Source organism: Mobula hypostoma, chromosome 2 (genome assembly GCF_963921235.1).
Source record: "Mobula hypostoma chromosome 2, sMobHyp1.1, whole genome shotgun sequence".
NCBI lineage: Eukaryota > Metazoa > Chordata > Chondrichthyes > Myliobatiformes > Myliobatidae > Mobula > Mobula hypostoma.
This window is the reverse complement of record NC_086098.1, coordinates 219453291-219597469: the sequence shown is the minus strand read 5'-3', so window position 1 is coordinate 219597469 and position 144179 is coordinate 219453291. Positions and strand designations below refer to the sequence as shown.

Sequence of the window (144179 nt, the reverse complement as noted above, 5' to 3'; positions counted from 1 at the left end):
CTTTCCCTCCAGACATCTTTGCAAAGGTATCCTCTATCCTGGGCAGAGGGTATTGATTTACTTTCAGTACTGGGTTGATGGCTTCCTTAAAATGACCACAGATCCTGACAGACCCATTCTTCTTGGCTACTGGGACAACTGGCAATACCCATGAATTCTACTCAACTTTGGAAAGAATTCATTCACACTCCTTGCAATCTGGCTCACTGGTTACTTTATCATGGATGGTTAAAGGAACCGGACTGGCTTTGTGAGATTTGGGTGTGGTATTTTCATTTAACACTATTTTACTTTTGATATGTTTGAGTTTTCCAACGCCATACTGCTGGACATCATCCAGTACCTTTCTTAATTTGCTTTCAGTTGATCCTATTGCAGGGTATGTGGCATGCAAATGGTGGCTGGATCTTTCCTGAGTGTTTCAGTCACTCAGCTCCAATAATGCTGGTCCTCCTGTTTTCACTGCATACAAGTCCAGTGTGGCTTGTTGGTTGTTGTACTGTATTTCACTATAACAAATGTCATTCCCACAGGAATGATCTTTTCTCCAGTGTAAGTTCTTAATTGGATATCTGCAGGCTTCAGTTTAGTATCTTTGAAATGCCGTTCAAACTCATTTTGTGGAATGACTGTAACAGCTGAGCTAGACTCTGATTCCATTTTAATTAATTTGCTGTTCACTTCTGGTGTAAGCTATATTGCTTGTCTATTGTTAGCTTTCACACTGTAAATCTCAAGGCTTTTCAGTCCGGTGTCACTCTCATCATTATCAGATTTTTCATCAACAGCATGCAGATTAGTACTCTTTTTGAAACTGCAAGTTAACTTTTTTCTTTTTCTCTTCCCTGTGCAGTCCATTTATTTTTGTCTGCCTGATATACTCTTTACATGTCCAACTTTGTTGCATTTCCCGCAAGCTTCACCTTTAAACCTTCTGGTGTATATGAGTCTCTGCCACACTGTTAATACAATTTGTTTGGCCAGTCTGCTTTCTTTCTAGACATTGCAATTTTGTTCACACTTTCATTCCTGACCAGAGCGTAATTGTGTCTCTGGCTGCCATTTTCATAGATACAACAATTTTAACTGCTCTTTTAAATGTGAGTTGTGCTTCAGTTAGGGGCCATTTTTGAATGGTTTCTTGTAGACTCCACAAACTAAACGATCTCTCAGTGCATCATTAAGCCCATCACTGAACTGCCAACGCTCGGACAATTTCTTCAATTCAACCACATAAGTGGAAATGGATTCCCCTTCATTTTGATTCTGCTTATCAAACCTAAAGCATTCTACAATCAACAATGGTTTCAGTTCTAAATGTTCCTGCATTACTTTCACAATATCAGCAAAGCTCTTTTCTGCTGGTTTGATTGGAGTAGTTAAACTTCAAAGCAAAGTTTATGTCTTTTCACCTAATGCATTCAGCAAAATTGGCACTTGTTATTTCACTTGCATCAAATTATTGTTCAATCCACTTAGTATGCAATATCCATTTAGTATACAATATGAAGTTGTTTCTTGTGAAATTGAGCATGTCTATCTTTCCAATGTAGCCAGCCATTTCTGTTCTTTTTTAAACTTATGATGATTATTACCTGATATTCACTGTTTATGAATCCATGAACTTATTGGCTTCCTGCCTTTTTTAAAAAAAACTCAAATGTCTTGCTACTCTTTTTTTAAACTCAAACTTCTCACTGCAGTTTAGGAGGTAGGTAGTTGTCTTGGGTTCATTTAAAACTTACTCAGCACCACTGTTATGCTTTTTAACTCAAAAACAGAAAGAAAAACAAGGGGAGACCGGGACAGATGTGTACTTTTCATTTTTACCTTTGGCAAGGTGTGCATTTATGATATGGTGGTGTGATGACGTATACATTCACATACCTTTACATATAATCTGCAATGCATTATGTAAATAACAAAGGATGATTAGCTTAATATTTCAGTAATATTGTACAGATATTGTTAAGTACACAACACAAAGCACCATCCCTTCCTCAGCGTTGCCTTGCTAGGGGCTTCCAGCGACATTCCACGGTGGAACATCTGCATTCTGCCGCGTGAGGCAAGTCACATTCTGACTTTGCCACCAGGCTGGAGAAGGCCCATCGGTCTTCTATCTCAGTGGAGGTTAGGTGTTGTGTCCACAGGAGGTTTTCCCAGCCCTGCCCACCCCACTGTCTGCACATGCAGCACTATAGTGCAGTGGTTAGTGTAATGCTATTACAGTTCCAGGCACCTAGGTTCAATACTGCTGCTGTCTGCAAGGAATTTGTACATTCTCCCTGTGACCATGTGGGTTTCCTCCGGGTGCTCCAGTTTCCTCCCACAGTCCGAAGTTGTATGGGTTAATAGGTTAATTGTTCACAGGATGTAATTGGGCTCATTGGGCCAGAAGGGCCTGTTACCAAGCTGTGTAAGTGTCTCGGTGTAATAATGTATGGCATGATCTGTGTGTATGGCATGCAAACAAACATTTTTCACTCTACCTCAGTACATACAACAATGATAACCATTACGAATATTTCAGATTGCAGATTCCTTTCATTGTTTTCCTCATATTCCCACCTTCTGCCCCTCGTCCAGAACTTCAGCTTTGCACTCAGAACTACATACAAACACTAGAATGGCAGCAATGGATCTTGCACATACTCCAGTATTCAATAAGATTGTGGTTGACCCTTTACCTCAGTGCCATTTCGCCCCCCACTAACCAGCAGTGTGAATCGCCTTTTCCAACTTTACTTCATAGGCAAGTTACTCATAGTGAGTTTAGGATAGAAGGGCGAGATGGAAAAGGGGCTTGATAGAGTTGTTAGGAGCAGGATATTCAGCAGGTCTCCACAGTCAATACTTTAGATATAGCAGAAATAAATAGGCAAACCAGTTCACTCTGGTGGAAGTTAAAGGGGATTATAAAACAAAATTATGTTGACTTTGGACAAGCTAGGAGAAAAGGGAAGCAAGGGACAGAAGTGGAGTTGGAAGCTACCCAGTTATTGCAACCATTAAAGGATATAACTAATGAAGTTATTGATAGCTTGAACATTTGCACCCAACACCATGATAAAAAGCAGCATATGCTGCCTGGCTTTTGTCTGTTGTCGGCACAAACATTCTGCAGTTAGAAGGCCACAGAGTCCCAGACTAGATATCAGATAATCAACTAGAAAGAATGGGTGGGTGAAGGTGCCCCTGTCCGATACACTTGAGATCACACTCTGACTAATCATGCCCTGGGAGGCTGCAAAAATGAGATGAGCCCGTTGTATGTTGCAGCAGTCCTCCACATTCCCCGACACAGTGACAATCAGACATACTGTCTTATGAGAGTGCATAATGTTGGAAAATACCAAGAGGGAACTTGGGTATCTCTGAGCAACCCACCGGCCTACACAATCAAGTTACACAGGTCCAAGAGGGTGGGGGGAGGGGGGGGTCAATTTGATGCAATATCATCAAAGGGGGAATCATTGGGCATGTCCATAGGAGGCTGTATGCAGAAGACTGATGGAATGTGATTTTGTTACATATAATAACTGTTCCCTGTCTCTATTGCCAGTTAATAATGAATCTTTTCCAATGTATACTTCGGTGAATGACATCAACTACATTGCAACATGTTACAAGGGCATATTACAAGGGCTAGTTGCAATGCAGTCTGACAGGCTATAATGTTTTAATCAGTGATGGCTCAACGGAATTAATAATTATGGGGCAGAATTTGCCTAAGCCAGCTGCAGAAGGGACGCTGGAGCTGGAGTTCATCATTTATTGGAGTGACACAGACAACGGATCGCACAAGTATGTAGCCACAGGACTATCACCCATTCCACACTATACTGTTGATTCAGAAATGATTATCTGAGAGGATAAGGAACTTATTAAGAAATAGGATGCTCTGTCATAAAGAATAATGGATCAGGAGAATGGAGCCAAGGTGGATCTAGAAAACTCCCCCTTTTGGAATATTTTGGTTTGAATGTACAAATCTACCCCAGGACACGATTTATCTCTCTTACTTTCGCTGTTGTACAGCTGATTGTTTTGATGGCTGTTATTATTTTAGTGTGTGAACTACAATGGCAGGTAAAGCATTGGCATCGGGGGGGGGGGGAATTGTGATTTTGGAGGTCAAATAAGGATACTGTTAGGGATCTAATATTTAGGCCCTATTGGCCATTTTAGGCCAAGAGCCTAGAGGGGGGACTATTGTAGAAGAAAGAATAGTGAGGATTATTAACTAGTAAATAGGAATGTGGATTATACGAATGTGGTAACATGGAATTGCAGACAAAGCCTAGAAGTAGAAACATGGAATGCAGTAGTGATGACATCCAAGGATCGGAAGTTTCGTTCAGTTATCGAAATGTAGTTTTCTGGTAATCTCATCATCTATGTAAGAATATAAATGCTCTACCAATCTCATTCTCAAGTTGATCAGTTCTGACCGGTCCCCTGTCATTTCGAACACTGACTCCATGCAATCTTTCATGTTGCTCCCACACTCTTGCATTGAGAAAGAGTGGAGGGAGTTGAATGTCAATCCTGGGGTGTGGGTAGCTGTCTAGTGTTGGCCAGAAAGAATTACAGTCTTCAAATCAGTGAATTCAAATGAATCAAGGAGAGTGGAAGTAGATAAATTAATTGTCTTTTTTCTCGCCATGTGCTTTAAGGAATAGAGGCTGCCATTTTGTGAAGCAGTTTAGTAACCTCCATCTTGTGAATTGTATGAGAACTGATTTTTGCTCTGGGATAATCTAATCAGAGCAATTGAATATGGACGCAAGGAGTTTCTGCTACTGACCTGCTAAACCTGAGGTCATTCTCAGATAAACTGTGTATTATGCACAATGACAGGTTTGCAAAAGTAATCCCATTATCTCAGCACAGTGTCTGAGTGACCTGGTTTGAAGAGAACAAAAGCAGGCACCCAAGGCAAGAAGTTGTGTTGCCCTTGGACTACATCCAATGGGAGGGTGTTACAGGTCAGTTGGGTGACCCATAGCCAAAGACACTGAAATGCAATATTTGAACTGGTAAGGAAAGAATATAAAAGAAGAGGCTTTAAATGCAAAGCAATGACAACTCCTGAGATTAACCATCGCTGATACCAGTATGAGTGATGCTACGTGGAACAAGTGGAGAGTGGATTGGGACTACAAGGAATGCTTGGCCAGTGTAGTCTCCTGTGCTTGGGTATTAACTTTTGTATTCTTTGACTATTCAGGAGAGTCAGTGAAACCTAGTGGGTACTTGTGTATGAATTTAGGTGTTTATTAGTTAAGACAATAAAGGTACTTGTCGGTAAATACAGATTCTCTCTGTGCCTCTCTGATCATTATTACTAAGGAGTAATCATTTCAACGATAGTAAGAATAACCATTTGAGTGACTGGGTTTCTGAGGAGCTGCCTGTGGTGTGGGTGGTTACGTGTGTCCATTTGTCTTTACTTGTTGTGTAGGCGCATGAGTTTTCCTCTGGCAATGAATCAGAATGTGGACATCTTCAAGCTGGGAGGAGACAGCTCCAGCGTTTCCTCTAACTCTGGCCCTGACCATCTTGTCCCACTCCCTACCCTTCTCAAGGTACAAGATCTCCCCTCTGACGTATATCATCCTAGAGCTTTGTCCTACTGGGAATCCTGCAATTTCTATTCTGATCCCTGGTTGTGTGTGTAATCCTGCTCAAAGTATCCTTCTCACCATATGATTGGCTAATTTGCATCTAGGATTAGCACCAAACACAGGAATATCTTGGCAAACCGACAGATCCACTTTTTAGACAAATAATAAAAATACCCCGAACACCTCTGCTTTAGCAATACACTTCAATGAATAAATTCATGCTGGTATTATGTATTATGCACATTTTAATCCACATCTGTACTTCTAACTTTATTCTTCATAATAGTTGAATGTTGTTTTTTGGTGTATGTAGTGCTAACACACCACATTAATAACCTAATACCTGTAAATGTATGTGGCAAATAAAGCTGATATTCCAATTTGTTTCAATACTGTAGTATTTAGGCAAGTATTGAAACATTAGGAAAGAATAAGTGGATTTATATGTGGAAATGTTAGAGTCAAACATTTTATTTTAATCATTTATTCATTTAAGTGAATAAAAAGGAAAGGTACCTCACATCCGGAGTTTCTCGAGTTAGCAGACGATTTTCTGACATAGTGGGGAGCTACGTACGAGGCAAGTTACAGCGGTGGTTTGCCCTAACTGATTAAAATAAAGAGAAATCTCATCGGTCCACAATCGACTTGAATAATTCAGTGTACAGAGTGCCAGGTATACAATCAATGGTTATTTTTTTTAGGTACACATGTTTGTTAATGCAAGTATCTAATCAGCCAATCATGAGGCAGCAACCTAGTGTATTAAAGCATGCAGACATGGTCAAGAGGTTCAGTTGTTGCTCAGACCAAACATGAGAATGGGGAAGAAATATGATCTAAGTGACTTTGACTAAGGACTAATTGTTGGTAGTTGGTTTGAGTATTTCAGAAACTGTAACCTCCTGTGATTTTCATGCACAACAGTCTCTAGAGTTCACAGAGAATAGTGCAAAAAATGGAAAAAAACACACATCCAGTGAAGGGCAATCCTATGGGTGAAGCGCCTTGTTAATGAGAGAGGTCAGAGGAGAATGGCCAGACTGGTTCAAGCTGACAGGAAGGCACCAGTAACTCAAATGAATACATGTTACACCAGTGGTGTGCAGAAGAGCATATCTGAACACACAACACACCAAACCTTGAAGTGGATGGGCTACAGCAGCAGAAAGCCACAAACATACAATCAGTGGCCACTTTATTGGGTACACAAGGCACCTAATAAAGTGGCCACTGAGTGTACGGTTGAATTCTGGCTTGATTATGCACCAATTGACAAACTGCTGTGAAAATCATGAGTCCACCTGTTTGAAGCTTAATCCAGCAGAGAGAGAGGCAGCACATATGGAAGAGATGCACTATGATTCCTGCCAAATAATTATATCTGATCTCCCCCACCAAAAGGCTTCACAGTATGGGAAATCAGCTTTATGAGAGGTGTTGTTTTTGTGTGAGTGTGTGTTGGGGGGGGGGGTATTGACTTTAACTGGGCTGACAAATTGAGTTGTAGCCACCTCATCGGGAGATTGACTTGAGGGACTACAACGAAAGCTGGTCCCTAAACCACAAAGCTTACATTGTTTTGTTGCCGAATAATCATAAGCCACTTCTGACAAATCTGTGCTTACGCAGTTTAGTGAATTATGATTATTGTTGCCTACCGCCCAATTAGAAGGTAAGACAAATGTGACAAAAGTTCACGATTTTCTCCAAGACTAGTGTGAAACTTTTGCATGAATACAAGTTTAAAGTATAACTGTAGCTGTAATATAGGAAAAATTATAGCTAGTTTGTCGAGGAAAGTCTTTCAGAGTAATGTGATCATGACCATCTAACTGGTTAGATTGAGAGATAAAGATTGACTGAAGTGTCAAAGAGAACCTGTCTGCAAGAATACAGTGTAATTCCAGCCTTTTTATTCATGGTACAGTCAGCACTGAAATTTGTCTGTTAAATTAATTTGTTGGTGACGCACCTCACTACTGTTATTTCAATAGTCATTTATTAAATGCCTCATATCAAGAAAAAAAGATGCAAATTTTAAATTGTATTTTCCATTGTTCCTCTTCCCCTCCCAAACAAATGTTATGCTCATTCTCTTACTCTCCTCATCACCCTTTGCTTTAGGTTGTGGCCAGGTTTATTTCAGAGTCTAAAAGGCAAAACCTAGACATTTCTGTGCTGTCGCAAAATAATTCTTCAGCTTATAATGGTTAAAAACAAATTAGCTAGTATTTATTGTAATAAGTCTGTTTTCCCTTCCAAGTCATCTCTCCCTCTTTTTGAAAGTATCAAGCTATATTGGTTTATTATTGATGTGCATCTCTAAACAGTAACTGACAGCATTGACAGGTTATGTAACTGCATGGGGCACTTCAACAGAACTTGATGCTGACCTAACTGAACATCATCTTTCTCCTCCTTCCAGAAGGAGTCATTGGATAGCAATAAGGAGTGGGCACCTTGGCTGACATCTCCATCCCATTCTGAACTAGCACTAAAGTCACTGCAGCTCTCCTATGGCTCAATTAAAATCAGCTAACTCACCACAGACCAAGGATCAGAGATTCCCCTATTGTTCTGATCTCAGACTCACTTGCTGAGCCATCAGGGGAGCTCAGGAGTAGCTCTGCTAGTAATCATTTTCAGAGCGTGTTTAATTTTGAGCCATCTGCCAGCCATATTACATTTTCATTGTTGAACTGATTCAGTGCAAAGTCAGGATACATCTGAGGGGCAAAAAAGAGAAACTTGTGAACTTGCTTTGTGACAGTCCCACTGAATTATCACATTGCTTTCCCTCTACTCAATTTCTTCCAAATATTCTGACCACAGATAAACCACTGTCACTTTTGTTATCCTTCCTTCCAAATTGCTATTTACACCTTTATATTTACTCCCTCCCTACTCAATCACCAACACAATGTTCATCCCTCAACCTGCAAATTATTTTTCATAAACTGTCTATACAAAAACTGTGATTGATTCAGCATTCACCACATATTCTCAATTAAACCATAAGACACAGGAGCAGAATTAGTCTATTTATCCCATCGAGTCTGCTCTGCCATTTGATCATGGCTAAGTTATAAACCTCTTCAACCTCATTCTCCTGCCTTCTTCCTGTAACCTTTGATGCCCTTACTAATCAGACCCTGTCAACTTCCATTTTAAATATACCCAATGATTTGGCCTCTATAGCCAAGTCACCTGTGTCAATGAATTCCACAAATTCAATACCCCCAGTCTTATACTTCCCCACTTACAGGAAACACTCTCTCTAGATCTTTCAATATTCAATAAGTTTCAGTGATATCCCTCTTCATTCTTCTAAATTCCAGTGAGTACAGCCCTCAAATGCTCCTCATACTTTAACCCTTTAATTACTGGGATAATTCTCGTAAGCCTCATCTGGACCCTTTCCAATTTCAGCACATCTTTATGAGAGATTTTTCTCGTCACAGCCCTCAAATGCTCCTCATACTTGAACCCTTTAATTACTGGGATAATTCTCATAAGCCTCATCTGGACCCTTTCCAATTTCAGCACATCTTTATGAGAGATTTTTCTCGTCACAAACTGGCTGGCAAACTGGCAACTTTCCCCATGGCATGATAGTGTAGCAGTTACCACAGCATTTTTAAATCGCCAGCAATCACTGATCGGGGTTTAATTCCCACTGTTGTCTGTAATGAGTTTGTATGTTCTCCCCATGACTGCATTGGTTTCCTCTCGATACTCTGGTTTCCTCCCATGGTTAGGGTTAGTGAGTTGTGTGCATGCTACGTTTGTGTCAGAAACGTAGCGAAAGTTAAGAGATTGTGCCCGGTACAATCCTCACTGATTTGATTCGACACATTTCAGTGTATGTTTTAATGTACAAATGAAGGTGGTAGAAAATGCAATAAAACAAATCTGAGGCATGCTCACATCGATTACAAAGTTACAGCTCCAACAGTGGCAGCAGACTTCAGCCAATATTCCCGCAAGGACAGTTCCAGTAAAGTATATTCTGATTCACTGTGGAATGCTTTTTTGATGACGAATCGAAGATCATCATCACATCTAAAAGGAGTCTAACTAGAAGGCACATCATGGATTAATAATGTGGTCATCACTTCAAAAGATAAACATAGATTAAAATCAACTGGTTTTGAAAGTAAATTTCTTTGAAGGAAACCAAGAGGGCACTGGCTAAAGAACTGTCACACCTGCAGATCTGCCTTAAACAGTTACTGTGTTGAAAGCAGAAATAATCCAAAAGAATTTTGCCCAGATTAAATAAAAACACATTTTAAGATGCAACTGTCGCTTTATTTAGGTTTGGCAACATAAATATCAAGTTATAAGCATAACAATTAGCTGTGGCCATTATAGTAAATTAGCTACTGTGTTTAAAAAACAAAATGCAATGCAACAACATAAATTACAGATGAACCAAAGAGAAAAGTGCAGCCTTGTAAAGCTTGTTGAACATGCAAGGAATCTGCTTGGAATCAACAATACAGTACAAGCTGAGAAAGACAGATTTCAGTAACCATAGATAGAACAGTAGAGCCATTATCTTTTCAACCAGCTCTCAAGTAAATGCTTGATCTAAATAAAATTTTATGTAGCTAGGCTTTTATGTACATTGCTTAAGATAGAAGCAGATGCAATACTAAATTCCTAAGGATAATAAACACATCTGAAAAATGAGAAAAATAGGAGAAGGAGACTAATTGAATATTTCCGAAGTTGGTACTGGCACAATGAGTTGTTGGGCTTCCTCTGCTCCAAGAGCTCGATTTTCAACCAACTTACCGCAGAATGATGCCTGACAATCATTTCCTAGCATTCACCTACCACTGAAATTTGCAAGTTTCAATCTGCTCTTAACAGTTATCCACAAAGTAGTTCTTGTATTCAATTGTATCGTGTTCCTATACTGGAATCCATAGTTTAGAATTACACAGATTGGGAAACTATATACCATGTTTAAAGATGTGCTGTCAATGAGGCAAATTTATATTATGTGGAGAAGTCGACTGCTTGTTCACTGTGGACTTTCTATTTGCATTTATTAAGGAAACATGAAACCCAATGTACTCTTTCTCCGATGTATCTGGTACTTTGTATTTAATACAGATCTGATGACATATACATTACATAATTTAAACTGTAATTGAAATAGTTCATCACTAATTAATTTCTCACAGAATCTGCAACAGAGATAAACAATGGTATTCATGTCATCTGTTTTAACTATTCCATATTCCTTTATTTTAACAATATTTATATCTATTCTAAAGCATTGATTTGCTCCCTGCTTGAATCAACTCTGGCAGATAAAGTACAGTCTTGTAACATTACTGAAAAAAAACAGTTTTGTATCACATTTCACTTGACAGCTGGGCTCTCTTCATTTTATGTGTTTCAACCTTTAGAAATAATTTCTAATTATTGTGTTCCATCATTCATACTTTAAAACACAACAAAATATTCTGGGTCTAGTAAAAGTGCCCTTAGTGGTTTTTTCACATTGCATTGCTTTTGCATCTTCTTACAGCATTTTAGTGGAATTATACAGTATTCACTATTGCTTCAACATTTTTATTCTGAGGAATGAAAACTGCAATAATTTAAATTTCTACCATAGGTATGCAGAAAAAAAACTCCATAAGACACGGGACAGAATTAGGCCATTTGGTTGATCAAGCCTGCTCCGCCATTCCATCGCAGCTGATTTATTAACCTCCCAAACCTATTCTCCTTTCTTCTCCCTGTAACCTTTGACACCCTGATTAATAAGAACCCAGCAACCTCTGCTTTAAATATACCCAGTGACTTGGCCTCCACAGCCATCTGCAGCAATAAATTCCAGATTCACCCACCTCCGACTAAAAAAAATTCTTCCTCAGGTTCCAAATTATCAAGGCTTTATCCACCGAAGCTGCTGTTTCTTGTACTTTGTGAACACAAAACTTCTGACCTTTCACATCACATAATTTATCCAGTAAAGGCATAATGAGCTTCAAACTCTGGATAAAATCATCATGTAAGCTGCTTAATCTACACCAGGTCCTCCAAAGGATTTGAGACTGATAATAGAGTACACATTTCAGGTCTTTGGAGACCATCTAGAATTACATAAATCTCTGCTATTAACATTAAAGAAAACAGCACTAAGTAAAGACTTTAGAGCCAGCAGCTGACCAGCCTTACTTCCCACAAATTGTTATATCCTGTCTCCTTCAGAGTACTGTCAGATGTGCGTAACAATATGCATGATTTTACTTCTCTTTTACATTTCCCACCTGCTGTTCATTTTTAATTAGACATTTTTTAGTTTGGCTAATCCAACCACCTTGAGGGTTAGATTAGCCAGAGTGAAGGTCACTTGAGGATTCCAAAGCACAAATATCTTTGAATTAAGATGTCACTTTGACTTGAGTAGTTGGCTGTTGCCAAGAAATTGATTTTTTCTTTATATAATGTAACTGATAGCTGTTTAGTTCACGGAACTCATTTGAAAGTGACCAAGTAGAAACACAAATACAAGAGATTCTGAAGGTGCTGGGAATTTTGAGTGGCACATACACACAAAATGCTGGAGGAACTCAGCAAGTTAGATAGCATCTGTGGAGGGGAATAACCAGTCGACAATTTGGTCTGAGATCCTTCATCAGGACTGAAAATGAAGGAGTAAAAACTGGCAGGTGATTGGTGAGACCAGGTTAGGGGGAAGGTGGGAGGGTGGAAATGAAGTTAGAAGCTGGAAGGGGATAGGTGTGAACTTGATAGGAGAGGACAGTGGACCATGGAAGAAGGGGAAGGATGGGAGCCAGAGGGAGGTGATGGGTAGGCTAGAAGGGGTGAGAGGGTACCAGAATGGGGAATAGAAATAGAGTAGAGACAAGTAATTGGGGGAGACTACTGGAAGTTGGAAAAATTGATGTTCATGTCATCAGGTTGGAGGCTACCCAGACAGAGTATGAGGCGTTACTCCTCTAAACTGAGCATGACTTCATCACGGCACTAAGTCATGGAAAGACATGTCAGAATGGGAATGGAAAGTTGAATTGAAATGGGTGAGTACTGGGAGATCCTGTCTTTTGTGACAGACAGAGCGAAGGTGCTTGACAAATCTACGTCAGGTGTTGCCGATGTACAGGCTGCCAGACTGGGAGCACCCGATACAATAGATGACCCCAACAGACTCACAGGTAAAGTGTCACCTCAGCTGGAAGGACTTTTGCAGTCCTGAATGGTGGCGAGGAAGGTGATGTAGGGGCAAGTGGGAGAGATGATGGACATGAGTCACATAGAGCAAGGGAAGGCAGGAAAGATGTGCTCTGTGGTAGGATCCCGTTGGAAATGGTGGAAAATATGGAAAATGATGTGCTGGATACAGATGCTCATAGGGTGGAAGACAACGACAAGGGGAACTCTATCCCTGTTATGATGGCAGAAGGATGGGGTGAGCATGGGTGTAAAAGAAATGGAGGAGATGCAGGTGACGACAGATGGTTCTGGAAGGGGATACCCATTCTTTGAAAAAAATGACATCTCAGATGTTGTTGAATGGAAAGCCTCATCCTGAGAACTGGTGTGCTGGGGACCGAGGAACTAAGTGAAGGGAATAGCATTTTTACAAATGACAGGATGGGAAGAGACAGAGTCAAGCATAAGAGTCAGTAGGTTTGTAAAACATATCAGCGGATAATCTGTCTCCAGATGCAATCGACAATATAGTGACAGAAAAGTTGGGGAGCATTACCTTTGTAGAACATTGACTATTCCACACAGCTGACAAAAAGGCAGGCATGGCTGGGGCCCATGCGAGTGCCCATGGTTGTGAGTGGTGGTAAAAATCTTCTGAGATGTATATATTTCAATGCTAGGAGTATTGCGGGGAAGGCGGATGAGTTGAGGGCGTGGATTGACACGTGGAATTATGACCTTATAGCAATTAGTGAAACTTGGCTACAGGAGGGGCAGGACTGGCAGCTTAATATTCCAGGGTTCCGATGTTTCAGATGTGATCGAGGCAGAGGAATGAAAGGTGGGGGAGTAGCATTGCTTGTTAGGGAAAATATTACAGCAGTGCTCAGGCAGGACAGATTAGAGGGCTTGTCTACTGAATCCTTATGGGTGGAGCTGAGAAACAGGAAGGTATGGCCACATTAGTGGGATTGTATTACAGACCACCCAATAGTCAACGAGAATTGCAAGAGCAAATCTGCAGAGACACAGCAGGCAACTGCAGGAAACAAAGTTGTGGTGGTAGGGGATTTTAATTTTCCATATATTGATTGGGACTCCCATACTGTTAGAGGTCTAGATGGTTTAGAGTTTGTAAAATGTGTTCAGGAAAGTTTTCTAAATCAATATATAGAGGGACCAACTAGAGGGGATGCAATATTGGATCTCCTGTTAGGAAGCGAGTTAGGACAAGTGACAGAAGTCTGTGTAGGGGAGCACTTTGGTTCCAGTGATCATAACACCATTAGTTTCAACTTGATCATGGACAAGGATAGATCTGGTTCTAGGGTTGAGGTTCTTAACTGGAAGAAGGCCAAATTTGAAGAAATGAGAAAGGATCTAAAAAGCGTGGATTGGGATAGGTTGTTCTCTGGCAAGGATGTGATCGATAGGTGGGAAGCCTTCAAAGGAGAAATCTTGAGAGTGCAGAATTTGTATGTTCCTGTCAGGATTAAAGGCAAAGTGAATAGGAATAAGGAACCTTGGTTCTCAAGGGATATTGCAACTCTGATAAAGAAGAAGAGGGTGTTGTATGACATGCATGGGAAGCAGGGAGTAAATCAGGTGCTTGAGGAGTATAAGAAGTGCAAGAAAATACTTAAGAAAGAAATCAGGAGGGCTAAAAGAGGACATGAGGTTGCCTTGGCAGTCAAAGTGAAGGATAATCCAAAGAGCTTTTACAGGTATATTAAGAGCAAAAGGATTGTAAGGGATAAAATTGGTCCTCTTGAATATCAGAGTGGTCGGCTATGTGCGGAACCAAAGGAAATGGGGGAGATCTTAAATAGGTTTTTTGAGTCTGTATTTACTAAGGAAACTGGCATGAAGTCTATGGAATTAAGGGAAACAAGTAGTGAGATCATGGAAACTGTACAGATCGAAAAGGAGGAGGTCCTTGCTGTTTTGAGGAAAATTAAACTGGATAAATCCCTGGGACCTGACAGGGTGTTCCCTCGGACCTTGAAGGAGACTAGTGTTGAAATTGCATGGGCCCTGGCAGAAATATTTAAAATGTCGCCATCTACAGGTGAGGTGCTGGAGGATTGGAGAGTGGCTCATGTTGTTCTGTTGTTTAAAAAAGGATCGAAAAGTAATCTGGGAAATTATAGGCCTGTAAGTTTAACGTCGGTAGTAGGTAAGTTATTGGAGGGAGTACTAAGAGACAGAATCTACAAGCACTTGGATAGACAGGGACTTATTAGGGAGAGTCAACATGGCTTTGTGCATCTATTGGAGTTTTTCGAGGAGGTTACAGGAAAGTCGATGAAGGGAAGGCAGTGGATATTGTCTACATGGACTTCAGTAAGGCCTTTGACAAGATCCTGCATGGGAGGTTAGTTAGGAAAATTCAGTCGCTTAGGTATACATGGAGAGGTGGTAAATTGGATTAGACAATGGCTCAATGGAAGAAGCCAAAGAGTGGTAGTAGAGAATTGCTTCTCTGAGTGGAGGCCTGTGACTAGTGGTGTGCCACAGGGATCAGTGCTGGGTCCATTGTTATTTGTCATCTATATCAATGATCTGGATGATAATGTGGTAAATTGGATCAGCAAATTTGCTGATGATACAAAGATTGGAGGTGTAGTAGACAGTTTTCAGAGCCTGCAGAGGGACTTGGACCAGCTGGAAAAATGGGCTGAAAAATGGCAGATGGAGTTTAATACAGCCAAGTGTGAGGTATTGCACGTTGGAAGGACAAACCAAGGTAGAACATACAGGGTTAACGGTAAGGCACTGAGGAGTGCAGTGGAACAGAGGGATCTGGGAATACAGATACAAAATTCCCTAAAAGTAGTATCACAGGTAGATAGAGTTGTAAAGAGAGCTTTTGGTACATTGGCCTTTATTAATCAAAGTATTGAGTATAAGAGCTGGAATGTTATGATGAGGTTGTATAAGGCATTGGTGAGGCCGAATCTGGAGTATTGTGTTCAGTTTTGGTCACCAAATTACAGGAAGGATATTAATAAAGTTGAAAGAGTGCAGAGAAGGTTTACAAGGATGTTGCTGGGACTTGAGAAACTCAGTTACAGAGAAAGGTTGAATAGGTTAGGACTTTATTCCCTGGAGCGTAGAAGAATGAGGGGAGATTTGATAGAGGTATATAAAATTATGATGGGTATAGATAAGAGTGAATGCAAGCAGGCTTTTTCCACTGAGGCAAGGGGAGAAAAAAAAACCCAGAGGACATGGGTTAAGGGTGAGGGGGGAAAAGTTTAAAGGGAACATTAGGGGGGGCTTCTTCACACAGAGAGTGGTGGGAGTATGGAATGAGCTGCCAGATGTGGTGGTAAATGCGGGTTCTTTTTTAACATTTAAGAATAAATTGGACAGACACATGGATGGGAGGTGTATGGAGGGATATGGTCCGTGTGCAGGTCAGTGGGACTAGGCAGAATATGGTTCGGCACAGCCAAGAAGGACCAAAAGGCCTGTTTCTGTGCTGTAGTTTCTATGGTATTTTGGAAAAAGTGAGAGGAGCTGGAGAAGTTGTTGAGGGATATCAACGTATCAAGTAGAAATATCTTTTCTATATTTCACTGTCATGTACAAAGGTCTCATCAGCATTCAGGACACTGTCTCAGGAAATTTAAATTCATTAAATCTGGCATATTTTGAATCAACTTACAACTAGCTAATCTACATGTTTTGTAACTACATGGAAGACATTTTGGCAGAATCAGAGCACCATTTTGTTGTGCTAAGCTTGCTACTTAGCACTTTATGAATCAGTTGTTCTTAACATTAATCTGAACTCTACATATTGTGCGATTTTCCCATTAACCCATGAAATCTCAAAAGTTGCAACTCACGCACAGCCATGGGATCTAAAATGCTTCAGTCATCTGGCACTTAATTTATGTGGGTATTTTCCATAAAACAGCTGCTTGTTAGCAGCTTATTTGAACTTTAGACTAACCCAGCTCAGCACATCTACACACTACCGCCTATTAGTGACAAAATAATTCAGGCATAAACTTCAAAATTATTCTGGTCAGCATGGGTCAGTGTAATACAATGAAATAAAAGGTGTAAGAGGTATTTTAATCTCCAGTAGATATAACTAAATGTATCAAACAATATTTCTCATTGATCTTAACACTCCCTCTTTGTAGTTTATATTGTAAACCTGTAATAATACTGGAATCGTACTATTGTGGCACTGGATCATAGCTAACAAATAAATAATTGAAATATTTCAAGTCCGTATGCACACTTAAACACTACATATAGGGAAATATATAACTGAAGATAGGAGTTATGCTAAAGGTTTCTTCCTCATTATTCTGAAGCTGCAGTTACCCGATCTCTAACTTTATACCACTGAAAAATAGCTTCATGTAGAATTATTGCAGTATGATTTTAGAATCTATTCTGAAGTAAAGCCATGTAACTAAACAGCCTGGTGTACTCCACAGATTGTACAGGTTCAAGTGACTTAAGGTTAATCATACTGGACTCAGCATGAATCTGGTCTTTGCACTGTAAATCATAGGAAACCAGAATCTCAAGGCTTAACATGAAGTACCAGGTTTATACCATAGATGATATTTTGTTGCTATATAAAAGTAAAAATTAGTTAAGATCATATGCGATTGCAGAACTGCTTAGGGAAACTATAGGATGTCCTACAAAAGGACAGTTTCTCTCAATTTCCTGGCAAATTTATTTCAAGAGTAACTGGTGCAACAGTCTTAACAGCCTTGCTTCATGTCTGTTTTCTGACAAGCTTAAACACATTACATTTAATTAAATTGGTATCTTAGAAATTGAACCCTCTTATCATACTGTTGACATTTACGGTTCATTAATCTTGATTTGGATAACTACAACTCTATATAGTTACAAATCTTCCGGAGTGCAACAACAGGAATGTATTGATTTTCCTTCCAGGTTTTACTTCAGATAGCTTCACTTCCTAGAGTCCCGATTTTACTCAAAGGTATTCTCCCATGCATACATGTATCTTTCTAGTACTTCCCTCAAGTGACCCCGATCATATGTGGCACAAATGTAATGAACACAGCGTGTTGGTACTGGAAATCTGCACAATGGAACCAAACCACAATATTCAAAGAAAAGCATTACTAGCCACTGGGAACCATGAGGATAACAGAATTATGGAAGGATGGCGTCAACACCTATCGCCTCTTACAACTGTCACATCAACATTAGTTGGGATGTTACTGATTTTATTTTGTTACATGGATGATTAGCCTGAACAAACCGCGCCCCTCCCCCCAATGATTTTCATGTGCATGGACATTTGAAGCCAAGAACAGGATTTTCCATTCCTAGACTTGCAGTAAGTGGTATCGGAAATAGAGAACCAAATACGAACAGACTATATAAAATGGTTTAAAGTAATAGGTAAGGAAGATTCCCCTGGTTTGTGACTGAGGCAGCAATAATGGTAAAACAGATGCCCAAAACACAACTGCATTTTAACTTGATGTAAAATGTAGCTATTAATGTAATAAACTGATATACTTGCAACTTGCTTAAAACAAAAGGCTGTAATTTGTCCAAATTACAATTTCTTCCTTATTATGTGTCCTATCTGGAGAACTTGCGAACAGCTTTGTACGATGTCGGTACAGATAGGAACATTGAACTATCTTTGTCATCGGTTGTCAAGTTCTCTACTGAACTCCAATTCTTTTTACTGCTTCCATAACTCTTTGGCAGGAAAAGTCCAGCAAGCTTCCGGTTCCGCCGCTCTCCCCGAGACTGCTGGAATTCTTAAAACAGAAAGAAAGAATTATTGCCAACAAAACCAAATTCACTATAGTTAATTGAAAATCAATTACAGATAACACAATCACACTGGGTCACAAGAACAATAACAATACTGTCAATTTTATACAGTTTTCTTTCTTTTGAAAATGAATCCTTTATTCAGAGGTAGTTCTTGTGAATGCAGTTGTTGATCAGCTCTGCAATCAAATTCCGGAGTGACTCAGGTTAATTATGGGATACATGACACTGTTTTTAAAAGGAAAATCAATCCTTTAGTTATTAAAGTGAAGTGACTTAAAATTACAAGTAGAAGAATTATCTAAACTTTTAAAATTAGCTTGTTTTCACCTGTTAAATGCTTTCATTAAACTGCCATGGAAGATGTCAAAGTATAGTTATTTTATTAAATACAGTTATTTGAATGTGGTATCTCAGTATGAAGAGGAAAGTTATAAACAGCAGTTCACACTGGTGCAGGAACTTACAAGCAAAGGCTCTTGACAAAAACATGCATACATCTATCAAAGTAATATGCCTGAAACATTCTACATCAGCATATCACCACATTTTTACTGGAAGCAATAATGATCCAGTGGAATTAATTAACACTGGGATAAAGTGAATTACAATTAAAAAAAGCTTTATTACTACTATTTATTTTAATAATCTCTAATGCTACAAATGCTACAAAGTTAATCACATTGCAAACAAGATCATCATTTTGATGAAAAAAGTACAACTTGGCAAGTGTATGCAGATAAAAAAAATTTATTAAAGATCTATTTATATAGTGCCTTTCATAACCCTTTGTGTACCCCTGAGCTTGATACAGTCCTAGGACGAATATTAATTCAATGCCAGAAACACAGCAAAAATGCACACAAGCTCCCACAGACGTAAACTTAGATTATTTTTTGCTTATATTATCTGATGGACAAATATCGACAACAAAATATCCTGCTCTTATTTGGAGGAGTTGCATAAATGAAGATAGACTTGCACCCAAAAACTGGAAATCAATCACTTAGCTTCAGTGGAGAAAGAAAACAGTTTGATGATCTTTCAGTTCTGCTAAAAATTCATCAGTTTTAAGTATTAACTTCATTACAGTATCCTGACTTGGCAAGTAATCATGCATTTTATTTTTATTTCAACTTTTGAGTAAATGTAGCCTTTTGATTTTGCAATCTTGGACAGTTTGTAACAACTAATAACCTCGATTTTAATGTAGGCAGTACAATAATTTACACATAGGTTTCCATAATCAGAAAATTAATTTATTGGATTATGTTATGACACAGGAGACAAAAAAAAAGTCTGAGTATTTATATACATTCCATTCTCCAACTTATTTCTGCGTCACCTATTTCCTCTCACTGGCCATCAACCTATCCTTTCCTTTCTCTACCCCACACCAAAATTGTCCACCAACCACCATACTAAGGCTAATTGCCGGTGACCAATCACCTTTCCACACTTCAAGGATATAACATACCAGAAAACCTGGAGAAAACTCACAAATTCCACACAAATACCCAAGGTCAGGAATGAATCCAGACTACTGAAACCAAGAGCCAAGCACAATTGGTGGAAAAAATGTGCCTGGAAGTTGAGGATAATTGCTCTTTTCTGGGACAATTGGTTATATTGAAATAGTCAGATTTGTCAAAACTTCTTATAATGGCAGCCTATTCCAACTGCCCTGCTACCTTGTCTTTAATCATGGTTTCCAGTAGTTTCCAGACAACCAGTTCTACCCTTATTGTACTGTATAGCAGATCATGAACAGCTTTGGGTCACTATTCTGTATTTTAGAATGTTAATGAAATGTAAAATAATTTTGTCTGTGTTCAAAGTTTTGCTATCGTGTTTTCAAAAACAAAGAAGTCAATCAGTAAACACATAGGATTTAGGAAATAATCAGTACATTAGTACAAGGAAAGCTTACTTGAAGACACATCAGAGCCATCAGTAGAGTCATCATTGTCCTTTAGATAGTGAGATGCAAATCGTCCACTATAATCCCTTACGTTTGTTTTTGCTCCTGTTTAAAGATAAAAAATATTTGTTATTATAACATCCATTGTATCCAACTACATATCTATATTTACAGGAAATTCTACAAGTCAATTAATTGGTCTAGTACTAACACATTTCAAGCAATCAATAAAATGTTAACACAGCTCAGCAAATTTGAAACAATAGAAGTAGTTTGCACGATACTGTACAGTAGGGTAGTTAGCATCTTAGGAAGAATAAGACCATAAGAACAGTTACTCATTTTAGCCAATTTACACTCAGTGGGCACTTTATTAGGTACACCTGTATACCTGCTCGTTAATGCAAGTATCTAATCAGCCAATCATGCGGCAGCAACTCAGTGCATAAAAGCATATAGACACAGTCAAGCGGAAATGTGATCTAAGTGACTTTGACCATGGGATGATTGTTGGTGACAGACAAGGTGTTTGTGTATCTCAGGAACTGCTGATCTCATGGGATTTTCACAAACAACAATCTGATGAGGAACGTGAAGTGTGTTTTCAAGCATTGAATGGACTCCCCAACTTGGGCTGTGACGTCAGCCTCTCCCTCCCAAATTATTTCCCCCAACTTCCTCGTACGTGCCACTGACGGACTTACGGGAGCAAACAAACTCACAAACTCTACCGGTGTAGTAGAAAATTGGAAGGAAATTTTCATTCTAAAGAAGGAATTTTTATGTGCCGCTACTCAGCTGCTGACCTGAAGCTTTGCTCTTGTGGTAAATGTTGCAAAAGGTGGATTTTGTAGATTAGAAGTGAATTGTATTGTGAAGTTTTTGTACTTTTTGCTGTTTTCTTGTTTAGTTATTTATCATACTGTTCATTTTTATATATTATTAACCCCTGTGTTTTCCAGGCATGTCTGACAGTCCAAAGCAGCAATGCAGCAATTGATTCAGCAAAACTGAAAAGACATTTAACTACAAATCACAGCCATACGACACATAAAAGTGCAGATTATTTTAAACAGCTATTGGAATCTCAAAACAGAACAAAGCTTTTGTTAATAAAGTCACAGTCAGTAAAAAGACTCATAAAGCAAGTTATTTAGCTGCAGAACTTATTACTCAGAAAAGGAAAGGTCACACAGTTGGTGAGAAACTAATAATGCCAGCATATAAAATTATAGTGGGCAAAATGCTAGGACAAGATGCAGTATGAGAAATTGAAAAGATTTCACTGTCAGACAGTACAATTAGTTGACGTACTGATGACATGTCACATGATACTGAAGAGGTTTTGTGTGATAAACTGAAAAACAACACCTTCTCTATCCAAACACGAGGAAAGCTGTAGATGCTGGAAATTCAGACAACACACACAAAATGCTGGTGGAACGCAGCAGGCCAGGTAGCATCTATAGGAAGAAGTACAGTTGACGTTTTAGGCCTAGACCTGTCGAAGGGTCTCGGCCTGAAAGGTCGACTGTACTTCTTCCTATAGATGCTACCTGGCCTGCTGCATTCCACCAGCATTTTGTGTGTGTTGCCTTCTCGATCCAGGTTGATGAGTCAACAGATTTCACCAATAAATGTTATGTTGCAGCATTTATAAGCTTTATAAATGATGGTGAAATTCAAGAAAACTTTTTCTGTTGCAAAGAGCTGCCCGCAACAAACAAAGGCCAATATATATTTAATGCTTTGTCTTCATATCTGGAAACAAAAGGTCTGTCTTGGAGGCACTGACTCTTAGTTTTGGATTATTATATCTACAGCTTACTGATCACACTAATATACCATGAGCTGTAAATATAATAATTTTTACGCAGAGATTCCCCGAGACCTGAAAATTATTTTAAGGTTCTTCCAGGGGTAAAGGGTTGAGAAAGGCTAATTGAGGCTGATAAAAATCGTCTTGCAATCAATAAATTCTTTGGCACACTGCTTTATACTATGTAATGACATCAAAAGGGGCCAATCAACACATTAGGTCCATGTTGGCACTTGGGGAACAATCCAATTCTATCTCTCCTTACTCCCTTGTATTCCTGCCCATCAAATTCCTCCATGATTTTTGCAATTTTCTACTCCAAAGGATAATTTATTGTAGTCAATTAACCAGCACATCTTGGGATGTGGAAGAAACTGATGCACCTAAAGGAATCCCATGCAATCAGAGATAGAATATGCAAACTCCACAGACAGCAAAGTCAGGATTGGTTCTTGAGGCAGCAACACTAACTGCTGCATCACACAGTCCGTGCTCAGAATACAAACCTAGCACAGTCATACGGTTTATGGAAAGGAACTGAAAATCTTAGCAGCCAGCGTTAACAGCACAATTAACCATCTTCACCCACTCTCAATATTCTTTTGAAGAATGTCTGTTTGAATTAACAAACTGTCAGGTTTAATAGTTAAGGGTATTTTCAGTTGTACAAAATTGACGCTAATTCAGGGATGGCAAAACAGACTGTAAACATAATAGTTAATTATGTCCTTTAAGCAGAAGTTAATGTCAAACAACTTCAGAATTGGGCACAATATTCGATTTGACCAAAGCCAATCTGCGGTACTTTGCTTCTGTTTGTGGATAATGTCTACGTTTGAATCAAAGCACTAGATATTCCAGTTAAAAGCTGGCAGTTGTGCCTGGTACTATGGACTTTTACCTAATAGACCAGGTGGAAACTCAAGAGACCTGAACCTGCTTTCTGTTCAGCTGTACTCCAACTCCAAGCCACCCATGATCTGCCATTAAATTCCTCATAGTGACCTTCAGGTGAGCTTGACCCAAGTTTAGCAGGCCCACTGGCTTCAATGCGAAGAAACTGCTGTAGGGACAAGAGCAAGTTCACTTCCCTTTTATTTGATAATTAATTTGAAAACTAGTTAATTTTTAAAAATTCTTCTGTTTATTGTTGTTTGTTAAAATTTGTTAATAACATTTTTAAAATTCTGTGCTTGCAAACATCAAAATCATTTATAAATATTCAATCTAAATGATAGCTTTGCTAGCCAGTCCCCAGGCTGGGGACCTCAAAGGCCATCACAACAACCCAGGGTTTGAAGACCGAGTCTGCACTTCATTTGATCTGTATCCGCTGGAAGCATATTTGTCAGAGGATGACTGTTCCAGGAAATGAGCTCTTATACAGGCAATCAGCACTCTGAAGGTTCCCCCACAATTGCTTATAGTAAGGAGGATAGATCTATAATAATGTGGCGCAAACAAGCTACAAAACATCAAGTAGGTTACATCCTGAGGCCACTATTTGGACACCACTACCCAGTAATATGTTATACAAGATCCAAGACAACATAACCCCATCCCTTATTTATTTATTATTATTTTCTCTCTCTCTCTTTTTTCTCCCTCTGTACCTCTCACTATAACTCTTGCCCATCCTCTGGGCTCCCCTCCCACTTTCTTTCTCCCTAGGCCTCCCGTCCCATGATTCTCTCCCTTCTCCAGCCTCGTATCCCTTCTGCCAATCAACTTTCCAGCTCTTAGCTCCATCCCCCCCCCCGTCTTCTCCTATCATTTCAGATCTCCTCCTCCCCCGCCCCCTCCCACTTTCAAATCTCTTATTATCTCTTCTTTCAGTTAGCCCTGACGAAGGGTCTTGGCCCGAAACGTCGACTGTACCTCTTCCTATAGATGCTGCCTGGCCTGCTGCGTTCCACCAGCATTTTCTATGGGTGTTGATAAAATTAACATTACGTCATTGTTCCAAAACCAATGAAATTATTTAGCTTTTATATATATGTATCATATGATCCATCACTCAACACAAAATTAAGAACTTTTTTGCTAAAATTAAAAGTCATACAATTCAACAAAAGCTGTCCATATCTTGAATAATTTAAATATTATTTAATTTGATTTCTTAATCAACAAATCTTATTGTCTATTATATATTTTCCATCCTTAAAGTTTTCCTCATTTTAGAGTTCTGGATTATTTTAACACTTTTTACAAGTACTGTACATTATGGAATAGCTATCAATAAATACAACAAAAATATTACATTAATAGACATGGAATGCAGCAGCAATCTCACCATAGTTATGAATTAGAAGATCCACGATGTCTAGGTGGGAATGGAGAGCTGCTATGTGCAATGGAGTGTACCCCTGAGGAAACAGTAAATAGTTTTTACTTTAAATGTACCTGGCTGACCACAATAACATGATGATGTTTTGTAGGAAGAACTGGAAAGCCTCATTTCCGTCATTGTGTAGATGATTTCCCTCAGCCCCCTGCATTCCTATTAAATGCAATTTGTCAAACCCGGGAAAAATCCTACCCACTTAAGGCATCAGAATTGATATATTTCGAAGGATGGAATTTAGAAGGATGGGGAGGGGGGGGATTCTTATTGAAACCTTTTGAATGTTGAAAGGTCTAGACAGAGTAGATGTGGAAAGGATGTTTCCCGTGGTGGGACAGTCTAAGACAAGAAGGCACAGCCTCAGGATAGAGGTTTGTCCATTTAAAACAGAGATGTGGAGAAATTTCTTTAGCCAGAGGGTGGTGAATTTGTGGAATTTGTTACCACAGGCAACTGTAGAGGCCAGGTCGTTGGGTGTATTTAAGGCAGAGCTTGATAGGTTCTCTTGATTAGGCACGGGGAGAAGGCCAGGGAGTGGGGCTGAGGAGGGGAAAAATAGGATCAGCCATCATTGAATGGCAGAGCAGACTCGATGGGCCAAATGGCCTTATTCTGCTCCTACATCATATGGTCTATTTAGAAAGTAATTGAGAGAAATTATTCCTCAAAGCAAATTACTTCTCTCACACATTATAAGTAGCCTGATTCTTAGAATTAAAACATTTCTATATCACAACTTCTATATCAGCTCTGTTTCAAACATATTAAAACCCATTAAATTAAGGTCTGTTAATTTTCTTAATAACTTTGGTGCTGATCCTGCCCAAAAGAAGTTACGATATGTTTGTTTCTAATCTCATATTTCTAGCATCGAGATTTTACGTTTGTACCTTTATCTGTGAAATATTCTTCCTGCCAACAAATTAGTGGCTGATTACTTGTACATATTTTCACAGCTCAATAAGAATAATAGAATATGAGTGCATTTATGGTTACAACAAGATTTTAAAAGATTATCCACCAGAAAACTGATTACTGATTGAAAAATAAACTTAAATCAGCCAATTCATAGGCATGCTTGAATAGAGTTATTGAAGTGCCAGGCGAACCACCAAAGATACATCATTTTTATATGGTGTTTGTAAATCCTCTCATTTGCTTACATTAGCACTAGGCTGTACTGTATTAATTTGTAAACAAGCAATATATTGAATATTTTTCCCTTCCCCAACCACCCCCATCTTTCCCTCCAGGAGTTTCTCAAATATTTAGTGCATTACAAAGTTAAGCATTGAAAAGAATTATTTTTCCTCAAAATACTGGACAGTCTTATCCTTATAAATGTAAACTACAAAGGAGAATGATAGTGCACATAACATCTTAAGTAGCAGATTAGTGATCATTTAAAAAAAACAAATTAAAGCTACAACTAATGTAGGTAGTTTATTAGGCAAACAAAATAATAATTAAAAGGACTTGTAATACTCACGCCCTGTAGTGGATGCAGATGATGAGATAATTACCAAAAGCAGGGAAGAAAAAAAAAATAGGTTTGATAAAAGGAACTATTTATTTAGGATTGAATTAATGGTTTTCCCCTCCCACACCCCAGTCTCATTTCTTATACCCATCAGAATAATTCCTACTGTGCTGATGGTCCTCATTTGCACTTAATCTTCAATCTTTCTCAAATATTACCGACTAGCGATGGTGGAGAAATAGTACACATACTATAATCAAAGCAACTAGTTGGAGTGATTTTAACAAGAGAACACCAATTTTTAAAATAATCATGTAGAACGGTGAGGATCTAGAATAAAACTTGTCCATAATGTCAAACTGCCATATAAGACTAGATTGCTCTGCTTAAATCTGATGGCTCTGAACAAAACCATCAGCATTCAGCGGTTTAAGCTGCAGTAAATCATGGACCTGCATGCAAGTCTCAAACTTACTGAAGTTACAACTGACAAACTAGGCTTGCCACTTGGAGTCCAGCGGTTCAGACTTGATGTTTTTCGGCATTATATTTGTGAGTTCCAATTTAACCCTTGCACCAGGGTCTATTGCAGAATCCAAAAAATATTTTCCCCAATTATTTTTAAGTTTTTAAAAAATATATTATTTATAGATGATTTAAAATTGTAATTTTACATTAACCTTAAAATATACTTTGTTACAAATCATTACATATGTACTGAAGCTCTTAAAGTCAGTATAGCTGGGTGCAAAGCAGAATCAGACGCGAAAGCTTTCGTGGGTGTTTTGGGGCAAGTTAAATTCATCTTATTGCAAGAGGGTCTGTACCCAAGTAGGTTGCACTGAAGTGGTGACTGTTGAGGACGAAAAACATGACCCTTCTTCATCTGACTAGATTATGATGAGGGAGTCTGATGTTAAAGTCTATTCATTCTTCAAAAAAATGGATTAGGAGGAAAAACATCTTTCCATTTAAACAAAAGAGCCCTCCTAGCTATAAGAGAGCTAAAGGCCAAAATATGTAAATCAGATGTCTTCAGCTTGATATCTTGTCTTGCAACAATACCGAATAGGGCCGTCAGAGGATTAGGCTTAAAATTGACTTTGAAAAATAAAGAAAAAGTTTGAAAAACTTCCTTCCAATATTTTTCAAGACATGGACAAGTCCAAAACATATGAATTAATTAAGCTTCTCCATTATTACATCCGTCACAGTAGGGAGATATATCCAAATAAAAACAAGATAGCGTATCTTTAGTCATATGGACTCTATGTACCACCTTAGGTTGTATGAGGGAATGGCGAGCTCATAGCGATGAAGTATTAACCAGTTTAAAAATTTCATTCCAAGTTTCCTCAGATATTGATGTTTTTCCTCCTACTCATGCTCAATGGTTATGCGACGTCATGTCATGCTTAGATTTAGAGAACATTCATTGTTCAATTTCTGAACCTCGTCAAGGCTTTCAAACATCCTGGGGACCCTTTCTGAATTATTTTCAAAACTTTCAAAACCCTCAATTTGTTGTTTAAATTTAGATGTTGGCTATTATTAATTTTTATTATACGAGAAGGTATTTTGCCTTTTTTTCTCCTGAATAAACAGCTTCGGTCTTGGTAGGGGTTAGACTCTTTTTTTGTAATAAATTAGTATATTTCAATATAACTATTGACTAACCTACATGAATACAGGGTAATGAGATTGTTATTATGGATAGATACAATGTAATTGGTAGGTTTTTTTTCTTATCGTTTTTGACCTTTTATATACTTTCTTGTACTCTGTATTCTTCTATGTAGAAACTAATAAAAATATTGAAAGAGAAAAAATGGATTAGAATGTTATCAGAGGAAAAATATTAGAAGTAACTGGCAGTAACCAGGAAATTGTAATTTGTAATGCTGGCATTGTAACACTATATGATTTTAAAATACAAAATCTTTCTTTTTATATTGCAATTGTCTCCTTAAAATGTAGAACTGCTTGAACTTAAATATTTCAGCCAACTTTTAATTTTGATATTAATTTATGGTGCGACATCAATCTTTATTCAAGAATAACAAAATGATGATTCAAGGTTTGATTTGAACACTAACTTAATAAGTCAAGTTTATATTTCCACACTTGTTAAATTCCTAATTTGGTAAGTAATTACCTGTGTGTAAATGATGACCAGTACAACAACCACCGCCAAGAGTAAAACTATCCTAGGAACTAAGCAGTACAGAGACTGCAGTTTGATGCTACAAAGGCCTCGATTTGTGAAGAGTCAAAAACAAAATTAATCACTTCATTCCATGTAGAAGTAGACCTTACACAAACAGGTGGTCAGCGAGGTTTTTCCATTTAATACTGCGAAAAACCTCATTTTAAATGAAGCTTAAATTAATATACATGGACCATGGCAATAAAATCATGGTTAACAAGGAACTAATACTTTCGAGGGTGGGGGGGGGGCGCGGAGGAGGATAAAACTGTCAGAGATAACCGGTAAGGAAATATGAAAGTACTTCTTTCAATAACACAAGTTTAACAGATTTAGATTGGGAATTAACTTAACTATTCAAACATCTAGTGGTCATTTATTTGCCTTTTTGCTGAATCCTTAAATTTGCTTTTCACTCAACAGGACGTATTTGCTCAAAACAACAGTATTAAACAAAATGAACTTACATGCTTTGTTTATCCATCAGATGGCAGAAAGCAGTGAAAAAGGAAACAGAAAGTTATTCACTTAACTTCACAAATAATTTACAGTACGTAGCAAATTGAAACAACAAAAGGAGGTTTGGACATCCTATGTCAAAAGATTAGATCTGTATGTTATTCTTATTCAATAGTTCAATATGCAACATGTTGTTCAATCTGGGTCAGCTGTTAATGCCCCCTTGAAAGTGGCAACGGTTGAACTAATTAACCAACCTCCTTCAGTACACCACTGAGAATACTACGGTACTCGAATTTGCCTTATTGAAACATGCAAAGCAGCCATAAAACGAAAGGTAGCGTTTCAAACCACACAGCCAGCCATAACTTGGTAGAAAGTACATAGAACATAGAATAGTACAACACAGTACAGGCCCTTTGGCCCACACTATTGTGCCGACCCTCAAACCCTGCCTCCCATATAGCCCCCTACCTTAAATTCCTCCATCTACCTGTCTAGTAGTCTCTTAAATTTCACTAGTGTATCTGCCTCCACCACTGACTCGGGCAGTGCATTCCACGCACCAACCACTCTCTGAGTAAAAAATCTTCCTCTAATATCACCCTTGAACTTTCCATCCCCTACCTTAAAGCCATGTCTCCTTGTATTGGGCAGTGGTGCCCTGGGGAAGAGGCACTGGCTATCCACTCTATCTATTCCTCTTAATATCTTGTATACCTCTATCATGTCTCCTCTCATCCTCCTTCTCTCCAAAGAGTAAAGCCCTAGCTCCCTTAATCTCTGATCATAATCCATACTCTCTATACCAGGCAGCACCCTGGTAAATCTCCTCTGTACCCTTTCCAATGCTTCCACATCCTTCCTATAGTGAATCCTAAAGTAAATCGAGGAATTAAGGATACCGCCCATCAGGAAAAATTAATAGCTAATCATACTCTTTAACATTCAAACGTTCCATTTGGAAACTCTTTTTCTATATCTTAAATAAAGTGAGCTTTCAGCTCACTTCTTATTTCAAATTTCTTGGTGTTTTCAAATACCCTATACTTCACTACGTTTCAATCAAACTTTGATGCCGTATTTTTCTCCTCCCTGGCCATGGAACAAGAACTTTAAATAAACTGTTTTGAGGAAATAACTTTATCTCTTATTCTCGGCAACTTTAATTGTGCTCTGCATTGTGGAACAGTGTCACAAACTATTGTTTCTTGAAATAAATAGATTAACTCGTAGGTTCATTTTAGATCACTTATCCTTTATTCCCCGGAACATTTCAAACAATACATCAGCTGTTACATTTTTGTATAAGCATATTGGAACAATGAGATATAACAGATAAAATTTTAAGTAATCAAAGCCATTTCCCATGCACCATTATTGCGGTCTGGTACAATTTTTTGTGGAAGTGTGTACTTATATTTAATGCAAACGAAATTAAGCAGCTTTTCTATCATTTTGATGATTCCATAGTGGTGTATATTACTATATAATGTTTTAAAATGGTACTTTCATCGCTTATCACACAGGCTTATCATGGTTTTAACTCCAATTATTTTTTTCCACTCGACCATTTTTCCACACCTGCCTAATTGGCCAAGTATGAATTCTTTGCCTTGTCCATTCGCTTCCTCCAGCTGCCTGTCATATGCACTGTTACTCAATGCCCAAAGGACTTGTATATTACTCTAGACTATGACATGCTACCCATTCAATAATGACCTCTACAATTAGCTTTGTACATTGGTTAACCTTCTTCCACTTCCATTTGTGCCTTTATGCTCCTGTGTCAAGTCTATTCTCTACTGTCTGCAAGTGCACAGGCTGGTTCATGATTGTATATTCTACAAGTGACAACTTTTCTCAGTTAATGTATTTGTGCTTCAGAACATGTGGCATTCATTTTAATCATTTACATAATTGTGTAATTATATATAATGTAAATAATCATGCCATGTAAGGAATATATTGTAATGCTATTTTAATGAAACAGGTTAAGTAGGATTGTAATTTGAAATACAATTCAAATTATTGTAAGAACATCAGTGTGAGTAAAGATGTAATTTTATACAATACATAATAAACTAGTTTATAGCCTTATGAAGCCACGTTCAGTGACTCCAATCCATCACAATTGCTACAAAGTTATATGTTAACAAGATGGTGCCAATAAGTGGTGACTCTTTGCATACAGCTCCAATGGGAATATTCAAATATTCCTGATTAGGACTACAACAGCTGAAATCCACAGCTATGGGTACTGCAGTAAACAACATTGTTTTAAGATGTTTAAAAATATCTATCGATCCTCAAAATCAGCAGACCCTGGACTATAGACTCAGGTCGCAAGTGCAGTTCCCCCTTTAAGAAAAAAGGAAGCGAGAAATGCAGACTGGTTTGCAGGTTACAATTGAAACATAAAGGTTGTAGAACTACCCCCCACCCCCACTCTTGACTAACCTGTTGGCAAATGCACTGTCTCTGGTTAAATAAAATTTAAGCCCTCAGAGCAAGACTGCAGTAATACAGAGGGACATCAGGGACTGCTGTGCACTTTGCTTCAAAGAAACATGGCTCACCCCCGCCATTTTGGACACAGTGCTGCAGGTGAGGGCTTCATCATTCATCATAAAGACAGGTCAGATGAGTCTTTTAAAAGGCAGAGGAGGTGGAGTATGTTTCATGATCAACTTACCACGGTGCATAGACATGACAGTTTTGTCTCAGTCTTGCTCGCTCACCTGACCTGGAACATCTGGCGGTCAAGTATTGTCCATTTTATCTGCCTAGGGAGTTTTCTGCCATCAGGCAAGAACTGGAGGAGCTGAGCACTATGATCAGCAGTCACAAAACAGCGCACCCTGATGCCTTCCCTATCACTGCATGAGATTTCAACCAGGTCAGCTTGAAGAGGTCTCTGAAAACTACCAATATATCATCTGAAGAACCAGAGGAGCAAAAACACATGACCACTGTGTACATCACTATCAAGAATGCTTATTGTGCCCACACCAGCACTTCAGAAGGTCAGATCACCAGGCTGTACTCTTACTTCTGGCATATAGATAGAGGCTTAAAAATGACGGCACCATTGGTGAGGACCAAGAAGATATGGTCAAGGGAAGCGGAGGAGTGCCTACAGGACTGCTTTGAGTTAGTGGACCAGACAATATTCAGGGATTTATCTTCGAATCTGAATGAATACGCCACAGTTGTCACAGATTTCACCAAGACCTGCGTGGATGAGTGTGTGCCTTTGAGAACATACCCAACATATCCAAACCAAAAGTTGTGGATGAACCTGGAGATCTGTAGACTGCTGAGGACTAAATCTGTAGCATTTAAGTCTGGTGAACCAGGATTACACAAGAAATCCAGATATGACCTATGAAGGCTACATTAAGAACAAAAAAAAATTCTGATTGAAATTAAAGACAAAAGTGGATGTACATCAGCACAGGCAGCGTTTGCAGGTCATTACTTCCTACAAGATGAAACCTAATGATGTGATACTTCACTCTCAGATGAGCCTTTTAATGCATGCTTTGTGCAGGAGAATAAAACTACACCTGTTCGAATCCCCGCAGTACTTGGTGACCTATGATCTCCACCTCGGGGGCCGATGTCAGAAGATCTTTCATGAAGGTGAACCCTTGCAAGGTGTCAGGCCCTGATGGTGTACTTATTAGAGCATTGAAAGCCCGTGTCAACCAACTGGCAGGAATGTTCAAGGGCAGCTTCAATCTCTCACTGCTGCAGTCAGAGGTTACCACCTACTTCAAAAGGGCAACAATTATACCAGTTCCCAAGAAGAGCCGGGTGAGCTGCCTCAACTACCAGCGCCCAGTTGCATTCACATCTACTGTGAAGTGTCTTGTGAGGTTGGTCATTGCCAAAATCAACTCCTGCGTAAGGAAGGGCCTGGACTTTCTGCATGCCAGCGTAATGGTTAGCACAAAACATTACAGTACAGGTGACCCAGGCTCAATTCCCTCCACTGCCTGTAAGCAGTTTGTATGTTCTCCTTGTGACAAGTGGGGTTCCTCTGGATGCTCTGGTTTCCTCCCATCATCCAAAGGCGTACCAGTTCAGTAGGTTAATTGGTCATTTTAAATTGTCTCATGATTAGGCTGGGATTACATCAGGGGATTGCTGGTGGCGTGGCTTGAAAGGCGGAAAGACACTTTCTGCGCTGTAGCTCAATAAAAATAAATTTTAAAAATTTGCCCATCTACACAATAGGTCTATATCAGATGCAATCTTGCTGTCTCTCCCTCGGGCCCTGGATCACCAGTACAACACAAGTACCTATGACAGGATGCTGTTTATAGATTACAGCTCAGTGTTCAACAGCATCAGTATTGATCAACAAGCTCCAAAATCTAGGACTCTGTTCCTTCTTCTGCAACTGGATTCTTGACTTCCTCATTGGGAGACCACAGACAGTGCAGATCAGAAACAACATCTCCTCTCAGCTGGCAATCAACACTGGTGCATCTTAAGGATGTGTAGCTAGCCCACTGCTCTAATCCCTCTACACCCACAACCATGTGGCTAGGCACAGCTCAAATGCCATCTATAAATTTGCCAATGATATTGTTGGCAGATTTTCAGATGGTGACGTGGAGGCTTACAGGAGGCCTTTGATGTGGAGAGTCTTCTCCAATAGTTGCCAGCACCCAGGCATCTGTATTAATGTTGTCTCATGCAGATTAATTTATTGTCTAAATTTATTGCCTGAATTCAAGAAAGAATCCTCAAGGATAGAATTCAGTTGAAACCACGTTAAGCAAATCAAGCTTCCAAAAGGAATCTTCATTTTGGAAGATGCCTTAAGACAAAAGGAATATGTTTTAAGAAAAACATTTTTTTTAAAAATGAAGTACTACAGCAAACATTCAAAATCCAGCCAAAATATCTGAAGCTGTAGTCTTTAAACAGATGCAATGTTAAATATACCAATGATAAGAGTCATAATATAGAAGGCATCCTGGACATTAACTCCAGAAATCATCATTCTGAAAGGTAATGTTCAATACCAAATTATTTTGACCAAATCTCTTGGATGTCTAACAAACTTCAGACAGGCAAATAATTTCTAAGAATGATACTCTCAATTAGTCAGGAAATTTTAAAACCATGGATAAAATAAGTTGTGTTTCAAACAGGAAGAGGTTAGATAGCAGATCATGGGGCCTCATGCGACTCACAAAGAGCAGGTTTATCTGTAACACATGCTGCTTAGGCAGCTTGTCTAGGCAGTAACAATCTAGGACATTTTCCTACAATTTATAAAGGACACAGGACTAAGAAATATCAAACTGGATGACAGAGGAGAGTAGCTAGTGAGCAGGTGTCACTATGAATTAGTCATAGCATGAGTTACTATTTTAAGGAAATTATCACAAAGGGGAGAAAATCAGCAGACAACTTAAATTAAAATTCACACTGTTTTACACAATGTATTCACAGTACACTTCAAAGACAGGTGGTTCTGCATCTTCGGTTCTATACTAAAGAAAAAGTGATCTTTCACCAGATTATACCAAATTTAGGTTAAATTACTCAAGGAAGGAAAATGCCTGCTCTTCACTATAATCAGCAATGTAGCAAAGAACCTAAGTTGCAGTGTGGTGTTCCCATGCGTTCATTTCAGGTTGTTAATTATGGAAATATGCTTTTATGATATTCAGACCTCTTTCAAGGAAGCAAAATTAAAATGGAGAATATGTAACTCACAGCTCTGAGATTAATATCCACTCCTGCATTTATTAACATCCGTGCCATGTTTTCTTTACCGTGTTTAGCTGCCCAGTGTAAAGCAGTCTGGAAGGAGAAAAAAGGAATTAGAAACTTGAAAAACAAGTGCTGATATTAACATGCTAGTTAATGCCACGTTGGATTCATGTGATTTCCTTATAAAAGATGAAGTATTAACAGATATAGAAAAATAGAAAACACATGCTGTGTCATTTATTAATACCTACTAATTCAGGTGCTACACATTTGTTTAAAATAGCACTGTGGAAAAAATATTCTGGGACAAGCTGTTATATTCGAGATACTACTCAATGTAAGTATTCATTATTGGAATGTGCCAACACTTGCGAAACTGCAATCTCCGTACCTTTCCCAAAATAAAAATCTGTATTCACTTCAAAATATTTTTAATGCATGACTTATGTCCTTTCTTCAAGGACATAAAAACAGAAAATCCTGGAAGAACTCTGGTCAGGCAACATCTGTGGAAACAGATACAGTTAACAGTGAGCCCAGGACCTCAGAATGAGACGGTAGGGGACGCCAATGGATGGGAGAAAGGGAAGAACATAAGAAATAGGAGCAGGAGTAGGCCATCTGGCCCATCGAATCTGCCCCACCATTCAATAAGATCATGGCTGGTCTGTCTGTAAACTCAGCTCCATCTACCTGCCTTTTCCCCATAAACCTTAATTCTCCTACTCTGTAAAAATCTATGTAACTGTATCTTAAATATATTTAGTGAAGAAGCCTCAACTGCTTCCCTGGGCAGAGAATTCCACAGATTCACCACTCTCTGAGAAAAACAGTTTCTCCTCATCTCTGTCCTAAATCTTCTCCCCTGAATCTTGAGGCAATGTCCCCAGATCTAGTCTCACCTACCAATGAAAACAACTTTCCTACTTCTATCCTGACGAAGGGTCTCAGCCTGAAACGTCGACTGTACCTCTTCCTAGAGATGCTGCCTGGCCTGCTGCGTTCACCAGCAACTTTGATGTGCGTTGCTTGAATTTCCAGCATCTGCAGAATTCCTTGTGTTTGCATTTCCTACTTCTACCTTATCTATCCCTTTCAAAATTTTGTATGTTTCTATAATATCCCCTCTCATTCTTCTGAATTCCAGAGAGTATAGACCCAGGCGACTCAAACTCTCCCCATCGGTTAACACCTTCATCCCTGGAATCAACCTGGTGAACCTCCTCTGCACTGCCTCCAAAGCCAGTATATCCTTCCTCAAGTATGGAGACCAGAACTGCACACAGTGCTCCAGGTGCGGCCTCATCAGTACCCTGTATAGTTGCAGCATGACCTCCCTGCTCTTGAATTCAATCCCTCTAGCAATGAAGGCCAACATTCCATTTGCCTTCTTAATAACCTGTTTAACATCTGTTGGACGATGCTGAGGATGTTCTATGAGTCTGTGGTGGCCAGTGCTATCATCTTTGCTGTTGTGTGCTGGGGCAGCAGGCTGAAGGTAGCAGACACCAACAGAATCAACAAACTCATCGTAAGGCCAGTGACGTTGTGGGGATGGAACTGGACTCTCTGACGGTGGTGTCCGAAAAGAGGATGCTGTCCAAGTTGTATGCCATCTTGGTCAATGTCTCCCACCCACTACATAATGTACTGGTTGGGCACAGCAGTACATTCAGCCAGAGACTCATTCCACCAAGATCCAACACTGATCGTCATAGGAAGTCATTCCTGCCTGTGGCTATTAAACTTTACAACTCCTCCCTTGGAGGGTCAGACACCCTGAGCCAATAGACTGGTCCTGGACTTATTTCCATCCGGCATAATTTATATATTATTATTTAATTATTTATGGTTTTATATTGCTACATCTATACTCTATTCTTGGTTGGTGCAACTGTAACGAAACCCAATTTCCCTTGGGATCAATAAAGTATGTCTATCTATCTGCAAGCCAACTTTTTGTGATTTATGCACAAGCACTCCCAAGTCCCGCTGCATAACTGCATGCTGTAATCTTTCACCATTTAAATAATAATCTGTTCTTCTATTATTCCTTCCAAAGTGGATGATCTCACATTTACCAACGTTGTATTCCATCTGCCAGACCTTGGCCCACTCACTTAACCTATCTATATCTCTCTGCAGACTCTCCACATCCCCTGTACAATTTGCTTTTCCACTCAGTTTAGTGTCATCAGCAAATTTTGCTACGCTACTCAGTCCCCTCTTCCAAATCATCAATGTAAATGGTAAACAGCTGCGGGCCCAGCACCGACCCCTGCAGCACCCCACTCACCATTGACTGCCAACCGGAGAAACATCCATTTATACCAACACTCTGCCTTCTATTAGTTAACCAATCCACTATCCATGCCAATATACTTCCTCCGACTCCATGCATCCGTATCTTATTTATAAGTCTCCCGTGCGGCACCTTATCGAACGCCTTCTGGAAATCCAAGTATACGACATCTACCTGTTCCCCTCTATCCACTGCACCAATTATGTCCTCAAAGAACTCCAGTAAGTTTGACAAACAGGACCTGCCCTTTCAGAATCCATGCTGTGTCTGTCTAATGGAACCCTTCCTTTCTGAATGTCTTGCTATTTCTTCCTTAATGACAGCTTCAAGCATTTTCCTGACTACCGATGTTAAGCTAACTGGCCTATAGTTGTAACACACATCAAAGTTGCTGGTGAACGCAGCAGGCCAGGCAGCATCTCTAGGAAGAGGTACAGTCGACATTTCAGGCCGAGACCCTTCGTCAGGACTAAATGAAGGAAGAGTTAGTAAGAGATTTGAAAGTGGGAGGGGGAGGGGGAGATCCAAAATGATAGGAGGAGGGGGAGGGATGGAGCCAAGAGCTGGACAGGTGATTGGCAAAGGGGATATGAGAGGATCATGGGACAGGAGGTCCGGGGAGAAAGACAAGGTGGGGGGGAAACCCAGAGGATGGGCAAGGGGTATAGTCAGAGGGACAGAGGGAGAAAAAGGAGAGAAAGAGAACGAATGTGTGTATAAAAATAAATAACGGATGGGGTACGAGGGAGGGGTGGGGCATTAGCGGAAGTTAGAGAAGTCAATGTTCATGCCATCAGGTTGGAGGCTACCCAGACAGAATATAAGGTGTTGTTCCTCCAACCTGAGTGTGGCTTCATCTTTACAGTAGAGGAGGCCGTGGATAGACATGTCAGAATGGGAATGGGATGTGGAATTAAAATATGTGGCCACTGGGATCCTGCTTTCTCTGGCGGACAGAGTGTAGGTGTTCAGCGAAGCGCTCTCCCAGTCTGCGTCGGGTCTCGCCAATATATAGAAGGCCACATCGGGAGCACCAGACGCAGTATATCACCCCAGCCTACTCACAAGTGAAGTGTCGCCTCACCTGGAAGGACTGTCTGGGGCCCTGAATGGTGATAAGGGAAGAAGTGTAAGGGTATGTGTAGCACTTGTTCTGCTTACAAGGATAAGTACCAGGAGGGAGATCAGTGGGGAGGGATGGGGGGGATCGAATGGACAAGGGAGTCACGTAGGGAGTGATTTAGTGGTGGGATACCGTTGGAGGTGGCGGAAGTTACGGAGAATAATATGTTGGACCCGGAGGCTGGTGGGGTGGTAGGTGAGGACCATGGGAACCCTATTCTTTGCGACTTTGTACACGAGTTTTTAATTTGATACTATCTTTTATTTCCTTAGTTATCCAAGGCTGGCTCTCCCCACATTTACTGTCCTTACTTTTGACTGGAATATACTTTTGTTGAACACTGCGAAAAATCTCTTTGGAAGTATTTCACTGCTCCTCAACTGTCCTACTAAATAGCCTGTGCTCCCAATCCACATTAGCTAACTCCTCCCTCACCCTGATGCAGTCTCCCTTGTTCAAGCATAATACACTAGTTTTAGATCTAACTAGTTCATCCTCCATCTGTATGCGAAATTCAATCATACTATGATCACTCTTTCCAAGAGGATCCCTGACTATACAAGATCGTTAATCTTACCTGTGTCACTGTACAGGATTAGATCTAAGATAGCATTTTCCCTTGTTGGTTCACTAACATGCTGCTCAAGAAAGCCATCACGGATGCATTCTATGAAGTCCTCCTCAAGACTTCCTTGACCAACCTGATTCACCCAATCTATATGGAAGTTAAAATCCCCCATGACAATGTTGTTCCGTTCTTACAAACCTCAGTTATTTCTTGGTTAATCGCCTCTGCCACTGCAGTATTTTTATTAGGTGGCCTATAGACAACTCCCACCAGAGATTTTTCTCCCTTTACTATTCTTAATCTCTACCCAGATGGACTCAAGTTCTGATAGTCTGCAATAATTGGATCAACTTTGCAGAAGTTCGCATTGAAGAGCACAGGAGCTCTGATGAGTTCTGGAAATTAAACACTAATTGTTTGTCTTCACAGATGCTGCACGACTAGCTGAGTTCTTCAAGCATTTTCTCTTTATTGCATATTTCCAGCATTGGTAGTTTATTGTTCTTCACTCCTGGAACAAATCAGAACCTCTTTTTAAACTGGTTGTCAGCATTATTTTACCTCAGTATGAAATCTCTAAAACCCAAGGTTATGATCTGCAGTGACAAATTGATGCAGTACTGCAGCAGACCATACTGCCAGAGATGCCACTTTTCATATGCAAGTTAAATTACACTGTTAAATAAATATAGACAATCAGAAAAGAACTGTCCAAAGATGAACAGACAGGCTTCCTCAATGCCTTGGTCAATATTGATCCCTGAGCTGGGAAATGGGCTGGGGAAAAAATCTTGTCTATAAAATTCCAGCATAATAAGGAGTCCTGCCAGTACTCATCCCCATAAATAAAGCGTTGCAATACTGGCTCATGCAAATCCACGTAGAGAAGCCCCGAACTTGCAAAAGCATTCTAGGCAGCAACCATGTCAATACACTCCAACACTAGGTTTTGTATGGAATTCAAGTGTGGGACACAAACTCGTGGAAATTTCTCAGCTACTGACACAAAGAATCTGCCTAAGCCAGCACCCAAGAGATCATGTGAAATTAAATTTTATAGCTGCAAGTAATAAAGACAATAAAAAATAAGGTCTCTCTCTTGCTGCATTATTTGAGTTTGCAGAAACATTTAACAATTGCTTGTATTTTTAAAACAATATTACCTCTAATTGTGTATTTTGTCTGTTAAGTTTTTGAATGTCCTGAATGATAAGGGCAATCAGAAACATTCCAAAAACATGAAGTTAGAGATAGCTTGCTATCAAAGATTTCCTTGGCAGTTTCATAGATGGGAGCTTGCTCAGGCTCATCTGTAATATGTTACATCAAGAACAGCACAGCTGTTAGGATCACAGAGTTTTGGTTAGTAAACTCCTCTTTATTAATCTAAACTAGTTCAGTGCAGGACACTTGGGATAATCCAAAAGCACAACAGAAATACTGGACTTCACAAAATCTTAGCCATTATCTGACCACCATCTTGATGGGCTTGCTCATCCTTACTGTGCACTAATTGGCTGTTAGTCCCAACAGGTGCTTAAATCACTATGGAACACACTGGTCATCAAAAATATATGCTCTTGTGCTAAATCAAATACTTAATGATTCTTCTCTGATCCAGATGGCTCAGAAGTTTTAACACGTGATCAAATACAATCAGTGCAACAGAGTTGTACAGCAGAGAAACAGGCCCTTCAGCCTAACTTAAAAAGGCTGACAAAGATGCCTATCTCATTTTCCCACATCACTCCATTCCATTACCATTCAGATGCCTTTTAAATGCTATAATTTTGTCAGTGTCTATCATTTCCCTCACAGCTTGACCCATATAACAGCACTCTGTGGCCTGCAGAATTCCTTTCAATTGCCCTCTAGTTTTAGCCTCTCCCACCCCAGAAAAAGACCAACCATCAACCACATCTTTGCCCCTCATAATTTTATTAACTTCTATAAAGTCACCCTCAGCCTTTTACAATCCAATGAGAACAACTTCAGCCTATACGACCTCCCTTTCTAATCACAGCTCATCATTCCAGGCAACATCCTGGTGAATCTCTCCTGCACTCATTAGTTTCTAATGGTATCACATCATTCCTGTTGTGTGGGGACCAAACCGTACACAATACTCTCAAGTGCAGCCAGACCAATGTGTTGCTTTTTTTAAATATATATACAGCTACAATACGACATTCAAACTCTTGTACTCAATGATTTGGCTTGTCACGTTGTTCAATTATACTCAAAATTCCCCATTCAATCCCTATTCTGACTTGTGTCTTAGCCTCCAAGAGTTCTGGCCCCTGAGTATTAGTCAAGAACAGAACCGAGTTCACAAATAATGACCATTCCAAAGTGAACAAATTTTCATCACTTTGCATCATGCTTTAAATATGAGAAATCCCAAGAGCTAAGTATTAGCGAAAGCCCAGCACTCAGGAAACCATATCTCAATTAGTAAAGAATGACCAGGGAAGGGATAAAACTGGAATAAACAACTGGCTGCTGTTCACTCAATATCTTTATCTCAATAGATAATATATGGCATTAACAATTTTAAATAAATCAAAACATTCACATCCTATTTGATTGCATAATAGAAAGACAGTAAAAGACATTTGAGAGGAATTGCATTTTGCTGCTAAAATATGAAAGTCAAACCTGCTATTAAAATACAAGTTTAAATTGTTCTAATACTTACACATTTAATTAACTTACAGGTCTTCAAATGGAGCAAGTCTAACAACTGCAGGTATACTTTACAGATATACTAAAGAAAATTTTGAATTAACATTTTTCTAAAATGGTCCACAGATCTGTCTTTGATGATCCTAAGAAATGTGCTGGGCTATTACTACCTGGTGATCACCTTCCCTTCTTGGAGGCCCCATGTTTGTAGTTCACCGTCTGTTTCATTCTGGAAAGTTCCCTGAATTTGCCAGCTGCTCACAAATGTATGTACAACATTTCCTGCCCATTCGGCCATGCTAATTACAAAACAACAAACCAAGCGTGCCTAAAATGGAGCCAAGGTGTAAGTGCTTGACAGGACTGATGATTGATGATGTTTGCTGCGACCCATCAGCCCTGGTGAACAGGGGCCTAGTTATGCTCTCACCAACATCCCGCTCAGTGGGAATGTCACAACTGAAGCTTAATATTTATGTTAAAAATAATTTTAGTGAAAGAAAGAAAACCAGAGTAATTGCAATGGGCTCATTAGGCACCTGGGAGAAGAAACCTCCTCTAGAAGTAGATTTATTTTAATGAGACAGTATTATTACCATCTCATTATAACTGAACAGCTTTTCTGATCGTCTTTTGGTAATCTAAACATTCAATTCAGACAATGCATGCCTAACTTTAGAGCATAATTTATAGCTCCATGCACAGACCTTTGACGTGTGTGGCAAAGAAAGACATTACCAATTGAGATTTTAGACCATAAGACAAAGGAGCAGAAGTTGGCCATCAAGTCTGCTCCGCCATTTTATCATAAACTGATCCATTCTCCCATTTAGTCCCACTCCCCCACTTTACTTTCTATACACATGCATGCTTTATGTAAGTGACATGAAAAAAAGTGATCAGATCCAAAAACTGCCTTTCCTTTACAGAAAATTCTTTGAGGCATTCTTAGAAAACAGAAGATGAACATGGTACAACCAGAAACCTTTCAGTCCATCTACCAGAGTTAGCAGCTGGAGAGGGTGGAGAGATGCAGATAAAAGATGAAATTGACCTGATTATCTGTCTGTCACCTACAGGCCATATACAATGAACCTTATTAGGAACATACATCATCTAAGGAATAATTCTGCTATTGCACATGTAAATTGGTACATTGGTTTATTGCTGTCACATGTACTGAGGTACAGTGAAAAACTGTTTAGCATGCAATCCATTTCTTAACAATAGCCACTGAAGTAGTACAAAGGAAGGAAATAACAGAATGCAGAATAAAGTATTACAGTTACAAAGAAAGTGCAGTGTAGGCAGATAATAAGTGCAAAGCCATAATGAGGTAGATGGTGAGGTCAAGAGTCCATGTTATCATACTACTGACACTACAATAATTTTATAACAGCAGGATAAAAGTCCTCCTTGAAGCTCATGGTACATACTTTCAGGCTTTTGTATCTTGTACCCAATGGGAGGGCGGAAGAAGAGAGAATGTCTGGGGTGGGCAGGGACTTTGTTTAAGTTGGCTGTTTACTGAGGCAGTGAGATGTGTAGACAGAGTCCATGGAGGGGAGGGCTATGATGTGCTGAGCTGTATCAACAAATCTCTGCAGTTTCTTGTCATCACAGGCAAAGTAGTTGTCTTATGAAGCTGTGATGCATCTGGATAGGATCCAGCATGTTATTCTCTGGAACTTCTGTCATGTCCGATGGGGTCCTGCCACTAAGCACATCTTTCCCTCCCCACACCCCACCTCCCCTTTCCATAGGGATTATTCTTTATTGTAGCCATGTGAGGAAATGATACCAATAACAAAGTAAAAGGAATAAACTTGGGTTTTCCTGAATACCCAAATGATAGCCATTTCACTCAGAAGGACTAAACCTGGAGGGCATCCAGCACCATACCTTGGAGGTCCATCGAACAAAATGCAGTGACGGCCTGCCTCTACCTTATGGGCCACAAACAGAAACATAGTTCTAACTCATGGGAACCTGATATTCCATATCAGCCGTTACACTTCCTGGTTCTGATAACAGATTCAAAGTGGATCATGACGAAAATCCTGGCTTTATGGAATTTAGATCTTCAATTCTGCTTCAAAACTAACTTGTGATTGATGTTGAATTGCAGGGCAGTTTGGTCCAAAGTACTTTAAATCCATTGCAGTAAAAGCTGAAATCTCATTTGCTTTCATAATTACTTGCTATATCTTTACTTTGGCAATCAGAATATGCCTAAATATTTTCAAAAGTCTTTCCCTTTATATTTACAACTAGCGAGAAAAGTCATAGCTCTAGACCAAGAGATTGCACACCCTCCCTTAGATGTACACTCAGTGGCCTTTGACAAGGTTCCACACGGAAGGTTAGTTAGGAAGGTTCAATCGTTAGGTATTAATATTGAAGTAGTAAAATGGATTCAGCAGTGGCTGGATGGGAGACGCCAGAGAGCAGTGGGGGATAACGGTTTGTCAGATTGGAGTCCGGTGACTAGTGGTGTACCTCAGGGATCTGTACTGGGTCCAATGTTGTTTGTCATATATATTAATGATCTGGATGATGGGGTGGTAAATTGGATTAGTAAGTATGCAGATGATACTAAGGTAGGTGGAGTTGTGGATAATGAGGTAGGTTTTCAAAGCTTGCAGAGAGATTTAGGCCAGTTAGAAGAGCGGGCTGAAAGATGGCAGATGGAGTTTAATGCTGATAAATGTGAGGTGCTACATTTTGGTAGGACTAATCAAAATAGGACATACATGGTAAATGGTAGGGCATTGAAGAATGCAGTAGAACAGAGGATCTAGGAATAATGGTGCATAATTCCATGAAGGTGGAATCTCACGTGGATAGGGTGGTGAAGAAAGCTTTTGGTATGCTGGCCTTTATAAATCGGAGCATTGAGTTTGGGAGTTGGGATGTAATGTTGAAATTGTACAAGGCATTGGTAAGGCCAAATTTGGAGTACCGTGTACAGTTCTAGTCACCGAATTATAGGAAAGATGTCAACAAAATAGAGAAGAGCACAGAGAAGATTTACTAGAATGTTAACTGGGTTTCATCTCCTAAGTTACAGAGAAAGTTGGGTCTTTGTTCTTTGGAGCGTAGAAGGTTGAGGGGGGACTTGATAGAGGTATTTAAAATTATGAGGGGGATGGACAGAGTTGACATGGATAAGCTTTTTCCATTGAGAGTGGGGGAGATTCAAACAAGAGGGCATGAGTTGAGAGTTAAAGGGCAAAAGTTTAGGCGTAACATGAGAGGGAACTTCTTTACTCAGAGAGTGGTAGCTGTGTGGAACGAGCTTCCAGCAGAAGTGGTTGAGGCAGGTTTGATGTTGTCATTTAAATAGGATAGCTATACGGACAGGAAAGGAATGGAGGGTTATGGGCTGAGTGCAGGTCGGTGGGACTAGGTGAGAGTAAGAGCTCGGCATGGACTACAAGGGCCGAGATGGCCTGTTTCCGATCTGTAATTGTTATATGGTTATATGGTTTATTAGGTTTAGGAGTGAAACACTGATCTTCTGCTGCTGTAGCCCATCCACTTCAAGGTTTGAAATACTGTGCATTCAGAGATGCTCTTCTGCACACCGTTGTAATAACTCGTGGTTGTTTGAGTTACTGTTGCTTTACTGTCAGCTTGAATCAGTCTGGCCATTCTCCTCTGACCTTTCTCATTAACAAGGTGTTTTTATGCACAGAATTGCTGCTCACTTTATTTTTTTTTACATCGCACCATTCTCTGTAAGCTCTAAAGACTGTTGTGCATGAAAATTCCAGGAGATCAGTAGTTTCTGACATACTCCAACCACCCTGTCTGGCACCAATAATCATTCCATGGTTGAAGTCATTTATATCACATTTCCTCCCCGTTCTGATGTTTGGCCTGAACAACCATTGAACCCCTTGACCATGTCCACATGCTTTAATGCACTGTTGCTGCCACATAATTAGTGGATAATATATTTGCATTAACGAGTAAGTGTACAGGTATACCTAATAAAGTGGCCACCGAGTATGTATCTTTCCAATTCCCAGATTTCTCTCAATTTGACTGAACTGTTAATTAACCATAACAATAAATACAAAGTTCAAAGTAAATTTATTGTTAAAGGTCATATACAGTATGTTACCATTTACAAGCCTGGGATTCATTTTGTTGTGGGCATACTGAATAAGACCATAAGACAAAGGAGCAGAAGTAGGCCATTCAGCCCATCGAGTCTGCTCTGCCATTTTATCATGAGCTGATCCATTCTCCTATTTAGTCCCACTCCCCCACTTTCTCACCATAACCTTCGATGCCCTGGCTACTCAGATACCTATCAATCTCTGCCTTAAATACACCCAATGACTTGGCCTCCACTGCTGCCCGTGGCAACAAATTCCATAGATTCACCACCCTCTGACTAAAAAAATTTCTTCGCATTTCTGTTCTGAAAGGGCGCCCTTCAATCCTTAAGTCATGCCCTCTCGTACTAGACTCCCCCATCATGGGAAACAACTTTGCCACATCCACTCTGTCCATGCCTTTTAACATTCAAAATGTTTCTATGAGGTTTCCCCTCATTCTTCTAAACTCCAAGGAATACAGTCCAAGAGCGGACAAACGTTCCTTATATGTTAACCCTCTCATTCCCGGAATCATTCTAGTGAATCTTCCCTGTACCCTCTCCAACGTCAGCACATCCTTTCTTAAATAAGGAGACCAAAACTGCCCACAGTACTTCAAGTGAGGTCTCACCAGCGCCTTATAGAGCCTCAACATCACATCCCTGCTCCTATACTCTATTCCTCTAGAAATGAATGCCAACATTGCATTCACCTTCTTCACTACTGAATAAATTCAATAACCATAATATAACCAATGAAAGATTGCACCAACGGGGCAAACAACCAGTGTGCAAAACACAACAAACTGAACTCACCTGAGTTGGAACTGAGACTTCAAATTCTCCTACTCTCTCCTCCAAAGGAGATTATTCTACTACTAAATTAAGAATATGGGCTTACCACAATGTTGTAACAGGTCCTTCAGTAACCTCCCTACTACAAATTCTTTAGTCTCATGGCTTCACATACATTATTTTTGAATTACGCCATCACTATTGTTTTCACCCTAGTCCTCAAACAATAAATGCAGTTAATGAATTTAAATTTCATTTAGAATTTACAAGAAATAAACGAAGCTCAGTACCAGTAAATATGAAGTGGCAGACCGTGAACAAGGGTTTGTGACATTGGGTATATAAATAAAGAAACCTGAAATAAAATTAAAAGTGAGTACTTTAAATCAGTGGGCAATGTTAAACATTTTGACAGACCAGATAAGATGAAGATACAAGCAGTAAAGCAAGGTTCAACAGAATCCTGGATACTTTGTCAGGAAAGTACACAGATTATTCCATAAGCTCTGATAATATTCACATCACATTAGAGAGGTCCATGTACTACAAAGAGGATACAAATCACTATGGAGAACTCACTTCATGCCGAAGGATGAAGACAGCATGGATACTTAAATGATGAGTTTGACCAAGAGAGAACTGAAGTACGACAAACACCCAAATTCCATGGATGTTTAAAAAAATGCTCATGTTAAACACAGTAATTTTCTTCCCTTTGATCATCTTCCTTCATTAAGTCAAACTCATAGGGCTAGAAGTCAATAAAATCCAATATTTATAAATTTAATAAAAATAAACCTTTTACTGCTAATTTAAGATACAAAAAAAACTTACGAACTATGATGAGGAACAATTGACGATGTTGAAGAGTTGATCCACAATTCAGAGACAAGAAACAAATTGTGATAAGATAAATAGAAAAAAATATTAGTGAGGGAAGCCTGAACACAGATACCTCAATAAATCTATTCTATATTCCAAACACGGCAAATTAGCAAATGCAAGGGGATGCAGACCTAAATTTATAAAGCTATTCCAAGGTTACCTGTGTGCAGCTTCACTTTTGGTAAAAGGTAAATTTACAGTTTTGTGCTCCTGGAGATGCCTTGAAGTGTACATTGGGAATTCAGGCATTTATATCAACTTCAACAAATAAATGCAATGACGAGTTTATCTCCTTACAAAATACAGTTTTTATAGCACATAAACAAAATATTCTGTTATTAGTTCTCAATATGCATCTCTAACACATACCACAATACCACAATTGTTGTTCTTGGTAAAAATGAATGAATGATAATCATGAACAAATATGACATTGTTAAGAGGGCATTTTTGCTGTTAAATACCAGACATCTTTTGGTTACGTTTAATGGTCAATTCAAGTGCTATATTAAAGATCATAGGCAAGATGACATTTTCACAAGGATATTACATCATAGTACAAATTAACCAACAACTTGTAGTCATTTCTGATTCAACCTGGATCCCTTATTTGTACTGTAACAGGGATATTTGCACATTAAGATCGCTGGATATTGTTCATAAGCTGTTGAGGTTTCAGCACAATTTGGAACTTGAACAAATACAAACTGATATATCTGGGCAGAATAACAGGTATGAAATCATCACCAGTGTTTTTGGACTAGCTCAGCTCACAAAATTATCATAAAATAACAAGTAGATGGTATGTGAGAAAGCACTTTTCTAAAAAAAATAAATGCAACAGAATCTGAGCTGGGACTGTTGAGGGAAAACAGACAAAGAAAACATTAAAAACAAAAACTCAAAAGTATACAAAGTAGCAAAATTTAAGAGGACCTGGAACTTTTCAGAAAGCAGCAGCAGATTTATAGGTTCTTAAAACCTAGTAAGTGGGAAAATTGATTATAAGAGTACATAGGCAAGTATTATCTGAACAAACAACAAGAGTTCTATGTTTATAGAAGAAGGAAGAAAGCAACTATGTGTGGAACTCCGGAGATCAAGTCAGGGGAATTAATAAGGGAAACAAGGAAATGGCAGGAAATTTTAATCAATATCTTGCATTAGCCTTCACAGTGGGAGGACAATGAAAATTTCCTAAGGATAACAGGTGGGACAGTTTCAAATAGGAGGGATTGCTACAAGTTCTTCCCCATCACAAGGATTAAAGTATTGGAAAAAGTAATGTGACTAAAGATAGGGGCTTGTATTCAAGGGTTTTAAAGAGTGTAGCTACAGATAGAGCCCTTTGTCAAAGCTTTTCAAAACTGTTTTCCACAAAGGTACCAGCAGATTAGAAAGCTGTGCATGTGACTAAAAGAGACTAAAACCAGGAAACTACAGATCAGTTTGATGACTATGTCAGGAAGATGCTGGAGCTTCCTATCAAGGAAGAAATAGTCAGTTTTATCAAAAAGTTTAATGCAATCAAACCAAGTAATCATGGTTTTATGAAAGGAAAATTATGTAGAGAGATTTGTTGAGAAGTTCCTTCAACATATGAACAAGCAGAGTGAATAGAAAAAAGTGAGGCAATATGATGGAAACAATATCTTAAGCAGGAATGTTGTTAAAATTTTTCCACTGTGGGAATATTTTAAATTTTGGGGTGGGGGTGTCATTCTCAAAAGGAGGCTATTATTTACAAACTCGTGATGCACAGGAAGTTCCTCTCAGATAGTGGAACCTCTTTGGAGTTCACTGCCTCAGAGGGCAGGAAGAGAGTAGATCACATCACTTGAGATGTTTAAAGAGGAGGTAGATATACATTTGAAAGATTGGGGATTTGGCATAGGAGAGCTGACTCTTAGAGTAGATAGGGCATGATTATATCGAATGGTGGAGCAGGCTGGAATTGTCTGGTCCTGCTCTTATTTTCTTGAGTAAACGTGTAACCCTGAAGGTAGTAGTGTTCCCATGCACTGCTGAGCACATCCTCCTGGTTGGAAAAAGTTGCAGGTGAGTAATTCTTGTGCAAATCTTGTGATGTAAAATGCTATACACTACAGCCACTATGTGCCATTGGAGGGGTGACGAGTGATGGATGTTCTTACTTGGACTTGTTTAAGAATCACAGAAAGGTAAATGTTAACAGGTAATAATTAGGCAAAGCAATCATGCCCTGATTTTGCTGACTTATCTTTCAAGAAAACCGCACATAAAGATCCTTAGTCTGGAGTTCCTTTCAGATCTGCTGGCCTCTTATTCACCAGACACTGGGGATCTTTAAAGACCATAGAAAGTGATTTTTTTCTTCCCTCAAGCATTTCTCACACAGTAAACTAACATATTAAAAGTTTTAGTTTATCTTTAGGGTAAAAAGATGCAAAATATTTGAGACATTTGAGGGAATATTTGAGGGAAACCGAGATCTCAAGATTTCACCTTTTAAAAACCATGACAGACTGGATAAATTACCTGAACGAAATAGACTTCAATTATAAAATATTTGATGAGCAGTGGAGTTACTAACCATTAATTATAGTTTAGTATGAAATAAAAAAGATTGATCATTCAACAAGCCACCATTTACTTGTTTAAAAAATATCGAGTAGTTTGCAAATTGTTGATCTCATCAAATCTCAATGTCTGAATCTTTGAATTAAACTGTGCACATCTATACAGAAGCAGTGGCTGTCAGATTTCCTCCATAATTACATTTCCTATATTAGATTGAATTATTATATTTTATATTGGATAATTAACATCATACCAATAAGCCTTTTGGCTTTGAAATGTCTATTTTTATCAGAATAAAATTAATTTGAAGAAACTTGCAAAGAGTTGTGAATTATTCATTTGTTATGACAATGCTGATACTTCTGGCAATTAATACCATCTAGTATACCAATCTGGCTGTACTGTATATTCTGATGAAGCTGATATAGTGGTTCTCAACTAACTGAAAACTGAACTTTCTGCTATTCTGGATAGCTGTGTTCCTGTATGCACATGAAAAAAAAAATCAATTTCACATCTCAAACCCAAATCTCCAGATCCTGAACAATTGTTCAAGGCTTTTTTTCATATTTTAAAAAAAAAGGTGCAGTGGTCTTTTTATCTACTATTAACTTTGCCACAGATCACCAACAGTCTGAGCCTGGGTGGTATGTTTGTCTCATGAAGTAGACCGCCGTTCTAGCATACTGATGGGTCTTGGATAATTTCTAAATGTCAAGAGATCATTTTTTTAGTAACAGTCATTTACAAGATGTTGCAGTGCTAGAAATTAGAAACTTAAATTTATCAAGTATTAGCAGCTGACATTGGACAGAACTCTATTTATTTCAAAGCATAGCTCTTTAGAAAGTTATATTGGTTGAAGAAGGTCAATGCCATTTTAAAGGACACTATAAGATTATCGACTTCCAATTAAAACTCAAAGTAGTGCAGATTCTTTGGACTGGCATATCCTGGGCTTAGCACTTAGAAAATTCTAAGATTGATAAGAGTTTCCAACAATTTTACTCAGCACAAACCAGTTGGAGTGTCCTGCCTCAAATGGATTAGTTAATGGAGAACTCTGCTTATCTCTTCCTTGATCAGTAACAAGACACATGACACAATTTGACACATGACCAAGAATGTTTCATTTGTGGTCAAGTACTTACCCCCTATCATCACACAGATCATTTCAAAGTTAGTAGGATCATTCCAGCACACCAATTACAAAGGAGTTATGGGAGGAAAAAAGGAAACTTTTTAAAATTATGAATTAGGACAATTATTTAAAACTTCTAAAACATCAACAAATTGATCTACAGATTAAACGTACTGCAAAATACTCAGGCATTTCTGTTTTGCAAATCTTTTAGAGTTAATATTAAAACAGCAACAGATGCTACAAGAAAGGAGTTAATAGAATTAGCATTTGCATTGCTTGTGGGAAAAGGAAGCAAGAGTTTTACAAAATTAACACAAACTTTGACAGTGGTCATTGTCAAAGATTAGGACAAATCAATGGAACAATACATTTCCGAAAATCTTCGGTAAGTTATAAAATGCCCAGATGAAGTTAGTTAATTTTAACATTATAATGCAGTAAAACCACTAAAGTATTGCTGAATGAAGTATTTTAGAAGTCTAGTCGCAATTTTAATATATGAAACAAAGCACCAATTTACACAGAAATCTCTTCAAAACAACAAGAATATAATAGTTACTTATAACCTTCAAATTCAACAGCATTTAAAGGAAAAGTATTATCCATAACACCAAGGATAAATTCAGTTTTTCTTTCTATTAGGGGTATAGAATCTTTTGTCTTCCACTGAGCACACTATGGGTCAGGTTGTCTTCTCAGAAATATAATATTCTACTGGATTTCAATCACAATTGCTTTTTCATCACTGGAGTGGAGTATGATTCCACAACTTTATAACAGCGTTGTCGAACAGCATCTTTCATTTGTGAAAATGTTGTCTGATATTGACTAGCTAGATAGTGATTGAAGACATTTTAAATACCATTAATTTAAAGTATATTCAAAGATTTAAAAAAAACTAGAAGTAGAAACATAGATACTTACAGATGTGAAGTCCTTCAGAATTTCAATGGAACAGTTTACATGGAAGAGACAAAATTATCTTAAATGTTTTCTTTCTACTTTAACACAACATAACAAATGAAGCAAAGTTCTTTAATAACCTGCAACTGTCTTGAACACACTACATAGTACCATATATCCAATAGGTGTTGAATTTGCACATTAATCCTAATGAGCCAGACTTCCTATTGAAACTAGTGATTTATTTCATCTCCACAAAAGCCTATAAGATCTATGAAAGTGGACCCCATTGGAAACTGATTGCCGAAGTGTGGAAAAAAATTTTTTGAAAGCTATCAACACAAATGACGTCTGATCTGCCGCTTCCACACTGTATACAGAGGGCAATGTTACAACTCTGGGCAAGATAATGAACAGCTCTCATTGGATATTCCAAATCATACAAACAATTATTGGATGGGAAGTGGCATTCATGCTAATTGTTAGATTAAACATTCAGTAAAAGTGAAATACACAGGCTATAGAAGAAGAAATTCCTACTGTTGTTAGTATTTTCACACTTGGGTGGTCTAGAATACTTTTGATTATTTAGCAATGTTTGTAAGACAAATGAATAAGGCTTCAAGTGCACAGTAATAGCAGAGGCTGGAATACATCAGAAAGAAGATGTACAGTCAATGCTTATACAAGTCAGATAGCCCAGATGTACAGAACATAGTTTGAATATGGTCAATAATGAGTGGAGAATTTGGCAGAATATTACTCTCCCATCCCAATCCCTAAAGCAGCTATCAAGAAACTATCGTTAAAAGGATGCTTCAAGAATAACGAAGTTGAAATAATGCTTTTAATTATACCACTGCATATTATTTACAAACATATTTTAATTGCATTTATTTGTCCATGTAATTTTTCATTATAGCATGCAAATGAATTCATCTGTGAAAAAGTTTACCTTTTTCATTGCCAGAGATGGATCCTGCCTGAGAAGATCACACAAAGCAGTTAAATGCCCAATGGCAGCATACTTCAGCCATTCCTTCTCTAAAGGATCCAACTTTAAGAAAGAAAAGATTGAGAATATTTCATTAAGCAAATACTTTTTCATTCAACAATACACTACTTTCCATAAAGATTTGTTGTTGCTCACTCTGGGATAACAGGACTGAATCATCCATTTATCAGATACCATGCATCCAACCATGTTGAAGCTACAGCCAAAAAAAACTCACTAGCTCCTCTATATCCTCAGGAGGAGAAAGAAATTTGACATGTCCCCTTTGACCCTCGCCAATTTTTCATCAATACACCATAGAATGCATGCTATGGAATTGCAAGAAACTGCAGAACAGCACATCATGGAAACCAGCCTCCCCCATGGACTGTCTACACTTCTTGCTGCCTCAGTAAAGCAGTCAGCATAATCAAAGGCTCCACCCATTCACCATTTTTCATGTAATTCTACTTGCACTACAAGATGGAACTTTGCAAATCAAGAAGGAGAAGATGGCGATGCGACAGCGCGCAGCGGCCACTCCAGTGAATGATATCTGTAATCTGTCAAGTAGGGTGCCATGCACAATCCTGATTTGATGAAGACAGACGTGAGAGAACGGAGGAACATCTGGAGAAACTTCTGAAATGCTTTTCTCGCTGCCGCTGCTACTGTGTTAGTCTTTGAGAAACTCCGGAGGAGAAGGCCCCGAGTCCTCAGCTTTGCTTGTTGCTCGGCGGCTGGGGCGGGGTCGAAGCGCTAGGCAGAGATGGTGCTCAGTGCTGGAGGGCTGGTCGGAGGCTCAAAGTTTTCGGACGGACTCAGAGTCGGCTGTGGTCGGATGCTTCCAGGGTGCTGCATCGGCAGTTGTCGGCGCCTGGAGGTTTATGGCTGGGAGAGTTTCTCCCATATGCCGCCTGCTATCGGGGACTATCAGAACTCGATCAGAACTTTGAGATTTTTTTTTAAAACTGTGCCCATGGTCTGCTCTTTAATAAATTATGGTATTGTTTTGCACTGCTGTAACTATATGTTATAATTATGTGGTCTTGTCAGTGTTAGTCTTTGATTTGTCCTTTTTTTGTGATATCATTCTGGAGGAACATTGTATCATTTCTTAATGCACGCATTTCTAAATGACAATAAACGAGGACTGAGTGTCCTCATAATCTAATCTAATTTTATAGGATGCAATTGCTGTAGCAATAACATGGAAGTACAGAATAACCCTGTCATGAAAGGTCACATCTATTAACATATTACAATAAATTGCATATTTTGGTGGGTGATTCTTGCAAAATAGCTCTTTGCTGATCAGAAATGTATATAACATATTTTGCGGATAGAAATCCTGTATATTCTATCCTTGTTTCCCCCGGCAAACGTAACCACGAGTTCAGTTACTACATGCATCTTTGATCGCTGCCAATAACAGCAGATTAAAACATACAAATAAAGCAAACAGTCTAGCTCAGCATAACTTTTGAATACAACTCTCTAAATGAAGTATTCTCTGAATGCTATCTGTGAGTATCTTATGACAAGTCTCCAAAATTACATCCAATTCCCAATGACAGTAATTCCACACCACAGAGCAGCCTCAATTACCTCTGTGATGGATGGATGGGGGTAGGGATGAGTTAAGGCTGAAAGCAATTACTGAAGGATGTGTAAGAGACTGTTTTCTAAGTGTATTTGATATCTTCACGGGATAAACAGAACCCTGACAAACAAAAATAGCTCAAGGAATCCTTGTGTGCGTTGCGAGGCATCAAAAAATGTATTACACTGTGAGAAAAAATGTGTAAAACATATATAAACAGAGGATGATACAAATTATACTCCTCTTCCAAAATTCAGTTCATACAAGTCCATGGGAAGAATATTATTAGCTGGAGTCAGTGTGAAACTTCAGCAAGCCTTAGAGTCCCACCTGTGCACAGCCAAGTGAGGAAATCCGTGATCTGCTGACAGAAAGATTGCACCTGTCATCACATGGAGTCTAGCAGAAAGGCAACCTTGCTGGGATCCCAACACTATGCTAGGGAAATCACCTCTTCAGTCTTTGAGCAGGTCAGAGCGACTGCATTCTTGGAGATCTCATTAATTTCAATCAGATTCTGAGGGCTGTGGACAAGGAAGCTGAAGGGAAGGTGTTTCAATTAGTAACACTAAAGAAAAGCAATTTAGTGCTTTGTTTTATTTATGGCTTTTAAATTATGTTCTTCAAATTTTAATGGGGTTCAAATAGTTCCAAAAGGCACAGAGACATGTAAATTTTTTAAATTCTTTTAACGTTTTGACAGGGGACTCGTTCAGTCCCATGTCCATGTGTAGAAAATGTCAGTCTGGCACATTCTAGCAGCTGGGTTTCTGCACAACAGTGCCCAAGGCTAGCAGCCAATGAGACAAAACTGCTTCCCAGTCGAGGACAGGTGAGAATGGATGGGTGGGATCAGGGCTTCCTGATGCACGGCATGCTTGGTTTCGGCCATTATCATCACAACTTCTTGCATGTGACCGAGAACAAAATTATCTCTATCTACACCAGATTAAAATCCACATGTCACCATGGGGTGAGCCCTGGATTTCAACATCAATGGTTACTAATGCTTGCCAACATTTTAAAAAGCTACATAGACAGCTGATTATATCCCACAGAGATCAGGTTTAAGGGGAGAGCTGACTAGACATAGGGTGGTAGCGAAAGAAAATGAAGCAATTCATTGGCAAGCAGAGAGAATGATATAGATGGAGACAATTGTCATTGATAATAAGCCTGACACTGTAAGTAAATGAACTTTGAAACTGTCTAAGAGAAATAAAAGAAGCAGGTAAAAAAGACGTGAAAGAGGGGAGAAGCCAAAGGAACTTTTGAAAGAGGATGTACATGCAAATGAGATTAGGTAGAGGCACAGTTTATATTTATTTTGTATAGAATTCCAGAGCTGTGTTCTCACAAGCAGGTCACCCTTACATAATGCTGAAGCAGGCCTCATACTTAATATACTATGAAACCTGCTTAAGAATTTGATAGATTCACACACTAGAAGTCTAAAATAGCATGTGTATTGCCTACGATGGATGCCTTTAAGCACATTAGAGCTCAAGGTGAGAAAATACTGTAGACTTTATGCAGCACAGATTATGAAGTCCTTTCAAGAACTATTTCGGTTAAGTACCACACAAAAACTTGACCCAATTTCAAGTGACAGCGTATGAGCTAGCACTTTATATTACAAAATAATGCAACTGCTATCTAATCTCTTTTTTTTAAATAGAGCAGGTATTGCAAGATAACAATGATACCAGGAGCTTTATCAAGCTGTTAAATAATTTTAAGCATCACAGAATAAAGTCAATGGGGTTGTAAAAACCCCATGCTTGTTCTACTAATTTAAAGGATTTTTTTTTTTAAGTGTCTAACCATCATTTTCCAGTAATGGAGACTTTTCTCTGCCACCTCAACTCTCAATACTGGTTGTGCATTCAACTAAAATTGGTTTATGAGGAAGACACCAAATGGTGGCTAAGTAAGTTGCTGAGAAAAGGTGGCAGATGAGGGAAGAAAGGAGATTTTCCATTTAGGAAGAAATAACAAAAAGCAGAAAATGATTTAAATGACGAGTGACTAACAAACGTCAGTGTTTGGAGAAATTCAGTATTCTTACACAAGAATAATGGATAAAGGTGCCTCAAGTAATCAGACAAATGTTGGCCCTTAAATTGATGTAGAAAAAGGATTAAAAAAAAGTCTGGCAGCCATTAAATGTTTTGGTGGGAACTCAGTTATAATTATTGTGCATAATTTTGAAATATATTTGAGAGAGTATGCATGTAGAAACTATGCAATGTCAACTCAAAACTGGTTTCTAGGTTGGCAGAATTGTCAACAAAGAAAAGATTGTGCACAATGGACCACACACTGAAGTTAAGAATGGTGATGTACTGAAGGGTACAAACTTGTGGGAAAACAACAGTACAAATTCTGTGAGGAAGTTTCCAGTGGTCTGGGAATCTCAAATTAAGTGGTAAGATCCTGGGATCAGAGAACAACTACTCCATACTGAAATGAAGAGGCCTTTGTTCTGTCAAATAGCTATGGATTTTTGGTATTCTCTAGCTCAGAAAGCTGTGGACATTGGGTCAATAAGTACATATGCATCTATTTATAATTACTTAACTTCCAGAAGAAGGTGAAGGTCATAGAGTATGCAGAACAAATTCGATAAGGTGAGAGAAATCTGAAAGGTTCAATTTGAAGTAACAGTCTTTAGGAGAGATTTGATTGCTATAGATAGGGTAGATTTTGGGAAATTGTGCACAGATGGTTAAGGAATTGGAGTATTGATACATCATCAGCAAATGGTATATGTGCGCCATTAGAAAAGTAGGTGAGACACATTATCTAGAACTCAAGGCCTGTAGGGATGGTGGAAACAGAATGAGCCCTTTGAGATGCAAACTGAATAAGCCCTTAAAGAAAGCAGGAAAGATGTCTGAATTTATTTTCTATAAAAAGCAGATAGTCAATAGACCAAATGGTCATTCTTGTGCCATAATACTGAGACTGATGTATAGGTAATCAAGGGTTACAGGCATTAGGCAGAAAAAAAAATGGGGTCCATGATCTTAATGGCTGAGCAGATTCAAAGAGCTATTCGTTCATTCAAAAGTTCACTTGTGCCTTTTTGTAACTGGGCAACAGACAATAGATATAAACAAAGAGGAAAAAAATGGCATCTGGAAAAATGAGGTAGAGAGTAAACAGAATTACACAATTAGTTTAGTGTAAATCTTTGTAGAAATCATTTTAATCCTTCAAATCTGTCAACAATTATCTGCCTATATTAATTTTATCTTTTCATTTCAACTTTACTGAACTGCAAAATATGATTAAAAGAAAAGATCTGCAAAAGGAAGAAAATACTAGTTACCAAAATCTTTGGTAGTATCTCAGTCAGATCCAGCCTGTATCTGTCTGATAGATGATTACATAACATCATTACTGACAGAGTTAAAGTATTAAGGCTAGTTTTTGATGTGCCCAGTAATAAGATCTAATTTGCTGATCATTTTCTGCAATCACAGTTGCTTTAATGTCACCACTTTAGTGTAATTACTTGTTGGAATAATACACTATGCACATCCATAAGAACGGCTTTACACATTCCTAGAATAAAATTCACTTAGTATCAAGGGATTACAACTGCCTATTCACTGCATCTATTCCAATGAAGAGTGACCCAAGGCAAATAAAAACAGATTTTGACAGACTATTAAACTGGGCTTATGCTTTCATGATGGATGATCCCTCAACGACTGCAATCACTCAAAACTGGCATTATGTTTACTGTTGGAAATATACTTCACAATCAATGTAATAAATTAATCTATTTCCAACACTGCATTAATACAAGCACATAAAGCAGTCCATTATTGATATCAAAATTCTGTGATAGAACTGTATACATCTGTGTGCATATTTCAATAATAAAGCAAGCGGATAACATTTTTGTTACTTTTTATAAACATCCCAGTAGCTTAAGATGAAATAACTCCCTCCATTCCCTCTTAAGTGTTCTCAGATGTTCACAACATTGCATTCATTACTTGCTAAGTTCAGTATATTTATAAAGAAACTCCACAAACTGAATAACACTGAACACAAATATTTCTATGGACTTAACAGACAACATATTGAGAATAAAGGATGGCTAGGTGCGGTAAATTATAGATCAATGAGAGTGATAATAATTGAGGACAAACAATTTACACACACACACAAACATACGAGAATTTCCCAGATGATGCAGAAACTTAGAAGTCTGTGCAAGCTCTAACAGATTCTTCATGGGCATGATGTCAGTTTAATACAGCAAGCTACCACTACCTGAAAAGGTTGAAGAAAGGCATTAGAAAGAGGAGGGGGAAAATGTACACTCTGAAGAATCAAGTTATGCATTGCTTTCACATCCTTGCATGGATGGTTGAAGAATGGTATTGGTGGAAGTAAGTTACTTGGCCAGATGAGAAAATTAACATAAAGGACATCAAGCTATTAACCAGATAATAGAGCAACTAATATCAAACTTGATTCGAAAGAATACAGGAAGGAGTTCAAATCTGGTGCAGAAAATTTGTTGAGTGGGACTACAATTAGAGGTCATGTGTTAACGGTGAAAGGTGTGAACTTTAAGGAGAATATAAGGGCAAGTTTCTTCACTCAGAGGGTTGCGAGGGTGTGGAACGAGTTGCCAGCGTAAATGGTGCATGCAAGCTAGATTTCAATTTTTAAAGTAAGTTTGGATAGGTACATGGATGATAGGGGTTTGGAGGGCTGTGGTCCCGGTGCAGCTTGATGGGAGTAGGCAGTTTAAATAGTTTCGGCATGGACTAGATTGGCCAAAGGGACTGTTTCTGTGCTGTACTTTTCTATGACTCTAAGACTTAATTTATGCTATAATTACGTCTATCAAAATTTCCATATGACCTGCTTTGCTCTTAAGAAAATAATACCCATTTTGCAGCATAAACGAAGTATTTATTAAATCTCTCGTAAGTGTTCCAATAATACCTATCTTCATCCCTAATATGCTAACACACTTATTAGTAGCAAATTTCCAGAAGAGATATTTATTGCTCATCTCTTCCTATCTGCTCAGGTGGCCATGCAGTTACTAGTCAGAACTTTGTAGCTGGGTGATGATCACTTTGTACAGCTGTTAAAGACTTCCCACATTATGCTTATTCAGGATACTTGAAGCTTCCTAGAGTTCCCAGAGGAACTGAGAATTGCAAGCAACAAGTTGCCCCTGGATAGCAAACAGGTTCTGTTTTTACAGACTTCTACAAGTCAGAAATTACACAAAAATTTGATGACCATATTGCAATGAATTACATCAAAAGTACCCAAGACATAAAAATTGAGCAATTACTAAAAGAGGAGGGGTTGGGGAAGTGTGAGGTAAGGGGCGGGGGGGAGGGAACGTCGTTGACTCAGACCATGAGAGGCCTGCGTCAGGCATTTTCATGCCTTACAAGGCGCAGATTGGAAGTCTGTGTGGGGCGCCACTTCTCGCACAGAGGTAAGAGGATGTGAAGAAAAGTTGTCATCCCTATTCTAGATGAAACAGATACAGGCAACATCTATTACAGCTGTTTAGGTAATGGAAATTCACCCTGAGAGAATTCACAAATCACAACCCAAAAACTTGACATACAAAATTAAATTCACTTGCACAGAATTTATGCGAAATTAAAGGAAATAATTTTTTTTTCCAACCAGTGCTTCTGAGATATGTCCAAGAGTTGTGACTTTCCATTATGAGAAATAAAAAAGGAAAATTGGAAATATGGACCATTTGCTAGGAATGTAACTCCCTACCCCTACACATCTTTGAAAAATGTCTGTCCTCTTATAACTGTTACTGATTTATGAATTTAAAACATCTCGTTAGTCTTAATTCTCAGTACATTGTCAAGTCCACAAGTGTGTTTGTGCGCAATGTCATCCAGTCTGTAATGTTCCTTTATAAATTCACTGAACTAAGCATGCAATGAGCAAGAGTGAGAACTTTTAGTAACAATAACAAACTTGCTTTATTCTTCTCAAGATATGCAGCACATAGAATATAAGAATGCCAAAGGAACATGCTTTTATAAAGGGTTTCTGCAAAAAGTATCACACACTACTGCATGCCCTGGGATGTCTTTATTTTAAGATTGCATCTCCCAATTTAATAGTTTGCCCACATTTCTTATTTTTGTTCTTCTGGTGTTGATGAGAGTGCCACTGAAATGGGACACACTTTCATGAGGTGACTTCTCTAATGACCTTCTGCAGTACAATTTGTACATGGCTTGGGTAAAAAAATCCAACCTTGAGGTCCTGGTTAAGTGAGCTCCTTGGGCCTAGTAAATTGCAAGCAGGATCTGTGGCCCATTGCATCCTGTTATTTTTTAAATCAATGTGTGATGCAGGACTAAGTTCTTGGGGATTGTATCACACATTGTTCTTTTGCCAAGGCATTACCATCAACAAAACAGTACTTTGTACTATATGCTGAGATATGAGAATAAGCGTAGTTATAGGTAATACAGACCTGATGGAATGAAAATACAGATCAGTTTTGATGTAACAGTGGGAAGTTTAATATGCCAAGTGGTTTTCTGCTGTTGCAATGTACACATAATGCTGAATTAAATTAAGAGTCCCGCTGTTTCTAAGAGAAAAATTAGACTAGAGAAAGAAAAGGGGAGAAGAACAGAATTGAGACAGGAGAATCAGGAAGGGCAGCCGAAAGACAAAATTTCCTAAATACAGGACAAACACTAGTTATATTCAACAAGGACTTCAAAAGAAACATCACTACTGTGAGAATATCCAAAGTGTGGAACTTACTTCTGTATGGAGTGATGGAGACAAATGACAGATGTGCTTGAGGTGGAGGCTAAATAATTTTCAAGGGGAAAAACAGAAGGATACCATAACAAGGCAAAATGAAGACAAGCTAGGAGACAGTATGGAACATAGCATTTAGAGAAATGCGATTTCTATGCAACTGTTGCATTGTAAAAAATCTAAGCAATGTACAAAAGGTCATAATTACATAACATTTCTTGGAATGTGCATTTAACGCAGATAAAATGTTAACAGACTATGTAACTCGAAATAAAATAGCTTGACATAGAATCACATTTTTGAAAACACTTCATTCCGAACAAAAGTTCTGATTATTGCTTTCACGCATAATGTAGGAGGAACACAGTAGGTCAGGCAACATCTATGGAGGCGAATCAATTGTTAACGTTTCAGGCTGAGACTCTTTATCATGAGTCCTGCTTATTCTCCTCCATAGATGCTGCTTGAATTACTGGGTTCCTCTAGCATTTTGAGTGTTGCTTTGGATTTCCAGCATCTGCAAATTCTCTTCTGTTTATATTGTTGAATATTGATTTTTCTTATTATTAGTATAAACAAAACTGAATTATGACAATTGCATGAATTGAGAAAACAAATAGCCTATACTTCTAATCTTTGTAAACACCAGCTACACACAATGAAAGTATGAAACGTACAAGGATTATTTAAAGTCAAAGTACTTCAAGGCAATTACAAGGTTATTAATAACTGGTAAATGCCGCTACTACTTAGTAGGTTAACAAACAGAAGATGATGCCTACTGCATTTAGTACTGTAAATTAAGCCAGAATTTATAAACAAATGCCGCTTGTTATCTGCTTGTATCCGATAAAATAATTTCAGGTGAGGAGTTGACACAGAGTGAAATGTGAATATCCAAAAGTTGAATGAGTTCCATGCATCTCTGCCAGTTTTGGAAACAGCTACTGATGTTGAATGCAGTATTGAGAAGTAATAAATAAATATAAGCTGCTGTGTTCGTGCAAGATGTACAAATCAAAACTGTTTTAGGTATTTAATAAGCACTCTTTTAAAAATGTGTTAAATTCTATGAATCAGCCTCTCTGGCATTGGAAACACTTGAATTTTGGACTGCAGTGGGATGTTAAAAATGTTCCTAGTTTTTCCATTCCTTAAGTCATCCATCACTGATTTTGACTGCATATTTCTCTCTAATGCTTTGACAGTAAACTCCTTTTCTCTACTTCAACTAGCTGCCCAGCTAGTCTGCATTTTATTTTTCAATCATTTTAGTTAATTGATGAAAACAATTAGTTCCTATATTTATTCAGTACCCAAATACCTCATTTCCTCAACTGTACAATTATCAGTTCATGTTTGTAATAGTTTTACAGGCACCAAAGACTACAGGAATGAACCAAACTAAGAGCAGTTGCAATTTGATGCCTCAATATGGTACAAAAAATTGATTCAATGCCCGAGTGAGACGCAAGTCCAAATCATGGGAAGCATGTTGTACATTCACAGTTAAGGAATTGAAGAAGATTTAAGTTTAAACCTTAATTTAGTCTATTTTGATGCTTCATTGCAATTGTTAAAAATCTTACTGTAAAATGTGAGCCATCCTTAACTAGTGCTCAAACAACATTAGTTATTGACACGCAAACACGAGGAAATCTGCAGATGCTGGAATTTCAAGCAACACACATAAAAATTGCGGGTGACGAAGGGTCTCGGCCTGAAACGTCGACTGTACCTCTTCCTATAGATGCTGCCCGTCCTGCTGCACCAGCAATTTTTATGTGTGTTGCTTAGTTATTGACATCTCATTTTCCGATTCTATAAGTGGATTTCTCTGTATTTCAGCACCTCAGTTATTCCATAAACCCTCAACAGGAAGTGCATAAACTATCTGAGTAAACTGCATTAAAGTTTTTTTTAAGCTCTACCAATTTGAAATAGTCAACTTTTATTTGTTACTCCATAAATGTTATTTTTAAATATGGTTATATTTTACAAGCCTGTTTTCTGATTCAAATATCAAATTACAAGTCAGTGCCAAATTAAATTATACAATAAATTTCAAATGACAAGCATTACCATCACAGTATTATCGATACTTACAGCAACAGAAGGTGATCCCATACTTCCACTGCCATCCTCAAGTCCATTTTGTTCCAAATCATCCTGAAATACATAACAATAAACATTATGGACAAAAGCAGGTTACACATTAACTTTCAATATTACTTTTATAATTTAGTTTGTGCCCAATACAATCAGTACTTGGTACGGCCCATTCTAAAACAAAATGGTCTAGACATTCAATGGCGCAGCACAATTTTATTTAGTACACAAATTGAAACAGTAATTTCCAGTGAGGAATTCTGTTAGTTATTTCCAAGGCAAATTGTGTCTTTAGTAACCTCATGAACCTCTTCCATTTTCACATTATACTTGTGCTACTGATGTATTTTCTGCATCAGATGGCAACAAATATGGTCCGTTCACATAAGGTAATGCTAACACCTCACAACTTCAGGGACTTAGTTTCAGTCCTGACCTGCGGACTGTCTGGATGGACTTGCATTTTTCCCATGATTATGCACAGTTCCTCCATGTGTGCCATTTTTAATCTACATCTCAAAAATATGCAGATGTTGTGAGGTGAATTTGCTACTGTGATTTGCAGGGACAACCACGGTTGTTAGTTTATTGAGGCAGCAGGGAGTAGCAAAATAAGAGGGTGAAAGGGATTGCTCTGAGAGCCAGCATAGACTTAATAGGGTGAATGGCCTTCTTTGCTCTAATAAGGAAAATTCACAATTCTTTAATAATCTTTAAAATTACATAATTTAAATTCTAATTCTTGAATTACAGAACTATTATGTATTCACTAGGAATTTCTTTACAAGCAACATTATCAAAAATTTCACACAAGATTATCAAACATATTTCAAAATAATTTACAACTACTAGCAATACGGTGGTTGAAATTCAAAACATTTTCAGTACTGCACTTAGCAAATTATAGTGTTAAATCACATTCAATTGAATCATAGAAATTATTTTGAGTTTGCTTCAAAACTCAGAACACCAGCAATCTGTTAACATTAAAGATTATTCACTTATGGATTTGCAGAACAGTGATAGATGTAAAATAGTTCCCATTTTTAAATACGGGTCCTGACGAAGGGTCTCGGCCTGAAACGTTGACTGCGCCTCTTCCTATAGATGCTGCTTGGCCTGCTGCGTTCACCAGCAACTTTGATGTATATTGCTTGAATTTCCAGCATCTGCAGAATTCCTGTTGTTCCCATTTTTAAATTAGTGATTTCCATGTATGGTCTTGTCGTAAGAAATTGAACTGAGTTTGCACATTCACAAAAGGGGTGTTAAGTGACATGGTGAAATGTCCTAAACTTTTAGACGAGTCAATGCCTTATAAAGCAACACACACAACAAAATGCTGGAGGAACTCAGCAGGCCAGGCAGCAGCTATGGAAAAGAGTAAACGTTTTGAGCTGAAACCCTTTAGCAGATTACAAAAAATGCAATCTTTCTGCCTCCTTTCACTCTGTGGTCTTGCAAGAAAGCCGTTCCATGGTGCAAGTAACTTTTTGCTCTGATTAAGGGCTTTATTTCATGCTCAAGTAAATTCATGCCTGCAAACTGTAAACATTTGCTTGCTCTGTGAAGATTACTCCCGACACTTTAACTTTATCCCGTTAAATATACTTTGTTTCCTTTAATACTGATTAAGACTGGAATTAAATAGTTACTAACTTCAATGTAATTTCCTTTATAATTGCTTGCCTCAGGGGTGCAGATATCACTAGTCATGCCAGCATTTATTTCCCATTCCTAATCGCCACTAAACCACAGACTGTAACAAGTCAGCTCTGCTGGTGTACTGGGAGTCATACATAGGTTAGATTAACGATGGCAGATTCCCTGATCTTTACAAACTGTAAAACTGTAATTCTAAGATTAATTTCAGATTTTTTAACAAGTTAATTTTAAATTCTACAATTATCCTGGCGGAACATAATCTTGGGGAGTTGGATCATGATCCAGAAATCCTGCTGCTAATCCAGTCATTTATTTGTGCTACTGCACTATCTTCTAAACTAAAAATGCATGATTACCAAATTCACCAATTTGCAGCATTTTTGTAAACTGGTTGAATTACTCCACGTACTGACAACTATATTCCAACGGAAATTAAAACTAAAAAAAAATCTACAAACTAAACAAGTAAAGACAAAAAATGTAAAATCAAAGAGTAACATCAGGGATTTTCTCAATCAGAATTCCAAATCATCTCAATATGCTGAGAAACAACCATTTCACATTAATTGTGTCAAATAAGTACAAGTAGTTGTTGCTGGTGTGGTGGATTTTCCTTATTTTTATATCACAAATAATTAGAGCATTAAATGCTTCCAATAGAAAGGAGAGATTTAAATTATTCAAAATATTATCAGACTTACTGTCACTCTTCATACGGACTCAACTTTCACCTATTTACCACATTCTGAGTATATCAATCTTTACACAGTTCTATAGTTCCTTCATAAGTGAAAGGAAAATAAGTATAATACCCTTAACATTGTTAATTAAGTACAAACTAAATGTTTCTTCATCATATAGCTTTATTTCTAAATTACCAGCAAGAGCAATGTTATGAAAGAAACTTCTAGTATATGATTTAAGTTCCAGTAAAATGGCATAGGATGGGTATCAGTGCTGGGTTTCTACATTCTTTAGTAGTTTAAGTTCAAGTTTAGTTGTCATTCAACCATGCATAAATACCCATGAATACAACCAAACAAAACAGCATTACTACAGGGCCAAGGTGCAAAACACAGTACCAACAGTTATACTCAGCACATAAGCACATACAAGATAGCAAGCACATATAAGATAGCAGTAAATTACACAAAAAATATAGTCCAAGTCCCCAAGTCCATGAATATTGCAGTGGGCTTCAGTCACCCAAAATACAGCCCGTCTTCTGCAGAGCAAATACTGGGGAGCAGCATTAATTAGAATGTCAAATAATTAAACTTTGATGATGATTTTAAAAGATTGAGAAATACATCTGTCTTTGCTGTGGTAATATTAAAAATAATGTTCAAAGCTATATTCCTGCTGGTCTGATACTGTCAATGGGAAAAACATCTCAAACAGTGAAAGAAAAAATAGTAAAACTGACAGCAGTAAGCTCAATATGAGTTATGAAAGATAGATTCTATCTGATAACTAAGAATTCTTTGATGATGTAGGAGTTGCCAAGTGCAATTCTGCATATTGTTTTCAGAAGGAATTTTCATCACATCCGTCATGGGAGCCAAACATTCAAACTACAGGATCAAAACTAATGTATGTATTTGACAATTATTTTCCTCAGTGATGGGAGCTAAATTATAACTATAAATGCTAATGCTATGTAAATGAATATGATGGATTATCACACCCTTATTACATGTTAAGTGTATCACATAATGAAAACACCTTTCCAATTGATTGAACAATGTTGGATAATTCCCCCAGTTCCTCCCCTGTCAATCATGTCTGGATACATCACCGCTGTAAGGTATCAGGTCACTGGGACTGACTTTATCTGCATTATTTTTATTATGCAACTCTTTATAACTTTGCAGGAAAACTAAACTTCTTTCATCAGGAAATGTTCCTACACATCTGATTTCCTTTACATTCACTCCTAGTCATTTATAAATATTGTTTTAAATTGTCTCCGGTGTGTAAATGTTTGGTGCTATGGAGTGGATAATCGATAGTAGGAGATAGTAACTTTTCTCCCCACTTTCAACTTATTTTATTACTGTCATATGAGGTATTACAGGTAATATGAGCAGAATTGCTGAAATTGTAAATTACATAGAGTTATATGGAAAATTACTGGCATATGATACGAGTTGATTACTGTCATCTCTATCACTAAATCTAGAAACTGAGTAGCCAAGATGATCTTTATGATTTTAGCAATGTGACAGCTTTTTATAGTTTTACTTCTGATCAGTTTATAAAGTGATGGTCAAGTATTTGGATTCCTGTAAAAATGATTAATTGATGAGCCTTGATGAAAGTCTCAAGTCAGAAATAGCTGCCATATCCCAGAAAACAAGGGGTGCATTTACAGTACATTTTACAAACTTCACCCGAAATTCTAGTAGGTTCTAGATCACTAAACTTGCTCTTGCTGACTGCTACTTTGTCCCATGACTTGCTCCTGCTCAGCGTCTCCTCCCCCCCCCCACCAACAATAATGTTTAAACATTCTGTGTAACACGAGCAAATAACCTTGCAAGGGTATTGGCCCTTTTCTGGTTCAAGTGCAACCCAATTCCTCTTGTACAGATCGCCTCTGCCTCAGAAGAGATCCCAATGATCTCTGGTGCCCTCTGCACCAGCTTCTCTCAAATCGATCTAGCCTATATTAATTCTGACCATACTAGCACCTGGCACCAGGAGTAATCTGGAGATTACTACCCTTGAGGTCCTGATTTTTAACCTCCTAGCTAACCCCCATACTCATCCCTAGTTCTACCTATGTCATTTGTTTTAACATGTACAAGCTCTAGCTGTTCACCCTCTCATCTTCAAAGAAGATCTTAATACTTAGCAGTGAACCCTTTCATCAGAAACACAGATTACAGGTACACTGAATTTAGAAAAGAACAAAATGAAGAAGAAACATGAGAGAAGGCAGTGATTTAACTGTCTTTTGTTAAGTTACTGGTTACATGGCTGACAGATGAAAGAGGAGAGCAAATAAGGAGCTGATCAAGTCAGAGGATGTGTGAGGTGCTGAGATGGTGGGGAAAGCAGGCCACAATGTAAACATGAATAGCTGGCAAACAGATTCAGGAATCTTTAACTATACCATGCAATTTTACTTTAGCCTGGTAGGGGAGGTAGATGCCCCGGCAGTCCAAATGGAAGTCTGTCACTCCGCAGTGCTGAATGTAACCTTTATACTCAACATTGACCTCCTTTTAGTTCCCCTTTGGTACTGTTATCCAGAAATACAATATCCGGCTCCTTTCTTTTCCCAAAAATATCAACTCCAACCCATTCTCAAATATTTCGTCCATCCTCATGCTAGCTCACTGTTGCCACAAATTTATACAACTTACACACCTAGATGCAGCAATATTTCATTTAATTAATGCCTTTCGTACTAGCAATAAATTCTCATCAGCACTATTCCTATTCCCCTCCCTGTTTATGTCCAGCTGCAACAAGCCTCAGACTCCATAACCTCTCCACCACAAAGCTGACCCACTTCTACTTCCCTAACACCACCCAGTCTCAGAATTGGAGGGCACAGCTATCTCCAAGCATTACAAGGCTGGAAGTAATCACTGATTGGCAGAAGTGAGGAATTGTAAATCAGTGTTAAATTTAGACACTGCTTAACCGGTGGTAGTGATAGTGAACAAGGGTCATAGGTGAACAATCAGGCATTTGGCTGGTGCAATGAAATGGACAGGATTTGGAGATGAGAATAATAAAACTACCATCGAATTAGAAGGAAAGAATGTGTGTATACATCCAAAAAGACTAGATCCATGCGTTAACCCCCTCCATTCCTGTACTGAATCTGGATTATCTGGATTCACATATGGAAACAAGCAATCTGGGCACAACCTAAGAGGGAAGGAGACACTTGAAAAACTGAATCTCAAAAAGGCCTAATGACTTCACTTCAGAAGGGGTTATACATGGATTTTACACAGTATTTTCAGATTTTGAAAGATGTGGCAATACTATGCGGTAGTGGTCCAGCGACAACACTGGTGGTATTAAGCTCATGGTATACTTTGAGAATTAGGAAACTCATACTGAAGAAAAACAACCATTGGTAACTAGGAATGACAATGACAAATTTAGATTTGCACTACAACAAGTCATAACTCAGCAGTATCTTCCTTAAACAACATGGGACCTGTTCAAGTAACAAATGCAATTATAATTCAGGAAATTCAGAGGTTTCTGCTTTCTGCACTCTGCCCTCCCCCCCCCACCACTGAATTTTACACAAAGCACAGGGAACCTATGCTAATTACAAAATGACCAGATGGTAGAGATTGCAAGACTTTTATGGTGAGGAACAAATAATTAATATTTTATAAATAAAATTAGTTGCCTTATTAGTCTTGCTGACAAGAGAGATAGCTAAGCTATTCTATGCAGTAGTATCTACAATAGTGTATAAAAGGTAAAACAATCTGATTGCAATTAGCTTTGAAACTATGTTGTAATAAATGGCAATTTCCATGTCAGTTTTATCAGTCAGAATTGACTTTGCTTCAGTGTTGTAATTCTGACCCGCAGTCAAGCAGAACTTGGCTTTGTAAGAAATGGTGGTCAGATCTGAAATTATTCTGGGCTACATAAACAAACCTCTGCCAAAATGCTAAATCCTGAAGCAATTATCATTCCTTCTAATTCGCTGCAATTTTATACAATTTCATTTAATGTTTGACTATTACTGATTTAATACCAAATTGAAGTCTTTTACATGATCAAGCATTTGAAATGTGTATCCACTGATCCTTACCAAAAAAAACATCATCACTATACAATTTGTCAATTCAGACAGATTGCATTTTATCCTCTCAAGAACTTACTCCAATTTAAAACTTTTTCTACAACCTTCCCAAAGCATTTATATTCTTCTGTGATGATAATGAACTTGATGCAATCTATAAAGAGTCACTTTTATTGAGCACTTCAGGAGTGACAATTTAAATCTATTTTGCAATAAAACAGTCTGCGCTTTGGGCATTATTCACAACTCAGCAAGAGGGCACCTGCTTTCTATCAGGCAACAGCTGCATAAACAAATAGTTGGAAAATTAGAGGAACATGCACAATTAACAGAATGTTCCTTTGTATGCGACAGTGACTTCAACATCGCCACACCTCTTTTACTGCTCATCTTTACACTCCAAAATCAGTATCAAGTTTAATATCACTGACTTACATCATGAAGTTTATTGTTTCATGGCAGCAGTACAGTGCAGTACATTAAAAACTATAAATTACAATAATAAATATATAGAGAAAAAAAGAAACTGAATAAGTAGTGCAAAAGAGAGGAAAAATAGGGAGGTAGTGTTCATGGGTTGGTTCATTGTCCATTCAGAAATCTGAGGGCGGAGAGGAAGATCTTTAAATCATTTGGTATATAGTCCAAGCATGTACAATGTAAATGAAATATATGAAACATAGGATGTATACAAAATATACATTTGGGAATGTTCTTAAATTACAGTTCAATTTATTATTTACTTATTTCTTAAACCTTCAATTACAATTCATACTTTTAGTAATTCAGATACAGTCTTTCCCCTCAATAGCAATTTCAGGGCAAGCTGAACTCCAAGTTATAAAATAGGATTGTATTAAATTTTAGCTCTGCCTTTACTTCAGTATTCCCCTATTCTGCTTAACGTTTGCAAAAGATTGGAGGGGACAGATTTATAATGGTGGCATGGTAGCACAGCATTCAGAGTAATGCATTACAGTGCCAACAACCCATGTTGAATTCCCACCACTGTCTGCAAGATGTTTGTACATTCTCTCTGTGACTGTGTGGGTCTCCTCCGGGTGCTCCGCTTTCCTCCCACATTCCAAAGACATATGTGTTAGGTTAATTGGACACATGGCAGTAATTGGGTAGCATGGGCTCATTGGTCTGGAAGGGCCTGTTACCATAGCTGTATCTCTAAATGATAATTTTTTTTTTAAAAGTAGTACCTTGAACACAGAATCAAATTCTTCCTCCTGAGCTGCTTCTACCTTTATTTCAATATTCACTGGACTTTCTGCATTACTTTCAGAAGCGGCATATAACTTGTCATCTTGCTTTTCTTCAGATGCTTCGCTGTAGCAAAGTCTGGGATTTTCCTGCAATTTAATCAATAAAAGTCAACTGCCTGTGCAAGCCAGACGTAGCTCCAATTTAATGTTCGTCTTGTGTCTGTGGGCTTTGCTCCAGCGGCAATTCCTTAGCTGTACAATAAGCTAGTCAAAGATTAGCACGTGGCCAAAGCAACACGTGAAATTTAATACAAAGTCACATGCAACATGGAAGGAAAAATTTAAAAAATGTGATATGGCAAAACTCCAAATAATAAATCAGCAGAATTTATGAGAGGTCACTAAGGGAACTGTAAATAAAATGGGTAACTTGGTCATTTTATTTTACTCGGGAAAGATACTGTATGTGATATCATTTTATAGATATGTGGTTAAGAGCATGAAAATATTAAATTGCAACAGCAGTATACTGTCAAACATGGATTAAAGGATATTTCTGATCAATATCAAATTTACCTCTAGAGACTAATTTATAATTAGGAGATTCCTAGATTCAACAGAAGAGCTGAAACACTTTCACGTAACAGGATGATGGAATGGGGAAAATCACTTAATTCCTGGAAAGATTAAGTAACTGAAATAACAAGTGAAATGTATTTGATTTTTCTAATTATTTTCTAACCTTGTGTAATTGTTTATTTTTAAATATTAATCCTTAATGTTCCAAGATAGTAGAGGAAATCGTATCATAATGTGAGCCCTTGAGTTTTCCCGATTTCCACGACACTATTAGGTACTACAGTCCCTATTTCTGGAATGACCTTCCTAAAGTTCCCTACATCTTTTCTTCAGGTTTTCCTTAATAGTTGTATCTTTAACCATTCTATTGGTCATGAACCAAAATATCTCCAGTGGCTCAGAATTAGTGTTTGTACCCCCCCCCCACCCCACTCCAAGGTCTCTTCTGAAGCAACGTGCAGTAGTAAAAGCACTACATAAATACAAGTTGTTGATGTCACCCTCACCCTCCTTTAACTACAAACAAATATAAACATTGAGTAACCACAATGTGTGCAGACCTCAGTGGCTTAAAGCCCAGTCTCCGCTTCCACTTTCTCACCACTTCCTTCATACCCACAAGAAAGCTATTTATTAGAAATAGCGTCATACATAGCTACACAAGTCCTGAACTGATATATTTCCATTTAGGGCTTTAAATTACAATGCAAATAATTTTAACAGGGTGTTAAATAACCTGATGTACAAATTGTCCCTTGTATTAAAGAGCCTGCATGGCAATCTTTGTCCGATTTCGACTTTGTTATTAAACAAAAGCCAAACACTGTCCAGCCAATAATTTGGCTTCAAGCTATGAAAGAAGGCTTTACTATACTTAGTCTGCTAAAAATATGGCACAGACAATATTCAAAGAAATGGAGGCCTGCACTGCACAGTGAGGTTAATGGAACTTTGTATGTGAACAACAAACAAAAGTTATGTAATACAGGACTGAAGCTGTTGTATTTGAATGCACAGAATATACGGAATAACATAAATTAACTTGTAGCCCAGTTACAGATTGGCATGTATGATGTTGTGGCAATCACTAAATCATGGCTGTAAGATTATAGCTAGGAACTTGACGTCCAATGATACCCATTGTATCAAAAGGATAGACAAGTCGGTAGAAGTGGAGGCATGGCTCTGTTGATAAAAAAAAATTAAATCAAATCATTGGAAAGAGGTGACATAGGGTTAGGTCTTGAATTGTTGCAAATAAAGCTAAGAAACCGTAAGGGTAAAAAGACTCTGATGGGACCCTGATGATACAGATATCCAGATGGTATGTTGCCTCCCAGGTGCCAGGGTCAAGGATATCTCAGATCTCATCCATGGTACTCTAAAGGGGAGAGTCTGCAGCCAGAAGTCTTGGTACATATTGGCACCAGTGACATAGGTAGAAAAGGTGAGGAGGTCCTGAAAAGAGATTTTAGTGAGCTAGGTAGAAAGCTGAATAACAGGACCTCCAGAGTAGCGGTCTCTGGATTGTTACCCGAGCCATGCGCCAGTTAGAGTAAGAATAGGATGAATTGGCAGGTGAATGTGTGGCTGAAGAACTGGTGCAGGGGGCAGGGGTTCAGATTTATGGATCATTGGGATCTCTCTAGGGAAGGTATGACCTATTCAAAAGGAACTCAAGGGGGACCAATATCCTTGCAGGTAGGTTTGCTAGATTTGTTCAGGAGGGTTTAAACTAACTTGCAGGGGGATGGGAACTGGAGTAATAGTGCTGAGGATGAGGTAGCTGATTTACAAACAGAGGCAATGTGTAGTGAGACTACAAGCAGGGAGAGGCTAATGATAGAGCAAAATTGTAGTCAATAGGATGAGAGGTGACACAAAAGGTGGACAAAACTGGAAAAGGATAAATACAGGACAGAAGGTGTTATTTGAACGCACGCCGTATATGGAACAAGGTAGATGAACTTGTAGACCAATTACAGATTGACATACAAAATGTTGTGTGCATCACTGAATCGTTACTGAAAAAAGATTATAGCTGGGAGCTTAATGTCAAAGGATACACATTGTATCGAAAGGACAAGCAGTTAAGTAGAGGGGGTGGTGTGGCTCTGCTGTGAAAAATGAAATGAAATCATTAGAAAGAGGTGACATGGGGTCAGAAGGTGTTTAATCATTGTGGGAAGAACTACAGAACTGTAAAGGTTAAAAGAACCTGATGCGAGTTGTAGTGCAGATATGGTCTACAAATTACAACGGGAGATAGGAAATGCATGCCAGAGGACAATGTTATAATAGTCATGGGGGATTTCAATATACAGGTAGATTACAGGGGTTAACGAGTAGACTTTGGGGTACTGCAAGTCTGTGTCTTTGCTGCTGCTTTGCTGCATGCTTGAGAGCTCGGTGGTGGGTGCCGATGCTTTTTGTTTTGCTGGTGGGGGGGGAGGGAGGGGGATTGTTGCTCGCTGCCGCATATGTGTGGGAGGGAGGGGAGCTGGGGGGACTTTGGGGTTCTAACAGTTAACTGTCATCCATTCTTTGGGGGGAGGGGGATTGTTGCTCGCTGCCGCATATGTGTGGAAGGGAGGGGAGCTGGGGGGACTTTGGGGTTCTAACAGTTAACTGTTATTCATTCTTTGGGGCACTCCTCTGTTTTCGTGGATGGTTGTGAAGAAAAAGCATTTCAGGATGTATAATGTATACATTTCTCTGACATTAAATGTACCTTTGAAACCTTTGATTGGGAAGAATCAGGTTTATGCTGGATCCTACGAGAGGTAATTTCTAGAATGCCAACAAGATGACTTTTTAGAGCAACTCGTGGTTGAGCCCATGACGGGATCAGCTATTCTGGATTTGGTGTTGTGTAATGAACCATAATTGTTTGGAGACCTTAAGGTACAGGAACCCTTCAGGGAAATTTTCAGAAGAAGTGAAAGACAGATGTATCAGTATTACAATGGAGTAAAGGGAATTACAGAAGCATGGGAGAAGAGCTGGCCAAAATTGAAGGTGCAGAATATATACATCCAAAAGTCAAAGAAGTATTCTAGAGGCAAGATGACAGAACTGTGGGTAACAAGAGAAGTCAAAGCCATCATAAAAGCCAAAGAGAGGGCAAGTAATAGTGGGGTGCTAGAGAATTGGTCAACTTTTAAAAACCAACAGAAGCCAATTTCAAAAAAGTCATTAAGAAAAAGATGTAATATGAAGGTAAGCTAGCCAATAATATTAAAAAGGATAACAAACGTTTTTTCAGATACATAAAGTATAAAAGAGAGATAGAACATAGAACAGTACAGCACATTACAGGCCCTTCAGCCCACAATGTTGTGCTGACCCTCAAACCCTGCCTCCCATATAACCCCCCACTTTAAATTCCTCCATATACCTGTCTAGTAGTCTCTTAAACTTCACTAATGTATCTGCCTCCACCACTGACTCAGGCAGTGCATTGCATGCACCAACCACTCTCTGAGTAAAAAACCTTCCTCTAACATCCCCCTTGAACTTCCCACCCCTTACCTTAAAGCCATGTCCTCTTGTATTGAACAGTAGTGCCCTGGGGAAGAGGCACTGGCTATCCACTCGAAGCCCACGACGATGACCGACTCCAGCCTGGACCGCGACCACTCGGACCTCGACTTCTCAGGCCTTCGGCAGGCCAGAGACACATCCGCCTCTGATTCTGACCCTGAATGGAACCACCGCCTCAGGAAAAGGGGAACCAGCCCCCAGTGAGCCATGACTCACTCGCCTCCAACTCCGACCTCAGTTCTGAGGCCCTGCAGGCTACAGGCTCCGTCACCCCCAGCTCCGAATCCAGCTCGGATCGAGATCCCGACACTTTCCAAACCGGAACCGCTCCTCCCGCCGCTTGGTCCCACCGCCCACCTTATTCCCCCACTACCCTCTTTCTACCCAGCGACTCCACAAACTTCCCTCTACCCCTCATCGCCCCTCCGTTCCTCTGATTCCTCATCCTTCCCTAACCCCGCTCTCCCTGAACATCCCAACGCCCCCTCTCCCTCCTGATACCTCCCACTCTTCACCATCCTCCGACCCCAGCCCCAACCCTTGCCGTGTCTTCACCATCCCCTCTAACCTTCCCCTCTCTGATGCAGAACATTCTGTCCTTAGCAAGGACCTCACTTTTGTCCCCCTCTGTCCACACCTCAGTGAGTTCCGTGCCCGCCATGACACTGAACTCTTCTTCCGTCACCTACGTCTCCGAGCCTACTTCTTTGGCAAGGATTCCCCTCCCGCTACAGATGACCCCTTCTCCTGTCTTCAACCCTCCTCCTCCGCCTGGACACCCTGTCCGGGCCTTCTACCTGCACTCGATCACTTCATCTCCAACTGTCGCCGAGACATCAACCGTCTCAACTTCACCACTCCTCTCTCCTGTTCCAACCTCACTCCCTCTGAACACACTGCCCTCCACACTAGTCCCAACCTCACCATCAAACCTGCTGACAAAGGTGATGCCGTAGTAGTCTGGCGGACAGACCTCTATCTCACTGAGGCAAAACAGCAGCTTTCTGACACCTCCTCTTACTTACCACTGGAACAGGACCCCACCAAAAAACATCAAACCACTGCCTCCTGCACCAACTCCGGAGACCTTCCATCCTCAGCCGCTAAACTCATTATTCCCACACCCCGTACCGCTCGGTTTTACCTCCTCCCAAAGATACACAAGCCTAACTGTCCCGGTAGACCCATAGTTTCTGCCTGCTCCTGTCCCACTGAAGTTGTATCTGCCTACCTGGACTCCATTTTGTCACCCATAGTTCAGTCCCTCCCCACCTACATCCAGATACATCCCATGCCCTCAACCTCTTCAATAACTTCCAATTCCCCGGTCCCAACTGCTACATTTTTACTATGGATGTCCAATCCTTATACACCTCCATTCCCCATCAAGGAGGCCTCAAAGCCCTCCGCTACTTCCTGGATAATAGACCTCACCAGTTCCCCACCACCACTACCCTCCTCCGGTTGGTGGAACTGGTTCTCACACTTAATAACTCCTCTTTTAGCTCTTCCCACTTTCTTCAGACTAAGGGTGTAGCTGTGGGAACTCACATGGGACCCAGCTACGCCTGCCTCTTCGTTGGTTATGTGGAACAGTCTGTGCTCCAAACCTATTCTGGTACTTTTCCTTCGATACATTGACGACTACATTGGTGCTGCTTCCTGCACCCATGCTGAGCTCGTCAATTTCATCGACTTTACTTCAAACTTCCACCCAGCCCTCAAATTCACTTCCTCTATCTCAGAGGCTTCTCTCCCCTTTCTCAATGTCTCGGTCTCCATTTCTGGAGACAGACTATCCACTGACATCTTCTACAAGCCCACTGACTCTCATAACTACCTCAACTATACCTCTTCCCACCCCGCCACATGCAAGTATGCCACTCCCTATTCCCAGTTCCTCCGACTCTGCCGCATCTGCTCCGAGGATGAGGCTTTCCGTTCCAGGACATCTCAAATGTCCTCTTTCTTTAAGGATCGTGGTTTCCCTTCTACCGTCATCAATGATGCCCTCACCCACATCTCCTCCATTTCCCGCACTTCGGCCCTCACCCCATCCTCCTGCAACCACAACAGGGACAGAGCTCCCCTTGTCCTTACCTACCACCCTACCAGCCTCTGGATCCAGCACATTATCCTCCGCAACTTCCGCCACCTTCAACAGGACCCCACCACTAAGCACATCTTTCCCTCTCCACCCCTCTCTGCTTTCCGCAGGGATTGGTCTCTCCGCGACTCCCTTATCCACACGTCCATTCCCACTGATCTCCCACCCGGTACTTATCCCTGTAAGCGTAAGTGCTACACTTGTCCCTACACCTCATCTCTTGCAACCATTCAGGGCCCCAAACAGTCCTTCCAGGTGAGACAACACTTCACTTGTGAGTCTGTTGGGGTCATCTATTGCATTCGGTGCTCCCGGTATGGCCTCTTCTACATCGGTGAAACCCGACGCAGGCTGGGGGACCGCTTCGTCGAGCACCTCCACTCTGTCCGCCACAACAAACAGGATCTCCTGGTAGCCACCCACATCAACTCTGCTTCCCATTCCCATTCAGAAATGTCCATACATGGCCTCCTCTACTGCCATGATGAGGCTAAACTCAGGTTGGAGGAGCAACACCTCATATACCGTCTAGGTAGTCTCCAGCCCCTTGGTATGAACATAGAATTCTCCAACTTCCGGTAATTCTCTCCCCCTCCCTTCCTCTATCCCTATTTCACTCTACCCCCTCCCCCAGCTCCCTCATGGTTCCGCCTCCTTCTTCTACCACCCATTGTTTTGAAGGGCTATGACGTCAATGCTTCCCCTCCCCCACCCCTTTGTTTTTCAAATTACTGGTCTTTCACCTGAAGCTACAAGCATTCTTCAAATCCTTCCCCACCTTTCATTCCTCAGTCCTGACGAAGGGTTCCAGCCCGAAACGTCGACTCATTGTTTCTAACTGATGCTGCCCAACCTGCTGAGTTCATCCAGCGTACTGAAAGTGTTGCTCCTATCCACTCTATCTATTCCTCTTATTATCTTGTATACCTCTATCATGTCCCCTCTCATCCTCCTTCTCTCCAAAGAGTAAAGCCCTAGCTCCCTTAATCTCTGATCATAATCCATACTCTCTAAACCAGGTGAGAGAGTGGATATTGGACCACTGGAAAATGATGCTGGGGAGGTAGTAATTAAGGATGAGGAAATGGTGGATGAAGGGAAATAACTATTTTGCATCGGTCTTCACTGCCGAAGACAGAAGCAGTATGCCAGAAGTTCCATGCATCAGGGGTCATTAAATGTGTGAAGTTGCCATTACGAGGGGGAAGGTTCTTGGGAAACTGTTAGGTCTGAGGATAGATAAGTCAACTGGACCAGATGGCATACACCTCAGGGTTCTAAAAGAGGTGGCTGAATAGATTTCAGAGTCATTAGTAATGATCTTTCAAGAATCAATTGATTATGGCATGGTTCCAGAGGTCTGGAAAATTGCAAATGTCACTCCACTTTTCAAGAAAGGGGAGAGGCAGAAGAAAGGAATTTATAGGCCAGTTGGTCTGACCTCAGTGGTTAGGAAGATGTTGGAGTTGATTGTTAAGGACATGGTTTCAGGGTACTTGGAGGCACGTGATTTTAAAAAAAGCCTTTGTCAGCATGGTTTCCTCAAGGGAAAATCTTGCCTAACAAATCTGTTGGAATTCTTTGAAGAAATAAGCAGGACAGACAAAGGAGAATTAGTGGCTATTGTATACTTGGAGGCCTTTGACACGGTGTCACACATGAGGCTGCTGAACAGATTAAGAGCCCAATGGTATTACAGGAAAGATACTAACATGGATAAAGCAGTGGCTGATTGGTGGGAGGCAATCAATGGGAATACAAGGGAGTCTTTTCTGGTTGGCTACCGGTAACTAGTGGTGTTCCACAGGGGTCTGTGTTGGGACCGATTCTTTTTCCGTTTTATGTCAATGATTTGGATGATAGAATTGACGGCTTTGTTGCAAAGTTTGCAGACAATACGAAGACAGGAGGAGAGGCAGGTAGTTTTGAAAAAATAGATAAACTGCAGAAGGACTTAGATTACAAAAAAAGGGCAAAGAAGTGGCTGATGAAATACAGTGTCCGAAGTGTATAGTCATGCACTTTGGTAGAAGAAATGAAAGGGTAGACCATTTTCTAAACTGAGAGAATATTCAAAAATCTGAGTCGCAACGGGACTTGGAGTCCCTGTACAGGATTCCCTAAAGGTTAATTTGCAGGTTGAATCTGTGGCAATTGCAATGTTAGCATTCATTTCAAGAGAATTAGAATATAAAAGTAAGGATGTAATATTGAGGCTTTATAAAGCACTGCTGAGGCCTCACTTGGAGTATTGTGAGTAGTTTTGGGCCCCTTATCGGAGAAAGGTGTGTTGACATTGGAGAAGGTTCAAAAGTTGTTCATGAAATTGATTCCTGGACTGAAAGACGTCATATGATGAGCATTTGATGGCTCAGGGCCTGTACTCACAAGAATTCAAAAGAATGAGGGGTGACTTTATTGAAACCAATTGAATGCTGAAAGGCCTTGATAGACTGGATGTGGAGAGGATGTTTCCAATGGTGGGGGAGTCTAAGACCAGAGGACACAGCCTCAGAAAAGAGGGGCATCCTTTTAAAATGGAGATTAGGAGGAACTTCTATAGCCAGATTGGTGTATCTGTGAAATTCATTGCCACGGGCAGCTGTGGAGGCCAAGTCATTGGGTATATTTAAGGCAGAGGTTAATAGATGCTTGATTAGTCAGGGCATGAAGGGATACTGGGCTGAGAGGGAAAATGGATCAGCCATGATGGAATGGCAGATCAGACTCAATGAGCCAAATGGCCAAATTCAGTTCCTATTTCTTATGGTCTCAAGCAAGGAATGAGCTCTGAGCCATCCCATCTTATTGAAGCTGTGTTGAAATAATTTAAATTATATGAAAAGTTAATACTTAAATATGGTCAGTATATTATTTGAAAAAGGGTTTGTACCCATTTGCAATGTAAAGACCGCATTTAACACCATAGTTTATAACCCTGTTTAACACTGCCGAATAGCATGGAGATTTATCCTCACCACACATGGAATTAGATGGAGGTATTAGAAGTACCAAATTAACATTAGTACAGTCAAATTATGGATGGAAAATAAACAAGGCACTATAGTGATATTGCAGTGAGTTCCTTTAACACTTTGTCAATGCTTGGGAGTGCTATCAAGGATTTTGGTATGCCATTTCCAAATGGCAGTGTGGCAAAAACTGAACGACTGAGAATTGCAATGTATTACTTTATTTTTACACTCAGTCCAGTATTTTCACGTCATGGACAGCTCCACTCAATTCCAAACAAAATGAAGAAACACTAGACAAGGAGAAAAACTATATGATGCAAGTTTCTATTTGCAAGAGTATGTTTTAAAATGATTATATATAAATGGATACTAGAGCAAGAGAAACACTGCAAGCAGGAAAGAAAAATTATTAAGGTTTTTAATACACATTCAAAGAAAAAAGGGAGGACAGGAGTATGTGAACAGTATACATCTACAGAGAATATAGCTAGATTTTAAGGGCTACACGTAGAGTAGTTAATATTGTTTAAATAGGGGTGTATTAATTTACATTATGTCTTTATATTGCAGATATTTATAGAAACTTTAAATACACATTTTTTCCATTCCCAGAAGTTACATCTTTTGTTAGCTTTTTCGAAAATGTGTAGAAACTGCTTCAAATGACAGAGTATAAAGTCCAGATTTGCTCATGCAGAATGGTATCTTAGGCAAAATGACCAAAGATGTCTGGATGCTTGAGCTGATTCTCAGTTGGAACACCATGCCTTTAATGGGACTGCTAAGGTAGCAAGAAAGATGGCAAAAAAACCAAGATGTACTCTACCTGGCAATCACTAGTTACTTCCAAAGGAGCTTGTAAATCTTCTGCAATCCACTCACATGCATTCACCTTCACTGGTGTAGTAAATATACTACTGGAAAGCTCCCTGGTTTCCGATGCTTCATTTTGTGATATTTGCATGGATTGCTGAATATCAGAGAGACAGCTTGGTTGCTTTCCTTCCCCAAAATTCACAGGTTGGTCTTTTTCCGATGTTTGTTCAAATGATGCCTGCACAGGTGTATTCAAAATGACTTTCTCTTCTCTGGTGTTGTTACTACTTCCTCGCACAAGATGTTGATATTTCTTTTTAAGAATAATATATTTTTCACCCTGAAATTTAAAAAAATAAATTACAACATTCCTTAAGACTGGGACACAGAAAAATTGCTGTTTCCATAGCAACTGCAGGACCAAAGAAGAAAGAGCAGTGACTGAAACAGAGGGGTTGAGCAGCTCAAATTGACATGATGAGATGGGCCATTCAACATAATAATAGTTTGTTTCAATGCTTTGACAACCAGGACCAGAGATAAAGGTGAGGAGCAAGGGACAATAGGTGCATGGGTTGTGAATAATTGTTGACTGGATGTGGAGTGTACATGTGGAAATAAGGAAAAATGATACCATTAGGACATCAAGTTAATGAGGGGTCAGGACCATTTGTACTAGAGCTGCATGCAGGATAATGGATACACCAAATAATCAGTTGCCACAAGAAAATTCAATTAGGTTCTTAATCTCAGATGGATTTCCATCACAGTTCTCCCCACATATTTGCATCAGTTGAACAAAGGCTCACTGCACCTATACCTTCAGTCTTCGAATGGTGCTTAATATACATCATTTTCATACTATCTGGCTCCCAGTTTTTATTCTTGTTATAGGTAACTTCATGCATGTAAATGGAAAGAATGCTGCAAATATTATTGGGAGTGATTGGGGAGAAAGGGTGATCAGCTTCATAACTCATGGGAGTAGGAAATGTTTGCACTTGAGTTCTTTTCAAAAATTCAGCTTTTACTTCCTGAATGACTACTTTGAGGATTTAATTCAGATTCTAATAGTAGACACTCTAAGGGCTTTAGTACTTCTCCATTTATTAAAAACTGGACTCTGGTTTGGATAGTGGGCAGATTTTATCTTCTTTTCCCCTTTTCTAAGATCATTTTGTACAATATCCCTTGTTAAAGAATATTGTGTGGGTCGTTGTGCTGCAGCTGCCCTGCATGATCTTGATGGAGCCTTGCCCAAAATCAGTGCCTTGCCATCATCTCCAAAAATATCCCTAACTATTGAAGTTTACTTAAGCAATCTCAAGTGTGAAATTTCTAGAGAGGGCACTGAATACATTTACTGGTCTGGTGCTCGAAGATTTTAGTTGCACGAGTACACTCAAAGTTAGTACAGTTCTTGAAGCAAAACTTAAGGGGAAATTTGATCAAGGTGTACACTGTTATGTATGCACTAAATAATGTCTGGTTTATACAGGATGAAAAGAAAATTTCTCATTAACAGAAGGCCAATGGTTATTGTTATAACATTTTGGGAAAAGCAGAAAGATGAGAAAAATTGTTTTACTCGAATAATTATGATTAAAAATTCAATGCCTCTACAGCTGTTAGAAACACAATGCTTGGTATCTTTAGACAAGAATTATATAGAAATGTGCAAGAATACATTTCACAGCAATGAGAAAACAGGAAAGGGCTGATGGAATTGCTCTCTTGAAAGCTTGCAAAGACTTGATGGGCCGAACTATCTACTTCTATGCTTCAAAAAAATTCTAGAGTTCCATTCTAAAGGCAAGTAAAATAATTAATTTTGATATGTAGTTACTATTGTAATGAGGTAAACATGCACATCATTTTCATTATCATCGTAATAATGACCAGATAATCTGAGTCATCAGTTACTATCTATGGTTCCAGCAATATCTGGTCAGTTTTAGATAAGTCAAATAATAAAAACAAGAATTCTAATGAAACAGTGCAGCTGAAAGGACTGTTTCACAAGACTATTTATAGTAACATTACTAAGTTTATTGCAGATAATGAATCAATGAATGACTTGATTTATTCCACTTATGTTGATGGATTACAGACACAAATTCAATGAAAGACTTCTCAGAAAAGTCACAATGCTTAGGTAGAATCAACATGGTTTTCTGAAAGGGAACTCTATTTGACAGAGTTAGTATGATGTTGTGAGGTTGCAATTAGCAGCATGGACAAGGAAGTGATGTAAAAGTGGATTGAAAAGGTTAGTGGGAAAATTAGTGGGGAATGGGACTGCTCTCTGAATCTGCATCGACTCAATGAGCCAAAATAGCTGCCTTCCATGTCAGATGGAAAAATGAAAAGCTATGAAGCCAAGAACAGATCAACCATACACAAAAAGCTGGAGGAACTCAGCTAGTCGGACATCATCTGCGGAAGGAAATAATCAACGTTTTGGACTGAGGCCCTTATTTGGATTAACAATAGAGGGGAGATAGCCAGTATAAAAAACTTGGGAGAAAGGTGAATGAAAAGTTGACAGGCAATAGGTGGGTCATGATGGTGGTGGTGGGGGGTGTGTTATAGGCAGATGAGAGAGGAGAGTAACAAATACCCATCTTGCATACCAAGCAAACATATTGTCAAGTTCACTGATGACATGAGTGGTGGGGTTCATTACCAACGACAATGAGATGGCCCACAGAGAGGAGGCAGAGAGCTCAAAGCTTGGTGACAGGCAAATAGCCTCTACCTTAATGTCAACAAGGGAAAGGAGATGGTTATTAACACCAGTCACACCCCGCCTTCTACGTTGATAGCACAGCAATGGAAACCACAAGCAGTTTCAAACTCCTGGGAGTACACATAACACACAATCTCTCATGGTCCCAGAACACATCCTACACAGTCAAGAAAGCTCACCAATGCCTCTACTTTCTGATGAGGGTAAAGAAAGCTGGACTTTGCACATCCATACTAATATCATTCCAGAGATGCATAGTAAAGAGCATCCTAACAAACTACATCAATGGTTGATAGATAAACTGCACTGTAGTGAACATGAAGGCTCTACAAAGGGTATCAAAATTGCCTAACATATTACTGGGTAAACACGAGGAATTCTGCAGATGCTGGAAATTCAAGCAACACATATCAAAGTTGCTGGTGAATGCAGCAGGCCAAGGCAGCATCTCTAGGAAGAGGTATAATCGACGTTTCGGGCCGAGACCCTTCATCAGGACTAACTGAAGGAAGAGTTAGTAAGAGATTTGAAAGTGGGAGGGGGAGGGGGAGATCCAAAATGATAGGAGAAGACAGGAGGGGGAGGGATGGAGCCTAGAGCTGGACAGGTGATTGGCATATGAGAGAATCATGGGACAGGAGGCCCAGGGAGAAGGAAAGGGGGGAGGGGGGAAAAACCCCAGAAGATGGGCAAGGGATATAGTCAGAGGGACAGAGGGAGAAAAAGGAGAGAGAGAGAAAGAATGTGTGTATATAAATAAATAACGGATGGGGTACGAGGGGGAGGTAGGGCATTAGTGGAAGTTAATGTTCATGCCATCAGGTTGGAGGCTACTGGTACCAACCTATCCACCACTGACACATATACAGAAAGATGCTGGAAAGGGGCCAGTGATATTGTGAAAGATTCCACCCACCCTGCTCATGGACGGTTTGTCCCACACCCGTCAGGGAGAAGGCTATGCAGCATCCACTGCAGAACAACCAGTAACTTTCTCCTCCCACTAACTCCAGCACTACTTTATTATTTCCCATCAGTCACCTTATGTACAGCCTAACATTACTTTATGGACCTGATGGCATGAACATGAATTTCTCTAACTCCTGGTAATCACCCACCCCTTCTCTCCTTTTCCATTCCCCATTCTGGTTACCCTCTCATCCATTTTCTTCTCCTCACCTTCTTCTGGTTCAACTTCTTCCCTTTCTTCCATGCTTCATGTCCTCTCCTATTAAACTTTTTCATCTTCAACCTTTACCTCTTCCACCTATCACCTCTCAGCTTCTTACTTCATTCCCCCTGGCCCCACCCACAGACTTTCCTCTCACCTGGTCTCAGCTATCACCTGCCAACTTGTACTTCTTCCCCTTCCCCACCTTCCTATTCTGGCTTCTGCCCCCATCCTTACTAGTCCTGATAAAGGGTCTTAGGCTGAAACGCCAACTATTTACTCCCCTCTGTGGATGCTGCCTCCAGCATTTTGTGCACACTGCTCAAGTTTTCCAGCATTGGCAGAATTTCTTGTGTTTATGAGGGAAGGGAGTATGGAATAAAGGGAGGGAGGTGCTCCAACTTCCTCTTCCAACAGATTTAATCATTTTCAGCCCTTTATCACTTCCACCAATCACCTCTCAGCTTCTGGCATAACTCCAACTCTCCCCAGTATCTGCCTTTTCACCCACCATCACTTACTGGCACCTATCACCAGTTAGTTCTTACTCTAATTTTTTTTAATATACTGGCTGTCTCTCCTATCTTTCAATCCATATGAAGGGATTTGATTAGAAACATTAACTGTTTGGAAATGTAAATCAGTCACACAACTAACCAGCTTTTTGGTTTCAGTAATGAACTCTTCATGATTCTCAATTTATTAAACTCAAAATAAATTTGCTCAGATAATGTTGCCGTTCCACTGGAACTGGAAACAAAAACAAGAAATATAGAGCACAGTGAAGGCTATACAAAGGGTATCAAAACTGCCAACACACACACTTTCATTTATAGGATTCCCTATACATAATTGAATATCTAGGTGTATGTAATAAAGATTTAGTTGCAAAGCGTAAGCAAATTGTGTGTATTGGAAAAGAAAGCATGGAAGAAAAAAGTTAAATATAGCAAATACTTACATCTTCCTGTTTTACCACTGCAATCTTGTTGATAATATCTTTAAAGATATCACGATACTTAGCTGTGGAAAAATAAAGATTTTAGTATCATTTTGCATTGTAGCTCCACCCCTAGACCTAGAACATTCCATGCAGCTTTTTGTATAATTAAGCTTCAATAAAGTAAAAACTGATGCACCCATCAAGCAAAAGGTCATCTTCAACGGCAGTATTTTTTAAGTAGGTAAACAAATTTCAGAGGTTTGAGAAGGCAGATATATACTGTAGATATCCAAAGTTACTAAATATTCAAAATAACCTGGCAAAATAAATAATGGATTTTTAAATTAGGGGCACAAAGTAAAAGTAACAATTCTGGAAATGAAATGTTAATGTATAAGGACGGTTTGATGGCTCTGGGTCGGTATGGCTGGAGTTTAGAAGAAGGAGGGAGGGACCTCACTGAAATCTATTTAATATTAAAAGGTCTTGATAGAGTGGATATGGAAATGGTGTTCTCTATTGTGGAGGAGTCTAGGACTAGAGGGCACAGCCTCAGAATAGAGGGACGTCCCTTTAGAACAGAGATGTGGATAAATTTCTTTAGCCGGAGGGTGATGAATCTGTACAGCAGCTGTGGAGGCAAAGTCATTGGACATATTTAAAGTGGAGGTTAATAGGTTCTTGATTAGTCCGATGTCAAAAGTTACAGGGAGAAGGCAGGAGAATGGGGTTGAGAGGAATAATCTATCAGCCATGATGGAATGTCAGAGCAGACGTGATGGGCTGTATTACCTAATTCTGCTCCCATGTGCAATGTTTTTATGGTATTTGCGTAAAATTTTAGTCATGCCACAGATCATGCAATTCCAGTATTGATGTTGGTTTATTGTTGTCACACTGAGACACAGTTAAAAACTTAAGCCATCCATACAGATCATTTTAAACCAATTACTTTGAAATAGTTGGGGGGGGGAATAAACCAATAACAGAAGGCAGAATATGTTACAGTTACAGATAAAGTACAGTGTGGTTGACAACAAGGTGTAAAGGCTATAAAACCATAAGATATATGAATATAGACCAGTGTTTCTCAACCTTTTTCAGCACAGTACCTCCCTAAAGCACTTTCATATTTGCCAACGCCTCTATTAGGCACAATATACTTCCCAGCACTTCCTTATGCTAATATCAGAAACATTATTCTGCTCTAAATTTTCATTTGTCTTTAAATCTAGCTTACACAGTATCTGTGCACTGTACAGCAGCTTTGATATCAATGGGATCCTTAAGCTTGATGGCTTTTAGCAAGAGTTGAAATATCTGGTTCAAGTTGTGACAGCAAAGGCCTCAAGTCTCCACGTGCAACAATGTCCAAGCGGTTTCTGTTTTTTGTGAGTATCTGGTTCACTGCACTGAAGCCTCTTAACAAGGTAGGAGGATGGAAATACAATGAAGAGGAGTTTGGCTCTTCTTCAATGAGCAAGAAATTTCGTATGACAGTGTAGCCACATACCACAAAAGCCAACATGTTTGAAAAGCATTTTTGCTTTCTCATCATTCTGAGTATTGATAATTTCGTCTTGTAAGCTCCCTTCCTGTTCTTCCACGTTGCAAAGAAATGGGTTAATTACCCAGTCCAGAATTTCCAGATTGTTCAAATCTTTGATTCGATTCTGAAAGTCCTTCTTCAATGACTGCAGGTGTAAGCAGTACTCTTGCAAATCACTGTCTGTGAAAGAAAGTGCTATACTCTCCATGCAGGGCAACTGTAAGAACATTCTTCACCCAGTGTTCTGCTAATATATTTTCAATTTTCCGATAAAAGTGGCCACTGCACATTTTGTTTGGATTAAGTTGAAATTCTCACCCTGCAGTTTCAAATTTAGGATGTTCATTTTCTCAGACAGATCGGCTAGGTATGCCTCATCTTGTTTCCCAAGATGACTTGGAGCAAAAACTCAAGCACAATGTCAAAAAGATCAAGGAAACATTTTAAGCAGCAGCCTTTTGATAACAAACACTTCAGTGTGAAGAAGCAAGCATTCAAATTCTTCATTGTTATCTTGGCATAACTGGTGGAATATTCTATTATTTAATGGATGAGGTTTAATTTTGTTGATAGCAGATATTACAAGAGTCATACTTGAAAAAAGTCTTTGGCTGAGGTATTTGGCTGCGAGATGTTGACGATGAATTACACAATGATTTCTTTTTTCATAAATTTTCATAAATTTCTTTTTTCATAAATACCACTAAACCAGCATAGCAACTGGTCATATATGGTGCTCCAGCTGTTGCACAGGAAATCATGTTCCTAATCGCAATTCTTTTATCTTCAATATGCATTTTGAACTGGTCATAAATTGATTCTCCGTTGAATTTGTTTTGAACTTTTTACAAAAGAATCTCTTCATAAACTTTTCCATTTTTGATAAACCGTACATATGCCATTAGCAATGCCTCATTGTCTCACAGTTGACTCATCCAGTTGTATCCCAAATTCTGTTGTTTGAAGCTCTGCGCATAGTTGATACTCAATGTCTTCACTCATTTCATCAATAAGACGAGCTCTAGAGTTATTACTTAGAGGAACTGATTTTAAAATACTGGTATCCATTTTGAGAACAGTGGTGAGCACTTCTGATACAGCAGGCATTATTAATCGTTCACCAATTGTTTGAAATTTTCCACACTTTGCTATCATTTTGGAGATGTTATAAGAAGCAATGAGACCACTATCAAGGTTATTTTCAGCTTTCTTGGCAGATGACTCGAATATGCAACGCATTTTAAATGCTTCTTTTATCTTCTGGTAATGAGTAATACTATAAGTAGCCTTTACAGGGTGTCTTTTATGGAAGTGTTCCTGCAATTTTTACTTTACTTTATACTTTATTGTTGCCAAACAATTGATACTAGAATGTACAATCATCACAGCGATATTTGATTCTGCGCTTCCCGCTCCCTGGATTACAAATATTAAATATAGTAAAATTAGTAAATAATAAAAATTTAAATCATAAATAGAAAATGGAAAAATGGGAAGTAAGGTAGTGCAAAAAAACCGAGAGGCAGGTCCGGATATTTGGAGGGTACGGCCCAGATCTGGGTCAGGATCCGTTCAGCAGTCTTATCACAGTTGGAAAGAAGCTGCTCCCAAATCTGGCCATATGAGTCTTCAAGCTCCTGAGCCTTCTCCCGGAGGGAAGAGGGACGAAAAGTGTGTTAGCTGGGTGGGTCGTGTCCTTGATTATCCTGGCAGCACTGCTCCGACAGCATGCAGTGTAAAGTCAGTCCAAGGACGGAAGATTGGTTTGAGTGATGTGTTCATGATCTTCTGCAGCTTCTTTCAGTCTTAGACAGAACAACTTCCATACCAGGTTCTGATGCACCCTATGGTGCATCAATAAAAATTAGTGAGGGTTTTAGGGGACAGGCCAAATTTCTTTAGTTTTCTCAGGAAGTAAAGGCACTGGTGGACCTTCTTGGCAGTGGACTCTGCTTGGTTGGACCAAGTCAGGTCATTTGTGATATTGACCCCGAGGAACTTAAAGCTTTTGACCTGTTCCACTTGCGTACCATCGATGTAAATTGGGTCGTGCGGTCCGCTACTCCTTCTGAAGTCAACAACCAATTCCTTCGTCTTGCTGATGTTGAGGGATAGGTTATTGTCTTCGCACCATGCCACCAGGTTCTTAATTTCCTCTCTGTATTCAAACTCAACATTACCCGAGATACGGCCTACAATTGTTGTGTCATCAGCAAACTTACATATTGAGTTTGATGGAAACTTGGCTACACAATCATGGGTGTACAGTGAGTACAGCAGGGGGCTGAGTACACAGCCTTGTGGGGCATTGGTGCTCAGAGTGATTGTAGAGGAGAGCTTGTCCCCTATTTTTACAGCCTGGGTCCTGTCTGTGAGGAAGTTGAAATCCAGCTGCAGATCTGAGTACTAAGGCCCAGGTTCCAGAGCTTAGGAATCAGTTTATTTGGAATGATGGTATTAAAGGCAGAGCTGTAGTCAATGAAAAGGAGCCTTGCATATGCGTCTCTATTCTCCAGGTGTTCTAAAGAGGAATGTAGGGCCAGAGAGATGGCATCTGCCGTTGACCTGTTGCTCCGGTAGGCGAACTGCAAAGCGTCGAAGTTGACCGGTAGGCTGTGGTTGATGTGTGCCATAACCAATCTCTCGAAGCACTTCATACCAATTGATGTCAGAGCCACAGGTCAATAGTCATTCAGTCATGCCACCTTGCTCTTCTTTGGCACTGGGATTATCGTTGCATTCTTAAACATGAGGGGATCTTAGACTGAAGCAAGGAGCAGTTGAAGATGTCTGCAAACACTCCAGCTAGCTCGCTTGCACAGGCCCAGAGAACCCGTCCTGGGATGCCATCTGGGTCCGTCGCCTTCGTTGGATTTATCTTCAGGAAGGCCCTTCTAACGTCCTCCTCGGTGACGATGAATCTTGATGTCACTAGGTCCGGTTCATCCAGAGGGAGTGGGACGCTCCTCTTCTGTTCGAATCTTGCATAGAATACGTTAAGTTCATCAGGAAGAGAAGCGCCACAGTTATTGATATTCCCAGCCTTTTCTTTGCGCCCAGTGATCTCATTTAGACCCTGCCATAGTCTACTGGCATCCCTCTGGTTAGCCTAGCCTTCCAACTTGGCTCGATATTGCCTCTTGGCGCCCTTAATGGCTTTCCGGAGTTCACACCTGGATTCCATGTACTGACTGGTATCCCTGGACCTAAAAGCCGCAGCTCTAGCCTTTAAAAGGGACTTGACCTCATAATTCATCCAAGATTTCCGGTTAGGGAATACCTGGATCGTCTTGCGAGACACACAGTCCTCCGTGCATTTCCAAATAAAGTCCGTGACAGCTCAGACATACTGATTGAGGTTAGCTGCTGAGTCCTTGAATACTAATCGATTCAAAGCAGTCACGGAGGACCTCATCCGTTTCCTCCGTCCAACGTGACACTACTTTTGACACAGTGACCTCCCGCTTCAGTTTCTGTTTGTAAGCCGGGAGGAGGAGAAAGGCCTGATGGTCCGATTTTCTGAAGTGAGGTCGTAGGATGGAATAATAGGCATCCTTGACTGCTGTGTAGCAGTGGTCAAGTATATTCGGGCCTCTAGTGGGGCAGGAGACATGCTGGTATAACTTTGGCAGCGCCTTTCTGAGGTTGGCCTGGTTAAAGCCCCCAGCTGTAATGAGCAAAGCCTCCGGATACCTGGTCTCAAGTTCACTGATGTTGGCGTACAGTATGTTCAGAGCACACTCCACGTCCGCCTGGTGGGTGGGGGGGGGGGCGGTGGTGAATGCAGACAGCTTTCAGTATGACCGAGGTGAATTCCTGTGGCAGATAGTACAGACGACACTTCACCAACAGGTGTTCCAGGTTCGGGCTGCAGGAGCTTGTCAGTGCCGCTGTGTCCGACCACCACGCAGTGTGGATCAGTAGGCAGACACCACCTCCCCTCGTCTTGCCCGAAGACGCCATGCAGTCCATCTGATGGATCGAAAATCCCTCCGGTCGGATGGCACAGTCAGGGGTGGCAGGGGAGAGCCAGGTCTCAGTGAAACAGAATACACAGCAGTTCTGCATCTCCCTGCAGTAGGTGAGTCTCCCTTTAAGATCATCCACCTTGTTCTCTATGGCCTGCACATTAGCTAGCAGGATGGTAGGCATAGGGACCCTGAAGCCCCTCAGCTTCAATCTGACCAGCAGCCCAGCTCTTTTCCCACGCTTCCTCGGTAAATAGTGCATCTTTCCAGGTTTCCATCGATGCAGTGTGTTGTTGTCAGCTCTTTGAGGTTGGTGGATGCGTCCCGCGTGGATCGATCGGCGGGTCGCGTTGTCGGGCGCTCCGGGTCGGGCCAAGTGACAGAAGAGGCTCTGCTGCCACTTCCAGCTGCCGGGGGCCCAGGCTGTCGATTGGGTCAGGCCCCGAAGCCGACACTTAATCCCGGATGGCCGGGCTCCTGGCTGAAACAAGTCTGTAAACCGAGTCACGGTTGCGGAGGCCTCCGCTCCAGCCGAGCCTCGAGCTCGATTTCCGAGGTCGGCCGCGGAAGCCTCACTTCCGGCAGCTGTGGGTGGTCACCAACGAGGCTTTACGGTGGTCGCTCCGGGGAAGCATCTGGGGTACCTTGAGGTCTCCACTGTCATTCCTGTGTGGTCGTCTGCTCCGGAGAGGTGCTGGTCGAAATGGGCCGTGTCTCCAAACGCTTCGGCACAGTAGCAGACCGCGGGTCTCCGGGAACGTGGTGGGCCTCGCTGGTTGGGTCCAGGTGCAGTCCGGAGTTTAAGAAGCAATTCTGGCGCGGTGGTCTCCAGCTGGGTCAGTAGCTTCGCCAGGGTGTTGTTGATCTTGCTAGGTGTAGCAGATTGGAGGTTTAGAAGGGTTTCTCGGGTATAGGATAGTGGAGAAGGCAGGTTGCTCAGGAGAGCACGCACAAAGTCGCCAGTTACCGGCGCCATCTTATCTTGATGGTTTCATCAGATAGTACAATATTACAAATAAGACTATGAGGTGTTGCCGATTTGATGGGAATGGAATAAAACCATTCTCCAGGTATGTAACATTGTATTTATGCACTTCCTCTAGTTTGTGTTTCTTAGCAGGATTAGAATTCAAGGTTTCACTGCCTTCAGACTCCGAGATTGTGCCGCACGTATTTATCTATCATTAACGGGACTAAATTAAAATAAAAAATTAACACAAACTGGGAATGCCTATTGGATGTTGAGGACAGCAGCAAGTTGATGTGGTTTGTCAGGTCTTGAGCCTTAAGTTAAGGTGCCGCTTACAACCCCCCCGCCAATCGATGACTTCTATTTCCCCTAATGCCCCCTCGAGAATCACTGGTAATAGACTCATCAAGCCCGCTCTTGTATTCACAATGGATTTTTTCATTTGGCATTCTGCCACTTTTTCTCCACAACCTTTAACTTCTTTACCAATTAAGAGCCTATCTCTGCCTTTTATACACTCAATGACTTGGCCTTCACAGCCCTCTGTTAAATGCACTCCACAGATACAACACTCTCAAGGCTGAAGAAATTGCTCCTCAGATCAGTTTTCATGGGACATAATTTTTATTCTGTAGGCTCAGCCCCAGGATTCTGATCTCCACTACTAATGTAAACATTCACTTCATGTCCACTCTATACAAGCCTTTCAATGTCCGGTAGGTTTCAATGAGCTCTCTCTGAACTGTCAAATAAAGGACCAGAAGCATCAAATGCTCCTCATATGTTAAGCCTGTGTCTCTGGGATCATTCTTGAGACCTTCCTCCAGACCCTCTCCAGGGCCAGCACATCTTTCCTTAAATATGGGGCCTCAATCACTTATAATATTAAAAATGTGATCTGACTAATGCCTTATAAAGCCTCAACAGTACATCCTGTACATATTCAGGTCCAAAGAACGATAATATTGCACTTGCCTTCTTTACTACTGACCCAACCTGCAAATTAACCTTGAGTGAAACCTGAACCAGGACTTCCAAGTTCCTTTGCAACTCTGATTTCTGAATTTTCTTCCCAAATAGAAAATAGTCTACACATTTACTCTTCCTGCTAAAGTGCATAACCCCACATGTCCTTATGCAGTATTTAATCTGCCACTTCTTTTCCCTCTCCCTAGATGTCCAAGTCCTTCTGCAGAGTCCCTACATAAGGACTCTACCTGTTTCTTCACCTGTCTTGCTGATATCTGCAAACTTCATCAGTTCCTTCATCCAGATTATTAATGCATTACATGAAAAATTGCAGTCCCAACACTGACCTCTGCAAACTCTACTGATCATAGAAACATAGAAAACCTACAACACAATACAGGCCCTTCGGCCCACAAAGTTGTGCCAAACATGTCCCAACCTTAGAAATTACTAGGCTTACCTATAGCCCTCTACTTCACTAAGCTCCATGTACCTATCTAAATGTCTCTTAAAGGACCCTATCATATCCGCCTCCACTGCCGTTGCCAACAGCCCATGTCACGCACTCACCACTCTGAGTAAAAAACTTACCCCTGACATCTCCTCTGTACCTATTCCCCAGCACCTTAAACCTGCGTCCTCTTGTAGCAACCATTTCAGCCCTGGGAAAAAGCCTCTAACTATCTACACAATCAATGCCTCTCATCATCTTATACACCTCTATCAGGTCACCACTCATCCTTCGTCACTCCAAGGAGAAAAGGCCGAGTTCACTCAATCTATTCTCATAAGGCATGCTCACCAATCCAGGCAACATTCTTGTAAATCTCCTCTGCACCCTTTCTATGGCTTCCACATCCTTCCTGTAGTGAGGCAACCAGAACTGAGCACAGTACTCCAAGTGGGGTCTGACCAGGGTCCAATATAGCTGCAACATTACCTCTCGGCTTCTACATTCAATTCCACGATTGATGAAGGCCAATACACCGTACGCCCTCCCAATCACAGAGTCAACCTGAGCAGCTGCTTTGAACGTCCTATGGACTCAGACCCCAAGATCCCTGTGATCCTCCACACTGCCTTACCATTAATACTATATTTTGCCATCATATTTGACCTACCAAAATGAACCACTCCACACTTAATCTGGGTTGAACTCCATCTGCCACTTCTCAGCCAGTTTTGCATCCTATCAATGTCCCACTGGAACCTCTGACACCCCTCCACACTATCCACAACACCTCCAAGCTTTCATTGGAAACTATCCCAGAAATGACCCCACTCTGATTTCTGGCAGTCAGCCAACTTTTTTTCCATGCTCATAACATGCCTCTAACAGATGGGCTCTTACCGTCCTTCTGAAAATTCAAGTAAACAACATCCACTGACGCTTATTTATCTGACTGGCACGTTACCTCCCAATGAATTCCAACAGATTTACGGGCAAGCTCTCTCTTTACAAAACTGTGCACACTTTGCCATAATAAAATCAGCTTTAATATCAGCATATGTCATGATTGTTTGTTATTTTATGGCAGCAGTACATTGTAACACATAATAATAAAAACTATAAATTACTGTAAGAAATATACATAAATGATTAAATTAGTAATACAAAAAAAATGAAGCAGTGTACATGGGTTAATTTTCCATTTAGTAATCTGATGGCGGAGGGGAAGAAGCTGTTCCTGAAAAATTCAGTGTGCGTCTTTGGGCTCCTCTACCTCCTCCTCGATGATAGCAATGAGAAGAGGGAATGTCCTTGGTTATGGGGTCCTTAATCACTAGGGAAGTCATCAACCCCAAGTTGCAGGAGGCGAGTAGCTGTGTGACTGTCAGGAGAAATGGAAATGTGCTAGCGCAGTTAGTGCAGAGCAACCCTGGGGCTATTCCTCTCAATACTAAGTACACCACTTTGAATACTGTTGTGAGGTATGACCTCCCAGGTGAATGCCACAGAGACTGGGTTACTGGCATTAAGCATAGGTCCGTGGTGCAGAAGGGAAAAGAGGGAGAAGAGGGGAGCAGTAGTGATAGGGGACTCATTAGTCACGGAAAAAGACAGGAGATTCTATGGATGTGAAGGGGAAACCCGGATGGTATGTTGCCTCCCAGGTGCCAGGGTCAGGGATGTCTCGGATCGTGTCCACAGCATTTTGGAGAGGGAGAGAGAGCATCCAAATGTCTTGGTACATATTGGCACCAATGACGTAGGAAGGAAAAGCAAAGAGGTCCTGAAAGGAGAATTTAAAGGGCTAGGTAGAAAGCTGAGAAGCAGGACATTCAGGGTAATAATTTCTGGATTGCTGCCTGTGCCATGCGCCAGTGAGGGTAGAAACAGGATGATTTGGCAGATTGATGCGTGCCTGAGAAGCTGGTGCAGGGGCAGCACTTCAGGCTCTTAGATCATTGGAATCTCTTGTGGAGGAGGTATGATCTGTTCAAAAGTGATGGGTTGCACCTGAACCCAAGGTGGACCAATATTCTCGCAGGCAGGTTTGTTAGAGCTGTTCGGGAAGGTTTAAACTAATTTGGCAGGGGGGTGGGAACAGGTGAAGGGACTCAGGATAGGGCAGATGGTAAAAAAAAGCAAAGATAGTGTACAGTCAGACTGTCAGGAAGGGTAGGCAGATGATGGGGCAAATTGCAGCCAGCAGGGCAAGTATCAGTGCATTAGGGACACAGAATCAAAGAGGGTAGCAAATACAGTACTCAAAGTGTTACATCTCAATGTATGGAGTACAAGAGATAAGATGGATGATCTTGTAGTCAAGTATGATGTTGTGGCCATCACTGAATCATGGCTAAAGGATAGTTGTAGTTGGAGCTGAATGTCCAAACTTAAACATTGTATCGGAGGGATAGGAAGGTAGGCAGAGGGGTGGCGTGGCTCTGCTGGTAAAGAATGGCATCAAATCAGTAGAGAGATGTGACATAGGACGGGAAGATGTTGAATCCTTGTGGGTTGAGTTTAGAAACTGCAGGGGTAAAAGGACCCTGATGGCAGTTATATACAGGCCTCCCAATAGTAGTTGGGATGTGGACCATAGATTACAACGAGAAATAGGAAAGGCATATCAAAAGGGAGATTATGATAATCATGGGAGATTTCGATAATCGTGGGAGATTTCAACATGCAGGTCGATTGGGAAAATCAGGTTGGTAATGGATCTAAAGAGAGTGAGGTTAATGAATGTCTACGAGGTGGCTTTTTAGAGCAGTTTGTCGTTGGGTCTACAAGGGGATCAGCTATACTGGATTAGGTGATTAGGGAGCTTAAGGTAAAAGAACCCTTAGGAGACAGTGATCACAATATGATTGAGTTCAACTTGAAATTTGATAGGGAGAAAGTAAAGTCCGATGTAACAGTATTTCAGTGGAGTAAAGAAAATTACAGTGGTATAAGAGTAGAGTTGGCCAAAGTAAATTGGAAGGAGCTGCTGGCAGGGATGACAGCAGAGCAGCAATAGCGTGAGTTTCTGGGAAAAATAAGTAAGGTGCAGAATAGATGTATTCTGAAAACAAAGAAAAACTCAAATGGCAAAATAGTAATCATGGTGACAAGGGAAGTCAAAGTTAATTTAAAGCAAGAGGGAATACAACAAAACAAAAATTAGTAGGAAGACAGAGGATTGGGAAGCTTTTAAAAACCTTCAGAGATTAACTAAAGTATCAATTGGAGGAAAAAGATGAAATATGAAAGCAAGCTATCAAACAGCATCAAAGTGGATAGCAAAAGCTTTTTCCAAGTATGTAAAAAATAAAAGAGAGGCGAGAGTGGATACAGGACTGCTAGAAAATGAGGCCAGAGAAATAATAATGTGGGACAAGGAGATGGCAGATTAACTAAATAAATATTTTGCATCAGTCTTCGCTGTGGAAGACACAAGCAGTGCGCCAGGTGTTGAAGGGTGTGAGGGAAGAGAAGTGAGTGCAGTTACTACTACAAGGGGGAAGGTGCTCAAAAAGCTGGAAGACCCAAGGGTATATGTCACCTGGTCCAGGTGAACTACACCCTAGTGCTTTAAAAGAGGGAGTGGTAGAGATTGTGGAGGCATTAGTAATGACCTTTCAAAAATCATTGAACTCTGGCATGGTGCCAGAGGACTGGAAAACTGCAAATGCACTTCACTCTTTAAGAAAGGAGGAAGGCAGCAGAAAGGAAATTATAGACCAATTAGCCTGACCACAGTAGTTGGGAAGATGTTGGGAGTCAATTGTTAAGGATGAGGATATGGAGTATTTGGTAACACGACAAAATAGGACAAAGTCAGTGTGGTTTCCTGAAGGGTAAATCTTGCCTAACTAACCTGTTGGAATTCTTTGAGGAGATTACAAATAGGATAGATAAAGAGGATGCAGTGGATGTTGTATATTTGGATTTTCAGAAGGCCTTTGACAAGGTGCCACACATGAGGCTGCTTACCAATTTAAGAACCCATGGTATTACAGGAAAATTACTGGCAAATTACTGGCATGGTTAGGGCATTGGTTGATTGGTAGGCGGGAGCAAGTGGGAATAAATGGATGCTTTTCTGGTTGGCTGTCAATGACTAATGGCATTTCGCAGGGGTTGGTGTTGGGACTGCTTCTTCTTATGCTGAATGTCAATAATTTACATGATGGAATAGATGCCTTTGTTGCCAAGTTTGCAGATGATACGAAGGTTGGTGGACAGGCAGGTAGAGTTGAGGAAACAGGAAGGTTGCAGAAGGACTTAGATTAGGAGAATCAGCAAGAGAGTGGCAAATGAAATACAACGCTGGAAAATGCATGGTCATACACTTTGGTAGAAGAAATAAATGTGCAGACTATTTTGTAAAGGGGGGGGGCAGGAAAATCCAAAACTTGGAAAGGGACTAAGGTGTCCTTGTGCAGAACCTACTAAAGGTCAACTTGCAGATAGAGTTGGTGGTGAGGAAGGCAAATACAACGTTAGCATTCATTTCAAGAGATCTAGAATACAAAACCAGGGATCTGATGCTGTGGCATTACAAGGCACCATTGAGGCCTCACCTTGAGTATTGTGAACAGTTTTGGGCTCCTCATCCAAGAAAAGATGTGCTGGCAATGGAGAGGATTCAGAGGAGGTCCACGAGAATAATTTCAAGAATGAAAGGGTTACCATACAAGGAGTGTTTTATAGCTCTGGGTCTGTACTCACTGGAATTTAGAAGGATGGGGGGGGGGAGGTGGATCTCATTGAAACCTTTCAAATGTTGAAAAGCCTAGACACAGTCAATGCGGAAAGCATGTTTCCCATGGTGGGGTAGTCTCAGGATAGAGAGGTGTCCATTTAAAACAGAAATGCAGACAATAGACAATAGGTGCAGGAGTAGGCCACTCGGCCTTCAGAGACAGCACCGCCATTCACTGTGATCATGGCTGATCATCCACAATCAGTATCCAGTTCCTGTCTTATCCCCATAAACTTTGATTTCACTATCTTTCAGAGCTCTATCCATCTCTTTCTTGAAAGCATCCACAGACTTGGCCTCCACTGCCTTCTGGGGCAGAGCATTCCACATATCCACCACTCTCGGGGTGAAAAAGATTTTCCTCAACTCCGTTCTAAATGGCCTACCCTTTATTCGGCACGGACCAGAAGGGCCAAGATGGCCTGTTTCTGTGCTGTAATTGTTAAATGGTTATATAAAATAAACGGGCAGACTATTATTTAAATGGGGAAAGAATTCAAAGTTCTGAGATGCAACAGGACTTGGGAGTCTTCGTACAGGATTCCCTTAAAGTTAACCTCCAGGTTGAGTCGGTAGTGAAGAAGGCGAATGCAATGTTGCCATTCATTTCTAGAGGAATAGAGTATAGGAGCAGGGATGTGATGTTGAGGCTCTATAACGCGCTGGTGAGACCTCACTTGGAGTACTGTGGGCAGTTTTGGTCTCCTTATTTAAGAAAGGATGTGCTGACATTGGAGAGGGTACAGAGAAGATTCACTAGAATGATTCCGGGAATGAGAGGTTAACATATGAGGAACGTTTGTCCGCTCTTGGACTGTAATCCTTGGAGTTTAGAAGAATGAGGAGAGACCTCATAGAAACATTTCGAATGTTAAAAGGCATGGACAGAGTGGATGTGGCAAAGTTGTTTCCCATGATGGGGGAGTCTAGTACGAGAGGGCATGACTTCAGGATTGAAGGGCGCCCTTTCAGAACAGAAATGTGAAAAAAATTTTTTAGTCAGAGGGTGGTGAATCTATGGAATTTGTTGCCACGGGCAGCAGTGGAGGCCAAGTCATTGGGTGTATTTAAGGCAGAGATTGATAGGTATCTGAGTAGCCAGGGCATCAAAGGTTATGGTGAGAAGGCGGGGCAGTGAGACTAAATAGGATAAAATGGCAGAGCAGACTCGATGGGCCGAATGGCCTACTTCTGCTTCTTTGTCTTATGGTCTTATATGGTTATTCTAAGACTGTGGCCTCTGGTTCTGGACTCACCCATCAGCGGGAACATGCTTCCTGCCTCCAGCGTGTCCAATCCCTTAATAATCTTATATGTTTCAATCAGATCCCCTCTCATCCTTCTAAATTCCAGTGTATAAAAGCCCAGTCGCTCCAATCTTTCAACATATGACAGTCTCGCCATCCCGGGAATTAACCTTGTGAACCTATGTTGCACTCCCACAATAGCAAGAATGTTCTTCCTCAAATTTGGAGACCAAAACTGCACACAGTACTCCAGGTATGGTCTCACCAGGGCCTTGTACAGCTGCAGAAGGACCTCTGCTCCTATACTCAATTCCCCTTGTTATGAAGGCCAGCATGCCATTAGCTTTCTTCACTGCCTGCTGTACTTGCATGCTTGCTTTCAGTGACTGATGTACAAGAACACCTAGTTCTCGTTGTGCTTCCCCTTTTCCTAACTTGACTCCACTTAGATAATAATCTGCTTTACCTAATTCTCCACTACCAAAGTGGATAACCTCATTTATCCACATTAAACTACATCTGCCATGCATCCGCCCACTCACCCAGCCTGTCCAAGTCACCCTGCATTCTCATAACATCCTCCTCACATTTCACACTGCCACCTAGCTTTGAGTCATCTGCAAATCTGCTAATGTTACTTTTAATCCCTTCATCTAAATCATTAATGTATATTGCAAACAGCTGCAGTCCCAGCACTGAACCCTGCGGTACCCCACTGGTCACCGCCTGCCATTCCGAAAGGGACCCATTAATTGCTACTCTTTGTTTCCTGTCAGCCAGCCAATTTTCAATCCATGTCAGTACTCTGCCCCCAATACCATGTGCCCTAATTTTGGCCACTAATCTCCTATATGGGACTTTATCAAAGGCTTTCTGAAAGTCCAGATACATTACATCCACTGGCTCTCCCTCGTCCATTTTCATAGTTACATCCTCAAAAAATTCCAGAAGATTAGTTAAGCACCATTTCCCCTTCGTAAATCCATGCTGACTCGGACCTATCCTGTTACTGCTATCCAAATGTGTCGTAATTTCATCTTTTATAATTGACTTCAGCATCTTTCCCACCACTAACATCAGGCTAACCGGTCTATAATTCCCTGTTTTCTCTCTCCCTCCTTTCTTGAAAATTGGGACAACATTAGCCACCCTCCAATCCACAGGAACTGATTCTGAATCTATAGAACATTGGAAAATGATTACCAATGCATCCACGATTTCTAAAGCCACCTCCTTAAGTACCCTGGGATGCAGACCATCAGGTCCTGGGAACTTATCATCCTTCAGATCCAACAGTCTATCCAACGCCATTTCCTGCCTAATATAAATTTCCTTCAGTTCATCCATTACCCTAGGTCCTTTGGCCACTATTACATCTGGGAGATGGTTTGTGTCTTTCCTAGTGAAGACAGATCCAAAGTACCTGTTCAACTCGTCTGCCATTTCCTTGTTCCCCATAATAAATTCACCCATTTCTGTCTTCAAGGGCCCAATTTAGGTCTTAACTATTTTTTTCCTTTTTCACATACCTAAAGAAGCCTTTACTATCCTCCTTTATATTCTTGGCTAGTTTACCTTCCTACCACATTTTTTCTCCGCGTATTGCCTTTTTAGTTATCTTCTGTTGCACTTTAAAAGTTTCCCAATCATCTTTGCTATGTTATACTTCTTCTCTTTTATTTTTATACTGTCCTTTACTTCCCTTATCAGCCACGGCCTCCTCTTACTCCACTTAGGATCTTTCTTCCTCTTTGGAATGAACTGATCCTGCACCTTCTGCATTATTCCCAGAAATACTTGCCATTATTGTTCCATTATCATCCCTGCTAGGGTACTGTTCCATTGAACTTTGGCCAGCTGCTCCCTCATAGCTCCATATTTCCCTTTGTTCAACTGTAATACTGACATTTCCAATTTTCCCTTCTCCCTCTCAATTTGTAGATTAAAACTTATCATATTATGGTCACTTCGTCCTAATGGCTCCTTTACCTCGAGGTCCCCGATCAAATCCGGTTCATTACACAACACTAAATCTAGAATTGCCTTTTCTCTGGTAGGCTCCAGTACAAGCTGTTCTCAGAATCCATCTCGGAGGGACTCCACAAATTCCCTTTCTTGGGGTCCAGTACCAACCTAATTCCTCCAGTCTACCTGCATGTTGAAATCCCCCATAACAACTGTAGCATTACCTTTGCGACATGCCAATCTTAACTCTTGATTCAACTTACACCCTACATCTAGACTACTGTTTGGGGGCCTGTAGATAACTCCCATTAGGGTCTTTCTACCCTTAGAATTTCTCAGTTCTATCCATACTGACTCTATGTCTCCTGATTCTATGTCCCCCCTCGCAAGGGACTGAATATCATTCCTCACCAACAGAGCCACTCCACCCCCTCTGCCTATCAGTCTGTCCTTTCGATAGGACGTAGACCCTTGAATATTCATTTCCCAGGCCCTATCCACTTGAAGCCATGTCTCTGTTATTCCCACAACATCATACTTGCCAATTTTCAACTGTGCCTCAAGCTCATCTACTTTATTTCTTATACTCCGTGCATTCATATAATACTTTTAATTCATTACTCCCCTCCCCTTTCATATCAATTCTTATTTCATTTGGCCATACTGTACGATCCCTTCTTGAGCTTTCTACCCTGTTGATTCTGTTACCTTTCTTAACTTTTCTTATTCTCACTTTCCCTTTAACTCCATCCTTATGTTTCCAGTTCATCCCCTCCCCCCCCCCCCCAACTACTTAGTTTAAACACACCCGTGTTGCAGTGGCAAACCTGCCTGCCAGAATGCTGGTCCCCCACCTACTAAGGTGCAACCCGTCCCTTTTGTACAATTCATCCTTACCCCAAAACATACCCCAGTGGTCCAATGATGTAAATCCTTGCTTCCTGCACCAGTTCCTCAGCCACACATTCAGATCCATTATCTCCCTGTTCCTGCCCTCTCCAGCATGAGGAACTGGAAGCAAACTGGAGATAACCACCCTGGAAGTCCTGCTTTTCAGCCTTCTTCCGAGTTCTCTGAAGTCACGCTGTAGAATGTCTTTCCTCTTCTTTCCCACGTCATTTGTGCCGACATGCACCACCACTTCACCCTTGAGGATTCCCTGTAATCGGTCCGTGATGTCCTGGATCCTGGCACCAAGAAGGCAACACACCATCCTTAAATCCCGCTTGTTGCCACAGAAACCCCTTTCTGTACCTCTCAATATGGAGTCCCCTACTTCCACGGCTCTGCCTGACGTCTGTCTCCTCGGCTTTGCTTCAGCACCAATTTTCGACTTGCAGACCTGACCGCCTCTCCAGCTGGCAGTGTCTTCTGTCCCGACAGCTTCCAAGAGGGTGAACCTGTTTATGAAAGGTACATCCCCCGGGGTCTCCTGTACTTCAAGCATCCTTTCCTTCCTCATTGTCGCCCCCCTTCTCTCTTCCGGTATCCTCGGTGTAATGACCTCGTTATAGGTCCTGTCCAGAAAATTTCTTTAGCCAGAGGGAGATGAATTTGTGGAATTCATTATCACAGGCAGCTGTGAAGGCCAGGTTGTTAGGCGTGTTTAAGGCAGAGATTGACAGGTTCTTGTTTGGACACAGCATCAAAGGTTATGGGGAGGAGGCTGGATAGTGGGGCTGAGAAGGGAAAAGAGAATTGATCAGCCATGATTGAATGGTGGAGCGGACTCGATGGGCCAAATGGCAAAATTCTGCTCCCATAGCTTATGGTCTTATGGTTTTAATGATCGATGCCACCTTTTTAAGGCATCGCCTTTTGAAGATGTCCACGATGCTGAGGGGGCTCATGCCCACGATGGACTTGGCTGAGTTTAAAAATTTAAAAATTCTGCAATTTTTTCCTGAAATTTGCAAGTGTCTTTGGTGACATACCAAGTCTTTTCAAACTCTGAATGAAATAATAGCTGTTGTCATGCCTTCCTTGTAATTGAATCAATATGCTGGACCCAGGATAGATCTTCAGAGATGTTGACACCCAGGAACTTGAAACTGCTCACTCTTTCCACTGCTGATTCCTCGATGAAGATTGGTATGTGTTCCCTCAACTTCCCCTTCCTGAAGTCCACAATCAATTCCTTGGTCTTACTGACGTTAAGTACAAGGTTGTTGTTGTGACACCACTCAACTAGCTGATCTATCTCACTCTTGTACACTTCCTCATCATCATCTGAAATAGTGCATCATGGGCAAATTTATAGATTGTGTTTGAACTGTGCCTATCCACACAGTCATGAATATAGAGAGTAGAGCAGTGGGCTACGCACACATCCTTGTGGTATGCCAGTGTAGATTGCCAATAAGGAGGAGATGTTACTTCTGATTCATACTGACTGTGATCTCCTGATGTAGAAGTCAAGGACCCAGTTGTAGAGGGAGGTACAGAGGCCCAAGTTTTGGAGCTTGTTGATTAGTATGGAGGGCATGATTGTGTTGAATGCTGAGCTATAATCAACAAACAGAAGCCAAACTTAGGTATTGCTATTGTCCAGATGATCTAAGTTCAAGTAGAGAGCCAGTGACATTGTATCCACTGCAAATCTAATGTGGTGATGGGCAAACTGCAGCAGGTCCAGGTCCTTGCTTAGGCAGGAGTCGCTTCTGGCCATGACCAACCCCTCAAAGCACTTCATCACAGTAGATGTGAGTGCTAACAGGTGATAGTAGTTGAGTCAGCTCACCCTGTACTTCTTGGGCACTGGTATGATTGCTGCCTTTTGAAGCAGGTGGGAACCTCTGACTACAGCAGCGAGAGATTGAAGACGTCCTTGAACACTCCCGCCAATTGGTTGGCACAGATTCTACTTTATCATATACTTCCAAGTGCTCCAAAATTTTATTATTAATATACTGTAAAATCTTTCTAATCATTGACAGGCTTACAATTTACTGCCATTTGCATCCCTCCCTCCCTTCTTAAACAGTAGCAATATATCTGCGATTTCCAGTCCTCTGGAACCCTGCAGAGCTGTAACACAGCTCAACACATTGTGGAAATAGGTCTCCCCTCTATGTACTCTCTCTACACTTCTCATTGCCTCAGTAAAGGAGCCAGCATAATCAAAGACCCCATCATCCTCAACGTTCTCTCTTCTCCCCTGTTCCATCAAGCAGAACATTTAAAAATATGTAACACCAACCTCAAGAATAGCTTCTACTCTGCTATTATAAGACTACTGAATGGATCCCTAGTACAATAAAGTGCACTCGACCTCACAATCTATCTCGTTATAATCTTGCACCTTATTGTCTATCTGCATTGCAGTTTCTCAGTATCTGCTGCACTTGGTATTCTGCAACCTATTATTGTTTTGATCTGTATGAACAGTATGTAAGACAAGTTTTCATGCAACTTGGTACATGCAACTATAACAAACCAATATCCTCCCTGACTCAGTGATCTTGAAAGATCATTACTAATACCTCCACACTCTCTTCAGCTACTTCATTCTGAATTCTTGTCTAGTCCATCTGGTCCAGGTGATTTACTCACCTTTAGGCCTTTCAATTTCCCTTGTACCTTCTTCTCCTTAGTACTGCCCACTACACCTGTTCAAGAGTTCAAGACCAGGACAGAAGCTGTCCTTGAGTCTAATGGTATGTGTTTTCAAGCGTTTGTATCTTCCGGCTAATGGGAAAGGGAGAAGAGAGAATGTTCATGGTGGGTGGAGTCTTTGATTATGTTGGCTGGTTTTCTGAGGCAGGAAGAAGTGTAGACAAAGTCCAACGAAAGGAAGCTATTTTTCATGATGCAGTGAGTTTTGTCACAACTCTTCTGCAATTTCTTACTGTCTTGGCCAGACCAGTTGCCATTCCAAGCCGCAATGGATCTAGATAGGATGCCTTCAATGATGTTTCTATAAAAAAAGATTGGTGAGGATGAATGGCGCCATGCCCAATTGCCTTAGTCTTCTGAAGATGGTAGGGATACTATTGTGCTTTCCAGGTAGAATCTACATGGTTAGACCAGGACAAACAGTCGATGATGTTTGTACCTAGGAACTTGAAGCTCTCAACTATCCTTGCCTTAGAATCATTGACAAATGCAACAGCACACACTCTGGCCTTCGTCCTGAGGACATGGCCTTGTGAGGCACCAGTGTTGAAAATAATCATATTGATTGCAGTCTGTTGTTCAGAAAGTCAATGATCAGAAAGTTATAAAGGGGGGCTGAGTTGAAGTGTTGCCAGTTTGAGGCAAGTTTATATCTACAGTATTTAAAATGTATTTTAATATTGCATTACATGCTAAATATAAGTGCAAAGATAGCAGGAATAAAAATGCAAACAAAAAATTTATGGAAATATTTAAAATAAAGACTGATAACCTTTTGAAAGATCAAAGAAATGAAGACTATGGGGATCTGGAACAGAGATAAGGTCTGGAGTAGATTAGGGATATCATATTAAATGACAGGGCAAGTTTAGGGGCCAAGTAGGCAAATCTTGCTCCCATTTTCCTGTGTTCTATGATGACCATTCTAAGGAAGTGCACACTAATACACAATGTGGATTATTGCCCCAATTTGCTCCAACTGGCTTTCAATTAAATAAATTTAACAAAAGGCAATGCAGGATAATATCTAAGTAGTAAAAAGAGGCAGGGCACAAAGCAAGCAAACATCAACATTCTCAATATTAATTTTATGGAGCTCACATTTCAAGAAAATTCATATTTTCAGTTGATAAATTTAATATTATTGAGGCATCTGGTGAGCAAACAAAATGATACAGCAGGAGGATCTTTCTTATTATAAAGGATACAGTGACAATGTAAGAATGGACCACAGATGCACCCTTAAAAACCGCTCTACTCAGTTGGCAGAACACACATTCGATTCAGACAATTGTGGATTACACATTTGAGACCAACAGTACAGCACCGTTCAGAGGAAACACGCTTCAAATAATCATTCCATGGAAGCAGTTGTCAGATGTTTTATCTTAACCACACACAACCCGATAACAATGTTACTAGTCAATGTTACAAAGGCAAATGCTGGTTTATTAGTAGCCCGCTTTAATGTTCAACTGCTACCAAGCAAACAATTATAGAATTAAAAGCATTGCCTTTGAGATTGATGGAATTATTTAACTGAAATATGTTCATTACACTCAACAGCAGTCTGGGATTCTAATCCTAAAAAACATATCCTCATTGAATTTAATACTGAATTTGTAATACAGTGGATACACACTTGCAAAATACATTTGAGGTTGGCATTGCTTATTTGATTTTAAAATTTCCTGCAGTTCTTTCTTGATAGTGTATCTCCAAATTGTATTGTTTATTCCCAACTAAAATCATCCAGCCATTCATCTAAAATAATTGAGCTTGCTTTAATGTAATTGTTCCACATATTCTGATAATCTCTAGTGCCTGTAGTAGCCTTATAACCTCAGATTCAAATGCAAACTTTACCTCTGGTTACTGCAAATTTTAAACAAGTTCACACTGTGCATATTGAAATGTGCTTACAAGTACAGTGTATGGCCAGTATAGAATGAATGAGGTTTATAAATAATACTTGAGATTTTGCAGCAATGTTTCTGAAAGTTAGTGCAATTTTTTTTCTAAAAGTCACATACTTATTGGTTAGTTGACTGACCACAATGTTTTGAAGCTGCCAAACAAAAACCATTAAACTTACAAGGTTCTATTTTGCCTGACATGCTGCTGCACTTTATCACCTGAGAAGCCTTGGTCTTGTTAACTTCCGTGCAAGTTTTCAGAACTATGTTCTGTGCACTTAAATTTTGCTTTCCGTCAGAATGACAGCCCACAGATAAGGCGGCGGCTGATGATGTGGTTTACCCAAATGAAACCTAACAGCCTACCCCAGTGTAAACCTTCCAACTCATTGTCTGATAGGATCAATCTACGTGACCCATATGGATATGCTTAAAGCTCAGAGTGAAGAGCAGAAATATATATTTGGTGGGCTTAGTGTGATTGATTGGTTGTATGTTGTGCATCCCTATATTTTACCTACCTACACCACACTTTTTCTGTAAGGTAACATTATACTCTGCATTCTGTTATTACTTTTCCTTTTGTACTACCTCAATGTATTTATGTTTGGAATGATCCATCTGAACAGCCTGCAAAACACTGCTTTTCACTGTATCTTGGTACATGCGCTAATGATAAACCAATTACCAAATACTTACCCAGTATTAATATAAATCTTTGGGAAACATAATAAGAAGTTAGCTAATCAGTTGGCAGCAAATGTAAAATCTAATCTATATTCTCAAAGTCCTTGCGTGTTTTAATTGGAGTTGTACAGCACAGTAACAGGCTCGTTGGCCCACCCTGTCTACCACTACATTGCTAGACACTAAACCCATTTTCACATCTATTCAAGTGTCTGCCCAAATGCCTCTTGAATGTAGTGATTGTATCTGATTCCATTTCTTCCTTTAGCAGAATTTTTTCTCTCATTTCAAACTCTTTCCTTTCATCTTAAACCTACGGATTCTTGATTTCGACACCTCAACCACATGGGAGAAATATTCTACGTACTCCATCTGTGCCTCTCATAATCTTGTAAACTTTTATCACATCACCCATCAGTCTCCTTTGCTCCAGGAAGATAAGACCAACCTCTCGAACCTCTCCATATAACGAAAGTCCTCCAATCCAGGCAACATCCAAGTGAATTTCCTCTGCATCCTCTCCAGCACCACACCATCTTTTAGCATGACAACCAGCGCTGCACAAAGTTCCCCCGCCATCCGAAGGTAGAGCATTCCTACGAAACGGTTCGTAAGCCAAAATGTCGTAAAGCAAAGAAGCAATTACCATTTATTTATATGGGAAAACTTTGTGAGCGTTCGCAGACCCAAAAATAACCTACCAAATCATGCCAAATAACACATAAAACCTAAAATAACAGTAACATATAGTAAAAGCAGGAATGATATGATAAATACACAGCTTATTGTTACGTAACCAGCAACAATGAATATTAATCAAGACAGGTTATATAAAAATAACCAAACATTTATTAAACACGTATAAACGATAAGGAAAAAAAGCAACGGAAAACTTTAACCGGAGGCTAACAGGTACGCAGCCGTTCATCAACCCCACTCGGCTCTGGTTCTCAAACGTCAAATGCGGAAACAGTTCCTAAAGCGATACAGTCAGATATAGTTCTTAAAGCGATAACTTCGAAAGTCCAACAGCTTTACGCATTCAATTGGGAGAGACTTCTCCGAAGAAGGATTTCTTCACCGACGCACCTTTACTGCAGGTTCTGTCCACAGGATTCCCGATGCCGAAAATAAACAGTTTAAATCGACTGACCTTAAATTCCCTTAGAGAGAGAGAGAGTACCTTTTTGCATGAACTCATTGCCTTTTTGCAAGAGTTATCTCGATGCAGGTTCTCTTCAACGAAGACTCAATAAGGTTGATTCTTTATTAAACTGCCAAACAATGCCAACTTCTCCCAATCCTTCACTTCGATGAATTCTTCACTCTCCCTTCAAAACTGTCGGAATTGAGTAAATTGGCACTTCCAGCCACAAACTTCCAGTTCAATAATACAATATCTTGTAAGAGAACGCACCTTCCGTTTTAAAAATGAAACTGCGTCACAAAAACAAACACGCAACAGAAACGGAGGCACAACACGTTCTACCTGGAAATCTATAAACTCAAAAACTAACTGCGTCACCTGGGTCTACCCTTATATAGTCACGGGGCACATGTCATCACGTGACCTCACATCGGCGGGAAAATCACATCAGGTGACCTCCAAAAGACCATTACATCATTCTCACAAAAAAAAAGATCTCCTTGAGCATGTAACACTATATAAAGTAGAAATACTTCTCTACAATGATTGCCTGCACAGATCCCCGTAGTTAAAATCTCACGCAAGCGCTCCCGGCAGAAAATCTCACGCAAGCGCTGTTGGCGTAAACGCGCTTTCCAGTAACCTTTAAACTATGAAGCTGCCAAATCTACCAAATAACACGTAAAAATACATAGCCTATATAAAGTAGAAGTAATGTATGTACAGTGTAGTATCACTTACCGGAATTGGGGAAACAGCGCCGAGCACACTGATGATGGTGTGTTAGACTGAGTCGTCGCAGGCTGGGTGGTTCAGCGGCCCCCACCCTCCGGGCCGCCGACCTGATACAGTGCTGCGAAGAACGCAGCTGTAGCCGGGAGGCACACAGCACATCGTTAAGAAAAAAGCCGAAATAAGTATGCTAATTAATTAGGTGCTGCCCGGCACGTAAATGCCGGCGCAGATTAGAGACGATTGCATCGCCTCTGATCTGGGCCGACAATTACGTGCTAGGCAGCACCTAATTAATTAACATGTTTATTTTGGCTTTTTCCTTAAAGATGTGCTGTGTGCCTCCCAGCTACTGCTGCGTTCTTCGCGAATCGGTACAGTATCTGTCCGGGGCCCGGGTGTTGGGGTGGTGGGACACGGCGGTGTCATCTCATCGTCGATCAGGGCAGGCAGCTCATCTTCTTCTATGACTGCCTGCCTCGATGTCGAAGGTCGAGGTTCGTCGTCTGCTGCGGCTGACGTGGAAGGCTTGCTTGACTGATGAGCCTCGCGCATTTTTCTATCATACAGTTGTTTGTAAGCACTCAAACCATCCTGCAAATATCCCCTAAACCTACGTACCCTTTCAAAATTAAAGTCATACTTTATCATTGCAGCAAAAATCTCACGCAGTTGCTTCACGTTCAGTTCCTGGACAATTTCACTTTCGGTCCGCTCGCTACTGCATTCAGTTTCGATTGTCATCCTTTCCTCTTCCACTTGCATCAGCTCTTCATCTATCAGTTCTTGGTCACGGGATGCCAAAACCTTTTCAACTTCCACAAGCCAAACTCACTTTGTCCTTGCTTCATTCACCACGATCGAAACGCTTAATTATGTCTAGTTTTACGCTAAGTGTAACACCCTTACTCTTTCAGGCTTTTCCGACACCTTAGAACTCATCTTGCTAACGGCTGCTCAATGCAACGTGTTTCAACAATGCCGTTCCGAATCCGGGGCACGCGCTGCCTTTTATCGCGCACTGATTTTTTATCTCGCGCTGCCTTTCTTCGTAACAGTGAAAACATCTTCTGAAAGCGAAAACAGGGTACTAATATAGGTCTTTCGTAACAGTGAGGTTTCGTAAAGTGAATGTTCGAAAAGTGGGGGATACCTGTATTCCAAGAGCAGTCAAAAGTTGTAACATTGTATCTGAACTTTTATATTGTATGCCTGGACCTCCGAAGGCAACTACGTAATGTCTTTTTCACCACCTACTCACGTTGTCACTTTCAATGAACAAGGGACTTGAATCCTAAGGTCTCCCTTGTTCATCAGTGTTTCTTGGCACCCTGAGTGTACATGTCCTACATAAAATGCTTTCGGAACTCGGCAGGACTGGAGAAAAAAAGCTGAGGAGTAGATTTCAAAGGTGGGGGGAGGGAGAGAGAAATACCAGGCAATAAGTGAAACTTGGAGGGGGGAGGGATGCAGCAAAGAGCTAAGAATTTGATTGGTGAAGGAGACAGAAGGCCATGGAAGAAAGAAGGGGGGTGGAGGAGCCCAAAAGGAGGTGATGGGTGGGCAAGGAGATAACATGAGAGAGGGATAAGGGGATGGGAAATGGTGAGCGGAAGGTGGATGGGGTTGGAGAGTAGAGGCACACCCCCCTCTGGTGGTCTCCCACCCCTTTCTTCCATGGCTTCTTTCACCAATCAACTTCCTAGCTCTTTGCTTCATCCCTCCCCCTCCAACTTTCACCTATCGCCCTGCGTTTCTCTCTCCCCTCCCCCACCTTCAAATCCACTCCTCGTTTTTTTTCCTCCAATCCTGCCAAAGGGTTTCGGCCCGAAACGCTGACTGTACTTTTTTTCCACAGCTGCTGTCCGGTCTGCTGAGTTCTTCCAGTATTTTGTGTGTGTTGCTCGGATTTTCAGCATCCACAGATTTTCTCTTGTTTGTGTCCATGTCCTACCCTATTTCATCTCAAAATACATCACATTGCAATTGCTCAAATTAAATTCCATCTGCCAAAAACTCTGCCTATTCTCCAACTAATCCAGATTGTGCTGTAGCCTTGGACAAGTTTTCCCACTATACCTAACACCATCAACTTCCATATCATCAGCAAACTTAATCATTTTTCCTACATTCACATTCAAGTGATTAATATACATTACAAACAACAAGGATCCTAGCACTGATCCCTGTGGTACATCACTGGTCAGACTTCCAAACAGAAAAACAACTTTCCACCACTCTTTTATACCTCCTATCACCAAGCCAATTTTAGCTGCCTTGTCCTATGTGCTTTAACATTTTAGATTACCACATGGGACCCTGTTAAATGATTTACTCAAGTTCATACAGATAAGGCTACCAACCTGCTTCAATATTCTTGGGTTACCTCCTCAAAAATTCAATTATTGAGAGAGGATTTCCTTTGTTCAAAGCCATGCCAACTCTCCCTGGATCAATCCCTGCTTTTTCAAATTTACATTAATCATGTCCCTTAGAATTTTCTCCCATACGAGGTGTAAGTTCATGGCCTAAGGTAGAAGGAGATGAGTTATTAACTTCAAACTTTCTGCATAATCACTCAAAGAGTTGAACTGCATATGCATGTAATGAGAGCTGTATACTCATCTCCTTCTACCTTAGGCCACGAACTTATCAATCACCCATCTGTGGTCCAAGATCCGTATGCTCCACGACCGCTGGACTAAACGTGTAAATGTAGGAGGGGACTATGTTGAAAAATAAATTTGCTATGTTTCTAAAATTGATTCCTTCTACCTTAGAGTGATTGATCAGTTCGTGGCCTGTTATATATCTCCAGAGTTCATTTTTTCTGTCACTTTAAAACACCGAGAGAATGAGTCTGACTTTTGGATTTCTGCTGACTACAAAATTGCTTGGTTGCTATGGTGAAAGAGGAGGAGTTGTTTGATGGACAATGAATGTTTATGGTTTCCCACGGCTTGTTTTGAATAAGCAAGGTCAGATGATCCTCTTACAGACACACACGAACACACAGTTCAGAGTCAAGCTGGTTTCGATCAATGAAAGACACCAGTGAGTGAGGTCGCTGGTTTAAACTTTCAGTAGCCCAAAGGGGTGAGTTGAGATCCATCCAGAGTATTGATAATTGACTCTCACAAATGCTGCAATGCTGCAATTAGAAGAAGTTTGCAGAGAGGAGGGGAGAGGAAGGTTTGAAACAGAAGCAACCTAGTGACAAAGAGGTCACTGTTTGGCTTCTCCCCAAGTAGCCCGTAAGGATGAGTTTGATTCCATTCGAATACGAAAGTGTGATTGTCACATAGTTAATCCACAGGAGTGGGTTCTCTGGTGAGGGGAGACCTTTGTGAATACTACATGTGTGTTTACCCTTTGTCTGGGTGTGGTAGTTTACTGAGAAAGGCACCCCTGTGGCAAATCACTGTTGGAGTTATTTCGTATGTCCTGGAACTGGATAAGTGGCTTTCACGTTGTGTTTGGGGTAACCGTGTGGTACCTACCGGTGTGTCGACCCTTGCCTGGGTGGTGGTTCCCTTGAAGATGGTCCCCATTGTGATAAGCTACTGTTGGTGATACTTCGTGTGTGGAGTGGAACAACTTCGGAGATAAAACCTACTGCTATTGTTATTTTGTATTGCTGTCGTGGAATCTGTGGAATATCGATGTAATTGCCTTCTCACAACATTTGCCTTTGGATTACAAATATCTTGCATTAATTAACCTGAGGATTGAACTGAACTTTCTTACATACCATCGTAAGACTGAACTCTTACCACCTGAGTTTAAACGTCTACATCGATGACTGCATTGGTGCTGCTTCCTGCACGCATGCTGATCTCATTGACTTCATTAACTTTGCCTCCAACTTTCACCCTGCCCTCAAGTTTGCCTGGTCCATTTCCGACACCTCCCTCTCCTTTCTTGGTCTTTCTGTCTCTAACTCTAGAGACAGCTTATTTACTGATGTCCACTATAAGCCTCCAGACTCTCACTGCTACCTGGACTATTCCTCTTCCCACCCTATCTCTCGCAAAAATGCCATCCCCTTCTCGCAATTCCTCCATCTCTGCCACATCTGCTCTCATGATGAGGCTTTTCATTCCAGGACAAAGGAGATGTCTTCCTTTTTTAAAGAAAGGGGCTTCCCTTCCTCCACTATCAACTCTGCTCTCAAATGCATCTCTCCCATTTTACGCACATCTGCTCTTACCCCATCCTCCCGCCGCCCCACTAGAGAGAGGGTTCTTCTTGTCCTCACCCACCACCCCACCAGCCTCCAGGTCCAACATATAATTCTCCGTAACTTCTGCCACCTCCAATGGGATCCCACCACTAAGCACATCTTTCCCTCCCCCACTCTTTCTGCTTTCTGCAGGGATCGCTCCCTACTCGACTCCCTTGTCTATTCGTCCCCCCCATCCCTTCCCACTGATCTCCCTCCCGGCACTTATCCTTGTAAGCGGAACAATTGCTACACATGCCCTTACACTTCCTCCCTCACCACCATTCAGGGCCCCAAACAGTCCTTCCAGGTGAGGCGGCACTTCATCTGTGAGTCGGCTGGTGTGATATACTGCGTCCGGTGCTCCCGATGTGGCCTTCTATACATTGGTGAGACCCGACGCAGACTGGGAGACTGTTTCGCTGAACACCTACACTCTGTCCGCCAGAGAAAGCAGGATCTCCCAGTGCCCAGACATTTTAATTCCACGTCCCATTCCCATTCTGATATGTCCATCCATGGCCTCCTCTACTGTCAAGATGAAGCCACACTCAGGTTAGATTAGATTAGATTATGAAGACACACAGTCCTCTTTTATTGTCACTTAGTAATGCATGCATTAAGAAATGATACAATATTTCCTCCGGTGTGATATCACAAAACACAGGACAGACCAAGACTGAAAAAACTAACAAAACCACATAATTATAACATATAGTTACAACAGTGCAACAATACCACAACTTGATAAAGAACAGTCCATAAACACAGTAAAAAGTTCAAAGTCTCTCAAATGTCCCACATCTCACACAGACAGGAGAAGAAAAACTCTCCCTACCATGCCCGACCACTGTCCGGCTCTGAGTCGTCCGAAAACTTCGAGCCTCCAATCAGCTCTCCGACACTGAGTACCGAGCACCATCTCTATCCAAGCAACTTGACCTCAATCTCGGTCGCCAACAGCAGGCAAAGCTGGCGATTTTGAGGCCTTCACTCCAGAAGATTCTCGATCGCACAGTAATAACAGCAGCGAACGGGTGTTTCAGAAATTTCTCCAGATGTTCCTCTGTGCTTTCACGTCTGTCTCTATCAAATCAGAATTGCCCACGGCCCCTATTTAACGAATACAATATCATTTTCACCGGAAGGCTCCTCCCGCCGTTGGAGGAACAACACTTTATATTCCATCTGGGTAGCCTCCAACCTGATGGCATGAACATTGACTTCTCTAACTTCCGTTAATGCCCCTCCTCCCCTTCATACCCCATCCCTTATTTATTTATTATTTTTCCCCCCTTTCTTTCTCTTTTTTCTCCCTCTGTCCCTCTCACTATATCTTCCTCTGGTGCTCCCCTCCCCCTTTCTTCCCCCCTTGGCCTCCCGTCCCATGATCCTCTCCCTTCTCCAGCCTTTCATCCCTTCTGCCAATCAACTTCCCAGCTCTTAGCTCCATCCCTCCCCCTCCTGGCTTCTCTTATCATTTTGGATCTCTCCCTCCCCCTCCCACTTTCAAATCTCTGACTATCTCTTCTTTCAGTTAGTCCTGATGAAGGGTCTCGGCCCGAAACATCCACTGTACCTCTTCCTGTAGATGCTGCCTGGCCTGTTACGTTCTACCAGCATTTTGTGTGTGTGACTCTTGGTTTACCTGCTTTAAGTGACTATATTACGTAGTTGCTAATAAAATAGTGATTGTTAACAGCAAAACCAGACTCCAGGTGTGTTCTATTGCTGCTGATACTTTTAGTGTTGCATGCATGTAACCGGTACTTTCCCCAGGGTTGCGTGTACGTAACACACCCCTCGTAATTTCTATACCACTGATGCCAGGTTCATCGGCCTGGCTTATCCCTGCTATGCTTCTTAAATAAAGGAACATTAGTTATCCTTCAGTCTTCTGGCTCCTCATCTACACCTAACAAAGTTGCAAAATATCCGTCAGAAACCCAGCTAGCTTCTTCTTTCCTTTCAAAAGTATCCTGGGATAGATTTCATTTGGCTCTGAGGATTTATCAACCCTTATACATTCCATGTCATCTAAACAACTGCCCCCCTCACCACCAATATACCCCCCACCTGAACTCATTACTTTCTATTTCTTTCTCCTTGGTGAATGCAGATGGGAAGTGCTCATTTACTCCTTTGGTACCCATCAGGACCAACTTTTTCCTCTGGCAACCCTCTTGCACCTGATATTCTTATAGACTAGCTTGGAGTCTTTCATAACTTTACTTGCCAAAGATATTTTATAGTCTTTCTTCTCTCCTACACCTATATTCCTCATGGATTTTAGTAAGGCGTTTGACTAGGTTCCAGATGGTAGACTCATTCGGAAAGTCAGGAACCATGTGATCTAAGGAAACTTGGCTACGTGTTATCAAAATTGGCTTGCCCTCAGAAGACAGAAGGTGGGAGTAGATAGAGTGTATTTTGTCTGTCATGTGGTGACCAGTGGCGTTCTGCAGGGAACTAGTCTGAGACCTCTGCCCTTTGTGATTTTTATAAATGCCTTAAATGAAGAAGTGGAAGGGTGGGTTAATAAGTTTGCAATTACATAAAAGTTAGCTGTATTGTGGATAGTGTAGAAGATTGTCATAAGTTACAACATAACACTGATATGATGCAAAGCTAGGCTGAGAAGTGGCAGATGGAGTTCAATCCGGAGGGATGTAAAGTAGTACACTTTAGAAGGTTGAACTTGGAAGGCAGACTGCAAGGTTATTGACAGGATTCTCAGCAGTGTGGAGGAACAGGGAGATTTTGGGGTCCATGCCCATAGATCCTTCAAAGTAGCCATAGAAGTTGATAGGGTGGTTAAGTAAGCATAATGTGTGTTTGGCTTTATTAATTAGGGGATTGAGTGCAAGAACCATAAAACTCTGGTTACACCACACTTGAGGTTTTGTGTTCAGTTCTGGGCGCTTTTTTTTTGGAAGATGTGGTCCAGAGGCTTGGCAGGATGTCTTATGAGGAAAGAAGAGTAAGCTAGGGATTTTGTCTTTGGAATGAAGGAGGACACGAGGTGACTTGATAGAGGTTTACAGATAAATAGAGTAGATAGACAGTGCCTTTATCCCAGGATGGCAATGGTTAATCGTGCATAATTTTAAGATAATTGGAAGAAATTATAGGGGGAACATCAGAGGTAGTTTTTTTGCAGAGAATGATAAGTACATGGACTACAATGCCAGGAATGATGGTAGGGACAGATACATCAGGGACATTTAAGAAATTCTTACATAAGCATGTTTTGTGAAGCCAAGTTTTGTGTATTTATTGTTTACTTTCTAAAAACGTATTTTTAACTGGATTGTGGGCCAAAGGAGGAGGAGGAGAAGATGGCGGCGTGACGCAGCGCGCGGGGCCTCTCCAGTGATGATATCTGTTATGTCAAGTAGGATGCCGTGCATAATTCTGATTTGATAGAGGCAGACATGAGAGCACGGAGGAACATCTGGTGAAACTTCGGAAATGCCTGTTTCGCTGCCACCGCTACTGTGTGATCCGAAATCTCCAGAGGGGAAGGCCCCAAATCCTCGGCTTTGCTTGTTGCTCGGTGGCCGGGGCGGGGTTGAAGCGCTCGGTAGATATGGTGCTCGGTGTCGGAGGCTTGAAGTTTTCGGATGGACTCAGAGTCGGACTGTGGTCGGGTGCTTCCAGGATGCTGCATTGGCAAGTTTGCGGCGCTGGAAGCTCATGGCAGGGAGAGTTTCTCCCTTCTACCGTCTGCGGGAAATGTTGGGGCTATCGGGACTTTGAGACTTTTTTTTTACTGTGCCCATGGTCTGCTGTTATCAAATTACAGTATTGCTTTGCACTGTTGTAACTATATGTTACAATTATGTGGTTTTTGTCAGTTTTAGTCTTGATGTGTCTTGTGTTTCTGTGATATCATACTGGAGGAACATTGTATCATTGCATTTCTAAATGACAATAAACGAGGACTGAGTGTCCTCATAATCTAATCTTAAAAAATTAATTTTGTTTTCCACATTAATCATAGCAAATGTGATTGTGATCAGCCATGATCACAGTGAATGGCGGTGCTGGCTCGAAGGGCCAAATGGCCTACTAGTGCATCTATTGTCTATTGTCAAACAAAAATGTATCTGAAAATACAAACCCTAATATGCCCAATATTTTTTGGTACATCACTGGTAGACATTTTCACCATCTAACATTTACACTATAAATAAACTCAGGATAAGCATTTCTGTGGAACAGCTTCCAGCTATGTCTCTTCAGAGTGAGCAATGCTGCACTAATTCACTGGGAAGCAATAAATTTTGAGACACTTTATTATAATAATCAACTTTTTAAAAAATAACACATAGAAGATTTTTTCATCCAAATAAGTTTAAGTTTAGATTTCAGTACTTGCAGTTCTTTCTCTGATCAAATCTCAACATATTTCTTTTTAATTCATGTACATAAGTTTTAGACTTTGAGCTTAAGGTATTAACATTTATTTTCTTTCTCTAATTTTTCATCACGCTCTTTCCTCAGATATCCAAGTGCAATTCTGTCACCCACTCAAAAATCCACTTCACACTGCATGTCCAATATGCATTAATGAGAAGTGATTTTTCCAGTTCAATACTGAGAAAGCCAGTGGTGGTGTTTTTAATTTTAATGCAAGAATATATTTGTACTTCTACAATGTTACTTGACTCCATCATTGGTTCTACTGGTTACCTGTAGCCTTGACTATTTGAAAGACCTCCTAGCCAGTCTCCCAAGTTCCATTACTAAAGGCATTTTCACCGGTAACCTCAATCAATATCGAGATCGTTTTACAAGTAAAGAATTTTTAAAAATCTGATCCGCTCTATACTTAATAAAACATTTTTCTTAACCAAAACTTTTGATTATTTGTCTCCAATATTTCTATATGACTCCGTTACAAAATTTGTTTGATAAACATCTTGGGACATTAAACGCATTAAAAAAACAAAATCACTATACAAATACAACTTGTTAAATGTCAGAAGACAGTAACTATATTGCCAGCCCTACAAATCGAAATAAGGACCGCAATCAAATCGCAGGCAATGGACAGTTGCCGCAACTACAAAACACTAGATTTTTTTTCAATATCCCACACTACATTGAAGCCAAGCATATTAAACAAAAATCTAAACCAAATTGGTCATCACGACCTGGATATATAGTCACCCTTGGCAGTGTTACCCGCCCAGTGACCAATGCTTCTCTCCAAATTGGCAACATTGCAGGTATACCGGTGAGTTTATACAGTTCAACGCAAGGGTTTTGGCTAAACAACGCAAACCCCTTTCAGATATCTAACGATGAATAGCAATACATCCAGAGGAACATAATGACAGCCAAGCCAGTACTTTTTAAATTGCTCACGGTGCCACATGCCAGGCACCGTGCCTTCCACACCAATTCCTATCCGGCACTTAACTCTGGCGCCTCCAAAGACCACCCTCGCCCAACGTGATACGAGCAGTCCGGGGCGCTCCGACATTGATTGACACTCCGGTTGACCACTCATGCAGCCAAGAGCCCTGACGTACACGACATACATACCAACACCCCAGCCAGGTGTGAGGTGGGAATGTTGTGGGAGCGGTATACTCACATTTTTGCTGCGGATCGGGGGCATTGATAAACCCTTTATACCGCTGCACTAGCTCCTTGTTCATCACGCGGCCACCATTCTTCACCAAGAAATCGACCAGGACATCTTCTCGCAGCTCCTCGACGGGCTCGCACCCAGCCATAGCTGCTGGTAAGCGACGAGCCGAAGGTAACGGACCAGACGCGAACCTCTGCCGCGCGCCGCCCGCGTCGTGCTTCAAATTCCAGCCAACTGATTCACCGCGCAGGCGCAGCCCGAAACCACGCCTTCCCAATGCGCATGCGCGTTGACACTTGTCTGCTATCTCTTCAGTTCTCAGCCCGCTGGTGTTCTGCTTTGGGGACTTAAAAACTTAAGGCAAACCTGGATAATAATGAATAGCTCGCATTAGTCTAGGAATGTAGAACTAAAAATGTGCTTTGTGTTAATTACTCAATATATAAGTTTGCTGATGACACAACAATTGTAGGCTGTGTCTTGGGTAATGATGAGTTTGAGTACACAGAGGAAATTAAGAACCTGGTGGCATGGTGTGTAGACAATTACCTATCCAATTCCTTCGCCTTGCTGACGTTGAGGGTTGTTGACTTCAGAAAGAGTAGTGAACCACACCATTTACATTGGTGGTGCGCAAGTGGAACAGGTCAAAAGCTTTAAGTTCTTGGGGTCAATATCACAAATGACCTGACTTGGTCCAACCAAGCAGAGTCCACTGCCAGGAAGGCCCAACGGCACCTTTACTTCCTAAGAAAACTAAAGAAATTTGGCCTGTCCCCTAAAACTCTCACTAATTTTTATAGATGCACTGTAGAAAGAATTCTTCTAGGGTGCATCACAACCTGGTAGGGAAGTTGGCCTGCCCAAGACTGAAAGAAGCTGCAGAAGATCGTGAACACGGTGCAGCACATCACACAAACCAATCTTCCAACCTTGTACTCAATTTATACCGCACGCTGTTGGAGCATTGCTACCAGGATAATCAAGGACACGACCCACCCAGCCAACACACTTTTCGTCCCTCTTCCCTCTGGGAGAAGGCTTAGGAGCTTGAAGACTCGTACGGCCAGATTTGGGAACAGCTTCCTTCCAACTGTGATAAGACTGCTGAATGGATTCTGACCCGGATCTGGGCCATACCCTCCAAATGTCCGGACCTGCGTCTTGGTTTTTTTGCACTACCTTACTTTCCATTTTCTATTTTCTATTTATGATTTATAATTTAATTTTTTAATATTTACTGTTGATTTGTAATCCAGGGAGCAGGAAGCGCAGAATCAAATATCACTGTGATGATTGTATGTTCTAGTATCAATTGTTTGGCAACAATGAAGTATAAAGTATTATGATACACAGGAGTTTAGCATAGGAAGAGCAAAATTCCGGTAAGATGGTGGCGCATTCAGACGCAGCAGCCTCTTGGGAGCTAACCAAAGGGGTTTTTGTCTTTTTACGATCACAGGACAATGCTGAACATTAAGAACTTAGGGTGTTGCAGGACTACTCCATCTGCGAGCTACTCTTTGCAGAGAAACTGAAGGAGCTGGACTTGGCAGTAGCATGATCTGTGCCTATGTCAGAGAGGTGTTGGAGGAGTCTGTGAAGGTGGTGGACAATCCTAACTGTGAGTGATTGACTTAGTCACTTTTCTTGTGATTGACTTAGTCACTTTTCTTGTGATTGTCTCAGTCACTTTTCTTGTGATTGCAGTATCCTTTGGACACTTAATGTGGAATGCTTCAAGTCTGATTCACTGATTTATTGGCAGACAACATGGGTGGACAGTGGGAAAACTATGTGGCCTCAGTCGTAGCAAGGACTAGTCCTGAAGCAACGGTGTTGCCTGGTTACAGTTGCCCAGGAGAAAATAGTCAACAGTCGACGTGCTCCACCGGAGGTAGTGTGATGCAGTATCCAAGCTGGAGTTGGTGTTGGCCTCAGTGTTTGCCTGGCAGCAGACAAGCTGTATTGCATTTGACTGCAGACTGCTGCAGCATTTATTTACTCAGGGCATTGGACTATATCTTACAGATATCTTTTGTGCTTGCTATCCTTTATGTGCCTGTGACTGTTGGTACTGTATTTTGCACTTTGACCCTGGAATAGTGCTGTTTTGTTTGGCTGTATTCCTGTATTTTTGAATGACATTAATCTTAAACTGGACTGGGATTGGGCGTGAACTGTTACTGCCTTGCACAGGAAGGCATTGCATTTGGTGTGAAGGCTAATTGCAAATGATTGTCTTGGATGGTTTGCTTGTGGTAGCAGACCCTGTTGGACATTGATCATGTAAAACAACGCAAGTCTGTTTCCAGACGGTGGGGAAGCTGCATTCATTGCCTCAGTCATAGCAAGGACTAGGCCTCAAGCTGTGAGCTTGCCTGTTGCAGCAGTCCAGGAGAGAAGTTGGAGGCAATGTAGTGCGGTGTCTATGCTGCATTGGGGGCTGACATCTTCCATCAGTGCTACCCCCAGTGTTCGATTGGTGGAGTGACAAGCTGGAGTGCATGCATACATTCATCTGGGATCAGCAAGAAGCAGTTAACACCTATGAACCATTAATTTAGAGGGCATGTCACTCAGGGACTTGGGCTATAATTTTTTTTACTGTGACTGTTTTACTGCTGTCATATACATGTTTTCTTCTGTATATAACTGTTGGTACTGTGTTTTGCATCTTGACCCTGGAGGAACGCTGTTTCATTTGGCTGTATTTATGTATGGTTGAATGCCAATTGAACTTGAACAAAAATGTAATGATGGAAACAAACTTTAGAAGCAAATACTTGAGTAACATCTGTGGGGTGGGGGGGAGAATAAAAGATTCAGATTGACTCTAGTTATGGAGTTCTTTGTTATTATCCAGAATTCTCAAATGGAGGAAGAGCATTTGGGATTGTATTTAGAACTGTTAGTATGCATAAGTGCTGCAGAGATGACCAACAGAAACAAGAAACAATCAAGGGCTGGCATTATTCAGGACAAGGACGGGAACATACTCTTTGAGAATGACAAGGTGGAAAGTAGATGGATGGAATACATTAGGGAATTGTACTACGATGCTAGAAATGATCAAGTGAGTGAGAAGAGCACGGAAGGTCCGGAAATTTTGGTAGCGGGAGTAAGAGCAGCCATTGGAAAGTTTAAAAACTGGTAAAGCTTGTGGTGTAGATGGTATTACAGCCGAAATGTTGAAATGCCTTGGTGACTAGGAGATTGAGGAAATCACGAGGCTTTGCAATACAATCTACTCAACAGGAAAGTGGCCAACAGATTTTGTAGTGTCAGAGTTTGTCATGATCCCAAAGAAAAGTAAGAGCACAAAATACTCAGACTTTAGAACTTTAAGTCATGCCTCCAGGATCTTGTTATTAATACCTCTAAGCAGAATAAAAAGCACAGTTCTTAATGAAATTAATGAGTGCCAGAACGGATTTATACCGGGTAAGGGTACCTGTGAAGGGATTTTCAATTTGCGAATGATTGTGGAACGAGGTCTAGAAAAGACTATTGTGAGGCTATCCACTTTAAACGAGGTCTCTGCTTCCTGGATTACGAAAAAGCTTTTGACTGAGGCAAGCATGAACAGCTGGTCAATTGCCTGAACTCACTGGGGCTGGATGGGAAAGATGTTCGACTGATTGCGAGTCTGTACTGGCATCAGAAGGCAGTAATAAGAACTAGTGGTGGGAATTCAGCAAAAGTTGAGATCCAAAAAGGGGTTTGCCAGGGCTGCATTATCTCCCCTTTATTATTTAATATTTACTCAGAGGTAATCTTCAGGGTGTTGAACGATGAAGCTGGTGTCCAAATTGGTGGGGTGATGGTGAACAACTTGAGGTATGCAGATGATTCAGTGTTGTTAGCCGAGACTGAGGATGAGTTACTCAGAATAGTAGATAAGATAGATGCTGAAGGTGAACGATTTGGAATGAAAATAAATGTTGCAAAGACAAAGATGATGGTAGTATCACAGGAGAAAGAAGTCCCCAAAATCAGTATCAAAATTAACAGCATAGGCATAGAGCAAGTCAAGAAGTTTGTATACTTGGGTCAGATGGTCACAGAGGATGGGAGATGTGATACAGAAATTAGACGAAGAATCGAGATTGCAAGATCAACGTTCTGGAGCCTGAGTGACGTGTTGTGTGGCAAGAAGTTGGACTTTGGGCTGCGTTGTAGAATTTGGAAATGCTACGTCTGGAGCAGTCTGTTGTATGGAGTCGAATTGTGGACCTTATGCAAGGAAGCGCAATGATGACTGGAGGCATTTGAAATGTGGTGTTTAAGGAGAATGCAAAAAATTAGATGGGTGATGAAGGTCAGTAATATGGAAGTGTTGAAGAGAGCGAGGAGAGAAAAGGAGCTGCTGAAGAATGTGCAGAAAAGGAAGCTGGAATATGCCAGGCACGTGCTAAAAGGTGGTGGACTGCAGAAATTGTTATCGGAAGGGATGATAGAAAGAAAAAGGAAGGCAGCGAACCACTTGGTACGATAATGTGAAGCAATGGACTGGGTTGAGTTATGCTGGGGCCAGAAAAAGAGCGCAAGATCGAAGAAGATGGAAGGGCATAGCTGCCAACCCCGGATTCGGGACGGCACCCACTGACTGACTGAGTCTGTATTGAGAGCACAGAGAAGGCTCCCAAAAGTAGTGTAAAAAGCTCACCATTTGTCATTGTCCAATTGCAGCATTTCCACATTTACTCATGACAAAGCTGAATGTGGGTATTAAAAGGATGCAAAAAAAAAACTTCAAGATGTAGACAAACTAAATGTGTGGTTAACAACATGGCAGATAAAGAAATGTGAGGCTATCCACTTTAAACACTTCCTAATTTGGAGATAATTGTATAGCACTAAGACAAAACCAGCACCAAAGGGAGTTTTGCTTTGCTGCTCTCCAACTAAAACTTGCCACTTTGCTAAAGCAACTCAAGTGGAGCTGTCAGACCAACCTCTGATAACACTTCCTGTCTGAGTGCCATTCTTTTTGTGTCAATCATTAATAGCCTCTTCTTTTGTCTGTGCAGTGAGTGCTAGTTTTTCCTCAAAAAGCAAAGTGTGGTGACTTGGCAACAATGCTGTAAATGAGAGTATGGAGAAGCTAAACATCAGAATCAGGTTTAATATTGCTGGCATGTTGTGAAATTTGTTATGTGGCAGCAGTACATTGCAATACATAAAAACTATAAATTACAGTAAGAAGTAGGAAGAGTTCACGGGTTCAATGCCCATTCAGAAATCTAACGGCCGAGGGGAAGAAGTTGTTCCTGAATTGTTGACTGTCCCTTCAGGTTTCTGTACCTCCACCCTGATGGTAGCAATGAAACCAGGGCATGTCCTGTGTGATGGGGTCGTTAATGGTAGATGCGCTTTTTTTTTGAGGCATTGCTCCTTGAAAATATCCTGGATGCTGGGGAGGCAAGTGCCCATAATGGTGCTGACTTAGTATACAATTTTTTTTTGCATCTTATCCTGCCCCTCTCCCTCCCCCAACACCAGATGGTGATGCAATCAGTTAGGATGCTCTCCACAGTACATCTGTAGAAATCTGCGAACGTCTGGTGATGTAACAGATCTTAAACTCCTAACTAAATATAGCTGCTGTCATGCCTTCTTTGTAATTGCATCAATATGTTGGGCCCAGGATAGATCCTTGGAGATGATGTCACTCAGGATCTTGAAATTGCTCAGCCTTTCCACTTCTGATCCCTTGCTGAGGACTGTGTGTTCTCTCCTCTTCCCATTTCTGAATCCCACAATCAATTTTTTTGTCTTGCATTGAGTGCAAGGTTATTGCTGTGACACCACTCAACTAGTAATTTTATCCTCCCTTTCAAAGCATGCAGTAAAAGTTGAGCTCATCTAGGAGTGAAACACCACTGCCATACACGATGTAAGGTTTCACTTTGTAGGAAGTAATGGGCCTGCTAGAGTTGATGTGTATCTGATTCCACCTCTAACCTTAATCAGAGTTGTTATGTAGTGAGCTCGTCTGCTGCTTATCAAACATTCTATTTGAATTTGCTGTACAAGCAGTGATGGCATTAGTTTACAATAAATGTGACAAGGCATTAGTTGGTCTTTATAATGTAAGGGGGTTTCGACTTTTATGTTACTGCGGAAGCTAATTAAAATGGCATCTTTGTTATGTTAATCTGGGGAATGCAGCTTTGTTGTGTTAAATGCTGAGAAAGTTTGCGCTAACAGTTTGTTTTGCTTTAGTGTGTGATAAAAGAGTGCTATTAACCAATTGGGATGGTTGTTATAGTTTTGGTGTATTTGAAGATACTGTATGCGCGGGGTTTTGGGGGAGAAGGGGGGAGAGCGAGACAGAGGATGGACGAGGTGCTGTGAGTCCGCTAACGGGGTCGGACCCTGAGCGGGACATTCGGCACGGAGACGGACTCGTGTGGAGCGTCTGGTCGACCACCGTTGTTGGTCCCAGGCGGCCGGTCGAGGTGGTCCGAGGGGGGGGTCGCAGGGTGAAGAAGAAGGTCCTTGAGCTCCAACGGTTTTTGTGCATGAAGAGATTGGACTTTGATAAGTGTGGCGCCTTTTATTTTCCTTTTATATTTTATTCTCTTTTAATTATATAGTTCCAGTAATATCTATAAACTGTAAATTATTTAATCGCATCTGGTGTATTGTCTGTTATTTGGGCGGGGTGGGGTACCTCACACGGCATCCACACAAACGAATTATCCAGTTTGGCGGGGCCGAGGCTGTTTCCCTAGACGACAGCGAGCCGAGCGACCCTGAGGGGTTGTGACTAATCAATTCACCTGACCTTTGTAAACAGAAATAGTTTGAGTGTTACATCAATACTTGACTCTACCCCAGTGGTTGTAGCTTCTTCTTCGGCTGTCCATCAATTTTTCGATGATTACTGAGGCCTGGGCAAGGTTGTACGGAAGACTGGCAGTTGCCCATGCTGCAAGACTCCCCTCTCCATGCCACCGATGTTGTCCAAGGGAAGGGTACTAAGACTCATACAGCTTGGCACCGGTGTGGTTAAGTGCCTTGCTCAAAGCTGAGACTTGAACTAGCGACCTTCAGATCACTAGACTGATGAGTAGTTATGGCAGTCTTCAAGTGAACCACTTGGCTATCATTTACTTGTATTCATTGAGCACTAGTTTTGAACAGGGCCAAGTAGGCCATCTTGTGCAGTCCTAATCTGTGCCTGTTGGCCTCAGTCAGACTTTGTTTTGGACTAGCAAGGAGGTATTCTATTTTGTTCTGCTTTTTTTTAATGTCCCAGATGTTTATTGTATACATTTTTGGAATTGAGGAAAGATTTGCTTCAAAGGGGTAGGACTTTGGATGAGTTAGCTGTAAGTTCATTGGCAAATTTAGATTGGTATACTTAGCTTGAGAAATTGAAATTATTAAACTTCAGTATTAAAATACCTATTTGGTTTTCTGCACCATAGAATGGAAAGATCAAAGCAAAAGCTTCAAAACATATTGAATCTTAAAGTAACCTTATTTGGAATTTTGTATTGAGAACTGAAATGGTTTAGAAATGTATGCAACCCTGAATTTTTAATTGAAGAATATGACTCTATAGTAATTATTTTAATGGACTGATGTCAAAGATGTGGTGGGGTGATGGTCTGGAGTTCCAAAACTGAGTTTTGTTGTTACTGTTTACTCCTCTTTGCTTATGTGTACAATATAAACAAAATGTTAGTGGTCGTCTTTTTGACCACATCCAAATAATCACAATAACTAATTATTTCTACTACATGGCAATACCTTGTTTCACTACTACATCAGCTAGTTACTCTTAAACTCATTATCCACTTGGCTTTTCAGCACACCTTATTTTGGACTCAAATTTGTTTAAAGCTATTTGTATCTTAATTTAGTCTGTTTTGTATATTAAAAAAATAAATCACCATTGCCCATGTGATCAATTACTCTACTGGCAAACAGACCTTCAAATGCTATAGATTTTGGAATTCCTTCCTGAAACCACTTTTGCTCTAATTTTCAGGTATTCCTCTTCCTCAATGTGCCTTTGGCTAAGGTTTTGGTCAACTACATTAATATGTCATTGTAGCTTGGTGGCGATGCTGTTATGAATCTCTGGCTGATTTTGTTGAATTGACATCTGCCTTTAACTGAGTCCAATCTACACTCAGTGGCCATTTGATGAGGTACCTCCTGTACCTAATAAATTGGTCACTGAGTGTATGTTTGTTGTCTTCCACTACTGTAGCTCATCCACTTCAGGGTTCGATGTGTTGTGCATTCAGAGATGCTCTTCTGCACAACATTCTTGAAAAGTATGGCTATTTGAGTTTGGTTGCCTTCCTGTCAGTTTGAACCCATCCGGCCATTCCCCTCTGACCTCTCATTAACAAGGCATTTTCTCCCACAGAACTGCCGCTCACAGGATGATAATGATTTTCTTTTTTGTTTCTCATGTCATTCGCTGTAGACTCTAGAGCAAGGGTTCTCAACCTGGGTCCACAAACCCATTAATGGTATTGGTCCATGACATTAAAAAAACATTGGGCATCCCTGTTCTCAAGATTGTTATGCGTGTAAATCCCAGGAGATCAATTTCTGAGATACTCAAACCATCCTGTCTGGCACGAATAATCAATCTGTGGTCAGGGGCACTTTCCCCATTTTGATGTTTGGTCTGAATAACAGCTGAGCTTTTTGACCATGTCTCCATGTTATGCATTGAGTTACTGGCAAATAATTGGCTGATTAGATACTTGAATTAACGAGCAAGTGTACCAAAAAAGTGGTCACTGAGTATAAAATGTCTTCAGAACAACAGCTATGAGTTGACTTGGCTGTCTTGTGAAAGGGAATTGAAGGCTATTCACTTGAATGAAAAATCCAATTATGCAGACCTTCCAATATCAAACAAGGCATAGTGGTGTGACATGACAAAAATACATTCGAACATTTGGCCCAGCTGGGTCATCTGACACTTTCAGGCATGCACCAGAAATCTTTCACTGGCTAGTTAAATCTAATTTAAACATACCCACAGAATCAAGTTGGTTTTTTCATCCAATTCTCAGGACCCCTGATTAGAAATGTTATGTATCATTGGCAGCACAGTGGTTTACAGGCAGAGGAACTGGCCTTGAGAGTTGAAGTTTGCCTCCACATCCTTTGAAACCTCCTGGACACATCAAACATGAGGAAGGAAACTTCAAGTTTCATTTGCAAACTTAACCACAAAAAATGTCAATTCTGCTATCCAGATCACTAATGCATAATGTGAAAAGTAGCAGACCCACCACTGACCCCTGTGGAACATCACTGGTCATCAGTAGCTGACCAGAAAAGCCCCAATTATTCCATTTTTTACCTTCTGCCAGTCAGCCAATCCTCTGTCAAAACTAGTATCTTTCATTTAATACCATAGGCTCTTGTTTAGCAACCTCATGTGCTGCACCTTGTCAAAAGTCTTCTGAAAATCCAGGTAAACAACATGCATTGGCTCTCCTTTGCTATCCTGCCTGTTATCATTTGTTAGGCAAGGTTTCCCCCTTAAGGAAGCCATGCTGACTGTGGCCTCAAAGTACCCTAAAACCTCCTTTAATAACGGTCTCTAACATCTTGCCAACCACTCCATTCAGGCTAACTGACCTATAATTTCCTGTCTTTTGCCTTGCACCCTTGAAGAGAGGAGTATAATTTGAGTGGGAGATGTCACCCCAGCACCAGAGTGCATCACTGATTACATCAACTTCTGTGTGGACTGCCATGTTCCGACAAGAACTGTCCTTTGTTATTCAAATAACAAGCCATGGGTAACAAAGGACATTAAGGACATCCTGAACGCTAAAAAGAGGGCGTTTAGAGATGGAAAGAAGGAGGAGCTGAGGGCAATGCAGAGGGACCTGAAAGCCAGGATCAGGGAGGCTACAGACAGATACAGGAGGAAGCTTGAGTGGAAACTCCAGCAGAACAACATGAGCGAGGTCTGGAGGGGGGATGAGGACCATCACTGGGTTCTGGCAAACTAGCAACAGAGGAGTGGAAAGCAGTGTGGACAGGGCCAATGAACTTAACCCGTTCTTTAACAGATTTGACAGTGTGGCCCCTGCCCATCCCACACATGAGCCATCTGTTGTCGGCCCCCAACCAACACATATTCCACTCTACCCTCCTACCCCTCCTCACAGTCCCCCATCCTGCTCTCATGACTATACCACTTCCCCACATGAAACCACCACGGTGGGCTTCACAGGTCTACAGGTGAGAAGACAACTGAAATGTCTCAACCCAAGCAAGGCTGCTGGACCGGATGGTGTCAGTACCAGGGTGCTCAAAGCCTGTGCCCCTCAGCTATGTGGAGTGCTTCGCCATGTATTCAACCTGAGCCTGAGGCTCCGGAGGGTTCCTATACTGTGGAAGACGTCCTGCCTCGTCCCTGTGCCAAAGACGCCACACGCCAGCGGCCTCAATAACTACAGACCGGTGGCATTGACCTTCCACATCATGAAGACCCTGGAGAGACTTGTTCTGGAGCTGCTCCGGCCTATGGTCAGGCCACACTTAGATCCCCTCCAGTTCATTTACCAGCCCTGACTAGGAGTTGAGGATGCCATTGTCTACCTGCTGAACCGTGTCTACGCCCACCTGGACAAGCCAGCGAGCACCGTGAGGGTCATGTTTTTTGACTTCTCCAGTGCGTTCAACACCATCTGCCCTGCTCTGCTGGGGGAGAAGCTGACAGTGATGCAGGTGGATGCTTTCCTGGTGTCATGGATTCTTGATTACCTGACTGGCAGACCACAGTACGTCTGCTTGCAACACTGTGTGTCCGACAGAGTGATCAGCAGCACTGGGGCTCCACAGGGGACTGTCTTGTCTCCCTTTCTCTTCACCATTTACACCTCGGACTTCAACTACTGCACAGAGTCTTGTCATCTTCAGAAGTTTTCTGATGACTCTGCCATAGTTGGATGCATCAGCAAGGGAGATGAGGCTGAGTACAAGGCTACAGTAGGAAACTTTGTCACATGGTGTGAGCAGAATTATCTGCAGCTTAATGTGAAAAAGACTAAGGAGCTGGTGGTAGACCCGAGGAGAGCTAAGGTACCGGTGACCCCTGTTACCATCCAGGGGGTCAGTATGGACATGGTGAAGGATTACAAATACCTGGGGATAGGAATTGACAATAAACTGGACTGGTCAAAGAACACTGAGGCTGTCTCCAAGAAGGGTCAGAGCCATCTCTATTTCCTGAGGAGACTAGGTCCTTTAACATCTGCCAGACAATGCTGAGGATGTTCTACGAGTCTGTGGTGGCCAGTGCTATCATGTTTGCTGTTGTGTGCTGGGGCAGCAGGCTGAGGGTAGCAGACACCAACAGAATCAACAAACTCATTCGTAAGGCCAGTGATGTTGTGGGGATGGAACTGGACTCTCTCACGGTGGTGTCTGAAAAGAGGATGCTGTCTAAGTTGCATGCCATCTTGGTCAATGTCTCCCATCCACTACATAATGTACTGGGTGGGCACAGGAGTACATTCAGCCAGAGACTCATTCCACCGAGATGCAACACAGAGCGTCATAGGAAGTCATTCCTGCCTGTGGCCATCAAACTTTACAACTCCTCCCTTGGAGGGTCAGACACCCTGAGCCAATAGGCTGGTCCTGGACTTTTTTCATAATTTACTGGCATAATTTACATATTACTATTTAACTATTTATGGTTCTATTACTATTTATTATTTATGGTGCAACTGTAACGAAAACAGATTTCCTCCGGGATCAATAAAGTATGACTATGACTACGACTATGACTATGACAACTTGTGCAAAATGTCATTTTGCTTACCTTATTTTGGTGAGGGCAGGTGGTTGAGTATGTCACTGAGGAACAAAGGGGTTTTTCACTGTTGCTCACATCCTAAAACCAGTAGATGATTATCTTAATCACAAAAGGGTTTTTTGGGTTTGGTATGCTGCTGTCACGTTTACTGAGATACAGTTAACTACTGTCCTTACATTCTGTGCAAACAGAATGCAAATCATTAAACAATGCATTGAGGTAGAACAATGTAAATCAATAACAATGTAGAATGAACTGTAACAGATACAGAGGAAGTGTAGCACAGGTGGTTAATGCTTGGTATGTCAACTGCTCTGCATGGTCATCCAGTTGCCATATTAAGCTGTTGTATATCCAGATGGGATGCTTTCTACAGTACATCAATAAAAGTTGGTAAGGGTCAACAAAGACATGTCAATTTTCAAATTCCTTTAGCTTCAAGTTCACATTTGTCATTCAACTATATACAGCGTATGTATATCACCAAAGAAAATTCATTGCCCCGACCAAGCTGCACAATAGGGTACATGTAACTCTCACAATACAAAGTACTACTACCAGAGATAAATTAATGAATTATTAACGATAAATTAACATGTATGCTGGCAGATTGGCATTTAACATAAGGTGCATTATGACATTTTTATAAAGTAAAGGGCAACTGGCGCTTCATATGAGATGAGACCTGGGTCGTGACAGGGAGTTTGTCTCATAGCCTGTGGGTAGAAGCTATTTTACATCCTAATAACCCTTGTCCTGATTGGACGTAGAGGTGTTGTTCAATCCTGAATGTGTAGGATCATCAGCACGTTTTTTTAAAAAAGTGATTCACATGCATCTGGAAAGGGCACCGACTATGTACTCATTCTCAGGGAAATAGAACTCTACAGCACGATTGGTCAGACAAATGGATCTTGAGATACAAAGGTCACCCTTTGCTTCCCTAGCTCTTCACACCAACTTGCAAGCCTACCACAGGTGGTGAGTGAGCCGAACCAAGCAAATATCAAATCATCAAAACTGCATTGGTTTCCTAACAGCACACACAAAAAATGCTGGTGAACGCAGCAGGCCAGGAAGCATCTATAGGAAGAGGTACAGTCGACGTTTCAGGCCGAGACTCTTCGTCAGGACTAACTGAAAGAAGAGATGGTAAGATTTGAAAGTGTGGGGGGGGGTGGAGATACAAAATGATAGGAGAAGACGGGGGGGAGGGATGGAGCTAAGAGCTGGAAAGTTGATTGGCAAAAAGGATACGAGGCTGGAGAAGGGAGAGGATCATGGGACGGGAGGCCTAGGGAGAAAGAAAGGTCATGACCCCACTAAGGAGCACCAGGCCATTGTCTCCCATATCATCACCAACTTCATCACATCAGGGGATCTCCCATCCACTGCTACCAACCTTATAGTTCCCACACCCCGCACTTCCCGTTTCTACCTCCTACCCAAGATCCACAAACTTGCCTGTCCAGGTAGACCCATTGTCTCAGCTTGCTCTTGCCCCACCAAACTCACTTCTGCATACCTCAACACTTTTTTATTCCCCCTTGTTCAATCTCTTCACACCTATGTTCGTGACACCTCTCGCACTCTGAATTTTTACAATGATTTTTAAGTTCCCTGGCCCCCACCACTTTATTTTCACCATGGATGTCCAGTCCCTATATACCTCCATTCCCCACTAGGAAGGTCTCAAAACTCTCCGCTTCTTTTTGGATTCCAGACCTAACCAGTTCCCCTCTACCACCACTGTCCTCCGTCTAGTGGAATTAGTCCTTACTCTTAACAATTTCTCCTTTGGCTCCTCCCACTTCCTCCTAACTAAAGGTGTAGCCATGGGCACCTGTATGGGTCCCAGCTATGCCTGCCTTTTTGTTGGCTTTGTGGACCAATCCATGTTCCAAGCCTATACTGGTATCTGTCCCCCAGTTTTACTTCGCTACATCGATGGCTGCATTGGCATTGCTACCTGCACGCATGCTGAGCTCGTTGACTTCATTGACTTTGCCTCCAACTTTCACTCTGCCCTCAAGTTTACCTGGTTCATTTCCCTTCCTACAATTCCTCTGTCTCCGCCGCATCTGCTCTCAGGATGAGGCTTTTCATTCCAGGACGAGGAGATGTCCTCCTTTTTCAAAGAAAGGGGCTTCCCTTCCTCCACCATCAACTCTGCTCTCAAACGCATCTCTCTCATTTCACGCACATCTGCTCTCACCCCATCCTCCCTCCACCCCACTAGGAATAGGGTTCCCCTTGTCCTCACGTACCACCCCACCAGTTCCGGGTCCAACATATAATTCTCTGTAACTTCTGCCACCTCCAACAGGATCCCACCACCAAGCACGTCTTTCCCTCCCCCCACCTTTCTGCTTTCCGCAGGGATCGCTCCCTATGCAACTCCCTTGTCCATTCCTCTCCCCTCTCCCCTCTCCCCTCTCCCCTCTCCCCTCTCCCCCTCCCCTCTCCCCTCTCCCCTCTCCCCTCTCCCCTCTCCCCTCTCCCCTCTCCCCTCTCCCCTCTCCCCCCTCCCCCCTCCCCCCTCCCCTCTCCCCTCTCCCCATGCAACACACGCCCTTACACTTCCTCCCTCACCACCATTCAGGGCCCCAGACAGTCCTTCCAGGTGACGCGACACTTCACCTCTGGGTCAGCTGGGGTGATATACTGCGTCCGGTGCTCCCGATGCAGCCTTCTATATATTGGCGAGACCCGAGGCAGGCTGGGAGACCGTTTCGCTGAACACCTACGCTCTGTCCGCTAAAGAAAGCAGGATCTCCCAGTGGCCACACATTTCAACTCTACGTCCCATTCCCATTCTGATATGTTTATTCACGCCCTCCTTTACTGTCAAGATGAAGCCACTCTCAGGTTGGAGGAACATCTGGGTAGCCTCCAACCTGATGGCATGAATATTGACTTCTCTAACTTCCGCTAATGCCCCACCTCCCCTTCATACCCCATTCCTTATTTATTATTATTATTCCCCCCCCCCCGTTTTTCCTCTTTTTTTTTCTCCCTCTGTCCCTCTCACTATAACTCCTTGCCCATCCTCTGGGCTTCCCTCCCTCTTTCTTTTTCCCTGGGCCTCCCTTCCTATGATCCTCTCCCTTCTCCAGCCTCGTCTCCCTTTTGCCAATCAACTTTCTAGCTCTTAGCTACATCCTTCCCCCTCCTGTCTTCTCCTATCATTTCGGATCTCCCCCTCCCCCTCCCACTTTCAAATCTCTGACTATCTCTTCTTTCAGTTAGTCCTGATGAAGGGTCTCGGCCCGAAACGTCGACTGTACCTCTTCCTATAGATACTGCCTTGCCTGCTGCATTCACCAGCATTTCCAACATTTGAATTTCCAACATCTGCAAATTTTCCCGTGTTTGGTTTCCTAAAACTGAGATTCTGGTCTAGTCAGGGCTTCACTCTGGAGAGTCTGTTGGCTCCTGATACATGGACCTATGCCCCGGTTAATTTGTAATTGGAATGCTAATTTCTTGATCTCCCCTAAATTGGGCTAGATTTTTATCTGCACGTTATGGGCGTGCCCTGGGTGATGGGGACCTTAATGATGGATGTTGGCTTTCTGAGGCATCATCTTTTGAAGATGTCCTTGATGTTGGTGAGGTTAATGCGCATGATGGAGCTGGCTGACTTTGCAACTTTGTTTTTTCTGCTTCTGTGCAGTGGTCCCTTGTACCAGATGGTTATGCAATCAGTTAGAATGCTCTCCATGGTACACGTGTAGAAATTTGTGAAAGTCTTTGAAATACCAAGTCTTCTCAAACTCTTACTGAAATTTAACTGATGTTGTGCCTTCTTTGTAATTGCATCAACATGTTGGGTCCAGGATAGATTTTCAGAGATGTTGATACTTAGGAACTTAAAATTGCTCACCCTTTCCACTGCTGACCTCTTGATGAGGACTACTGGTATGTGTTTCCTCGACTTTCCCTTTCTGAAATCCATAATCAATTCCAGTGAAATTGAGTTCAAGTTTGTTGCAACACCACTCAACCAGCTGATCTATCTCACCCCTGTACACCACCTCGTCACCATCTGAAATCCTGCTGGCAATAGTTGTGTCATCAGCAAATTTATAAATGGCATATGAGCTGTGCCTAGCCATGTAATCCTGGTTGCAGGGAGAGCAGAACAGAGCACTGGGCTAAGCATGCATCCCTGAGGTGTACCGGTGTTGATGTTCAGTGAAGGGATCTTATTTCTGATCTGTACTGACTGTGATCTCCAAATGAGGAAGTAAAGGATCCAGTTGCTGAGGAAGGTACAGAGATCCAGGTTTTAGAGTTTATTGATTAGCCCTGAGGGTGCGATTGTGTTGAACGTTGAGCTGTAATCAATAAACAGTAGCCTGATGAAGGTATTGCTGTTGTCCAGATGATCCAATGCCATGGAGAGCCAGTGAGATTGTATTTGCAGTAGACTTATTTGGCAAATTGCAGTGGGTCTAGGTCTTTCCTTAGGTAAAAGTTGATTCTGGCCATGACCAACCTCTGAAAGCACATCACTGTAGATGTGAGTGCAACTGGATGATAGTCATTGGGACAGCTCACCTTGCTGCTGTTGGTTATGCTTGGTATGATTGTCGTGCTTTTGAAGCAGTTGGGAACCTCTGACTGAAACAGTGAGAGATTGAACCTTCACTAAGGCTACGTCCATACTAGACTGGATAACTTTGAAAACGCCGGTTTTGCATAAAAACTACAGGCGTCCACACTAGGCGTTTTTAAAAATACCTTTGTCCACATTAAAACAGATATTTGGGTGAATCTCCTCCTACTGGGCATGTGCAGGACACACAGAAAACAAGCGAAGAGGAAACGTTATACTTGGTGCGCGTTTGTCCAGATACTGACTAGAAAAACTTAAAAGGAAATTGCCGAATGAAGGACTTTGGTGCATGTTTGTCCAGAAAAATTTCCTACTGCCATGGTCTCTTCAACAATGAAAGGGACGACAGCTACAACTAAAGGCTTGTTACTGGGCAAAAGTGAAACTTGCTGTGACCTCATTTGTTTGCCTTTACTTTTGCAATGTCTTTGTGTATTATTTTGCTGTATTTAACATGCAATAAAACGAGTTACTGGGCAAAAGTGACAATTGCATCTATTGAATGTTTGCACAAGCAATACATTAATAAAGCACCTTGTTAAATATATAAAACATGTCTGCATCAGTGTTATCTTGTATTTCCATACAATGTTACATTCGGCTGTTACAGATCTATTGTCAGATATTGTTGTGGTGTTGGAAGTTGCGTTCAAGAAAACAATGAAATGCCGCACTGTCGCCACCATTTGTTCCGGCATGTCATGACAGCAGTTTCATAAATAGCCGGTTACCCAGTACACACTACGCCGGATATTAGGCGTTTTTAGATTTATTCACTCTGGAGAGCGTTTCTGAAAATCTCCTTTTCTGGGGGAGGAAAACGTCGTTTTAGTGTGGACGGAGGGTCAAGACAAAGAGAAAAAGCTTCAGTTACGGATTTATCTGGTCTAATGGGGACGTAGCCTTAGAAAACTCAGGACTGCTTTCCGGAACCCAAGACTCATTATGCAAAAAGAAGACCCTGATGGTACTTTTAGTTATGTAAATTATGGACACTCCATGTCTTCTAGTTCATGATTCCTCTGTCAATGGACATTAGAGCCATTGTTCTCTATCTACTCTGACTGCTGCCTATATTTTGGTTTTAAATACAGAGAATTGTAAAATCACGCAATGACTCGGGCAGCACCAGCAGGAAGCAAAACAGACTATTTCAGATTGAAGACCTCCTGGCCCTTCAAAGAAAGTATCCTTGACCTGAGATAACTCTGTCTATCTGCATTGCTGCCTGGTCTGCTGAGTAGTTTCCAGCATTTTCTGTTTCTATTGCAGATTTCTAGCATCTGCAGGATTTTTTTCATTTTCACATCATAAATCCATTGTTCTGTACTGTATGCTGTACAAAGCTCAGTATCCTAGTATTCTTTTCAACAGCATTCTCAAAATGCCCTACCACTTTGTGTGTGGGGTGGGGGGTGGTGGAAATCACTGATATGCCTTCAGGCATCTATGTTCTTGCATTCCTTTTAGAATTGTGTCCACTGTTTGTATTCTTTCATCTCGTGCTTCCTGCCAGAATATAACATTTCACATTTTCAGCATTAAATCTATCCATTATCTATTCACCCATTCCACCAGCCCATCTATCTAAATTTGAAATGTATCAATATCCTCTGCACTGTTTACTGTGCCCCCATGCCTGTCATCTGCAGAATTCAGAAATCATGCAGTGGAAAGTCAGTGAATTATTATACATTGGAGGAAAATCTGGCCTTGTGGTACTGATCTCAAAGTGCCCCTGTGCACTTTCCTCCAGATGAAGCTACTACTTTCTGTAAAATAGTTTACCTTCCAAAAATTGAAAACTGCACTTTCAAGAAAGATGAGAAATGGATAGAATAATTAAATTTTAACTTTCTGCAACAATTATTTTTGAATTCTGTTAGAAAATTTTGTTTCCATGAATCATTAAATGGGTCATATTACCTTGTTTTAAGGCCCTGGATGTAAATTATTTCCAGAATATAAAGAGAAGAAAGGCTTGCATTTATAGTAATCTGATCATACCAAAGTATTTAATAGAAAATTAAGCTTATTACATGTAGAGAACTTCTTTAACATAGGATTTTTCCAGTTCCTCCAACTTTCTCATCTCTGAGAATTGCCTAGTGTGTTCACCTTCCCAGCTTGTCTTCATAAACATAAAGCTTTGGTGGAAGGAGACTTCTGGGGATCATTAACAAGGCCATGGACCTACTGTGTCATATGATTAGAAGTACTGTAAAGTATGTGTAGAAGTTCCAGGAAAATAATAGTGCAATCACTTGAGTAGAATATGTTGTTATCCTAAGGGGTTATTCCCTTAATGGAGAATACCTGTGCGTGACAATGTTTACTGTGGGAAGGCTGAACAGGCAGCCACCACATGGTCCTTGACAGATGAGGGTCGAGTTCCATGGCCTAGATTGCTGTAGCTTTCCTCTGTCTTTCCTGCTGTTGTGATACCTCACCTTGGTTGGATTGCTCTTGGTCTGGAACCTCCCTTTGACCATGGGTGGCCCTACCAGGAGCTAAATTCCAGACTACAGCAGTCTTGGAATCTCAGGAACTGATGAGCCTCTCCTCCATGACAAGGTGACGATCTTCAGAGAAATTGCAGGAAATATAACAGAATTGAAGGGGTGCGGGAAGTTACCAAGTCATTAGAATATAAAATTTTGAAAACATCTTATTCCTTCTGTTTGATTAAAGATAATTTGAAAATAAGAAGATATGATGCTGTGTTGAAAGTGAAAATTTCAAATTCCCAATTTAACACCACGTCTTTTTACAAAGATGTGCACGTAAACTTGTACTAGGCAAAAAAAAATAGCAACTCACTACAGTATTGCACATTGATGTTGGCTCCTTTCACTGGTGTCATTGTGAAGGCTCTAGGAAACACTTTTTCATGTTGTTAATCTAGTGCCAAACAATGCAGGAAGCAGAATGTCAGTAAAACATTAGATGATTTTGTAATGGAGGGCTGCATGGAAACATTAGCACAGTTGTTTGCCAATGTTTATAAAAGTTTTCTAGTAGACCATGGTCCAAAGACTCTACACAATGCCAAAAGTCTTGCTTTCAGGATTGAAGCTGGGAACTTGGTTTAGGCTCAAATGCTTTGTGATACCTGTACAATTAAGCATTTTAAAGGGGCACTGTCATTAAGAGCTTTTGGCTTGTAATACTCCTTTTTAGCTTTGGCAACCTAATTGAACGAATCAGTGATTCAAAATGCATTAGAGAACAGAATCCTGGCTGCTAGGTTCACAAATCCTCAGGGATTGTGCTGTAATTTCCAAGAATTAAATATTAATCTCTTGAGAACTGCTGTGATCAATGCAGGAGAGTTTAAAAGCGCATAGGAATGGCATTGGCACTTGCAATGTGAATTAGCCTGTTGAAGCCGCTAGAGTTTGCATGGGGAATACATACTTACACCTTGTTACTATTGATTGCAATGGTTGGCTGGCACTAATTAAAGTCCCCAGTTAAGAATGCCTGACTTTTAGACCAACTGTACATATGAGTGTGCATCTGGGAGACTAGTGGGATGGATTTTCTGGTTGCTGCTGGGTAGGAACAGGGTATTTCCAAACGAGGGGAAATTTGCGGATGCTGGAAATCTGAGCAATGCACAAAATGCTGGAGGAATTCAGCAGGCCAGGCAGCATCTATGGATACAAGTACAGTCAACGTTTCAAGCTGAAACCCTTTGGCAGGACTGGGGGGCGGGGGGGACAGTTTGTGTTAAATGCTTTTAAACCACTAGGTTGAGTGGGATCTGGGATCAGCTTTTATGGAATGACAGAGCAGACTTGATTGGCTGAATGGCCTAATTCTTCTATGTCTTATGATCTTGTGGTCTTGGGTTCAGGAACAGTTATTGCCCCTCAACCATCAGGCTCTTGAACCAAAGCATCACTCAACTTCACTTGTTCCATCAATGATTTGTTCCCACAAACTACGGACTTGCTTTCAAGGAATCTTCATCTCATATTCTCTACTTGCTGTTTGTTATGTTTTCCTGTTTTTGTTTGGTTTGCTGTCTTTCGCACATGGGTTGTTTGCCCATCCTGCTGGGTACGGTCTTTCATTGATTCTATTGCTGGAATTTACTGTGCAAGAAAATGAATCTCAGGGTTGTATATGGTGACATATGTACCTGGATCATGATTTACTTTGAACTTGTAGTAGTTGTATTACAAGAAGTTTTGAGTCCATTATTGAAGAAGAGATGTGCTGTCATTAGAGAGAGACCAGAGGAGGCTCATGAGAACGATCACAGGAATGAAAAGGTTAATGAGGAGTATTTGATGGCTCTGAGCCTATATTTGCTGGAATTTAGAATTGGAATCATAATCTGGCTTAATATCATTGGCGTATGTCATAAAATTTGTTGTTCTGTGGCAGCAGTACTTTGCAAAACACAAAAACTAAATGACAATATGAAATATGAAACATTAAATTTGTAGTACGGGCTGGCTGGTGGTGCAGTGACATCAGCGCCGGACTCTGGAACGGAGGTTCCTGGGTTCGAACCCATTTGGATCTGCTCCTGAGTACGCTTTCCATCCGTGCCGGGTTGAGTGTCGAGATCACAACTTGGCCTCGTAAAATAAAGGGAAAAATACTGGAGGAGGAGGAGAAGATGGCAACGCAACGCAGCGCGCATGGCCTGTCCGGTGATGAATATCTGTTATCTGTCAAGTAGGATTCTGAATTCTGATCTGATGGAGGCAGACGTGAGAGGACGGAGGAACATCTGGTGAAAGTTCTGAAATGCCTGTTTCGCTGCCGCTGCTACTGTGTGATCCGAAATCTCCGGAGGGGAAGGCCTTGAATCCTCAGCTTTGCTTGTTGCTCGGCGGCCGGGGCAGGGTCAAAGTGCTCGGCAGAGATGGTGCTTGGTGTCGGAGGGCTGGTCGGAGGCTCAAAGGTTTCGGATGGACTCCAAGTCGGACTGTGGTCGAGTGCTTCCAGGATGCTGCATCGGCAAGTTTGCGGTGCTGGAAGCTCATGGCAGGGAGAGTTTCTCCCTTCTACTGTCTGCGTGAGATGTTGGGGCTATCGGGACTTTGAGACTTTTTTTTACTGTGCCCATGGTCTGCTGTTATCAAATTACGGTATTGCTTTGCACTGTTGTAACTATATGTTATAATTATGTGGTTTTGTCAGTTTTAGTCTTGGTGTGTCTTGTGTTTCTGTGATATCATACTGGAGGAACATTGTATCATTTTTTTAATGCATGCATTTCTAATTGACAATAAACGAGGACTGAGTGTCCCCATAATCTAAATGTCTGTGAGGAGTGGTGCACCACAGTCTCTGTCTGTGCCTCTCTGCCTTGTAAAGGCATGAGAAATACATCGTCCCGCCAATATTGCGCATGCATGCACCAAAAAAAAATTGTAGTACAAAAAGAGAATGAAAAAATAGTGAGGTAGTGTACATGAGTTCATTGCCCATTCGGGAATCTGCTGGCAGAGGGGAAGAAGTGGTGAGATATATCCTAGGTACTGGGGTCCTTAACGATGGATGCTGCCTTTCGAAGCTGTCCTCAATAATGGGGAGGTTCATTGGCATGGAGTTGACTGAGTTGGTAACTTTCAGTGGTTTTTCTCCAATCCTGTGCAGTGGCGCCTCTATATACCAGACGGTGATACAACCAGTGAGAATGCTATCCACGGTACATCTGTAGACATTTGCTAGAGTCTTTGGTGATGTACTAAATCACCTCAAACCCCTAATGAAATATAGCCACTGTCCTGTCTTTTTTGTAATTGCATCAATAAGTTGGGCGCAGGATAAACCTTCAGAAATGTTGATTTCCAGGAACATTGAAATGCTTGCTTTCCCATTGCTGATCCCTCGATAAGGACTAGTATGTGTTTCCTTGACTTCATCTTCCTGAAGTCCACAATCAATTCCTTGGTCTTAATGATGAGTGCAGGGTTGTTATTGCAACACCACTCAGCCAGCTGATCTGTCGCACTCTTGTACGCACCTTGTCACCATTTGAAATTCTGGCAACAATAGTTGTGTCATTGACATACTTATAGAAGACGTTTGAGCTGTGCCTGGCCCGCAATCGTGGTTGTAGAGAGGGGGGAATGTTGATTGTTGGTGAGGAGGAGATGTTGTTTCCAATCTGGAAGACTATATCCTCCCAATGAAGATGTCAAGGATCCATCTGCAGTGGGAGGTACAGAGGCCCGGGTTTTGGAACTTGTATTGAATGTTGAGCTATAATCAATAAACAGCAGGCTGATGTAGGTGATCCAAAACCAAGCGGAGAGCCAGTGAGAGTGCATCCACTGTAGACCTATTGTGGTGATAGGCAATTTGCAGCAGGTGCAGGTCCTTGCTTAAGCACGAGTTGATTTTGGCCATGACCAGCCTCTCTGATAAACACTTTATCACCGTAGATGTGAGGGCAACTGGGCAACAGTCATTGAGACAGCTTTTCTTGTGCACTAGTATGATTGTCACCCTTTTGAAGCAAGTTGGAACCTCCTGAATACAGCAGTGAGAGCTTGAAGATACCCCTGAGCACTCCTGCCAGTTGGTTGGCACAGGTTTTCAGTGCCTGACTAGGTACACCATCAGGGCCTGGTGTCTTTAGAAGAAGGAGGGAGGAGGAATCTCATTGAAACCTATTGAATATGGAAAGGCTTAGATAGTGTGGACATGGTTTCCTATAGTGTCATTCTAGGACTAAATATTACAGCCTCAAAGTATGTCCCTCTAGGATTTTTTTTTTGCCAGATGATGGTGAGTCCGTGGAACTTACTGCCTCAGGTGGCTTTGGAGGCCAAGTCATTGGGTATATTTAAAGCAGAGGTTGATAGGTTCTTGATTAGTAAGGGCACCAAAGGTTAGGGGGAAAAGACAGATGAATGGGGTTGAGAGAGATAATAAATCAGCTATGCTGAAATGGCAGAGCAGACTTTATGGGCCGAATGGCCTGTTTCTGCTCCTATGTCTTATGGTCTCTCATCAACCACTACCCTTCACAGATCCCTGAGCCGTAACAACTGGGTTGGGTACGAGCAGAGCTGGAGAGCTAAGCAGTTTCACCCACTCACACATAGTTTTGCTTATTTCTGGCTTAAGACCGGTTCTATGGAATCTAACTCCATTGTAACCTTGAAACTGCCTATGTCCTACTTGATGCTTAAATGGCTAGCAACAACTGTATCTGGATAGATATAATGAAATCTAGAACTACACCGCTCAAAGGAAATGTGTATTATGGCTGTAAATTGCATGTTTAGAAAAATCTGTACAACTGGTTTGTGGTCTGCCTTTTCCATATTGCTCAGGCCCTACACGAGATATTGCTTGGGGAGGCGGGTCGGAGGAGGGACCCTGTATGGGATGGGAGAAGTCATGAAGTGAAACTGTTAAGTGTTAATCGAGAAGGGCACACAGGAGTTCAACATCAGGAATCTAATGCTAAGGATATGAAAGCCAGGATCAGGGAGGCTACAGACAGGTACAGGAGGAAGCTTGAGTGGAAACTCCAGCAGAACAACATGAGAGAGGTCTGGAGGGAGATGAGGACCATCACTGGGTTCCAGCAAACTAGCAACTGAGGAGCTGAAGGCAGTGTGGACAGGGCCAATGAACTTAACCTGTTCTTTAACAGATTTGACAGTGTGGCCCCTGCCCATCCCCCACATGAGCCATCTGTTGTCGGCCCCCAACCAACACATATTCCACTCTCCCCTCCTACCCCTCCTCACAGTCCCCCACTCTGTTCTCATGACTATACCCCTTCCCCACACGAAACCACCACGGTGGGCTTCACAGCTGAACAGGTGAGAAGACAGCTGAAACGTCTCAACCCAAGCAAGGCTGCAGGACCGGATGGTGTCAGTACCAGGGTGCTCAAAGCCTGTGCCCCTCAGCTATGTGGAGTACTTCACCACGTATTCAACCTGAGCCTGAGGCTCCGGAGGGTTCCTGTACTTGTGGAAGACATCCTGCCTCGTCCCTGTGCCGAAGACGCCACGCCCCAGCGGCCTCAATGAGTACAGATCGGTGGCATTGACCTCCCACATCATGAAGACCCTGGAGAGACTTGTTCTGGAGCTGCTCCGGCCTATGGTCAGGCCAAACTTAGATCCCCTCCAGTTCACCTACTAGCCCCGACTAGGAGTTGAGGATGCCATCGTCTACCTGCTGAACCGCGTCTACGCCCACCTGGACAAGCCAGCGAGCACTGTGAGGGTCATG

General features: G+C 41.0%; 1 protein-coding gene across 2 annotated transcripts; it reads right to left on the bottom strand.

Annotated features, from left to right (window-relative positions):
* Positions 1–51422: 51422 nt before the first annotated feature.
* On the bottom strand, positions 51423–119736 carry LOC134336866 (ankyrin repeat domain-containing protein SOWAHC-like). 2 transcript variants are annotated; one of them, XM_063031459.1, is made up of 7 exons: positions 119518–119736; positions 85746–85807; positions 80875–81204; positions 70842–70991; positions 63174–63236; positions 52625–52726; positions 51423–51702 (listed from the first exon to the last, which is right to left on the bottom strand). In XM_063031459.1, exons 1-7 carry the CDS (start codon positions 119657–119659, stop codon positions 51655–51657), a joined length of 897 nt encoding a protein of 298 aa, XP_062887529.1. In that variant the 5' UTR covers positions 119660–119736; the 3' UTR covers positions 51423–51654. The 2 variants fall into 2 exon arrangements, with proteins under 2 accessions (XP_062887529.1, XP_062887538.1); XM_063031468.1 differs by lacking the exon at positions 70842–70991 and having other exon boundaries at positions 51426–51702.
* Positions 119737–144179: the final 24443 nt, after the last annotated feature.

Bases quoted from the DNA above. Each gene is read 5' to 3' on its own strand.
- LOC134336866 (XM_063031459.1), bottom strand. From the start codon at position 119,659: ATGGCTGGGTGCGAGCCCGTCGAGGAGCTGCGAGAAGATGTCCTGGTC. The intron at 81,205-85,745 runs GTAAGTATTTGC...TTTAAATTTCAG, and splicing joins CAGTGGTAAAACAGGAAGAT to GGTGAAAAATATATTATTCT. The intron at 51,703-52,624 runs GTAAACTTTTTC...GAAATTCTGAAG, and splicing joins CATCTCTGGCAATGAAAAAG to GACTTCACATCTGTAAGTAT.